This window comes from Schistosoma haematobium, chromosome 1, assembly GCF_000699445.3.
Source record: "Schistosoma haematobium chromosome 1, whole genome shotgun sequence".
In the NCBI taxonomy this organism is placed as follows: Eukaryota; Metazoa; Platyhelminthes; class Trematoda; order Strigeidida; family Schistosomatidae; genus Schistosoma; species Schistosoma haematobium.
In genome coordinates, this window is record NC_067196.1 from 45,296,448 (window position 1) to 45,434,104 (window position 137,657).

Below are 137,657 nucleotides of genomic sequence, written 5' to 3' on the forward strand. Positions count from 1 at the left end.
ATTTAGTAGTCAGGGTCGAATACCCCATTCCCGAAAATTCGTAATGTCGGTATGACTTATTTTACTATTGAGTTGCAGCATTCTACTTCCGAATAGAAAGATTTCGTCAGCTTTGAACTTAATTAGTGTTTGGTTGATCTGAATAAATTTAGTACATTTAAAATAATTTTTTCATTTGCAGTAAAATATAATTGATAGTTGGTAAAACTATTTGATGAATGCCTTTCAACAAGTTTATTGGTTCTTTAAATAAACCTTACTTCATAGTTATAATCACTTTACCTTAAGTTGTTCGAAAGCTATATTTCACTTTTGTTCACTACAGTTACTTTGAACGTATTCAACAATGTTAAACTAAATGGCGATTACACTATAACCATGTATTGTAAACATAAAACTTGATAACCTTTTTATCAATGAAAAGGAGAGTAACTTTATTCTCATTGTAGATAAAAGCCGTAGACAGGTTAACGTTACATATGTACTGCATCAAATATGTTAGAAAATGAGTGAATCTACACTTTCTGTCCAGGAATGCATATTCAAAACTTATTTTTACTTGGTTTATTTATTACAGAGAATCAAGAAAGTTTCAGAGGTGATTGAAAGACTGATTGTAGTGTTATACAAAAGCTTTCAAGGACGTATACTAAGGTTTATTGAAGCCTTGGCTACACCTACCCTGAGAATACTGATTTATTATCCAGAGTGGTAATCACTTTTGTTTTTGTGTACTTTATTATTATTTTTTCCTTTGTTATGACTTACCCTTAGCCTGTCTAGTTGACCTTTTAAGTTTCATACATAAATGTTCTTATCAGAATGTGTTTTGTGGAGATTTTTAGAAATTTTCACAGATTGAACTCATGAGTCAGTTGAAGCAGGTGATCACCTGCTCACTAGTGACTGACTTCAGGAGACACTTCTGGAGTTCTAGTGAGAAGTCGTTACCAGTGGAGTTCAACCAGGTCTGTTGTGAGATAGGAACTCACTGAAGACAATGGTGTACGGTAGCGCAACTTCGTGGATTGGTTGAAGTTAGACATTAACACCGTTGGATGCCGGCTCAGTGGTCTAATGGTTAAGTGCTCGCGCGCGAAGCCAGGAGGTCCTGGGTTCGAGCCCCGGGTGGTGCGGGGTCGTGGATGCGCACTGCTGAGGAGTCCCATACTAGGACGAAACGGCCGTCCAGTGCTTCCAGGTTTTCAATGGTGGTCTAGCTTCAACTGACTCATGAGTTCAATCTGTGATAAATGTTCTTAACAAGTATATGTGTGATCAGATTGTTCGAAATGTATTGCGCAAATATATCACTTAATTCGGTTGACATTAAGTGACCGGCCAATATTATTCACATAATTCTGATAAACGTCGTCTCATTGCATTATCGAAATTTATCAAAGGGACTAATTATTTTAAAAGACTGATTGTAGCAAGAAAATCCTGTTAACCAACAGATCTATCATAAAAGAGCCCAGTGATATTAACATAAACAGCTTTAATAATGAAATTACTTTTATATTGGATAAGTTGAATGGCCTTTGACAAAAGTAAGCAAGGGCAGAAGATAACATTCAGTAATTGTGACATAGAAATTCGGTTGAGAAATACTTAAACACGTACATGAATGGATTTCCAGCATTTTGAAGTCAAATGAATTAAGTATCAGTAATAGTGTATGAAGCCATTAAGTCTATACTGAGAAAGTGAGTACAACTGTCATTGACAAACAAAAAGATCGAAAAAACACTAGAGGAGCTTTGACAATAGATCAGTGCACAACAGAGACCACTGAGCACCTTTGATTTACATTTATCATTATTCATGGATTCAATTTTCCTGAATTTCATTACCTAACATTCATGAAGTAAGCTCAGTAACCTTTCAATTAGTACATTGTTTACTTGTTTAAGTAAATGAATATCAACGTCAATCATCACAGAAAAAATTGTACATAAACCTAGTAAGTAGATTTATATTACAACAAGAAAAACAACCGATATTTGTAGACTAAAATACTCTTATTCTTCTCGTTTGTATCAATTAACTAAGTGTAAGCTATTTCTGTTTTACAATACCTAAATTGATAGTAGATGAAAAATCACTATGATTTCTCCGTAGTTAAACATTTAATGTGAACATCATTTCGATTGTAATAATAAAATATTCATAATTCAAAGACATCACTTCAGATTAAATAAATCATAGGTGGAATATAAAGAGAAAGAACATAATATGTTTGCACTGTATTATTCCACCAGTAATGATGTTTCCCAAATAACCTTCAAACTGCTTTTCGTCAGTTTGACAATGATTGACAGTTTAACACAATAATTACGCATTCATGTTTATAAATTTATATCGTACATAATAAAATTATCATGGTTTTATAGAATTTATTCAAGTAAATCTCATTAATTGTCAGTATGGGGTTACGGAGATAGTTTAATTTCATCCAAATCATAAACCGATCTAAGTTAATCCATCAATGAAAACCTAGAAGCAATGAATGGCTGTTTTATCCTAGTATGTTGTTCCTTAGCAGTGTATATCCACGATCCTACACACAAGACGTGAACCCAGAACCCTCAGTCCCGCACCTCAAAGTTTAATCTCTAGACCAATGAGTCGGCATTTAGCAGAGTTTATGTCTAACCTCAATGAATCCGCTGCATTGCGCGATCGTCTCCCACCATCTTTGGTGATTAAATGCATTATTACATTTAATAGACATAGTGTAAAATCATCAGAAATTCTAAAATATTGGACAAAAATACCAAAGCCTTTGACAATCAATAAATCATCCAGTCTTAAAAGGATTGACGTCTATTGAATAATTTATTATGATTGAATAATATGAGGGATGTAGTTTTTAAAAATAATATAATACTATACGTTCTACAGTAGCAGTTGGTTCATTTTGTTATAGTGAAGTTTTTTATTCCAATCTGAAGGCGTCACGAATGAACAGCATATAGCGTTCATTGTATTCTGATGCATATTGTTTACTGAAAAATGTAAATAATGATGAGGCGTTACCATTTTTTACCGTAAATAATGGACTGTAGTTTATTAGAAAAATGTCAACCCACTACCCAAATAATCTGATGTCTGGCAACTTGATGCCAGCGACAAAGCAAATAATCATCAGGACTCTTGAAAGTAACGGTGTATGGCTATGTTATTCAATAAAGTAGATCAGTAATTTCTTGTCTAACTCAAAATTTTTTCAAAACATGATGACATAATACAAATGACTGGCTTTACAACAAAATATTTGTTTAGTACATTTAATGTATAATTTTCAATAATATTAAATGAAAAGTACTCGAAAAAATAGGTTATAAGCCCAAAGCTACAAAAACTCATCACAAACAAAAGAATGACGTTATACTGTCTAAAAATGAAATTTTTGACAGAATGTTCATTTTATAAAATATTCTCAATTTGACTTATTCTACAGTAATGGGATAAAATGTATAGATTACGAATATCGACAGTTGATTCCTACTCGACGAAATATATCTGTACTTTATTTTTCATATTCAACATACTTTTCATCTCCGCCTTAATAAAATGTCCTACCATTTAATGATTATTTCAAATTGCAAGGAATAAAAATTAAAATAATATCGGTAACTTATTCTTTCAACATAGTACCACTTTATTTCTATGGAGATATAGCCACGTTTCTTTTTTATTCCTATTCTAAAGCACCTGCCTGGAACTGTACTTTAAAAATTAAATTGTAATGGAAAAAACCGTTGTTTATAATGTGTATAATATCTATGGGTAATTCAAAGAATAGTTATAGGATTTCTGTGGCTAGTTAATTACTTTATGAAACCATTATATATATATATATATATATATATATACTGGTTTGATAGTGAATATAAATTTGTTACACTTCAATTCATACTTAAATATCTTTGTCAGTATAAAATTAGGTATGGTTAGATGGTACTTCTTTTTTTTTAAATAGGTTCTATTTATTATCAACCTTTACTTACGTTTTCTATTTATTTAGGTTATTGTAAAAAATTATTATTCAGTATTATAGTTGTGATTCAGTTCATATGATTAAATAATCTCAGTAAAATATATATTTTATCTACCCTGGATACAAACCACAGATAGTTCTGTGGTTTATATTGATATTTGGAAAGAAAAAACTAATAATTATACCAGGTACAATCGGACAATACACTTATTCCCCTAGTTTAAAAAAAGATTAACCCAATTATTGTTTAATCAATAAAATGTCAAATATACAACCTTAGAAAAAAATAACATCAATCCAGTGCTTCCAGGTTTTCCATGATGGTCTAACTTCAACTGACTCCTGATATCAACTATGAAACTATTCAAAAATAAATCACTCTTGTGATATTAAATATCAAAACTATTTACATAAAGTTGATTTATTCGTAAGGTTAGTAAGATTAATAATAATAATAAAAATAGTAAATATTTCCTTAAACTTTTATAGTGATTTATAATAAAGAAAATTAAGAATGACGTTGATAAATTGAACATAATATTGAATGTGAAGTGTATGTTTATTACATAAATAGTAATTATAATACATAGAAAGAAAACTTAAAATCATTACAGTATTTGAATTAATATAATTTGAAATAACTATTTCATTATATAAGTTATCTGTTATGTAATCAAAAGTTATACTACCATTTATGTTTTGTCATATTTAACAATCATTTTATACTTCATGTAAAGATATTCTAGATTAGTTGAAATCATGAGTCAATTGAAGCTAGACGATCATGGAAAAACCTGGAAGTACTGGACGGCCGTTTCGTCCTATCGTTGGACTCCTCAGCGCATCCACAATCCCGCCTCCTGCGGGATTCGAACCCAGGACCTATCAGTCTCGCACGCGAGCGCTTAGACATTAGAACACTGAGCCGGCCGGTATCAGACGGTGTTAATGTATAACTTCAAACAATTCACAAAATTGTGTCACTGTACACCATTGTCTTTAATGAGCTGATATCTCACAACAGATTCGATCATGTAACACCAAGGTTACATTTTATTCAACCTAAAAGAACTAATCTATTCAATTAGAATAATAAAATACTAACTTATTCACTCAACTTTTTCTTATGTTTTGTTTGTATATATATCCGGAAATGAAGTTTTATAATAACTAGTTATTATAAACGAAAGGCGAAATTCATGATTAAGTTATTTATTATATTGAAGAAAAGTGAATTTTTGAGTGAACAGATTTCACGTCGATGGAGTTTTAAATACTGGTAATGTTAAGAAAACGCCATACATAAAAGTTTAGGAAAAATTATATACCTTAAGGTGATAAGTTCAAATAAATGGGCTAAAATTGTATGTACAAAGATTAATGCAAAATAGGAATTGTTGTATCTTAGTTATGATGACAGCAACAATGATTATAATCATTATAGTAATGATATAAAGAATAATTATTACTTAGAATATCATGTAAAATAAGCAAGATGAACGTATAATTAGGAATACAGTAAAAAGTCTTAGATGAGAGTGTAAATCGCGATGAATGGGGAAGAGACTAACTTGGAGCTAAGAATGAAATGACCAAGGTTATCAAATTGGTTGTGTGTATCTTTATTTTATACATAGGTCAGGTTTCTTTGAATCAATTTCCATTGTTTCAGCAATCTGAAGTGGGCGCATTCCTTAGCCTTCTGATACAATACTACGAACTTGATATATACCTGAGAAGATACCTTCAATTTTAATGTTGTGTACATAAATAATTAAGCGGAAAATAATGGCGCTATAAACAGATTTTGTAATATCTTTACCAAGTATTCCTGTACACGTTCACACAGAACGAGTAATTAATGTAAAACATCGTGTTACTTAGTCCAAACAACGTAAGTATCCGTATGAAATTTACGGAAGAAGAATCTGTTGTAGCAGTGACGACAATGACAAACGTAGTACAGTAATAAATAACTGTTATTTGTAATTACTACTATTATTTAACGTTGATATTCATAGAATAACAGTCAATGAGATCGAAATAAATTAGACTGAGAAACAGTTACTTAGATGTGTGTTGTTAAGTGAAGAGTGAAAATTTAGGGAAGAAGTAGTTACAACAAGAAATATCTAATAAAAATATCGATTGGATGTAAGTTTACTTCATCGAATAAAGAAATAAAGACAGTTCACATTGATTCATACAATTTTAGTTATGGGTATTAATTATTTTAAATTGATATCTCAATGTTACATGTATTGAAGAGTTTTCTATCTACATAAAAGTCTTGCCTAATTTAAAAAAATTGTCTTCACTTTGTATCAATGCATTAATACGCAGACTATCAATGGTTTATTTGAATTAAATGACCAATTTGATCGATTTCGAGAACATAAATTGAGGTTCGATTATTTCTGTTGACGAGCAGTCATCCGGTCACACAAATCATGTAAATGCAGTTGTTCGACAAAACATTCACAGAATCCATACAACATTTTATTTGTTATCTCACATTATTATTGATTAATAGTTTGTATTTATTTTCTGGGCTGGATAATATTATTTAAACAAGTTGGTTTAGCCTATAAATGAAATGATCAGTACAAATATTGAAAAGAGCGAGCTGTACAGTAATCTTGACATCTAACATATCAATCAATCCTAATGACTGGCTAAAAATTGATGTCTTAATTGTTTTATAAATTCGTAATTGTTTTTTTTTGTTGATCACAAACACAAATAAATGCCCATAAATATATTCACTACTAGCTAATTGAATTATCGACTATCGAAATAGTACGTCAAAGTTCATTATATTTCTCGTACATAAGTTATTTTAATACTGTCTTAATAATATATTAATTCACATTAATAACAAAAACAACTTAGTGCTAATCAAAGCATTTGACTTGTTAATATGATATCAAATATTAAGAATATTATAAGTATCAGTATTGAGTTGTGAAGATTATTAAGTTTTTGGTTGAGATCATGAACTGATTGATGTTAGATCACCATCGAAAGCCTGGAAATACTGGACGGCCCTTTCGTCCTCTTGTGGGACTTCTCAGTAGTGTCCATTCACGATCCTGCCCGCAGTATTCGTAGCCGGAGCCTTCGTTCTCGCACGCGAACGCTTAGTCCCTAGGCCACTGAGCAAATCCGTGTCGAGTAAAGACCTCAATACAACGGGAGACGGGTGCGCAATTTCGTGGATTGGTTGAGGTTAGACATTAATACCTTTGGATGCCGGCTTTGTGGCCTAAAGGTTAGGTGTTCGTGCACGAGACCGGTAGGTCCTGGGTTCAAATCCTGTGAGCGGGATCGTGGATGCGCACTACTGAGGAGTTGCACAACAAGACGAACGGCCATCCTGTGCTTCCAGATTTTCAATGGCAGTCTAATATCAATCGGTTCATGATCTCAATAAAAAAAGTAGAAGTTCCCTATTCATAATATTTTCGTTCTGTTTGATAATCCTAAATTCACATACTTTAAACGCTATACTTTGCTCTTAACCTGGTCATTTTTCATATTAATAATTTGGATATTTAATTGTAGAACCTCAAGAGAATTTATCGAAAAGAATCTTTTAATATGATAGGGATCTTTAAACGAATCGCATATCAATTAGATATATATTTATTCATTTAGAAAAGCATATTCTGCATATCTATCAGAATGTTTGTTATTCCATGTCTACTTATCAAAAGAATAGCAAATAATTAATTGTGTAGATTTTAATTACATGAATATCACTTATTCCCTTTAATGATACATTAAATGAATACAACATATTATATAATAAATAATAATTTATATTCTGAAAATAATAATTACAGAATTCATGCCAGTTTACAGACATGATCAGTTTGATATAAATAGTAACATTAGATGTAGAGAACAAACATGTGATAGAAGATAGTTTTAAGTAAACCAGTTCAGTAATTGTTTAGGTAGTACATATATTACAGCGATACAATGCATCAACCGGGAACTATTATTTTTTTCTTAAATGGACAACCTGTTGATTTATGAACGGTGTAAATAAGGTCATTTCGTGTGCCAGATCGAATTAATGATAATTATCTACAACTAGAGAAATTAAAACAAAAACAGAACACGGAACAAGAAAGCAGTAATTACCAAAATATATCAATCAGGTCTACCTAAATGCGTGTGTCATGTGACACAGTGATATACTGTTTGTGTTATTCAAATTAGTTAAAGTTGCTAGGGTTGGTGTTAACATAAAGTGACAGCAGGTAGGTGGTTTTACTTAGGGAATGCATTAATAAAAATGGCTGAACATTTAAATATCCTATAATACTACTTGTGGAATGAGATACACTTACAGGTGCTAGAACATTCAATGCATTTTCAGAGGAGCAGTATGCATCGATGCAGCGAACGAATAATGGGAGTGATTTTGTCGTACGGATAAACTGTGGTAGGTTATTCCAGAGTCTAGAAAATTTACAGGTGAATTAATTCATATAAAGAGATGATTTAGAACGAGTTTGTTTCACTAGTGCCAAGGAATTACGGATGTCATAATGAGAAGTTTCTGCATATTGAATCGCGTGATTGGATGTAAACGATAGTTTATTAAGTAGTTTGAAGAAAAAGATAGGATTTAGTTTGAGTCTCCTCCTCCATAAAGGGTCTAGCCCAAGTTCATTACATCTACAATTATAAGTTAAGGTACAATCAGCCCCAAGAATACGAAGTGTAAATCGTCTCTGTACTGATTCCAGCCTTAATTTATCCTTTATGAGCGCACTGCTAAGAATAAACGTGCAATATTCTAGAAGAGGTCGAGCACAAACTTTGTACATTAGAATATGTGACTCATTGTTGTAAAGATTTCGAGTTATGTAACCTATTAGACGTTGAGACTTAGAGGTCTGTTTTAATATATGTTCTGTAAACGACAAGTCTTGGGAATATCCAAGTCCTAAGTCTACTACTGTATGTAACCTAGATAACACTTCTCCATTTATGGTGATGTCTAGGTTGAGTGATGTATCGCCGAAGCATATCTATCCACATTTAGCCGTATTAAGCTCCAGTTGCCATTTTAAGCACCACTGTGCTACCTTGTTAAGCTCCATGCTGATGCAATTTTGCATACTGTTCAGCTCATGTGGAGAAAATGAATATACTACTTTAAGATCATCTGCATATAGAAGGGGCTTATCGACACAAAAGCTTTCACAAATATCATTTATATACACTAAAAAGAGCAAAGGACCTAAGACACTACCTTGTATTACACCACTTCTAACAGGGACAGCGTTAGACAATGAAGAGTTAATTTTAAATACATTCTATAGTTACTCAATTTATTTATCAAAGAGAAATATCAGAAATATGTTTACCTTAATAAAACTTAGTATTCTAATCATCATCATAATAAACTATGAACAATTTAAACAATCAATAATATAGTTATTTGTTGTTGTAACATATTTACATGATTGTTTTCTTTACATTTACATCAATAAAGTGACTTTGTCAGTATATTACATCATTTCTTTCTCTCTTTTTTGTTGTTGTTGTTGTCTTTCTAATCGAATTACATAATACAATTTAACCATCATATCATTCAGATTTAATAATAATAAACAAATTGATAGTTCTCAATTTCATGTTAAATAATAAACCATTTATACACTTTATATTGATTTGTACATCTATTTATATAATCAATAAAGTTTTTTTTCTTTTTAAAAAAAAACACACTACGTCATTCAATCTCAATTAGAAAGTAAATATCTTGAAAGAAAAAAGAAAAGAAAGAAAAAAGGAAAAGAATAAACTAAATATACATTGACGGATAAATTTACTTACAAGAAAGATAATAAAAAGAAAAGAAAAGTATTACAGAAGCAACTAATTCATACAAAATAATAATATAATATTGAATATAATAAAAAAAGCCATATAAATTATTATAATGCAGTAACTGTTTGTTTTGTATAATCAATATTACGTGAATTTGTTTTCTTTTGTTTATTAATACGTACAAATAATGATTCATTATCACGATATGAACTATCATTATTTTCACTATTTTGTATTATTGTATCATCACAATAACTATGATTATATAAATCAGAACTTGGTACACTTAAATTAGGTGATTCAATTGAACCAAGTGATATAGTTGGTGAAAATGATGTTAGATTACGATTAGTAAATTGTGATGGAATATATTTAGATATATTATTATTATTATTTAATATTGATATTTTATTGAATTGATTATGATTATATTCATTTGATAATTGATTGAATTCTGAATTTTGACCTTGAGAATATTGTTCCGTTTTATTGATTTTCATTGCATTAGAATGAATAGTAGTAGAATTATAATGATCAGTAATAAAATTATTCATTTTTATAGTAGACATTTTATTTTTATTAGAATTAATTGTAGAAAATGATGTTTTTGCACTTATTGTATAATTATCTTCATCTTCAGTGGTCACATTATCTTCATCACAATAAACTGAATTAATAAGTGATAAACGATTTGGTATATTGTCTAATAATAATGGTGTAGGTGTAGGGAAATTATTACAAGATTTATTAGATAAATAATCATTTTGTTTTTGATTAAGATAATTGATAAATAAAGCATTAACATAAGTTGAGGATTGTTTGTCATCCGCTAATGTTATTGATGTTTTCATTATTGACGGTGTCGTTGTTGTTGTCGTCACTGAGGCAATGTAATCACTGACTATAGGATTACATATGACTTGAACTGATTGAGTAATTGATGAATTACTACGAGATGGTTCATTAAAAAATTGATTATCTATAAAACAAACGCATTAATTTTTTGAATTAATATGAAAATTATTTCAAAAGTATTAAAATAAAGGTTTTTTTTCATGCTAATAAAGTTCCTAAAAGCAGCATACTAATGGCTAATTTTGTTGATTATATAAAATCACAGCGTTATTTTGACTATCCCCACTATTTGTACACTTAAGTCTAAGTTTACTGTTATTGATCAATTTGAAAAAAATGTTGGTTTATATTTTGAGAAGACCTCTGCTATTTGTTCCCAGTCACTGGTTGATCATAATTTTAGTAACAATTTTCAGTGAATTTCAAAAATCGTTAACGGAGTGTACTTACAATGAACTATTGCTCATCTTACTTTGAAAGACAGTTTATGATACACTTTATAATTAAATATTGAAATAGTATGTATGAGTATTTTGTTAGATGTAACACTTTCCATTTTTTGGATGTTGACAGTCTATAGGAAAATAGTGAAATACAAGCTTTCGGATCTCATAATGAGATTATCATGAGATAAAATAGCTGACTACTCTGCCAGAAGGCAAATTAAAATACTACCTATTTCTCTGTTGAAAATCAAACAACTTTCATTTGTTTTTATGTTAATTATTGACAAAGTAAAGGCATCTTTGTAAAAGAAGGAAACAGTGGCATGCACTTCATTCTCATAGCATGCATATAATGATGAACTGGCGAAAGTAACTTACTATGATGTTGAACTACCAAATTCAAAATCTGTAAAGAAATTATGTATACTTAGTGAATTGACGTAAATTTTGGCTTATTTAAAGCTTAGTGATGGTACACTCATTCTGAAATGACTTTTGTACCGTATGATATATATGGTGGATAAATACTGACAGGAAAATATCCACACAATCATCTTCGTGATAAAAGTGTGGATTTTTAGTAGAGTAATGAGGCAACAAATAATAATGCTGAAGTTAAGTGTTCGTGCACGAGACTGAAGGCCCTGGGTTAGAATCCTGCGAGCGGGGTTGTGTATGCGCACTTCTGAGGAGTCCCACGACAAAACGGCCGTTCAGTGTTTTAAGGTTTTCAATCGTGGTCTAACATCAATCATTTCATGATCTCAATCAAAAACCTAATAATCTACACTGATAATAATGCTGATAATTGAATGACTTTAATAAATTCTAATTAGAGTATTACTTGTAAATATATGAATGTTCGTCTAAATTTGAATGAATAGTTTCATAGTTTATGGGTACCAAGTTGATGTAAGACATTAAGAAGCAAGAATGTATTTGTAAAATCTCAGCGAATCAATTCGATGTAAATTCAACGTTTCACTCAACAATCTGTTCCATCTTTTACAATGAAATATAATCAATTATTCAAATTATTTAATGTACATTCAACACAAATACATTCTTCTTCGTTAATTCAATACTTGTAATTCGATTAATTTCTGCTGCTGTTCCAAGTATTTTATTTTTTTAGTTTATTTTGAATGTTCGAGTAGTAAGCAGTGATAACAAATAACTGAAATATTTATCTAAAACTTTCTAATTTTCAAATACAATAGCACTAATGTTAGTGTTTCATATGAATAAATCAATTTTTCAATAATTGAGATCATGAGTAAATCGAAGCTAGACCACCATGAAAAACCTGGGAGCCATTTCATTCTATTCAGGGACCCTTCAGCAGTGCGCACCTTTTATCCGGCGAGGCGAGATTCGAACCCAGGATCTATCAGTTTCTCGCGTGAACTCTTAACCGCTAGACCACTGAACTTGCATCCAATAGTGTTAATATCTAACTTCAACTAATCCACGAAAGTGAGTAACACATCTACCATTGTCTTTAATGAGTTACTATCTCACAACAGACTCAATTAAACCCAATCAATTTTTATTTAATACAAGTGCGAAATCAACATGATAGTTACAATCAAGAAAAAAGAAAAAAAGTATACATAAAAGTCAATAATTAATGATTGAACAAACAAAAATGATAGAAAGTTGTTTTGTTTTTATTAGAAAAACAAATTCATTTAGTTCTTTTCATTTTTCGATTGACCGGTAATTCTTAGTTACTTTAACTAATTAACTGTCACCTGAATTTGTTATCATGTATTTATCAAAAAATTGAAGAAAATAAAAAGAAAGAAAAGAGAGAGACTTTCTAGTGTTTTATTTAATGTTGTTTATATTGATAAGTGATTGTGTTTTTTTTGTTGTTTTGTTTTTGATTATTTTAAAATCTTCCTTTTCGTTGGTGTTCACTTTTGGTGTCCAGAAATGAGTAAACTTGTGAAAACAAAATCTTTAAAAATTCTTTAAAATTGACTGTGAAATAATTAAAATATAAATTAGTAATTGTGTTTTGTTCAATATGGATGATAAATGTTTTTTTTTGTAATCAGACCAAGCATTGTTCGCAAGTATTTTCTTTGTTTTTTAATATGAAAATGGATAAAGGATTAATATCTTGTACTTCGATAAACTACTGATATTTAAATATTAAAGTTAAGAATATGGACACAACAATATTGTTACCATGTAACACTATAAATGTGATATAATTGTGTAAATCCACTGTCTAAGGTATTTTGATGTGTAAGATTTGGTTGAGTAGTGCTTTTTCAATGTAAGAAATAGAAGAATAACATAATATAATGTCATTTTAGATTTACTTAATATTCTACTTTATCTTCATATTCTTTATATTTAGGTATTTTGTAGTTAGTTTCTTTTATTGTTTGCCAATCCAATTTTTGTGAATGATATAACTTTCAAGCGTTTTTAATAGATTATTAATTTTATTTGAAAAAATGAAGTGATCATTAATAAATTAGTTGAAATGCTCACTGTTGTGACTCAGTATGACGTTAATGTGCCCTACTTTTATTTAACTATTAATCAAGGGAACGTATATATATATATATATATATATATATATAACCGTTGCCAGAAATTATTCATTTTCTTACACCTTACACAGCTGATTGTCTTGTGTTTTATTTTCACTTCTTTCTGAATGGAAATATTTATACTTTATTATTGTACTGAGTGTATTATTGTATATTCCAGACACAAATGAAGTAAAAATGGAATTTATTTATTTTGACCATAATTTCACTAAGACTGATTTGATAGTATAATGACACGTGTTTGAAAAGGTTACCCCAAGCAAAATAAGTCGTATACAGATCCTTTTAATTTCTTGGTTTAATTTTAAGTGTGGTATTTTGGACCGAAATATTATTGTTAAATGATTTTATTTCAAAGCAAATGACTCTTGGTAGTAATGAGTAATAAAAACTAAGGATATACTTGACTGCTACAGAACAATATTTACTTAACTGAAATATGCGTCGACGGGTAATGACAATCATTAAAATAAATTATTGGACATGAGTAATTTCAACTGTTGCAGAAATTATAAATTTTAAAGTTGAGGGGTGTAAGTCTATTTAGTGAAAACTGCAAATCACGAGTCAGTGATAACAAAATATTTTAGATAAAAATTTGAGGGTGGTAACGTTGATGAAGTACTTGTGATTGATTGAAAGGAATGAAAACCGATTGACCAAAGAGTTACAAGCTTTGGAAATTTTGAATAACCATTGGGCTGATATAAAAATCTAAAAATCTTAGTACTGAGGACTCAGATGTGTTTTTTTTTTAAAGTTAAAGCATTTTCAACGATGAAGCATTGCGATATCATTTTGTTAAATTATGAAGCCTTGCTTAGTTATTCTCTATTGTTGTAAGAAAAAAAATTATACTTCAGTATTTATTTGACAGAATATTCATTCATTTGTGGTATTCAATTAGTTTGGGAAGCTTTTCAATACTATTTTATATTATAATAAAAGTAGCTATAAATTTTACTATGCCTGTAATAAAACCAAGTCACCGAATATTACATTTGTACCTTAAATCAACATTTTACATTAAAATACATTTACTCAAGTGTAATAAGTATCGTCTTGTTTGGTCATCAATGTGGATAGACAAATTAATTACAAATTTTGCTTTATTAAGAGCCAGAAAAATAAATGAATTAGACGTTGTGCATTGAATTTTTTATGATAAAATGCTTTCTTATTAAAATGATTAGTAGGATGTATTTGTAAGGACAGACAAGACATTCAAATCAAGAACAAAACATTTGATATTCGTCACTATAGTGAACAACATGTTTGTTGAACCAGTTAAGTCAAAATTAATCTTTTACAATGTGAAGTTAAGTACACTCGATAATATAGGAACTTATTGTTGTGTGACCATTAAACACTCATTATCTCAGGCACGAAAATTAACAGACTCAAGCTGGCTCGATAGAATATTAGCTGAGGAGAAGAATTTAAATGATATTCTTATCTCTCCGCTAGGTCCTTTAATTATGTGGAGTTCACTGCCCTATTCAGAAAAACCCATTAAAATTATACTCAAAAGCATGAGGTAGTACAATTCATACATAAGCGATAAACGTTTTTCTCTTTATATAACTTTATCAGTTAATATAACAACATATTTTTTGTTCCAATCATAATTACTAAATAGCAATTTAACAATACACAAATTACGGTTATATATATACATATTGTTAAAGCAAATAATATTACAACCTTACCTAGTTTTAAACAATTGGAACTCGTCACCGTAGATTGTGTTGGATTACCTGGACTAGTTAGTATTCCTTTGTCTGAATCTGTTTGTAGACCAGTTTTTGTGCTACTACTTACAGTTAAACTTGTATTATCTGATGCATAACTTGATACACACACATTTATTGATGATTTTTCTTTGACTAAATTAGCAAATTTTTGTTTAGCTGTCATATTATTCATTGTTAAACGTCGTACATTTTTTTCTGGACGTAAGTATATAATATATAATTTAGGAAAGAATAAACAACACAGCATAACACTTGCACTCAAATTGATAGATATACATAGAGTTGCTATTTGAATCTATATTAAACAACAGGTAAAATAAGAGTAAAAGGAGCTGACAAAAATAAATTGTTATATATATCATAAACAATAAATTTTAAATGTCAACTTCTATAATGTTAGTATGCAAACTAATTTTCTGATAATTTTTATAACAAACATATCAGTAGTATGATGAAAAAGTGATAACAAAATCGTTTTGTAACGTTAGTCTTTTTTTAAAATGTTATTTATGATACTTTAATGAATTGATCTATTATCATTTATTTGTGTGTAATCAAATGAATTGCCCCCAAATGTCCTGGTACGGCCGAGAGTGAGGTGAACCCGCCCTCCTTCTCGAAATGCCCTCACACGGCTACGCGTACACAGCCTCTGCCAGGGGAGTCCTACTCACTGCCTTCTCGTGGCGGGGGTGTTGTTAACGAAATCGAGAGAACGAAGAGCGAATGTCCAGCGCTTTAACCGGATCTGAAACCAATGGTGCACATGGGCTCCAGTATCCTGCGGGAACAAGTGGCGTATGAATCAATTTCTTGGTCACCGGCTACCATGGGACTGCATCTCCTCACGATGCTCCACCGCCTTGTGGGCTAGACCTTTAGGTCCAAGGCTCAGAGTGTGGTTTCCTAAGAAGAACACCTGCTTCTGTCTGGGAACCCAGGCAGTAACCCTGCCCTCACACAAATCGAATGATTTATTTGGCGCATATGTATTTGGTGCCTCCATGTACCAATGTTTATGTGTTTAAATAAAATAAGAAGTAAATAACAATCTAATGAATTACATTGTAATGCATTTGTCATTCTCTCTGTAAAATAGTTGAAATAATTGTTTTTATGATTGTGAAATTTTCATTCAAAATTGATGTATAATTTATTAAAACCTGATTGACTTCTATAATCAATGTGTAGGTTATGATTTATTCATTATATAAGTAGTATTTTAAAATTTGATTACATATATTAGTGATAAGATAGAGACTAAATAAGTTTGATATGAATTCTCTCAATGGATGAATGATTTAACAATCTGTACAGAATGTGGAAATAGATTTCCTTTGAAAAAAAACAACGTCTACTGTAAAACAAAACAGAGTTTTAAGATTTCAAGGTTAATTTTTGATAAAACTCAGTTTGGGACAATATAGATAAATTGATTGGTATTATTTCAATGTATACTACTGTAATGTAACATTTAATAATTTGTGGTGGACAGTTAGTTTTATCTGATCATCAGTTTTATTCCCACTTAATGTTCAGATGTAGTTGACTGATTGTATTTTAAGCAAGCAGTGGACAGTTATCATAAGTTTTTATTTTGCTTCAAAATAAATGAATTTTTAATCAATTAAAACTTTAGTTCTCTTTTTCACAAAATGAATAACATAGCAGTTAGTTATCTGTTGATGAAGGAATTAACTAAATTAATCACTTTGTATTGATTACTATAGAGAGTTTGGGATGGGTAAGTTCCGCCCGATTCAGTTTTAGTTATAAAAGGAAATTGTTAAAATGAGTAACTCTAAACAACACTGTATTTAAAGAGATTACTATGGAATGGCATGGTTATAGTTGAATTTTACTTAGAGAGTATAAAAAAATAGTGTTGGTAAGTAAATGAACATCTTATTAATCGAATAAGGACAAATTTCAACATTTTTTTATTGATTATTTGATAACAGAAATACAATCAAAGACATAATATAAATTGACATAAGTTTATATGCTCTGAAATTATATAAACAGAGATGATAGGGTAACTATGGTGATAAAGGATCATCGATTCAGATCAGTTAAGCATTAAATATCAGAGTTTTAATAATCAATATATTAATTGGGTCATAAGTGTTGAAGTTTATAGTTAATTTTACTCAACTAATGAACTATTAGTGATTGAAACTAATAAAATATATATTGCTATTTCATGTCAAATGAAAAATCCCAGCATTAATATTAAACATAAGATAGTATTCACTTGGTATTGTTTGGCTTGTATCTTCCCATTGAGGTGCAAGACTGCAATCCATCAGTCTGTTATTGGCATATGTGCATACTCTGCGTATGCCTCGATATTACCTTAATTCACAAGCTTTTTGTAAGCAATGATGGATAGTAGCTAGCAATGGAATCCAGAACGCGCGTTTCGTCCTATTTGGGACTCGTCAGCTGGATGTACCTGTATCTCAGAGTTGATGTTCACTCTGGGACTCAAATCAGTTGTTGTCCCCATTATAATTATACAAGATAATGTTTCCTGAATATTTTGAATCGAATGCTAATGAACCTATGAAATGAACTGTTCAAATCCAACTGGTAATAACAATAAAAAATCAAGATGAATTGTAACTAGTTACCATAAAATTAAAGTATATATAAGTAAGAACATAGTAGATGAAACTATACCATTACATATACTCTATGGAATAATAAATTAGATGAATATAAATTTGTACAAAATAAATCATTTAAATGCTACTTGGTTAAGTGTTTTAAGAGGTTCATTACTTAAAAATTTAATAAATTAACTATTTATCATTCTTATGCAAATTTCTTTACGTTTATTAACTTGTTGCCAACAAACTTATCGTTGTGTAAAATTAATTCATTATGATTTGTACAATTTAATTGAGAACGACCAAAATAATCAAGAGGAAAATGAATAATTTCATTTTATTAGTGATTCACTAAGGAATTCCTTTCCTTTCTTTTTCAAGAAAAAAAACAAACTTTTAAAAATGATTGTATCAAATTAGAATGATAAATTTTAGCAATCTATTCATTAGAGTAAGATATATGTCATGTTAAATTACATTTTACCATCAGGAAATTATAATAACTTCCAAGTAAAGTATTGTAGAACTAACAGTTTTGTGTCTCTGGTTCATAAAATATACATATTCAGTGTAAGACATTATAGGTATTTTTTAATTTATTTAAAACCAAAGATAAGCGTTTCGATCTTTAAGAATTTCACAAAACGTTTGAGTAGTTTCTTTGACACTTTTGAATGCATTAATCTACGTTCGCTTTAGATGAATAAAAACGTTTTTTTAATCGTATATCTAAACTACTAATATAGAATTATAAACAAAGATGGATAGTGGCTAGCAGTGGAATCCAGGCCGCGCGTTTCGTCCTTTTTATGACTCGTCAGCTGGATGTACCTGCATCTCAGAGTTGATGTTCACTCTGGGACTCGAACTCAGTACCATTCGCTTCAAACGCCATCACGCTATCCACTTAACGCGCGTCCTGGGTTCCAGTGTTAGCCACTATCCATCATTGCTTAGAATGTTTGCGAATGAAGGAAATATCGAGACAATACGTACAGTATTCATATATGCCAATAAGAAACTGATAAATTGCAGTCCTAAACATCAATGGAAAGATTCAAGTAGATAATATCAAGTGAATTTAGTGATAAAGTGTCTGTAACATGGTTCTAATTATACATAAAGTCCTTCGAACAACCTATTTAGCTGTTTAATATTTTCAGCAAAATAAAAAACAACAACTTGGATTCATAACAAATTCAAGTTCAAGTCGTAGATATAATCTCATTTATTTATTCATCAGTCTAGGAATAACCATTACCAGACACAACATTATGTTCATGAAATGGCTATATATCCTGATCAATTATAATTTACAAAAATCTCTTAATGGTTTGTATGAATAGTGAAAAAGGAAAAAAAACATTTTATCGATTGAATACATTTATTATCAATTAATTATATGTAACGAGAATTCAATTGACACTTGTAATGATCATCTAGTGATAAGTTATGGTATGATTTAATATCGTCAATAATATTTTTTTGTAATTAAAAATAAATCATTTCCCAAGAAATTGGAAATATTATAACTATAGTACTAGTATTATTATCAGTAGTAGTATTTGTATCTCCATTAGTAATAGCGTTAGAATCAAATCAATTCATATTTTATATTAAAGATAAGGAAGAGTACATTAATTCATTAAAATAAATTTATCACAAATATTCGGATGTAATACTAGTAACATATTTATTATTAATGTCTATCTAATTGTAACAGTCAGATAATTGATGAGTTTTAAAATAGTAATAATCTTATCTTTTGTATTCAGTATTGATTTATGAATAAGTAATAACGATTAACAATAAACTTTAATATGGAACAGTAAATAAATATATTTGAACAGTTAGTGATTATATAACCAAGGGAACATATTCTTTTTACTATTGATTATTGAAGTTTAAAATCCTGAAGAAATCAACAATGTTTCAGTGAGTTTTTATGTAAACTTAAATTTCACAAAACATCTTTCTTGTATAGAACAACAAACAATTTTTAAAATTATTTCAATATATTATCAGACAAAAAAATGTTGATTTAAGTACAATATTGTTTAATATGTAAATTAGATTATTGACTATTAAAATGGAACAAAATACGAGATCATACCCTAATACAGTGAGATTCTTATACAGCATTACTTCTATTTTCAATTCAGTGTGAAATTTATTTCACTTTGATATATTTGATTAGAATATTCAATGAATCGATTCAGTGTGAACTTCGCCAAGTATAAAATGCAGTATGCGTTTTGTAGTTATTCTGTTATACCCATTTTTTTGTTTCCTGTATCTGGGTTATTTATGACATGCGTTAGTAAAACTGATGTTTTAACCAGTATATTTGGTTAAATGGTCGTTGTGTTATTAGTGAGGGGATAAAATCAATCATTATCACCAGAGTTTGTCTTCTTCATGTGATCACTCGAACACTGATTATTTCTCATAGAGGTTGATGATTAAAAAATATGCAAAATAATGGTCATCATCGTCGGTGGGAAATGTATTTCATTCACCCAAACCAACGTAAAACAGGAATTGCAAAATGTTTAGTGTGAAAACCTAAAATTGTTATACCTATCATGACCCCATGTTGTTGTTGGCAATATGATAGTTGTACTCCTTGTTTTGTCATATGGCTCTTGATAGTCTAGTGATTTACTATAGGAAGAATATTTCAGTAGTTGTGAACATCTGTAGCTGAGGATCTGGGTGCTCTAATAGAATTGCCATGCAAATTGTTTCAATAACATTTATCATTATTTGCATTATAACCTTTCCTGTTATCCTTGAATTCTTATACAGTATTGCTCTTGGCTCTTAGTATTTTTAACAGAAAAATTCTAGTTAAGGACAATATTTTTCCGAGCAAATATACCCTGTCAAACTCTAAAATGTAATAAATATCAATCCAACTTTGATAGCAAGAGTATCACTTCGAATTCTGCATAAACATTAGTCCTAACTGAAATCCGTTTTGGATAAAGCAAAGATGACCACATTAATATATCCTCCATGCTTGTTGCGTCAATTGTTTTACGCAAATTAAGAATACTCTTAAAACTAAATATGAATTTATGTTTATCAATGCCATGGTCGGACTTGATAGTTTTAAATAAGGCGTGCAATGGGTAGAAAGGTAATAATAAATATGAATGTTATTTGAGCAATCATATAAATTAACGGTGTTTTTTATTAAATGTTTATTGAAAGCAACTGGTCTAGTAATCAAATATTCTTGGTTAAATATTATTCATATACCAAACAAACTTCTCTTATCACCCATTTTCAAATGGCTATTGATCTGTTTAATATAAAATTATCGGTAGAAGTTAAAAAGTTTGAGTAGGCCGATAAGAAATAACAAAAATGACTAATAAAAACTGTAATTCAACTGTTCGAGATTTATTCCTTCGTTGAGATCCAACTAATAACACGAAGCCAAGTCATTTTTCATTTTTGAAAAACGGTAGACTATCATTCAGATGAACAAAATATATGCTTCATACAATTGTTTAACAGTTTCATAAATGGAAAACTTGATTATTTTCTTATGTTATAACTGCCTTATGAAAGATGATGTTATTAGTTTCCTTTGTTAATGGCCATTCTATTTATATTTCTATTTTACGATTTGACGTACTGTTTTGATATATATCAGTTAGAATAACTAATGATTTGTTCAATTTAGCCTGTCTCAGTTTATTGCAAATTATAAGAGGGATATATATATATGAACGGTCATTCGGGGCATGCCGTGCTGTTAATACCAGATTCTCGTTGAAAAAATATACTGACCCAAGTTACAGTTGTATGGTACACTCTAGTTAGTATTGTACAAATGTCCTGCTGTTGATTCAAATGTCATTTTTTATTTCATGTCAATTCATTGTGCTTTTATTTTTATGCAACTGCTCTCAAAGGTCATTTCAGCTGTTTTGGAATACGTGTACGTTATAAATGTCATAATAAGTATAATGGAATGCACAAAAACAATTTTATGCATATAGAGTAATTAGGGATATGAAATTTATAGATTGCAGTCAGAAAATCTGGCAATTATTTAGATAATATTTACAAGTGTTTTAATTACTACCAGTAGTATTGGCAGTCATAACATATTAGTTACTAACTGACCTTTATTAGTCATAGATCAACATGGGGATGGATAGAAATTAATCTCTAATATTGTTCATTTTATATTATGGCTGTTGGGTGCAGGCAACAGTTATATTGCTCAGATAGTGATTTGTTTATGCTTGGCCTATTTTCTGATAATTAGTCAACAGGGATTCGGTTGTGTAAAGGTAAATACAGTTTACTGTACTCGTTTGTTCAATTGAATTTAATGTAGCAATTTTTTTAATTAGTTAGCAAGGGCTAAGATCCAAATGTTTCAATCATTAGTCCATTACTGCATTTAAAAGTATGAATTATATCGAAGCTGCTGATTTTTTAGTGAAACGGTAATTTTATGCGTAAAGTAAAAATATTGACTGTAACCGTGACCGATCAGTATGCATAAGTGAAAGAATGCATAGTTATGCAAATCTTAGTCTTCTTTTATATAACATGTAATCAAACTCTTGAAAGACGTTAACTTTTTTGATGAAGCTCTATTCTCTGAACTGGAAGTCTTCTATCAGAAGTTTGTGCTGATGATGTCATTCAGAATAGTGATGAAAGGTCCACGACCAAACCATCCACTTCAGAGCACAAAGATCTATCAAAATCATCCACCTGTATTTTAACCATAAAGTCAACTGACTACTTTTGATACTGTTAAATATTTAGTAAACTAAGATATTTATGATTTTCCAGTACCGCATACATAATCCCGTTTATTTTTTTCTTAAGTTTATTCTGCATATGAAATTTATTGTTTTGCTGTTCAAATAGCACACTGATTCATTTTCATGTTGTGTTAGAAGGGACTGCTTTGTTTGAAGTTAACTTCATGTAAGATAAATGTTAAAATTCTGGAGATTTAATTCATTCCAGACAATATAAAAGGTGTATAAGCTACGCGAGAAATATTAGTGAGATATTTTTAGGTAGAAAAAAGTCAGCAAAGATTACTTTCAGTGGAAAAATAAAAATGAAAGAAAAATTAAGGTTTTTCCTCACATTCAAGTAAATGTGTTGGTGTATTCATGATAACAGTAATGACTATAAGAATAGTTACATGTATATGCTTGATTTATATAAACTATTTGCTAATTTTCATTGATATAAATAAGTGAAAAAACACATGTAACTATAGAGAATTGACACGGATATGATGTGACATGTTTACATGTTCAAAGTCTATCTCATTAGCGATTTACCTTCGGACAAATTGAGCAAAAGACAATATGGTTGTGTGAATCACGGCAATTAGTATGTAACTAATCATTTGGAGGATTACGCAGGTGAGAAAAATACTGCAATACAAAAATGAAGTTCTAAACCTTGTTGTTATGCTATCCCAGTGGTCGAAGCGTTCACATCATGAATCCTGATTTACCGTACGAAAATAAAGATGTTAATCAAGTTCGTCGATTATATTAATTGTGCTTTATGACTTGTTGTGACGTTTAGCATGGATGATTTATAAATTTTTTTTGGCCAGTAATACATACCATGAGCCATTTACTCTGGGAATTGTGACACTAGTAGGTCTATAACACGAAACATTATTTGTATTATAAGTCATCTCACTTTAAAAAAAGTTGTTCATCGTGCTTCGTAAACAAATTTCAGATTGTCCGATTATTTTTTCTTAGCTTTTTGTATTTCTCTTTGACTGAAAATCTATAAGTGTTTAAAAATCCTCGCCATACTAAAACAGTGATGCATGAATGAAGGATATACCAAAGTCGATCAGATTCAAAGTCCTTCAGTCGCTGGAAATAACGGCTATTCAAATTAAGAAACTGGAGTTATGTGTGCAAAAGATTTATGTGCCACCTCTTCTCCTACCTTGGCCAATCTCTGGGCCGATAAATCAAAAATAATGTTAATTACATATAAAGTGACCTAATTCGATTGATGCCCCTAAGGTTATGTATTTTTCGATGACTATAACTTGATCATATTCACATTTCTTTGTATCATTAACATGTCAATATGATAATTATTCTTTTAGGATCATTATTAATGTTTAGCATTCACCTCACTTTATTATTCCTTGCTGAATTAACATTACTGTACATCAGTTCTTCTAACAAATATTGAATCTGGTTTGCAAACACATAATTATTTGTATCAGAAGGGGTTTTTGTGGACATTATAGTAATTTCAGTAGTTGAGATCATGAGTCAATTGAAGTTAGACCACCATGGAAAACTTTATGTTGCATATATATATTCTAGTTATGAACTGCATAATTTCATTTAACTTATAAAACTTATGGTAGTTACCATTATATGTTAGCCATTCCGATATTAAAAATTTTATTCTATTTTACAAACAATTCTTCATTCACATGCCATAATTTTAAATGACGTTAACCCTGACCATTTTCGGATTATTAATTTTAATATATAAGTGTAGAAAATAAAGAGATTTCAGTGAAAAGAAGTATTCTTCATTGATGTGTCTCAGTGTTTTAAATTATTAGGTAAACATAGTTTTATCTGTATAAATGAATATGCATATTGGTTGGACAATTTAATTCACTTAATTTGTAACGATTTTTTAACTGATTGTAACCGCCGTGGAAGCTTGCAATGATTGAGGAAAACAGATTTTCAAAACTTAATATGTGATTAGGTATTGAGAGTTTTTATTTCAACACAAAAGGATATTTGAAGAAACTTACTTTTGTGACTATTTTATGAAGTGAAACACTAGACTGAGGTCATAATTTCTCCGCTAACGAATAAATCATTTTAGCGATCATCACAAGTTTTAAAAATTACGCAAGGTTTACGTTTACGTACTAAGCGTATTGTTGTTAACATTATTTTAATATACAACTTGATATTCAAACTCTTACTGATCCCTTCTGGTATATCGACTGTTAACATATGAATTGTAACGTTTATATTCAATGGAATACTTACTTGATGATTGCTAATTGTAGCGTAATACATTGGTAAAAATGCCAACCATATAATACATGTTGTATACATAGTGAAACCAATAAATTTTGATTCATTAAAATTTTCTGGAATCTGTCGTGTTTTTACAGCATATGCTGTACAAACAATAATTAAAATCATATTGTAAGCCAGGGAGATTAAAAAACTTTTATCTTTCATTGCACATCGTAAAACAAGATAACCAGGTCTAATTTCATCAATTCGTGTATCGGGCGAATCAAAGCCAAACCATATAGCTGATAGTGATAATTGTAGTGCAATTAATGATCCCGAAATAGCAAGTTGTGATCTTGGTGAAATATATACAGGACGTTTAGTAGTACGTTTTGCTGCATCAAATATTCTTGCTATACGATTGGTTTTTGTTAATAATGAAGCATACATCATTGCAAAACCAAGACCAATTAGGATTCGCTGCAGTGAACATGTGAAAACTGACGGTCTTGCAATCAGAATAAATGCACATGAATAGCAAACTAAACATCCAGCTAACTGTACATAAGCCAGTTCACGTCCTGTAGCACGAATCAAGGGTGTATCAGAGTAGAAAACCCATGTAAGTATAACTCCACCAGTAATTAGTATTCCAAGACTACTGAAAGTTATTGGGACGATCGCAAACCAAGTCGAAATATCTATGTAGTGTAACTGTATGCAAAAATAAAAATTTCTAGCTGGTTTAAACATTTAAGCACAAAATTTCGATAAATCTGTATTTTAGGAATCAAAAAGATTACTATTCAGAATTCTAATCCATATCTTAAGTTTTCGACTGAGTGTTTAGGTAAACTCTACTTTCACTTTAGACAGCATTGATGATCTTTGTTGTTCCCAAGTCACAAGCTAGAAATTGTGCTGATATAGGTGTAGTTATAAATACACCAGGTGACGTGTATCTTTCTAAAAAAATTTCATTTCACTGTAATAAGTTTACATCATAATCGCTGAAAGATTCCCATTATATGAAAACACGATTAATATAATGGGAATTTTTCAGCGACTAAAATCTTGTGGTCAACCGATTGCGTTGAAGGTACTCAATGAGTATAACGCAAAGTTCACAGAAACGAAAGTTCATATAATTGTGTTTTACATCATAGGTTCAACGTTCTCCGAGGATATTATAAAACAGATGTTTTCGACTGCGAATGTACTTCAAATCTCATCGCATAGTGAAATTCTGTTTCTTGAACCTACCATGAGATGGTGTTAGTGATAGCAACGTTTAGTAAAAAAAACATCGAGTTATGTGGTAAGCAGTTGAATAGATGGTTTCTTAACAAAGAAGATCAGTCTAAGTAAACATTTGCCTATAGTGTAGGTTAGTCGGATAGACCGAAACACTAGTTCAAGAATATTTTTTTTAAAAACGTAATTTTATAGAATTCGCTCTATTCTAATTTGCGATTAAATAAATATGTTTTGAGTAGGTAATAGTTTGACAGTTCACGAGAAAGAGTAATTAACATCCATTTTCTGTAGTAACGCTGTTTTGCAGTTATGAGAAGAAATTAATGTAAATTATATCTCAATAGAAGAAGCACGTGTAAAAAGGGACGTTGGGAATGACTAACGTAATGTCCTCCATACTTTAAAAAACTCTACATTTTCCACTGAGCTGTTATCGTTGACCTTTGTCTTCTATTATATGGATATTTATTTAGAATATCCTCCTCTTTGGTCTAGTTCCTGATCCTGTATTTGTTGAAGATTTTTCTAAGTGGTTAATAAATTGTGTTGATTTCGACGTATTCTTTAATGTAGGCAATGACAAGATGACATTAGGTAATCAAGAACAAGGTCGACATGACAAGCTGTCAGTCATATGGGGATATTTTAATCTCTCACTCCTCCTTGAAGTTCATACTAATGATTTTATTTAGAAGGACATTAGAAGCTTCAAGACTAGATCATCCTGCCCAGTGAGTGAAACCTAATCAAACTAATCAATCTAAACTATAAACCTTTTCCACTATAAAATTTATTCATTATGCTTTTTAGGATCATATAAGAGGTGTCTTTCTTTGCTTACTTGAAAATATTATCAGGGTGTTCAAAAGGTTGTCTATATGTGGATTATATTTTCAGGTTGGCGTTTTGTTTTGAACATTTTGATATGACAGTCTAATGTATAGACCGTGTCGCCGATCAACTGGATATTTCATATATTATTTGATTTATTAGATAAGATAATACACTACAGTATACATGATAGTTGCATACAATTTGCTCTCTATCTATTCTGTTCCTTAAGTAACAACTGTATATGTGTTATAATTTGGTAGCATGAGAACTTACGTTCTGTATTACTTAATAAACTATAACTTGATCACGGCAGAGATATTTCTCATCGAAAATAGCGTGGTACTTAGACTTTCAATAGTAGGAAATTATCTTCTTAAACGAAACTATGGTTAATTTTACAACGGGCTCTAATTTCTAGTCGACATATGGAACCATTTTGTTACCATTTATCTTTTCAGTTAAATATTATTTTTTCTCTATCACCATTCATGATTCCATGAACTTGTCAACTCTTCAAAATTTATTACCTCTGTTATCATAAGTTTTTTATTCGGCTACCATAAAAAACTGTTAAACGGTTACTGAAGAATCAATGTCTCACTATTATACTATTACTTAGTGGGATGTAACAATTTGAAACCCTCGCCATTTCAACTTCAAACCTTAGGACCTTTATTTTAAATGTTTTTGACTGTAATTATATTTGGATCTATCATATTTCTAACTTCTAAATGAAACTCATTTCAGTTTAACTAAATGACTCTTAACACTTCATTTGATACCAAAAAATAATTAGCATGACCGACTTCAAATAAAACCATATATTGTACATTTATTTATTGCCATTTTGAAAAGATTAACGTTTGAATGTTGGACAGAGTTATATGTAGCAAATGATAAATAATTAATTTTGCATTTACCTCTAAAAGTTCGCATGTTCTTTTATCCTTTGAAGGCCAGTGTTGAAAAGGACAAGTTTCACAGTGAGTTAAATTAACTACACGTTGGTCTACACCGCATGTTTCGCATGACCAACAACATTGTTGTTTCTTGTCTAAACGTCGAACTTCACCAAATCTACATAACATTAATTAAAAAAGAAGAATAAAAGTAACACCTTATATGCATAGTATTTTGAAGCTTTTTTATTAACAAAGAAGCAATCTTCATAGCTGATAACAGACTGGTAGTTGGGGGATTAAATCGGAAGCAGATTGTTTAATTGTTTTCGCGCATATCCGTTGTCTGACTGAGGTGTTTTCTCTGAAATACCACTGAGCATTATATAATGTCACTGAATGTCTGATCCTAAGCATTGGATAATATCGATTAAATCCAAGGTAATGATGAATGTATCTTAGCAACCATCGTCAATTGGAACGCAGCCTTTCTATTGATTGTCCCCAACTATTTAGAATATAGTAAGTGTGGTGTAGAGTAACTTTGGATAGTGGTTGGAGGTAGTCGACAGGAAACCCTGGACCCGGGTTTCGTGCTACTTGGCACTCGTCAGCAAGGTGTACCTGTAATCTTGAGGGAAATGGTGCTCCCTGGAGGATTCGATCTCGTGTCACCCAGCTTCAAAGTCAGAGACGTTGCTGCTGAGCTATCCGAGCCGCGACCGACCTCCTGTAGGACTGAGATGTAATCACAATTGATTGATCACTGGGTGGTGATCAATGTCATGCGTGTCTAGTCCTTATTGGTGTACATCGAGTGCTATCGCTCATGATGCGATGTGGCCACCAGTCTAGGTGACACCTTGCTGACGAGTGCCAAGTAGCACGAAACCCAGGTCCAGGGTTTCCTGTCGACTACCTCTAACCACCATCTAAATCTCAATATATAGTGCCCGCAGTGTCGGGTCACCTAGACTGGTGGCCACATTGCAACATGATCGATAGCATTCGATGTGCACTAATAAGGACTAGACACGCATGACATTGATCACCACCCAGTGATCAGTCAATTGTAAGAGTAACTTTGATTACTGTTTAAGCCTTGACTTGATCTAATGACCTTGATCAGTGCAGTGGAATAGAAAAGCCTGACAATGGTTACATCCCTGTGACAATTTATTTGGCACAGATAGTTCCCACATAGCTACAAAATTCAACGTTGTTGACATTTCGTTTTTACACTTTCTGTCGTTAAGTAATCAATATTCACTGATAAAATTCTTCAAAAGACTAAATGCTGAATTTTAGAAATATATAATACTACATTATGCACTTTTGATCTATTTAGATCCATAGATGCTGTGTTTCAAATTCATTGGCAAATTCATAAAGAAACCGTATTTTCAAGAACAGTTGTTACACTGAAAATACCAGTATTGACATAAATCTATTTTTTTCTAATCATACTACGCATAGTTTATTGTTCCTTATTAAAGTTACTACCACAGTAGAAGAAACTCTACAAATGAAATCAACTATACAGTATATTTTGTTTGTACAGCACTGAAATAAGAAACCAAAAATGACTTCAATGGACTTTGAAATTAGTTTTGACTTTTTTTAATGATATAGTTTGATGATTTTTCTTTGCAAAATATACAGAAATATAACACAATCGCTTTATTTATCACTGATTGTGAAAGTGATAACTATCAAAATTTTGGTCAGATGTAGGCAAAAGTGCGATATAATACTAATCACACTTTTACAGAAGCGTCCTTTAATTTTTCAAAGAAGAAATCTGATAAGATTTAATCTAGTAGAAATGCTATAACAACACCGTGAAGCTGTTTGTTTAAGTCTTTTTAAAACAAAACGTACATGTCCAAATTCATTTTCACATTCAAAATCTTTGAAGGAGTAAATGGAAATTTAGATTTCTGTTTCTCAATTCCTCACTTTATTATATCGATACAATCCACTATCTCCTTTAGCTTACCTGTGAGTAAACGATGATTTATCAAACTATAACAAACTTTCTCCAAACACTTTCAACTTTCCCAGTTTATCTATAGATTTAAAGTGTGTTTTTCGCATACCTATTTAAGAGTTCTTGACTCATTGATTTTAAAGTGTTTATGAATACATTGATAAAAGAACCAGTTTTTTAGTATTTTTGTTAGACCAACAAGCTTCAGAGTCAAAATATCAGTAAATATGATCGGTTTGTATATACTTTTAGAGATTGAATCTATTACACTCAAGTGTTCAATCAGTTACTGAATTTTTTTTTCTTTCTAGATGATTGCTGTAAGCCATTAGATTATTATAAGGTTAGCAACTGTGTATTAGATAAATCTTTAGGATTTAGCGTTTCATTACACTAGAGTGATTCATGACCTTTTGTTAGGCTTGGTGTTTATTAAGTTTTTAAGTTTATACTGTGATTCACTGTTTTTTTATCTATTCATAACGTTAAACCAAATCGAATATAACAAAACAAACACATTTTAATAGCTGTACTAAATTTATGCTTTAAAAAATGGAATAAAGCAGAGGAATTTTAGCTGGGAAACCATTGACAGAGAGTAATTTGATCTAAAGATTGACAAATGTCAAGAAAATAGCATGAATAGATTACATATGAGATTATGGAACTAAATAAAAGTTTTCTAAGGAGATATGGAATGGAGAACACTTTACACAGCGACCAGATTAAGAAGAGCGCGAGTCGTTTACATATATCTTTTGAGTATATAGTTTTAGTTAGATGTTTAGTTATATTGATGCGATAGCATATACTTATAATTAATTTAATCCTTAAAATTAGTAGTATACGGGATTTGTGGAGATTATAAGATTTTCACAGTTTAAATCATGAACGGAATTTAGCTAAGCGATCGTTGAGAATCTGGAAGCTTTCGCCAGCCGTTTCTTTCCAGTGTGGTGCTCCAATCAATGGACATCTATGACTTCGCACACCGGCGTTGGATCCGAAACTTTCGGTTATATAGGGGAACGATGAACCTCCAGACCAATGAGCCGATATCCGGCAGTGTTAATGTCTAAGTTCAACTAGTTCGTGATATTCTGCAACCCGTATCCATCAAGTACAGTAGATAAATGTCTCATACCCGACACAGGTTGAACTCCAGCAGTCATAGCTTCTCACTTCTATTGTAAAGTGCTACATCTTGAAGCTAATTACTACTAAATCTATCGAATATATTTTGTACATCGAAAGTCTTTTAGGATAAGTATGATCTACTCAAGCAAGCAATAACTTTACTTTCAATTTCAGAATTTTGTTGAAAATATGACAATCAGTTCATTCAATAAACATTAGAACAAACGAGATTAAAATGGGCTAAAGCTGACATTTCATTATAAAGTTTATATTTCTAACTTTTCTAGTTAATAATAATAAAAGAATATTTACGCGTATTGTTATATTTTGATATGCTCTTACCTTGTTATACATTATTATTCATTCAGATTTTTCTATTAAAAACTTTATTACCGGTAATATGAACAACTGAAAACAATCTTTTGTATGTTTATTTATCCCAAGATTAGTGGATGAAAATCAATCAACAAATGTAATTTAAATATATCAAACATAATATGTTTATACACTTGAGATAATATGTTTTCACATCTATATTTATATGTATTATTCAATATTGTTATTCTGTGTTGTCTGAAAATAAATAGATTACTTACCCACTGGGCAAATGATTCTTATGAAATAATATAATGTTTTTTGTTTTCATTTTTGCCGGTAAAAATCGTTATCACATCGTTAAATGTGACGTGAACAACCGATTTATCATGTGTCTTCAGTGAAACTGTTTATATGGTATCATTAAGTTAATCGATTATCATGTATATTACTGATAGCATGAAAGTAGCTTGCAAATACGTCTGAGAGTTGTCTTATTAAAGTATAGGAAATAAAAGTGACTGCATGATTAGTTAGTATACCAGTGTTCGTTTAACCGTATCATTTAAAACTTCGTCTGAATGGAAAGATGTTGTTCATAATCTATATGTATTGCATGGGTCACAGAGTCACAAGTATGATGACACATTTGATTGAAACAGCTTCATCATCGACATCTGCTGTGTCAATAATTTACTTCATAATATGTTTAGTATTTTCTTCATCATGGTGTTTATTTAAGAATACGAAGTCAATGAATTAAGCCATTTTTTCCAAAATTCAAACTATAGTCAATGGGATACAATATATAAACATCACACAGTAAATTTAATATTCGTCATCTGATTGTGAATCTGTATCGTTTCAACATTAAATACAGTGAACTTTCCTCTATATTTCAACTGCTTTATTTTGCCACTACATGTCACTATTTATTCTTAACTATAATCCAACTGTACTGTCACCAAGTAAGTGTATTTTCAATGAGCATTGAAGTTGTAGTTTACATCTAAAATCATGAAAATAAGATCATCTATGTTAAATATGTTTGGTTCCAGCTGCACCACCTTAGCCGATATTTATTAAGTGAAGAAAGGAAATAAAATGAATTGATATTTGTCTTATTTAAATTCAAGAACTTACAGGATCGCCAACCTCATTATATATTCAAAATAACGGTTCGATTAGAGAATCGTTTTAAAGATTTCATTTTATACTCAGTGGTACTGAATTACATTTCTCAGTGTAAAATATATACACAAGGTTTTAAATTTTCCAATCAGTGTTAAGAATTGTTTCTAATGGCTTAAATACTTGGATAGACTCTTACTAGTAAAGTTCAAAGATCATTTTAAAAAGGGTTGGAAAAATAAGTTTATGAATTATAATCGGTGCAGTAACATCATGTGAATATGAAAGAAAACGGAAATGTTACATCAAGGTCGGTGGGTTAATATTATTTGAAAGGCATAAATTCCTATCTGAAGTACAGCGCAAAGCAAACGTTTGTAAAACATTTATGGTGAGGGTTTCTGGCATATAATTGATGTAGTTACCTTAATGTAGACTAAAGAATCATAGAGATTCAGTACATATCTCTCTAATTTAAATTTCTTCATTTTGATCTATTTTTCCTAATCTTTTTAATAAATAAGAACTGAGTTTAACTTTACGTTTGAATGATCTCTGCAGAGTACCAGAGTCGTTATCTTAGTAATTTTTGTCATATTTACATTTCCAACAAAATACCCTAATATGAGAGTATTAAATCTGTAAAAGATCAAGGGATTAGGTTTACCCTAATAATTATTTGAACGACATTTCAAAGCTACTTAACATATACGATGGGTTTTTGTCGTAGCGTATTACAGATATATGATTATTTTTATTATTAAAAATTGACTGACGATTACGGAAAAAATACATTACGAAACAAGTGAAAGCGTAATGTGTTAAGATAATTTATTTTAGACAACTTTTTTTATTTAAACACTTATACTCTATATGTTTATCTCTCTAGTTGTATACTCAAAGAGAAACTGTTGAAATTATGTTGGTTAGGAATATGTTTACTAAATACGAAACATAAATCCTAAGTAGTGTTGAATTATTCGATACAAGAAACTTCCTTGTTGACTAGATGCCTTATCGATCCTATTTCACATATTTAAGAAGAAATCTTGATGATTTCCGGAAGGCAGAACATTTTAAGCGAATACGTTTATGCATTTGAGAGTATTTCGTATGACATTCATACTCTTCCGTATAACTAGTTGGTGAGAATGACTGTGTTCAGAAGGGATTAAATTTCATACGGTATCCAAGTAAACTAAAGTTCCTGATAAACATTGAACGCTTATTTAAACAGTAAAAAGGCTCTTTAAATGATTAACTTACTAATTGATGCATCCAAAAAATAAAATACCTTTGACTTACCCACATTCTTCTGAACATTGGCTAACTGGAAAATTTTTTGATTCCCCACCCGGCCATATAGGTCGTGCACGCATTGTAAGTTTGCCACCTTGAAAATCACCGACCAAACGATAATGATACTGACCAGTGTATGGATCGCGCGCATAATTATATATTGAATATTGTCCATAGCCATCACCGTTTTCATCGAATGCAACATAGTTGCCATAATTATCTTTAACAAAAATAAAAATGAGGTGGGAGGGTAAAGTGGATAAAAAGTCAGTGGTAAGATTAATAGCTATCGAAATAAAATATTTCGTTGAAGAACCAATTTAACGATCATGAAGACCACCTACATCTACATGAACATGGATTAGCAATAAATCAACATTACGTAATATTACTAAAACCGATACATTAAAACAATCATCGACAGGAATTTGACTAGAGAATTATTAAGGAAGATCTAAAATTTTTGCAAAGTGCTAGAAGTATGAAATTCAGATCTGATGGCAATCCGCAGATATATCGGCATGCGTTCATCCTGCTAGCACATAATCAGAGGATTAGAGGTCAACTGAAATTCATACCCAACACAAGTGCAAGAACCTATGGAGACAACCTTCACAAATAAGATCATCAGAACGATCTGATATGACAACAGCTAAATAAATGGAGCACTCCTTTCAAGATGAAGTAGTCCCTGATTACTATGACCAGTGTAACAATGAAAGTTCTGAAGTTAAACTATCTAGCGTGGGGAACTTTATAATCTACTGTACAAAGTACTCAATTGAAAAACTAGTGAGATATTTCAGATTATTTAACTGATTGATTTAGTATGACACAAATATATTGACTAAACATTCGCATCTAAATTAGTAAAGTGAAGGCATTATGTAACCTATTTTTAATATAGGTGATAATCCATCAATATTTCATCAGAACCATCAGGTTATTTTGCAGTGATTGCGGTACTTGAAGCCAGGGCCTATCAGTCTCGCGCGCAAATGCTTAACCACTAGACCACTGAGTCGGCCGGCATCTAACGGTGTTAATATCTAACTTCAACTAATCCACGAAATTGAGCGGGTTGTCAAGTACTGCATTTTTATTTTATATAAAGGCTCTTCCTCATTATTCTTAGTGTTGTAAATACTATATTTGAAGTATTCGTGTAAAATATTCATAGTGTTGTTTAACTAATTATTTTATGGGAAAATCAATAAATTTCAACTTTCTAATCTTTTGAAATTATCTTAATGGGTTTCTGGAAGTTTCGTATATTACATGTATATTTACAGCGTTTATTTTCGTTCTCTAATTTTTTATTTGAGTACTTGCTGTATCATTCTTAAGTTTTTTTTAATATCGAACTATTACAAGTTATAAACAACTGATGAAGACTTAATGAATCATGATGAAATTGTTTTTATCCAACTTTTAATTCTTATTTTTTCTGTTCAATTTAATGAAAGTGAATGATGTCATATCAATAACCAAATATTAAATGTGAATGTATGAAATGGGTGACGATTAGTTTATTTTATGCAATGACATTCCTTTTTGAATAAATTAAAAGATTATTTACACTAAATGGCATTAGATTAAAACCAGAATATACATGAAAAAACATCCATTTTAAAACATGCATTTAGGAGATATTGTAGGCGAGTTTTTTAAGAAACATCTGAATGAACCTTTATTCACTAGTTACACAAATTGACCATTCTTAAACAAACAGAATTTATAGTATGATCAAGTCGTCAGATTCTATAATTGCATTGAATCTACCAAGACATATCAATCAGTAAAACCCCCATAGGTAAAATGTAATATAATTTTTTTTAATGATGACGAAAATTTGTAATTAATATGAATTCAGTTGATTAAGTCGTGTTCTCTAAGCTCGGAGGTGTAGTTCTACGTTTTTTTCTTAGTAACAAGATAAAATGTTCACTGTTCTCAGTAGATTTTCTTCAATAGATGGCAAGTTGGTTTACAGATAAAAATTTAGAAAAAATTAAGGCTATTTACGTTTTTATCTAAAGGAAATATCTGATGTCATATATATTTGTTAGATTACCAGATATATATCACATTTTATAGCATAAAAATGTTCCACGTATAAATGTGATGTTTTTTAAGGAGATCAGATGTTATGTATATCTTACTGTCAATAAACAGGAAGTAAGTTTATCTGTGAAAGTTTAGAGTCTTACTATGTTAGTTATCTGTGACTAAAGAGTAAAATCGATAACAAAATTGTATTACTTATTATGAAATGGTCATTTTAAAGAGGGACTAATTTCCTGATGGTAAACTATCAACCAGTACACACATATTTATAGATTTCATTTTTCTAAAAAAAATATCACTCTAATCATAGAGGTCATTTTGTAGAACTTAACTAAGGATTATCTACCAATGTAAATTATTTAGTTGATATTCAGATGGATTTAGTGTAGAGGTTTTAAAAGAATTAATCAGTGCTAACAAGCGTTTTCTTATTCCTACACTCCATTTGAATGAAGTGATAGTTTGATTTTAAAAAGTAGGTCAGTGATCTCATCGGGTTGTATTCATATTTATATTTAGTATTTATAAGTTCAACATAAAATAACTATTGTATCCCTTTAAAAATCGATCTAAATTTTTATAAACTATTAAAACAATAAAAAAGAATAGAATGTACAATGAAAAACCATTCAGTTTCAAAAATATGGAGGCAAGTTTGAATTAAGAAGGACTTAAATATCCAAGAAAAAGGTCAATAGTATTAATATGTTCATTAATATTTATCATTTGAAAAACAGGAATCTTTGAAAATATCTTGATCGATTTCTTAATGGTTGAAATAAAGAAAGGTAACATTACAAACTATTTAACAATCAAAAGATAATAATAGTTTAGTTCACAAAACCTTTCGTAATGAAAACTTATATGTGATGTTCAATGAATCACTACAGAGATAATTAAATTACTAGATTTATTTGTTCTTATCAAATGGGATAAATAATATAACTGGCTATTAACAGTATTGTTATGATTATGAAAGTTAGACTTGAAACAGGAGAGTGACATTTGAACTATATGAAGGAGGAGACTGAACTAATGACAGATGAACATTTTATTCACCATTCGAAAAATACCACGACAACTTTAACCAAATACTCTGATTTATGTGTCAAGTTCACAAATAGTTTGATGATTCGGTAATGAATATCACAACCAATATAGGGTAAATATAAAAATAAATTTCATATAAAACTACTGCAAAACGCATCCTACACTAAAACATGGACCAACACCACGTTATGTTGATACGAAGTATGTTACTCAGACTATTATACTGAAATAAAGTGGATATTATACTGAACAAAATATCACACTGAAATAAAAAAGTAGTCATGTGACTTTATCTCGTTTTAATGAGTGAGAGTTTGTTGGAACTTTCGTAAGCCATTATTTAGAATAGTGTACAAATACAAACAAAATATTTACTTAATTTTTACTTATGTGGCTAATCAACTGTTTAACACTGATAACGACCTAAATAATAAACATTTTTGACGAAGTTTCTAATTCTTCTCATTTCAAGATTAACCCTTTATTGGAGATTATAGATCGCTTCGAAGCCAACATATTTTCAAAGTTAATCGGATTAATTAAATTTAAAATGTACGTGATACATGATGAACACTAACTTCTGATTTAAATCGGTCGACGGGCATTACCGTGTAATCCTATGTAATTATGTAGCTTACATTCAATATTTTTATAAATGATTTATTAATGTCAATTGGGAAGAGTTTTCCAACGAACTATTTATAGGTATCAATACGAAAATTATATTTATTAGTGAACTCTCTTGACGTTTGATAGAATCATGAGTACTAACAAGTGTTAAACGAGTGTTAAACAATTAAGTAGACATCTCTAACCTTATACACATGAAATGAATAATAAAATTTAATTCTAGATATTACGAAGGTGAAATATTCAGCCTGATCTATTCAAAAATATATAAAAATGCAATTAATGTTATAGATAACCACTCATAGTAAAGTTATGTAGTCTGAAATAATCAACTTTGATGGAGTTTTGTTCTCTGAGCTGGATGGTTTGGTCTTGCAACTTACATCGTTCTTCTGAACGACATAATCAGCTCAGAGAACAAAACTCCATCAAAATCATTCACCTGAGCTACAAACCTTCTCCACCATCTCGAAATAATAAGCGCGTTTTATCTATTGGTTTAAAGATTTCATTCTGCATGATATTGTAGTTCGATAATATTTTTTGATGATAATTTCAAATAGCAGGACTTCATGGCTCATAGTGTAGTATGAACTGCCAGATGAAGTAAGATGTAAATATGATCAGAAGAATAACCAATATAAGATTCAAATGTTGTGTGTAGCTACAAATTGTAACTGTTTTGTTCATAAGATATGACATCAGCAATTTACAAACAAATGTTTTGTTTATTCACAGTTTTGCCCCTTAAAACTATTGATATGATAATAAATCATAGACCTTTAAGCAAAATAACAATATGATTATTATATTATTATATTATTGTTTATTTCTAACTTCTAATATCATTAATATCTACGAGTGGTTGCTTATTCTGTTGATACAAGTCTCTATTCACCGATCCAATATTTTACAATCTTTTTGAAAAAATCTCTGTTTATATTAATGCTTTATTTAGCATGGGTAATACTGAAGATTTATAAGGCAAAATTATTTCGCCCTCATTTTTCTTCATCAAAATAGGTGCACTAGAATAAAAAAGAATGTTTATTTTCTATTTTACATAAATGCACAAAATGTAAGCCAGTACATGTGCACTATCGTTTGCACTTTCAATTCTAAATCAAACTATTCTTGATCACAAGTTGGGTTTTTTGATTACGTACTTTCTAAATATTTACTGTATTAAATATTGGCTACACAGTAAAATCTATTTTGCTTTCTGTTGAAACAAGGGAAATACTTGGTGATACACATGGTGAGTTGTTCTTCTTAAATAGCAAATGATGCATATAAAGATACATAAAGAAATCTAATTGTAAGCATCCTATTAATGACAATACACATACCGTGTGACTAACATAGGTTTAATTATATGCACTGAATATTTTTATTTGACATAGTGTTAATGAAGTTGTGAAATTTGTTCTATCAACAGAATGGCTCACACTAAACATATCAGTATTTCATGTTACATTGCCAGTGGTATTTGAAAGAGAACTTTTAAACTAATGTATACAGTTACTGATATTTGTTTATATGATGTCTGTAGTATCAGACCTTTACTTACATAGTTTTTTTTCTCTGTACTGAATTGTCAGAATGTAATAATAAACAGAATGAGTTTAAGTTCCCGAATACATATGTTATTTCTCTGTTACAGACTAATTTATGTCAAGTACAAGTATTTAACCTCCATTTTCGTTCGTAAAGCTAATATTCTGTCACACAGGAAAGCATAAATGGGTAAGTATCAGCCGATAAATGTGTTATCTCCCATCGGTGTTCATAAGTTTGTCATACTGACCACTGTTACAGTATATCTGCAATTACTACTTATAAGAATAACTTTTAACTAGTTCATTCATGTATACTTTATTAATCTTCCTAAAATATGCATACCTAATGTCATGCAGTTACTGTTGGTTTACTTAAATCACAATTTTCAATGGAGTGACTTAAACATCTAAATGTCATCTAATCTGATTTATAACTTTTTCTTGAGAATGTATAATTTTAATATAGATTAATAGGACGAAACATCCGTTCAATGCTTCCAAGTTTTCCATAATGGTCTAGCTTCAATTGACTCATGATCATAACTATTGAAATTAATCATTTAATCACTAAGGGAATTTTATTATCTTTATGAAACAAACTTTCATATAAAAAGAAGTAGAAAATCTAACACCATTGCAATATAAAAAAAAGATGAAGGCATATTCATAAACATGTAATTTGAGCAGATAAATGATACTTAACACATGGATTAAATAAAACATCCATTTTATATTTGACTCAATTAATTTAATTGTACTTATTTTTCTAAAATTGATTAATTCTAATTTTATATATTTGCCCATGGGAAATGTAACAATAATCTTAATTGTTTCACATATCAAAGAAGCTGAACTTTTTCTTTAATAGACTTTGATTGAATAATTAAAAAAAGAATATTTCAATTAAAACCTGATAAGCTTTTATAGATGATTTTATTGGAAGAGAACTTACTGTAGAACACTTGAAAAGTATCTTCAATATATTGATTAAAATACATATCGATTCTACCAATAATGCGTTTATATTAGCCAGTGAATGATAGAAATTTCAAATATTTAACATACAAAATGCACAAATATACGTAGATTGTGCTCTACCTGCTGTCCTACGGCTATGACTTGAAAAAATAAACTTCTTCAATTTCATCAAGTAAAGTAAGAATACAGAAAACTAAGGGGGCCGAAAATTCTGTTGACATTACGAAAACATATCGTTCAACCAAAACACAATCATTTATTTCTTAATTTATACATAATATAATATACAGTGTTACCGTATAATGAATGTAATTCATATTTGAAATGAAATGGTGGAGATTTTGTAGCTTCGCTAGATGATTTTTGATAGAGTTTTGTTTTCTGAGTTAGATGGTTAGGTCATAGAGCTTTCGTCGTTCTTCTGAACAGCATCAGTAAAACTGAAGTGTTCGAATTTCTACTCACATGGCTCACAGTTTGTCCTGTAGACCTTAATGTTGACTGGTTCTTGTTAACATTTGACTCGTCATTGTTTACTTTATTTTGGTCATATCTCCCATTGGTTTGATTTTTGGTCCTAGGATTTTCCTGATAAATTGGATAGATTTCAATATGTTTGTTCATTGCTGATTTACATGAGTGCCAAGTTCCCAAAAATTCTCTGGTGTTTTTAGAGTTGCCACAATACAAGATTCCCACATTTTTCCAATCAAATGTGTGTCCACAGTTGTCCACGTGCATTGAGAATATAAATCTCACGTGAACGAAAGTTAACACTTATTATACTGAACGAAAATTATGTAAACTAACGCATAAAATATTCACTTGAAGTAATGTAAAACCAATGATAAAGTCCAAAAGTTACCATTGTTCTAGACATTTTTATCCTTGTGTTGAATAGACTTACTGTATGGCGTGAAGTATGTTCATTTTGAAGTGATTTATTTGAATACATCAAGAACAATATTCGTAGCAGAACCAGTTCACTAACTTTAAAGATTCTCTTTTAGAATTTCAAACTGAAGTATTGTTTGCCTACTTTACAATATAGTGTTGATACTCATGAATTGTCCTAATAATATAACTTTTTAAAAAAGTTAGTTGCTAAGTATATACTTTATGCTTACAATTATCAGGTTCATTCTTTCATTCTTACTTCCTGACAAAGCTTCACTCATATCAATTTCACACTTTTAATTACCTATCTTCATAGGTTTAAAAGTTTTTTTTTAAATTTTAATATATTCACATTTACTAACATATGAATATTAAATGGTATGTACAATAATTACAATTCTTCCATTTTGAATGGTTTTTAATTAACTTTAATCAAGTACTTTCTGTTAGCATAATATAAAGTATATACACCTATTCCTGAATAATAATTATTGTTTCTAGCATGTATCTTTCGAGAATCTTCGAAATAAACTGAATCCAAATTATTTCGCTACGATTGTTGTTCATACTTTATTCAAATTTATAGTAAGAAAAGGGTTTTACGAAATGCTTCTTGCAATATACAAAACACTGACAGTTTTCCCAAGACTCCGTGCATACACTCAAAAGTCTTGAAATTTAAAGATAGATACTGAGAGATATTTGTCTCATAGTCAAACAACTTATAGATAACTTAGTTTCTATGCCTTATTGATGGCTTTACAGAGAAAATGTCATAATGTTTGATTGTAAGGTGTAAGCTTTTTTCCAATAAAGTTTTTTAGTACTTCTGAATATGAACTTCACTATTCAAATTAGCCTGAAAACACCTAATTTTTCCAGTAACAAGTGATCTGGTTATAGGTTTTGGTGCTTTTAATAATAATGAATAAATGACATATCAGTGAACGGTTTAACAATATTATTAAAAAAACTAAAAGTATTAAGTAGCACAATATTCCACTGACTAATTGAAGGCAAAGCTCTCTTACATTTTGCTCTTATTGACATTTCTAAGCATATCAGAAGGGGCGTTTTGTGGATATTATAGTAACTTTAATAGTTGAGAGTCAATTGAAGCTAGACCACCATGGAAAACCTGGGAGCACTGGACGGCCGTTTCTAAATATGTTTAAATTTTATTCTCTGTTATCAAATTAACTACAAGTATACCGAGTGCTTTATTTTATATGAAACTAATGAAACTACATACCAGGAAATTGTTTTCATGATTGAAATGACATAATCTGAAGAACCACTGAAAAACTAAAATAACAGGTGGGTTTTTAAAGTTATAGTTTATGACTCTTCAGTGTTCTACATGTTGCCATGACTTTGAAGTTACAAAACGGGTAGTATAAATTAAAACCGCTTGGTCGGAATTTTAAGGATCTACATTTTTACAATGAAGAGTTTTTGTGGTGCAGCACACTCTATGCAGTTCAATTGGTGATATATATATGACATTCAACTGGCTTGATTCCAGAGATTACCTTCAAATTTAATCAGTCACAAACAAACTCATCAGAACGAATTGGTTAACCGCTTATAGAGTAGATGGAGAACGTAATTCTAAATGATGTAGGCCATGATGATATTATTTAGAATATAATGAAAACTCCGGATTCAAAGCATAGTGCTGAAACAACACAGTGTCGTTAAAATTTATTCAATATTTTCCGATTCCACGAAGTAAAGTAAACCAACTGTCGCTTATAGACTAACTTAAATAAGTAACAAACAGTCATCATAGAAATTCCTGTAGACCTTCAAGACGCGCGACAGTTTTTTGTGAGTTTATCAGTGAGAAAAGATGACTCGAGTAATATTATTTCTTTAGGTGTAATTGATATGACGAGAAGAAAAGTCACAGCTCGATTGATTTACTCATTATGGGTTTTGTTCAACATTACTTCCGTTCTGATTCAATGTAATGATTATTCAGTGTATTATTCGGTTTTGTTTTCCTGTATGATATACGATATTTTTGTATCCAATGGACATTAAATATGCTCAGCATATGATTTGTTATAACTGTAAGTATTTTTCATACATGTGATTTCATCCTAATTATTAATCCATATGTGTAGACGAATCAATATATAAATGAGTGTACCGTCTGACTACAGTCGTCGTGTTTTGGGGGTTAATAATTCATCATTTATACCAGTCTTTGTGTTTTTACTTTCGCGTCGTGGGAATTGCAGTAGTTCTTCGTTTTACGGGTATAAGTGATGAGCGATTCCGACATAAAAATCAGCGTCGACCAGATGTAACAAGTAGCGTTCAGTCGACAAGATATATCAGTAATTTATAAAAATAAGTCATAAATTTATTTCACTTTGACATCCTGTTTAATGCTAACATGTGACCTCAAAAAATCATAATGACAGGCAGATGAACATATGGGTAAACCTAAAATCTGAATTACAGACATAACAATCTTTTTGATAAATTTATAACAGTACAGAATACTTGTAAATACAGAGGAAGCAACCAACGGAAATGCAATAAAATTGTCATTAGTGGATTTGAAAAAAGAAAACTTTTTTCCATCTGATCAGTAATGGTTGATGTTTTATTAGTAAAACAGAGTGAATAGGTTAATAAAAGTCGAATTCTATTAAACTAACCTAAAATCTATTATACATGTCCTTAGCATGTTGAAAAATACTTATTTTCAGCGTTAACCGAAAAAAAAACAGGATCTCAAATGCTACACAACCATTCTGTGCATTATAGCTGATTTTAACAGTATATCACTTTAAATTAGATCCAACTTGATTAATTAATCATATATATGGGGAAGAAAACTATTTGATAGTCGATTATTAAACTCATAAATAGTTAACTATTCTAATTATATTGTATGATCATTTGGTCATTTCACTTTGAATTTAACGTTAAACTAGTCAATAGTACTTAAACACTTTTATAAGTAGATAATGAAGATTTCAATGAACATACACATTATCATAGTATTAAATCGTAAATTGTGAATTTTCAAAGTTATATCAATACTTGTCAAAAGTTAGAAATCAATAATAGAATATTCAGATATGGATAAAATTTCTACATTAAAATTAACGTAAAATTTACAGTGCTGTGATCATAATATATTTAAGCATTGAGATTTTTAGTTCAAGTGGAGGATTATTGTTCTCTGAGTTGGATGGTTTGGTCATGGAGTTCTCATTGTTTTTTTGAACAACATCATCAGCACAAATTTCAGTTAGAAGTGAAGTATTTGAATTTCTACACATATGGCACGCAGTTTGTCTTGTTGACCTTGATGTTGATTTGTTATTGTTGACCTAAAACCTGTCATTGTTGAATCCTTTTGAAGATACAACCAAAACAAAGAACTAAACATTAATAGGTTAGAGGCCAACAATAACCAATCAACATCAAGGTCAACAGGACAAACTGCGTGCCATATGTGTAGAAAGTCGAACACTTCACTTCCAACTGAAATTTGTGCTGATGATGTTATTCAGAAGAACGATGAAAGCTCCACAACCAAACCATCCAGCTTGGAGAAAAAAACTCCATCGAAATAATTAAGTATATTTATTTGCACATTTCTGTCAATTTCAATAATTATTTCTAATGTACATGAAAGTAAAACGTTACCCATTCATTTTATCATAATAATTATCATTAGGTGTTAAGTAAATAAACCATTATTTGAAACAAAAATGAAACACAAAACATTTTTTTAATTGTTAAGTGTTTGAGTAACACATTTTTAATTATACAGTAAGATTAGTAAGTGTACATTAAATAGCTTCTCATATTAGAGGAAAACATAAAGTAATAAAAGTGCCGATATACAATAAATAATGATCATTGGAATAAATGGAGAACTCACAAAAAGAGTGAAATTTTCTTGTAAGACTATTTGTTTTTCACTTGGTATTGTTTTACTTGAATCTTCCTATTGATGTTTAGGACTCTAATTAATCAGTCTCTTATAAGCATATGTACATACTGTGCGTTTTGCTTTGATATTGCCTTAATTCACAAGTTTTTTGTAAGCAAAGATGGATAGTGGCTAGCAGTGGAATCTATGACACGTGTTTCGTCTTATTTGGGACTCGTCAGATGGATGTATCTGTGTCCCAGAGTTGATGTTCACTCCGGGACACAAATCCAGTACTGTTCGCTTCAAAAGCCATCGCGTTATCAACTTAGCTACTGAGCCTTGGTAGCCACTTGCTTGTGCATTGTGGTGAAATTTAAATTCACTTAGTATTGTGTTACTTGGATCTTCCCATTGATTTTTAGGACTACAATTGATCAGTCTCTTATGTCCTGGATTCCCCTACTAGCCACTATCCATCTTTGCTTCTAAAACTATTTGTTATGCATAAATTTGAATTTTGAATTTTCTTGTTTTTGATAATCCGGAGACTAAGTGATCAATTTATGTTGACAAATATGAATTAGAAGTGGATGCCTTAATATTACTGTAGAAGTTATTTTGTTGTTGGTATCGATATCTTTCTTAGAAATAGTACACTTAGTGCTTTTTCACAATTAATTAAAATTAAAACATGATAACAGACAAAATAAGTTAAGTTATAAAAATTAACATAATGTTTCCGTTATCTGAGTAATATATTACGGAGTTTGAACGTGACTATTTCCCGTAAATGAACCAAGAATATTTCCAAAACAAATAGTTTATTTATTTAATGAGGGACTTAAGGGTTATAAACCTACTGGAATATTCAAAGGCAATTTCTTAGCTGAACATTATTATTTGATTATCGGTTAATAGAAAATTCCAAAGTTTGAATTATTTTCATTTCATTCATTTTGGATACAGAAAGAAAAAGACAAAAAAATAAAGCAATGAATTTTAACAATCCTTTTAATTGGAAAAAATTGGCAAAGTATGCTAAAAGATGTCTTTATAACTGTGAATAATAGCTACTGATCTTTGAATGAGGTGATTTAAGGCACGGTAATTCAATAGCATATTTCAGCAGTATACTGTATACGAAGTGATTGACTGTTTCGATTGCATTTACTGTGCACAAAATCTAATTCGATTTACTATTGGTATTTCAGGATATCAAAAAAATGGACAAAAATATACTAAATACTATGCTTCCTCGATTTAACTAAAATACATGAACTGTTTACAAGTTAAATTTAATTATGATGCTATGTTTAATGGAATTCCAGCTATACGAGCTTGGTAATCCTAATCAATTGTGTCAACTTTTTGAAACTATACTTGATACCTAAAGAAATACAACAACATTTACATCCCAGTTAAATGATGTGCTATATCTGTCGATGGATATCATACGATTTTGTGCTATACTCGTCATTTCAACATTTATGTCTTTGTGATCTTGTGTTATAAATTCGCAATTTCTTAAGACTCCATCACATTATATTGTGCGAACGTTCATTTAATTATTTCTAACAGTAATTATCAACGTTATTTCAAGCATCAAAAGCTACCCCATTTAAATTATCCGCGATCCAAGGTGACTCTCAGAAAGACGTGTTTACCACTATATATCTATCACCTTTTGGTTAAAATCTTTTCAAAATAGCTAAAACATTTATTGATGAATACCAGTAGGAAATAGTTTCTGGCACAAATTGGAGTTAATCGATTTAACAAAATCAAAATTAGCCAGCCCTCGTAAAAGGTTTTACAATACCTTAGAACACTGACAATCCATGTTGAACAAATGATCTTCAGCTCTCATTTTTAATATTAAACTGTGGACTAATAATTTATTGGTTTATTACTATTTTTTAAATATCATGTCCAGATGTCCTCGAGTTCATTCGTGTATATCGTCATTAATTTACATTACTGATCAATATTAAGCTAAAGTGAATTAACTATTATTTTCTTGTTGAATTTCATCAGTTATCTTAATATCAATTCATAGTGATTATAAACTAATTGCTACAATCAAATAATAAAAAATAATAATAACTTCAAACAAACTCAGTTAATAATTCAATCATAAATAGATTGTCCAAATAATGTTTCATTTCATAATTTTTTGACATTTATTAATAATTAAAAAAATAACAGTTGTATTGTTTAAATTAATCAATTTAAAAATAAAATCCATGACCTTGAAAATAAATATAGGACAGGATTCAACTGCACGAAGAAAGACTTAACATACATGACAATGATCACTACCCAGTGATCAATCAATTCTCAATTAATTCTATTTTATAAATAACTTGATGAATGACTGAATATGCATATATTCAGTTATATATATATACTAAATGTCTATATTATATACGTTTATGCTTCTTTAAAGAATTAAATATTTTGTTTGTTATCATTTATTCTTTGTAGTCCTATGATAGTAAACATTTAAGTCTATTCTATGAAATATTATTGATTTATTGTACAAGTTCATTGTTAATATAAAGAATAACATACATCTATAATGCTTTGACACATATCACTACATATATTGTTGACAATTTTATATGTTTTATCCATATTAGAATCTCAGTTTTTCGTAGGAAATAATGATAAACATAACAATAGTTAATGTAAACGTTTTATTAGAACTATTCTATAGAGTGATTGATTGAAAGTTATTGAGAAATATGAAAATGAAAAACAAATACTAGAACCTTATAATTTTTGATATTGTATGACATTAGAAAATAAATGTGTTTGAGATATTGAGATGAAAAAGAATTCATATTCTTTGATGTCAATAAAGAATTAGTAATATAACTGAGTATAAAACACATAATGATGGTGTGAATCTTAATCAGATGATCAATGGTGTTATGCTATAATTCATATGTATAGTGTTATGCACAAAAGATTCATAAACTCATCTTGTAATGATAAAGCGTTTTGTTCTTAGAATAAACCTGCAAAATTTATAGGTTTTGGTTTTTTTAAAAAAAGTAATTTTTCAAGAAGATTTATCTTTGTTAACTAAAAGAATTAAGATAATCTTATGATAGATTTGCAAATAAAGTTGAAATATTCGCTGGTACTTACTTGAAACGAATTATTACAGAGATATTGTAATTTATACATAACAGTTAACTGATCTTATGTAATTAGTCTTATGAAACGTTAGTAAGATCTCAGTTATTTGGTTTATTGAGATACTTTTTATACTTCCAATTTTGTCGATATGACATTACAATAAGTAAAACACATCATTGAGCACTAGAAGATATTTATAAAACACTGAGAAAAAACCTGGTACTTCAATAAATGTTGACAGAATAATTTGACTTTTCAAGATTTGTTAATAACATAATGAAAAGTATTTTTAATCACAATGACTACAGATGGGAGTTAAATTCTTAAACCATGTTAAGCTTTCTTATAAATCCAAAAGAATTTTTGGGTTTTTTAAATACTTGTATTTACGGAATTACTTAAAGTACTTGTATTTTCGTCACTTTATGCCACTTTGGTAAAAAAAAAAAAACAAGTGTGGTACAATAAACCTTTTTTTGTCTTTTAGTTTTTTATATTACAAGATACCATATTGTTCGAAAATGAGTTTCAGTAGAATTCCAATAATAGTTGACAGTTTCGTTTATCAAATTATATTTTATTGTTTTGTATGTATTAATACATTGACTGTAAACAATATACTTTTCATTATAGTTAGTTTCCTTTTAACATTTTCTATCTAGATTATATACATAATCAAATTTATTCTTAATGTCATGTAACAGAAAGCTATACACGTTTTTCATTCAACTATTTTATTGAATGTCTATCACGATTACATTTCCGATAACATTTTCTGTCTCATTGGTATTATTCGGAAATGTTAGGTGGAGAAAAATACCGCTATGTATAAGTGAATTACATATATTCAATTGTAAACTGTTGTTCTTGTCTAGACAAAAATTATTCTCAAATGAATATCGATTAATCTAGACAAGATATATAGATGAATAAGAGAAATGGAAAAAAGTATAAAAAAAATTAGACATGAACTTAAACTTATCATGTTTGCTTGTTCTGCTAGTAACTATTTCATTTTATATTATCTACGTGGGCTTATTTGACTGTGGATTATGTAAACACAATCAAAAATAGAAAACCTACGAATTAAATTATTAAAAGCATTGTAACTATTTGATACTGTTGATAAAAATAACCACAAAGAGTTTCGATTTTTTTCTGGTCTTAAAAATATCATACATCCATAGTGATTTAATTAATTCAGTAGTATAGTATTTTAAAGGTAATAAAACTTGATATAACTTGAAATAACATAAATTATTTTACTAAAACTTATTGGCTAAAATTAGTTACATTTTTAGCGTACTTCTTATTCAGTAAAATATTCTTTGTATCAAATTAACGTGAACTATGTTCAGCATAACATTGAACAAATGATTTTGTTTTATAATTCTGGGCACTTTTTAAATATGTAACTTTAGTGTAATTATTAATCAAGTTGGTATACAAATCAATATATAAATGAGTCGATTGAAGCTAGACCACATTGGAAAACCTGTAATCACTGGACGGCCGTTTCGTCCTATTGTCAGACTCCTCAGTAGTGCACATCCATGATCCCGCCTTGCGTGATTCGAACCCAGGACTGATCAGTCTCGCGCGTGAGCGCTTAACCATTAGACCACTGAGCCGGCATCCAGAAATGTTAATGTTTAAATCAGTGGTCTTGAGGTTAAGTGTTCGCGCGCGAGACCGTTAGGTCCTGGGTTCGAATCTCGCGATGCAGGATCATGGATGCGCACTGCTGAGGAGTCTCATACTATGAAGAAACGGACGTCAAATGTTTTCAGGTTTTCCATGGTGATCAAGCTTCAACTGACTCATGAATACAACAATTAAATTAGTATAATATCCCCAAAACCTCTCTCTGAATATAAATGAGTGTATTTTTTGCAAGGGTCGTCATGTTTTGGAGTGGATAAATCTCGACTTGTACTAGTCTTTTGTATTCTTATTTCGCGTTGTGGATATCCTATTAGTCACATTTTTATCAAGTAAAATGAATATGGCAACGCGTATATAAATATTACTCAGATTGTGTTTATAATAAAAAAATATCTTAATTTTAATTACGAAGGGATGTTTTTGAAGAGGTAACTGAATGATATCAATAATACTTAGCTTATTACTGATAATTCAATAGTTTTGATGAATCTGATCATAAAACTGTTTACTTCCTAAAACAATAAAACTAATCTGACTGATTATTTTTATCGTTATTAATGCATAGTAGAACATGAAACATTCAACCAAGATAAGACTTTTTCGCCAAATTGAACATATTAATTTATATGGTGACTTATTGAAGAACTGGTCATTGTTAACACTAGGTAATTTAAAATTATGAACATCCATTGTCAGCTGTGAACACACTCAGGATCCAACGTCAATTTTAATTTCCAAATATTATCTGTTTAAGATCTATTTTATGGTGTAAACTATCAAGAGACTATAAACAATGAACTAATTTTAAAACTAATCGATAAAAAACATAACTATTTAGTAATTACTTCTGTCTTCAGAAACAAACAAAACATAACCAAGTATTTTCTTTTGAACATATCGAGGTAACTGTAACATTTCAATATATTCTTAATTGTTTTGTTTAATTAATTATATGTTCAGCAAGATTATTTATTCACACTTCTACTGTTTTCATAATGCAAATAAATACAAACAAATCAACGATTTTATATATCCATATAGTGTGTACTGATTTTGTAAAATGAAAGTAGAATGAATTAAAAACGTAAGTGGATTAAATTATACGTTTTTTCTATCTAGTTTAATGAAAGTACGTAGGATTTGTTCCTTTTCAAAAAACATTATCTGGTGAAACAACTGATAGAGAATTAACCCCCCCCTCTCTCTCTTTTCTGTCTTTTACATTATCACAGTTTATTTGTTTCTTCGTTTCTTTTTTACTTCTTTCATAGTTTTTAAATGTTCATTTAGAGAAAACTCATAGAAGAAATAATTTAGAGAACATAGTAAAATCAATTTAAAATACTATTAGTTATAATTTACGTTTCATTTTAATGGTAAAGATAATTGTATGAAAATTGATATGGCGTCTAAAAAAAGTATCCAATGTTCAAGGTAAACTGAACATTATCTTTTTATTTCTCGATTAATTATAACTAATAATAATAATGGTTATATGGATTGGTAAATATACTTCTGTGATGTGGGCTACTTATTTCCACTTAAGTAGTATATAACGATAACTCCGCCTGGAGTCCCTCCGTGGGCTACTGCCGATCCCAATCCCGGATAAAGGAGGAGGGTTGGGCATAGGGTTAACGACCACATCCCGTAGAAAACAGACTCGCCAAAAATATTTAACCGAAAAAAAATAATTCAAACCTTTTAAACTCTGCCCTGGAAGTCAGAAGGTCTTCATTTAGAAGAACTATGACGCCTCATGATGAAAGCCGAATTCCTTCGGAAGTTACGAGGCCGATGTCCCTTCTGAAAACCAGAGCGACCATTTATTTAGATACATGGAATGTTCGTACAATGTGGGACACCGTGAGAGCCTTCCAATTTGCTACAAAAATGAGGAGATACAACCTGGAGGTGCTTGGGATCGGTGAAACACATTGGACGCAAGTTGGACAACACCGAATAACTTCAGCAGAGCTTCTGTTATACTCCGGCCATCAAGAAGAAAATGTCCCACATACACAAGGAGTTGCATTGATGCTGTCCAAACAAGCTCAAAAGGCACTTATAGGATGGGAAGCTCATGGACCAAGGATCATCAAAGCCTCCTTCAAAACAAAGAAAGAGGGCATTTCAATGAACATCATCCAATGCTATGCGCCTACCAACGATTACAATGAAGACGCTAAAGATCAATTCTACAATAGGCTGTATTCAATCATCGAGAAGTGTCCAACAAAGGACCTGACCATTCTGATGGGAGATTTAAATGCCAAGGTTGGAACGGACAACACTGGATATGAAGACATCATGGGACGACATGGACTGAGTGAAAGGAACGAAAATGGTGAGAGATTTGCAAACCTATGTGCCTTCAATAAACTGGTCATGGGCGGCACCATATTCCCACATAAACGCATACACAAAACCAAATGGACTTCACCGGATCACACCACACAAAACCAAATCGACCATATTTGCATCAACAAAACGTTCAGGAAGACTATAGAGGACGTGAGAACCAAGAGAGGAGCTGATATAGCATCAGATCATCACTTTCTGGTCGGCAAGATGAAATTGAAACTCAAGAAACACTAGACAATGGGGCAGACAATATCACAAAAGTTCAATACGGCCTTTCTTCAGGATACTGACAAACTCAACAAATTCAAGACAGTCCTCAGCAACAAGTTTCAGGCCTTTCATGATCTACTCAATGGAGAAGGAACTACTATGGAGAGCAACTGGAAGGGGATCAAAAAGGCAATCACTTCAACATGTCATGAGGTCCTGGGTCACAAGAAGCACCATCACAAGGAATGGATCACAGTTAATACACTGGATAAGATTCTAGAAAGGAGGAATAAGAAGGCAGCGATCAATACCAGTCGAACAAGAGCAGAAAAAGCCAAGGCACAAGCTGAATACACGGAAATAAACAAACAAGTGAAGAGGAGCATCAGAACCGACAAAGGTAAATATGTGGAAGATTTATCAACGACGGCGGAAAAGGCTGCAAGCGAAGGAAACATGAGACAATTGTATGACACGACAAAGAAACTCTCTGGAAATCGCCGCAAACCAGAACGATCAGTGAAAAGCAAGGAAGGCGAGGTAATCATCAACATTGAAGAGCAACAAAACAGGTGGGTAGAACACTTCAAAGAACTGTTGAATCGACCAGCTCCACTGAACCCACCCAACATCGAAGCAGCACCCACGGACCTCCCAATCAATGTTGGCCCACCAACAATTGAAGAAATCAGCATGGCCATCAGACAAATCAAGAGTGTCAAAGCAGCAGGACCAGACAACATTCCAGCAGAGGCAGTAAAAGCAGACGTACCGGCAACTGCAAGGATACTCCACATTCTCTTCAATAAGATTTGGGATGAGGAACAAGTACCAAGAGACTGGAAAGAGGGACTCTTGATCAAAATACCGAAGAAAGGTGATCTCAACAACTGTGATAACTACAGAAGCATCACTATTCTCTCAATACCGGGAAAAGTCTTCAACAGGGTATTGTTAAACAGGATGAAGGACTGCGTAGACGTCCAACTTCGTGACCAACAGGCAGGATTCCGTAAGGATAGATCGTGTACAGACCAAATCGCAACTCTACGGATCATTGTGGAACAATCAACTGAATGGAATTCATCACTCTACATCAACTTCATTGACTACGAAAAAGCATTTGATAGCGTGGACAGGACAACACTATGGAAACTTCGACACTACGGTGTGCCCCAGAAGATAGCCAAGGTCATACGGAATTCCTATGATGGATTACACTGCAAAATCGTGCATGGAGGACAGTTGACAAAGTCGTTCGAAGTGAAGACCGGTGTTAGGCAAGGTTGCTTACTCTCACCCTTTCACTTTCTCCTGGTGATCGACTGGATCATGGAGATGTCAACATCTGAAGGGAAGCACGGGATACAGTGGACAGACAGGATACAGCTGGACGACCTAAACTTCACAGATGATCTGGCCCTTCTATCCCAAACGCAACAACAAATGCAGGAGAAGACGAACAGTGTGGCAGCAGCCTCAGCAACAGTGGGTCTCAATATACACAACAAGAAAAGCAAGATTCTCCGATACAACACAGCATGCACTAATCCAGTCACAATTGACGGAGACGATTTGGAAGATGTAAAAACTTTTACATATCTGGGCAGCATCATTGATGAACATGGTGGGTCTGATGCAGATGTGAAGGCGAGGATCGGCAAAGCAAGAGCAGTATATTTACAACTGAAGAACATCTGGAACTCAAAGTAACCGACTGCAAGCCAACACCAAGGTCAGGATTTTCAATACAAATGTCAAGACAGTTCTACTGTATGGGGCGGAAACCTGGAGAACTACGAAAGTCATCATCCAGAAAATACAAGTGTTTATTAACAGTTGTCTACGCAAAATACTTCGAATCCGTTGGCCAGACACTATCAGCAACAACCTACTGTGGGAGAGAACAAACCAGATCTCAGTGGGGGAAGAAATCAGGAAGAAGTGCTGGAAGTGGATAGGACACACATTGAGGAAGGCACCGAACTGCGTCACAAGACAAGCACTCACATAGAATCCTCAAGGCCACTGGAGGAGAGGAATACCAAAGAACACATTACGCCGGGAAATGGAGATAGACGTGACAAAAATGAACAAGAATTGGATGGAACTAGAAGAGAAGGCCCAGGACAGAGTGGTTTGGAGAATGCTGGTCGGCGGTCTATGCTCCATTGGGAGTAACAGGCGTAAGTAAGTAAGTAAGTAAGTAAGTATATAACGATAGTTAGGAATAGAATGTATTTCAGTAGGAGATTGGGAAGACAAGAACGGAAATGGAAGGCAATTAGTATGGAAATGCAGCAACAAGTGAAATGTGAGACGATTAACTGGTACTTGTAAAAGGTACAGTTAAGTTTAAGACAATTCATTGATAGTTTGCAGATTAAGTATTTATTGTATGATTATCAAATTTTGTTAACAGATTCTGTATTTGTTTTCCCAAATGTAATCAATTGTCCCCACTCATTTTCTTGTTCACTACACTCCTCGTATACAAATTATATGCATGTTTCATTCTTTTAATGACCGATTAATCAGTAATATATATATTTTTAAATAGATACATTTCTGTCTGTATTAATTTTGGATGCTAAACAACTAGGTTTCTCTATAACGTTACAATATGTCCAGTTGACCTTTTTATTTACGTATCTTAATCAGTACATATATGTTTAGATTGTCCTAAACGTGTTGAGTTAATATATCATATAATTTTGAGAATTTTCCATCCTAGAGTTGAATTAATGAGTCAGTTGAAGCTAGACCACCATGAAAAAACCTGGAGACACTGAACGACCGTTTTGTTCTAGTGTGAAACTCCTCAGCAGTACGCATCCACGGGGAGGCCAATACTAAGACGAAACGAAGGTCCAGCGCTTTTAGGTTTTCCATGAAAGTCTAGCTTCAATTGACTCATGAATTCAACTATTAAATTATTAAAATCTCCACAAAACCCCTTCTGATAATTTTCATTCTCTAATTACATTATCCAAATTATGTTCAAATTATCTCTCATTATAAATATCTATGAAAAGGTCTACAAATGAAATGATTTTTTATAACGATTAGATTTATTGACTGCTTTTCGCATGATATCTGTCAGATATTATCAAAACTGAATATTCTTTATAATACAACAACAACATATCACGCATTTAAAACTAGTAAGTCTACTGGATGATTCAGCTAGATAAAACTTATAGGCATCAAAGGTTATATAAATAAGTTTGAGTAACACCATTTGAGAATACGTTTCTCGAAATATGATATTTGTGTTATTACTTAGGTTTATTTTTAACAATTTGTGTCTTTCATGAATAAATATCTACCTATTCATTAAATTTTTTCCATAGAATAAATAATTCTAATAAATTATTTTATTGAACATAAAGTCAATCTATGACATTAATTCCTTGGCTCCTGTGGTTTCAAGACCTTATAAGTTTTTTTCAAAAATGCCATAACTTCTTATGATATTTTGATTATCATTACTAAATGATATCTTAGTTTTAGATGTTCAGTAAGCATTATTACAACATTAAATTCACAGTGGTATGTAAAACATATTACAATTCAATGTACTTAAGTTACTGCAAAGTATTTTAGATAAACAATATTAAGAATATAAACATGAATGAGAGTATTTTTGTAAGCAATGATGGGTAGCTGCTAGCAGTGGAATCCGGGATGCGCGTTTCGTTCCATTTCGGACTCGTCAGCTGGATGTACCTGCATCTCATTCGCTTCAAACGCCATTGCGTTATCCACTCAGCTACTGAGTCCTGATAGCCACTTTCTTATGCAATGGGGTAAATTTAAATTCACCTGGTATTGTTTGGTTTGTATCTTCCCATTGAGAGTAGTTCAATGAGAACTCTGTGTTATGAAGCAGAGAATGTACCATATTATCGAAATCTGATTATTGGCTAACAGTATTAATACAAAACAATGCAGCCTTATTTAAGACAAACCGAATTTTTTTAAAGCTGATTCGTATAAGTATTCAATATTGAATGAACAAAATAAAAGCTTTAATTGTTTTTGTTTTCATTAGTTGATCGATATTTGATTGTCAGTAATTTGAATATTTGTTTTATAGAACGTTCTTATAGAAGAACTTACATATCAATTATTATAACTGTCATTTTTAATCTAAATAATTAGGACATTTATCTATAATCCAATTATAAAAAAGTGATTTTTAGTTAGGTGACAGTCTGAATTAAAAAAGGACACCGTTTTTCAGATTCGTTTAAACACTACTGATTCATCTGAAGCTTATGGAATATAATACAACCATTCTATTATTTTATGTGTTAGTATTTTAAATCAGTTGACCAAAATATAGAATACAATATAATGGTTACTTCAAATCTTGTAGTAACATAAATTTTCTTTAAAATTTAGACATGGGTCATATATGTAATACAATTAACTAATATCGTTTTCATTATTGTGTGTAAATCTTACAAGGAAGTCAATGAAGTGCAAACAGCTATGAAAGTTAGATTAGAAATGTAAAAATTAATATTCAATCAGTAGCCGGTAGTTTTTTTGCAAAATAAAAACATAGTTGTTAAGATGAATCTAGAGATCATGGACCTTTCTACTCAATATCCATATCACTATCTGGCAATAAAAGAAAATAGCGAATTTTATTAACCATTTATTCAATGAGTAATGATTAGAGGAGAGCATGTAGCTAGTTTAGAAGTTGAAGTTATAAAAGACAACTTTCCAATTTTTTTTAACTTTCAATAATAAATCAATTTAATTATTTTAAGTAAAAAAAAACACAATAACTTAAGTATCTGAATTTCTGTGTAAACACACCCATTATTTTTACTTCAATGATTACTTAAAAGAAATGATTACACTTAAATATGTAAAAATAGGTAACCTTCATCGCTCATGGTTACACAACTCTTGAAAATTGAGTTGATTTTATAGAGGATTATCGGTTAAATGTACTGAAGTCATTTCAGTAGTAAATAACACTTTTAAGTAGACTAAAGTTTCTCATTTGTACATTCTTATTGAATAGTCTGTTGATTAATTTTTTTTAAGATGGATAAATCACCATCTGATCAATTTGATTTAAAGAATATATATATAAAATAGATTCATACACTTGACATTCAATCTTTATCGCCTTATTTGTATCTGTATACATGATTATTGTTTGATAGTTGCTGAGTGAATGTGTTATGTTGTTGTTTAAATGATTAATATATCTGTATCAGTAAAAATAATTAAAAATTAAAATATATTAGTTTATCTCTTACATTATTCAGTATATTTTTCAAAACAATACACAATGGAATTTAAATAATAAGCTTACAGTTATTTAAAATATGAAATAATAGAAGTTAAGTCTACCATTCATGTGGAATAATAATAATAATAATATATACAGATATTCTTATTCAATGTAACGTAAAGTTAATGACTGATTAATAGAAGTGAGGTCAAGCAAATAAAATTCTGGTGGAGTTTATGTGTCATTACAATACTCAGTACATTAATATGATGTGATTAGTTGGTTGGTTAATTCATAATTAAGTCAGTTCTTTCAAAGCTAATTATAAGATATTAAACCATAATAGTTAAATAAATTTATTTGTATTACAAAAGCAAGCACTTCATATGGAAGCAAATACATTAACTAACACGTCTGATGACGATTCATTACTTCATTAACCAAATTCTTATCTTTACTTGTTCTAACCTAAACCTAAACGCAATCAGTGGTTCACACAAATGTGAGTAGCGTTTTGTAGGGATGCGTGATCAAATACCTGTAACCTAAGAATATCCTACACTTCAAAAGCCATGTTTCATCGAAATAAAATCAAACAGAACAAACCGCTGAACATTTAACTTTTCTTTTGATTGATAGACATGAATCTTGCCTATCTTATACGTTACATGAGTTGGATAACACCAGGCTAGTTTCCTGAACCCTTAGAGTTATGTCGTCAAAGACCAACAGACTATGGCTTTCAAAATAAAAGAAGTAGTCTACAAGTAGATGCTCCATTTTTAACCGCTAGTTTATGTGTTGACGTAAACCGTTCACGAAGCATTTTTTTCCATTTAAAGGAAGAGAAATAAATTTCACACATACATACATGCTGGCTCTATTAAGTTCACCATTTTTTAAAATATGAACCTGCCAACTGTTGATGAGAATTTATTATTCATATAAAGAACGGTCGTCACCACTCAGTAAGTGTTTTGAGGGGTTAATCATAGTTTCTATTGATGTTTACCGTAGTATACAAATTGGTATAATCGCCACCTGAGAGAGTTGATGATCCAGGCTCCCTTATTAGCATTTTCTACCTCTTTCTTGCACTCATACTTTACATACACACGACTGGTACATACTTTCACTCTCATGCACTTCATAGCATACACATAAGCGTAATCACTTTTAAGAGATGAATCACAGTCTCTACTCCCTTCATTTGTATTTTTTACACTTCTTTTTCTAAAACTTTTTACACTCCCATGTTTTATGTGTTTATGATAGGCTTTTTTGATAAGGAATAGACTATCCCTTTTGGATCACTTCAGGCAAGTACATTATTTACCATACACATATATTGGCACATACAAGCTAAACAAGCTGGGACTCATGCTTACGTTACATGACAAGTATAGACAAAGGGTAGCTCCAAATGATTTTTCGGTACCTCGAAATTTGGTCTCCCAGTAATACAATTACGTCATTTGGGTGGTAGACTAGTTCAATCACAGCCAACCACCGAAGTTACTTCATGAAGTTCCCACTATGATTCCCACAGCTCCATGTGGAGGACCTAGCTTGAATTTTGCTGTTGTACCTTTTCTTTACTGATTTTAGTGAATTAATTGTTATATTTAAACATAAAAGATCGTTTTTCTCCCTAACATTCCAGTAAAATATGTATATTCTTATAGATCATGAATACACTTAACTATATGAACATCCTAGGTGTTTAACTGAGACTTATCTTCATTTTGTTAAAGTGATCAGTTATCTAAAACTTGTTTTTCCATTATTTAAATTTGACACAGTGTAAAAACATTCAAATCATCTACTAAACCATTAAAGACTTTAGAGGCACTAAATATTCTTGTTATTAACTTATATTCTGTTCCTTGGACTCATAGGCGAACTGGTTAACTATGTGTGTTTTTCAAACAAACGCTGTTAATAACCACAATTCGAACTCTTAGTATTATTGAATATAGTGGACGGAACTCGTAAACCGACGGTTGTTTGAATTCATTTAAATAAGATTTCAAACCCAAATTTTTTAATACTTTTTTTTAATTTAACCAAAACGATTATATGAAGCATGAGTATATTTTTATTTGTCTGTCTGTGATTTAACTAGGATAAAAGATAATGGTAGACATTTCTAGTTACAACTTATCTGGATTTGACAACAATTTTATTAACAAATAGCAGAGTGAAATTTACGAAGATCAAGGATCAATGAAAAATTGTTTTATTCTAGTTATGAGTTCAGTAGCGATATGCATGTTTTTCAACTTATATTTTGATATAAACGTTAAAATGTATGTATATTACATACTGATTGTTACTGATCATCACTTGTACTTATTCTTTGTCTCACGTTGTTTCAGGGATCAGTTAATCAAATATGATGAACTCATATGAACTAGTAAAGATGACGGACCGACTTAAATTTTATTTAGTTTGTTGTTTAGTTACCAGCTGGGTACACGGAATAAAGAACTCTACAAGAGAACTTGAATACGAAATTTGTTTCATCGTACATAATAGTATCAGTAGTCAATTAAATTAATGACAAAAATACTAGTTCATATCACTGAATATCAAGAATTTTATGAATATGTAACCATTAATATCGGTAACTGTATTATTAGGAAAAGTAGCAGTTTATTTGAGAGCACTCTAGTTACCTCAGTACAAGTAAACATTACTTTACCACGGAAATAGAATCTGTATGATTATTCCTAAACCGGAAAAGAAACTATGATATTCTTGTTTATGAGTAACTATACCCTACATAATGGGTATTATGAGGATAATCCATTTCTTGTTTCTCATGATGCTTAGAAATGGACACATTAAAGTTGCAGTGATAGACACATATAAAGTCATCTACTTACATAAAACGTCCTATTCACATTAAAAGTTTTTTTTGAATCTCATTTATTTAAACACATAAACATTCGTACAAGATATATGTGACGCACTACATCATTCGATATGCGAAAAGGATGAAATATTGCCCGGGTGCTCAAACTGAAGCAGATCACATAAAAAGTCTAGAGTACTGTTTTTATTTATTCATTCTCATATACTTTTATTTTCAAAAAAATGTAACGAAATCTTTTAAATTTTATATTATACATTCAAACTGTCAAAATACTTCGTAGTCATAATTCAGTTATTATACATGCAAATAACAGTTCAATGAAATATCAATAGTTATATATATCTCCACTCACAATCCTTCATATCCAATCTTATTAGAATGTTATCAGTTACAAACTAATTTTCGATGATGTTGCCTTCAGTTAGTAAATACACGTTATTACTTTAATAATAATAATAATAATGATAATAATAATAAACCATAAAAATTGGCAAATGATCATTCAATTTGGTATCAGTTTAAAAACCAAAAAAAAATTGTGCTTTTCACTTTGGCATACGATTTTTTGTTTCTGAAATGTTTAATAGTATTAACTGATTATCTAAACTGAATAAAATGGTAAAGTTGAAATTTGTACCCACCAGGTCATTGGGTCTTTAAAAAATGTCACTGAAATTTCCAATTTAAAAGTACAGTAAAAGTGATTATTTGTTTATTGAATTGTTTAACGAATTATATAAGTTCACAGATAATTTTAGCATCAATGTCTATTAATGATTATAGGTAAACATCAAAGTGTGTAAAATAATCTGTGAAAAGTAGTTTTTTTAATTTGTATTTTGGCGATTCCCTCTTTCAAATTAAATCAATTAGTTAGAGTATAATTGTGTCAAAATAAAAGTGTTTATATTCACTAGTTAAGATGCAAAAGCAAATATATATAAATCTTGCTTAGGACTAAACATACTAAAAAACAATCCATTTCCAAGTACTTATTTTTTCTTAAATAGGGAGCGTAAAGAAATGAAATTTATACATTTTGAATCCATCAAGGGTATGATCGTCGAAGTCATCGGTTTTTAAGTTACCTATGAAGATGGGGTTAGATTACTGTTATCTAAATTTTTCGTGTAAACAAATGTAAGCGTATGCTTTCTTGACATCCATTACAGAAAACTTAATATTGTGTAACAGTTGGCGATTTTACTGAAATATTTTCTGTAATTAAAAGCTTAGTTTAGCCTCATTTGTGAAAATATTGACCTGTGAACATATATAAATGTTTATCACCATTTCGCTTCAATGTATTCTCACAACGGTTCGACAGTTTTAGATTAAATGAAAAAAAAGTTGAATGAAATTGTACAAGAATGATAAAATTTAAAGTTTTCATATGCTTTAAATTAATCAAAGCATAAACACTTGTGATTTTCAACAACATTAATATATACGTTCATATTCTGTCCTATCATATATATATGCAACATATATAACATTTTGAAATATATTTCAAGTATCCCTAAAAAGCACACATTGAGAGAAACATTTCCTTCCATTTGATTTTTAGTCAAGCCTCCATACTCATATACAGACTCTTAAATAAAATATCAAATCAAAAGATCAAGCTAAATGAAGAGACCATACAGATGTTCTCTGAATGCAAAGATTAGTTTTATATGTGTGTATTCCTATAGAATCCACTATATTTAGGAAACTAATTCTGGATATATGAGACATAGAACTTTTAAATAAACATCCATTTAAAATATAAAAACAAAATGAAGTTTTGTGTTGTACAATTATATGGAATACAATTTACCAATGTCCAAGTCGATTATTTAATTTCATTACCATTTTTCCCTCTATTTAGACAATATAAAATTATCATTTGTAATTTTAAAACGTATTATGTTGAATCTTAGTTTCTAAAATCGATTTTTGGGACAAACTTTCAATTAATGAAGAATGGAATTTTATGTATGTAAAGACAGTCAAAATTAATTATTTAAGTAGACTGAATAAAAGAAGAAGGAGAAGAAGAAGAAACGCAAAACTTTGAAATGTAAACTTGTAAATTTTAAAAATGAAAACCACTTCTAATGCTTGTTTATTGTAATTAGTGTTTTTTTTTTAAAAATCACTTTTGTTTGGTCCTCTATGTTATAATAAGAGACACGAATTTTAAATGATAGTCATTAATTTCATGATCTAATACTCATTCACTTTTATGCTAAAAGTAATAGGATAGGAATAGAGGCTCACAATTATTCTATAGACCTCAATAAAAGCTTAGAAAATCAACGTAAGTGATTCTTGCTTCTTTCTATTTATGTAAGAATGAATGTACTTAAAAGTAAGACAAACAAACAAAAACATTATTGGTCAGTGAATTTAAGTTTAGTTAAAACCGTTTTATACTAGACTTTCCAGTTGAGATTAAAAATTTGAGAGCTCCATTTCATATAGATTGTTATTTATACTGTAGAATGTTTAAAATGTTCTCTTGTTTCTTCAATGAGTCTTTATTCTTATTGAGGCAATCTATTCAGTGTACTAAGCATGTAATACTAACCAACATTATTGTGGTTTATTAAAACCGTTTTTTTTTTTTACAAAATTGTTCTTCTTTAACGAACGATTGCAAAATATACTGCAAATGTTTGGACAACCTCCTGATAATTAGTCAATTCAATTTTGATAGGTATAATAAAAAACCTTCGCATAGAATCCATAACGCATTTTATAAGGAGTAACTCTTTGTTCAGATACTTAATATTAACTAATCTGTGCATAAATTGTTGAGTTAAACAGATCTTTAAGCTACAGTATGCTAGTTATTATAGGAGCATCTCAGGGGAAGCTAGAGTACGAATAACCAACATATAAAACTAATCCATGAATTAATTCTTCATTTAAATCTAAGTTATTCTTTAATTCCATACAATTTATCTTTTCACCTCAATTGTTCATTTTGAATAATAATTTTTATTACATTTAACTTCTTATTTGAGTTGATAAGTCTATAGGTATAATGCTAACAATTTTTAGCCTAGATACACTGATTAGAAATGTATTATACAGCTTTTTTTAGTTGTTCGTTTTATTACTATTGATTGAAAAATTCTTAAAACTTTGTAGAGACATAATCCATTACGTAAGACAAATAAAGATGTAGTTATCTATTCTAAAATTAGAAATTATAATCTGGCATTTTCTCATGCTTAATATATTATAATCAGTTAAAGTATAAAGCTTCATTGAAGCAATGCTTATACTTAATTTTATTATTTAATAAAAACGATGAAAACAATGAAATCTCAGAAATGAACGCAAACTACACAAATTCATTTCGTTATAAATTCAGGGAAGTAGTATAATATTCAATTTGTTATTACTTTTTTTGATTAATCATTTCCAAAACTTATACCTCTTGAACATTGAATGTCATGAGTCTAGCTGGTAATTTGAATATTGAATGAATTTAAACCAATTTCTTCAATTAAACTCTTGCTTAACTTACTAATATAAAACTAGATAAACACCATAGTTTGTAGTTACGTTAATTTAATCATGCAAAACACAAATGACAGTTTTTTGATCCATGAGAAAATAAACATTTAGATAATAAATTGTTGCCAAGATTTTCTCTTTAACCACTAATCAATAGCCTGTAAAAGTGCTTAGTGAGTTTATTGATCCGAAAATAATTACGTAACTTTATTATATAAACAAATAGTGAATAAATATTACCTGTATTATGCTTATGTTTTATAATTTTAATTATTTGTGATATCGGACAGGTTTTAGTTGACTATTACTTATCATTTTATCATAGGCAATAATAAACAGAAAATGTGAAATATTATGGAACGTACAATAACTGATTACTGATGAAGTTGATCCGAATATTTGCTCAACTTATTTTCAACATTCATATGTACATTCAACAAATTTGTACAATTTGACTTTTTAGGAAAAGATACTTATTATAGCATCAGAAAACAAAAGATTTTGTGGCGCAATTTCTTTTTTATAGGATTATTTAGAATACTGTACATGTGTATACAGATAAGGGGTGCCAGCATCTGAGTTCGAACCCAATGCACCTCGTTCCGAAAGGCAATGGATTAGTTGGTTAGTTATTGAGTCCATAAAGTTAATGGTATGTACAGAAATGATACAATTCGATTTCACTTGTAAGGATTTGAATCTTCACATTGTTAGTGTTATGCTGTAAATCTGAATAGCCTTGGTTCTATATCTTGGGTATATAATCTCGATAACGCTATTAAGGCAAAAGGGCTTTAAAGGAGATTTTTGATAACTATGCTTTGTCAAATGGTGTAAATTACAACAATGCATGATTGTTTAACGTTTTTAAAAAGCAACTAATTGAAGGATATCTGCAATATAATATGGATAGGAAAAGCGCATTTGTAAAATGTTTCTTTGTCTCAAAAATACTCGTATAAGGAGGATCAACTGAAATAGTGGCAAAAGTAATGAATACCAGAAATATTTGAAAGAGAATACAAAAACCGTTCAGAGAATGAAGTATACTTTTAAAATGGATAGAATATGACAATTATTTCTAGAACGTTTTATAGTTTATAAAGTAAAACATGCTTTCGATATTCAACATCCGATTGTTTTGGAAATAAAATAAATAAGGGGAAGATTTAAACAAATCTTATAAATCACCTTACATAGGTTGGTTGAAGGACAAACCTCAAGTAAAATATTCATGGATATAATTTCTATGCATCCCTATCTCTCAGATAATATTCAAAATTCCAAAGAAAAGAATGTTTTTTTAGATTCGATTCCTTTTTTTAAAAAATTACTTTGCGTGCATAACAGTAAAACAAAAAACGGATAATTGGCGCATAAATAATAGACTCATTAAAAAAATGGTAAAATTTGACTAATTTTACGAAAAACTAATATGGAATAAAACTATTAGTTTGAGTTAACGTACTAAAAACATGAGATGTAAACAGTGAGATTAAAACTAAGAAGATTAGGATCTAAATCTATGGTTTATAACAGAAAAGTATATTTTGTCTCTCTCAGACATAAATTACAGAAATGGAATAATAAAAATATTTTTATATAAAACAAGTCAGGCAAAATCTCGAAAGAAAGTTATATATTCACAAGACTGATTTGTAAAAAGTTAAATTAATGACATAAAAAGTTAAAGCAGGTGGTTATAAAATATTGAATATTAAAATTACCTAATTAATATCGTACTGAACAATTTTTTTACATTCCATTGAGCATAATTAAGTAAGCCTAAATGTTTACAGACCTCTTACCGTATTCGCAATATATGAGAATTAAGACTCCTAGAATTAAAACTTCAGTCAGTCAGTCAATAACAATGTAGGGCTTCGTACAGGCGCACATCAGTTCGAGTTGCCATACCATATTAGCACAGAGATACAACTGTTGACTCAAATCCCATAGTGGTAGAGGTAGTAAGAGTATGAGCAGTAATCGGAAACATTAGGGTTTGGAGATGTTACTAAAGGAGTATGATCCAGTGAAATAAATTTAGAAAGAGAAAAGAAGAGATATGAAGAATTCAGAAGATTAGAATTTGGGAGAACAGAAATAGTGGTGGCACCTGCGCCATTGCAAATGATTTTGAGCCATATCTTTCAAGGTCTCTAATCATCGGTTGCTATCATCTCGCAGATCCCAACCACGTAGTAGGTGAAGACTTACCAACATGGCTTAGTCCACTTGTCAGTGACTTCATGAATTAGTGCCATGTTTTGGTCTGGCCGCCTCAAGCTTTCTTCCAACCTACTCCTATACCATTGGACATCGCACGTTGGGGCAGTCGGTGGTTAGGCATACGTAACACGTGTCCCAGCCATCTCAACAGATGATGTTTCAATACTTCATAAACTGATTTGCCATCATTACCTATTACCCGTTTTCTTACAACTGCATTAGTTACTCGGTGGTCCCAGCATATACGAGCAATGCTTCGAAGACACCCTAGACCTAGGTTACATAATAGTCAGTTTTCGTCATCAAACGTTACCTGCAATTATGAATAAAAAGTACCATCCAGTAAGGTTCGAGTTCGTACTATCCAGTTTAACAGTAAGTTGATCAAGCTGCAACTAACTTGCTAGATCCGTACTTATACATTTATTTAGTTCACTACAATATTTAAAAGATTACACTAATTTGAACCATCGTTTATGATATCAGTCATCAGCTCATTTTGGAAAGCATTGATGTATTGGTGAAATAAAATTATATTTAAGACAACAGAATCAAACTGAAATATTGTTAAAATATTTATAATCATATTCCTATATTTCTGCGTTTAACATTATCGAATTAGGTGGTTAGCATTGTAATTATTGTCTTTGATTTTTAACAGACAACGTGCTGCTAAGTTTCTCCAGTAAGGATGTGTCTTAATGACAAGAGTAATTGGCATTTCTGGAAGCCAATATAGTATTTTGTAAACAGTTTTTTGAAAAAACATTTATTTGATGTAAATGTTTCTGGATACCTTTAAACTTTTTTACATTAAATAGTGTTGAACATCTCGTGGTATTACTGATTATTCTAAGTAAGAGCACTGTTTCTTAGCATAAGATATTGGAAACAATCCGCTTCGATAACCTGTCTTCGTTTTCTATCAGCTACATTACTAGAATAGATATGAAATGTATTCTATGGAAGTACTCTGTACAAAACATTATTTCCAATACACCAAACATATATTTCATGTGTTAAAACTTTAAAAATCATTGGATCGCTGAAGACATTGCCGTGTACAGTGTTAATAAATAGATTAAAGATCACAACAGAAGTAAGTATTCTTAACTATTTTTAATGATATATCCTATGGTTGAATAAAAAAGGAAATACCATCTGATCATCATGATGAGATTAAAATAACTAACTTTGTCGTTTGTGTATAATACAAGAATATAACAAAACTCAAACTTAAACAATATATTCAATTCTATAAATAATTTTATTGAAGAAACTAATTTAACTTGTAACTAATAGCACAATGAACAGAGTAATTAAAATGTATGTATAACAATATGTAACAAAGTTAAAAAAAGAAATCTATGCTTTCTATATACGTTTGATAAATGATATATTTTCCAGATTTTCTATAGATGTATAGCCAGATGTTCTAATGATACAGAAGTATTTTAATTAAAGTATTTTATCAATGTGGTGTATAGCAACTCACGTGTAATTGAGTTTGCTCACATTCAATTCGGTCAAGTCATTTTGTTAACTTATTAACGAACTGAGTCATCCGTACAACGACAACAACTTATCTATACCACTGTATCTTTATTATTGTTGCGAATGTGTGAACATGTATGACTGAGCATTGCTTACTGCCTACGCATTTATTCATGCTGCTAGCCTTACTACTAACCACTCAATGGATTCGATGATTCATTCATTTCACTATGTATATGTATGTCCATGTTATTCATGTTCATTGCTCTCGCTCGCTCGCTTGCTCGCTTGCCTGCTTGCCTTTCGGCACAACACTTTCATGCTTGTTTAACGCACCTGTAATTTTGGATATCCATGTGTGTATGGTCTCATAATAAACATAATCAACACTTCGTATTCGCCTTCTGATTAATATACCGTTGGGGCGTTATCTAGTGTCCGTTATCAAGACGAACTGTATACGAAGTTTAAGGATTATATGGAATACCGACCACCACAGGTGTTTAAGGAGATTCATATATTTTGGCAGTTGAATTCATGAGTCGATCTATAAAACTCGATACCTTAGTTGGCCAAATAAGTAGGTTGAGAATATTTCTGTAGGTTCCTTTATTATATTAAAGAAATTGCGATATTTCAACTTGTAGTATTAAGTCAATTATTCGAAATTATTTAATTGCTTGATTAATTTAAATGGTCAGTTGGTCTTTGTTTTGAGTGGATAATAAATATTAATAACTTAAAATATTTACATGATAAATATGTGAGTATTAGTGAGAGTATCAGCTGATGAGTCCCATTTGAATCGAAAAAGTAGTTTTGCAAATCTCCACTAGCTGCATATCAAATAAACTAAAATATAGAAGCATTTTGTATCCCAGACTAACTTCAATGAGTATAGAATTAACTTTATAAATTGTAAGGAATCATTATTTACAAAATAAGAATTTCCCTGTTCTTGCATTATAAACAGATACTAAGTTAGATACTACAACCAGGATTAGTTAATGTAATAGTCATTTCAGAGTGTATGAATCATATCTCTAGGTTTATATACAGAAAGGTGATACATTAAAAATCAATCATTCCTTCATCCATTTACCAATATCTATCATCGAACGTATAAAGGCATAACTATTTATTGCTACTTAAATATGAACTATTCTCTGGCAAAAACAATCAAAATTCACAATTATTACATATTCAATAAGTAATAATTCAAGGTAACATCTATTCTAGAATATGTTTTTGACAACAATCAACCCCTTTCTCTATTTAAACTTATAAACTAATTTGATATTTTAAATAACTTCGTATAATTCATTTCACGAGTAAAACAGAAAAATGAATAATCACAATTCATGAAATTAATCAAAAGATAAATACAGATGTATAAAGATGGTGCAGAAGATTTGTAGCTCAAGTGGATGATTTTTAATGAGTTTTGTTCTCTGAGGTGGATGATTTCGTCGTGGAGCTTTCATCGTTCATCTGAATGACAACATCAGCAAAAACTTCAAATAGAAGTGAAGCGTTCGAACCAATGAAAGATACAACCAAAACAAAGAAATAAACAATGACAAGTTTAAGGTCAACAAGAACCAATCAACATCAAGGTCTACAAAACAAGCTGTGAACAACAATGGAGAAATTTTATCTGAAGTTTGTGCTGATGATGTCGTTCAGAAGAACGATGAAAGCTCCACGACCACCAGAGAACAAAATTCCATCAAAACAGATGTATACATCCAAATGTACATGCACCAAAGATCATATCCTGAGATTTGGCACAATCCTTTCTTTACCTTCAAAAATGACTTCTTAATTGGTAGCAGTAGGTCAATTCAGTATTGTCATGTATTGATTACAAATATACAATTACTGTTTTCAAATAAACATATTTAATGCGGCTAGAATAAATTATACACAGTTAAATGCCTTTATAAACCTATATTATGTGCTTTCTCCAAATTTAATGGACAACATTAACCGATGAAGGGTTTATTACGAAATGAAAGCAAACATTTTCTTGTTTAAACTACAATTAAAAAAATTTGAAAATTATCTCTTAAGTATACGAAGACTAAATGTTATCTAAAATATTCCTTTTTTTCACCAGGACAACACTCAAACTTCATCAGGTTCTTACTTTTTTTAACTGCTAAACATAGTGATTGTTCAAACTGCCCAATGTCAGATTATTTTTGACAACCCACAATAAGTAAATAAACAAGAAACTGAGCAAACAATATAACTAACCACTGGACTTATAAAATATCTAAATCTCTTTAATAAAATAGAATGGGTTAACAAAAGATATAAAACAACTTAAAAATATGAAATGACAGTTGATATTGAAAAATCGTTGTTTTAAACTGCTAATTACTATGCTCAGTTAATTATTATGGATGTTGTTATTGTTATGTTTTGTTGATTAACTTGAAAAAAATATTGCAAATCACTATCCTCCTGTTTATAACAAGTAAATAAAATTAACTCAGTTTTATTATGGATAGATGTATCAGTAATATACCATTGGAGATGACTGAAGCATTCATTAAGTTGTTTTATTTAATGAGAACATAATAAAACTCAACTCAGATAAACCACACGCTATGTAGGAATAGGATGATGGAAAACATAATCTAATTTGTGTTTACAACTTTTCAAAATAGTCTAATTTAATATTACTCTAGTACTAAACTACTGATTAATGGACATATAATTGATAAGAAAAACTAGTTATTTTGAAGGTATATCTTTCTTGAAAACAATTGTATTAGTTGAAAAAGTAGTAAAAAGTAGGGTAAATGATAGGTTTTAGCATTCAATGATTGCTAGTTTTGAACAAATAGAATATTCATGAATACACTATTATATGGTGTATGATACTTATGTCGACTTAAATAGTGCATAACACTAATCAGAAGTGGAATGGTTTGCAGTAGAAGGTTGAGAAGATCGAATTGAAGAGGACGGGAACACAGAGTATTTTTTATGAAAATGAATGAACGATGAAGTTTGATACAGTTGATGAAGGACTCTCAAATGAAATATTGGACGTATAATTTTCACATTTGCTGAAAGAACTCTGTAATTCTTGGTTTAAAATACATTGGTTGTCTCCACATGAGTTTTCATTCATTACAAATATAGACTATCTATTTTAGAACATCTTCTACACTATTTAGTTTGATAAATTGCTACAACGTACTGACTAAATCAGAAATATTTAAAATTTAGTGTAAAATACTCAATAACTAAATAGTTCACACTTAAATCCATGCTAAATACAGTAAAATAAATTGGTCTATCGAAAAATAAAAACAACAATTTAATACTGAATGACAATTTTAGTAATAGAAGTTATATTTGGAGTTCTTCTCTATCAGATTACGCAATTTACTGATAGCCAACAGTGCAAGATGGTCCTAAATATTGTTCGAATAAAAATGTTTTAAAAGTGTTTAGGTGAATAAACCAATTTAAATGGCAGTATTGAGGTTGATGGGTAAGACTATAAAGCATGTATTACCATACCATTAATGTATTTATATGCAATTTGCCACATTTTATGATAGTTTACTTAAAGTTGTAGCTATATTTAGAATATATACAAGATTTATTATTAGACAGTGATAAAACTGTGAATTCATCTATGGATTAATTTTGTCTAAAAGTTTAGAGAATATTTATAATCGAACTTTATTCTCATTAATCAATGAATAACTGATTACCAGAGTACTATTGGATTTTGATTTCTATTTCAAAGAAAATGAATCAACACGGTATACATTAGAACTGACTTTTTCTGAAATGAAAAAAGTGATAAGTATAACTTGATTATGAACTGTTAATTCTTAAATATTGTACGTGATTTAAGGAAACATCCTTTTTATTTTTGTTAATTGAATTCATGAGTCAATCGATGCTAGACCACCACCCGAAAGCACTGGACGGCCGTTTCGTCCTAGTATAGGACTCTTCAACAGTAAGCACACACGATCACGCCCCGCGAGATTCGTTAACAATAAATTAAATTATTATACATGTGTTGTTTAAAATGAAGATCGTCTATAAAATCATAATGATTTAGTTTAAAACAACATGAGTTTAAAGATTTTTTTAGGAAGTTATGTACTTGGATGGAAACAGCAAAAAACGAAACAGTTATATTCCCTAAACAAATATACAACTCCATATTCTTCAACATCAAAGTGAAAACAGTAAGTCTGAAAAATAAACGCAACTTGACTCAAGGTACGTTTAGTACACACATTATTTTGTAACAATCCCCACAACTTATTTATTGAGACGATATAAAGTTTTCATCAACTTAGATTCGTGTTTAAGAAACAATTTGCTAAATTAACATTCAATAATAATTTTGATTTGAATTACCTTTATTCATTTTTACACTGATTTAAGATTTTATACAGAGTTGATTCATTTTTTTCTTTTTTCTCTTTCCTCTCTTCTTTCTACATTCTTCTTCTCTTTTGTGTTTATTCCGTTCAACAAGACTTTGTATTTTCCCAAATGTATTTAACTGTCATTTACTTATTTATCATTTATCTTTTTCTTCTTTCTTAAGCTTTAAATTAACTCTTTGAAATGTTTTTCTCCATTTCTTTTCTTCATAAATATATTCATACTTATCTACACACAACTACTTATTGTTGATTTATATTTGATTTGTAGTTGTTGTGATATTCCTTTGTCATATAATTCCCTTTCTTTTCAATGTGAATATAAAGAAATAAATTTTCAATATCAATAAAATTTGGTTACTATTGAAAGCTTAAACAGAACAACTAACAATTGAAATGATAAACTTCAAATTAGTTGATAAAAATAACAATAATCATGGTATTGTTGAATGGAAGAAAACAAAATATATTGAAAATGAATAGAAGTGTAATTTGGGATTTCATTGTAATGATGAGAATATTTCATATCATATTAACATAGTATCATCTATAAAAAGTTCTCTAAATGTATACTCATCTATGTGTATATTAGAAGAGTAGTTTGCAAACATTTAAATTTATTGGAGTTGTTTGCGTAGATTGATGAGTGTTTTTTTACCAAGGTTGATATCTAGTCAATCGGGTTGCTGATATCATGCCCAACCCTTCTACTGGGAGTGATAGTAACTCCAGAAGAGCTTCAGGCAGCAACCATCTATGAGAGAGAAGAAACCAGATTCCAATTGAAGCAGAAAATGGGAAAAGAAGTTGGAAGTGGATGGCACATAGATTATGAAAATAGACAAAATGCTTCACGAGGCAATTCTTAACTTAGAGGAAGATCAAGATCACATTGCATCAGAAATCGGGAGCGGACATCAAAAGAATGAATAGCAACTGGAACCAGTTGGAAAGGATTTCTCATGATAGAGTTAGATGGGAAAAGCTGATGGGTGGCCTATGCTCCTTCGCGAGGGGTAAATGCGTAAGTACGCAAGTAAGTTTTTTTAGATTAGTTAAATGAGAAAAGATCATTGTCATCATGGACTGATGTAAGCTGCTAAACCATTAATAACCAGGATACACCAAATATTTGATTGATTTAATTAAGAAGCTCTTAAGCAGTACATACTCAATACCTCGTCAGTGATCAAAAGTACGATGTTAAGTTTTCGAGATAATTACAACATATCCAGTCATTAAGTCAAAATCTAACGGTTTACATCTTTAAGTTTCCGATTTAATGCAACCGTTATCTAATGTCGAAGGTGATGAATATTTCATTAACAAAGTAGTTTAAGTTTTATATATATTAGTGGAGGAGTCTCATATGAAGACGAAGCATCTATCAAGTGCTTCTAGGTTTTAGATGGTTGTCAAACTCAACTCACACTGCTGAAGCCATATTTGGGTTGGTTCACGATCTCAGTAACATTCGACATTATCTACAACCTCTGTACTGAAAACTCACAGACCTTATATTGTATCTATTGGCCTTGTGTTTTTCTTATCTCTACAATCATCTTCCTTTGAACAGACGTAGATAAGCTATCTTTATTTTTTCGGATTTTGTAAAAATAGTAGAATAATATTATAAATTCTGATCGACATTTACTAATTCTTTAGTCAGTTCCTTGTTGATATGTATTAGACAATAACAAAACTTATATAGAAGGATAAAAATAGACAACATTTACAAAAACAAAACAATCGGAAATTATCAAGGCATTCAAATAAATGGATCTGCTTCCTGCATTTAACATGTTTTCATTCAATAAAATATTTGTAGATGAAAGTGGTTGCATATAATCGAACAGGTAAATGTATACCGTTGATAGAAACTAGTTTATACTAATGTTCGTTCAAAACACTGACTATTATGATTACTGTTCTAAATAAACGTAACAGTTTGCTTACAGGTCAATGTATGTGTATTTATTTATATCTACCTGGTTTTATTGATAGCGAATGATGAAATGTAACATGATATCAAGGATTTTCTTCATAGTCAAAACATAGTTACGCTTGATAGGAAGTGAATTAAAAAAGGTTATTGTATAGAAAAACATGTGTGATTTTGAATATTAAATATTGTGAAAAGTTTAGGCATAACATTTGAATAAATCTGGTGGTTTACCATAAACCGTATTTTAGCTGAAAAAGGTATGAATGAAGTCGTGATAGGAAAAAAAACATAGATCACTATTCATTTAGTTTTGTTTCAATATCTACAGATGGGTATGAACTTTTCAAACAATGTTCAGTGTAACCTAATAGTATAAGCCCTGGGCTCATATTACGTTCATTGATATGAACTGAAATATCTTTCTAGGGAAATTAGTTGTATTTTAAATAAGGTTTACATAGGAATCTAAGTGAATATTGAAAATAACAAAATAAGTCTATATATATGGTATTTCGTTAAGTACAAATTAAGATTTATGACGTTTCATCAAACCTTAGTAATGATACTTATAGCATGACAGCTTTTTGACTATTATGATTTGTAATAATTATCGGCATGGAAAGTATGGTTTCCTATTAACAATCGGTATAGAAGAGTATTCAACTCGTACTACAAATGGTTTTAGTAATAATGAATCAATTTACTACAGTAAATTACCACCTTGAAACAAGAGAAGGATTGAAATTAATCCTACAACAACACAGAATGAAAACATTCCACAAAACAATCAACAGACTTTAAAACGCTTAAGTTTAACTAGAAGAAAATAAATTCTATTCACATTCACATGGAATTGCGTCTACAGATTACGTTGTATTGGTTGTAATACAATTTATATTGGAGAATTTTCCACTGAAATCTTGACGGATGTTAAGGAACATCTAAGCTATACAAAACGAATTTCAGAATATACAAGTAAATTGAACAATAATAGTATATATTATTTTCAACAACCGTCAAATGAAAAAAGAAATTGCTAGTATTTCAAAAGTGTTCTCCAACTGTACAGAAAGTATAATGCCTGAAGTTTTTCAAATACTGAAAAACCGTACTGTGTTCAACATAGCAAAACATCCTTAAAATTTGAATTATCTTTTTAGACAATCATTCTTAACCCACTAAAATCTCGCACCACAAACACAAGTATTAACTAGTTTCATCTGTTAAATTATTACACCCAGTCATCTACACGTGGATAAACAATGATGATGATAATAATAATAATAATAATAACAATATCATCTTTAATCTAACATGGCATTTATATAGTAGAACCTGTTCGGTTGTGCAAATAAAAGGCTATTAATCTTCGGGAAATTGGGTTGCCCGAAATCGCTAAACGTTAAGAATTTCATTTCCTACTCGTTACTATATTAAAGGTATGAGTTTTATTATTATATGCATAAAATCAAATAATGCTATAAGGCGTACCATGTTTATCGAATAGCTCCTGATAAGATGAAGATTTTAATGTTCAATATAAAAAACAAACGTACTTCATTGAGGAGTTGTACACTAAGACGAAACAATTGTCCACTACATACTAATTTTTAATTATACTTTATCTAATTTTAATTTATAACGACTTTCATCAGAATATATATGTTACCATATATCTGCACACACACGCACATAACAACAACAGTTTATTAAATATTTTTTGGCGTGAAAATTAGTATTTTATTTAAAAATAAACTTTATTTTAATCGGTTTACAAAATTTAAACGTAAAATGACGTTAACAACTAATAATGATTGTAGTGATAAACGTTTGTTTTTGTTCCAAAAAAGAAAAAAACAAATTTCATTTACAAATATGGATTTATTGTGCGCTCACTTTATCTAAATTTTATGTAGAAAATACATAGTGATAATTTCTAAAAAAAAGGTTTATTTATTTAATAAATAAAAAAAAATAAAGATTAGATCAAATAAAAGTTAAATCAATCGAATGTATGTCTCTTTTCGTCTGTTTTTTTCTCTGTTTTAACTTAGTTTAATGTGTTTGTTATTGTTGGTGGTGGTGGTGAGGATGACGGTAGGGGTGGTGGTGTTTGTATTTAAATTTACATTTCAGTAATATTTTGATTATTAAGATATTTTTGATAATTATTATATTTGACATAGGATCAATATACTGGGGTATAGTTTTTTTCTGAATATTCGAATATACGATAATTTAATATTAATCATATACATAATGTAAGTGGTATCAGTAACGTATGTAAACATGAGAAATATGGTATTGAGGTGATGGAGAAGAATTGTAGCTCAGGCGGATGATTTTGATGGAGTTTTGTGTTCTGAGCTGGACGACCAAACAATCCAGCTCAGAGAACAAAACTCTATTAAAATATGATATACTCTGTGAAATATGATGAAAAAAGATTCTCAACTTGTTTTTTAATGTTATAGTTTATGTAAAATATCAGTTTGTGACGTTTTGGATTTTACATTTAATTTGTATATACGATGTATGTAATAGATTATCACAATAATAAATACTTATTTATGATAATACTCAAGTCATTTTAAGCAATATTATTGATGTAAAGTTCAAAAAAATATAACTCATGTTATAGAGAATAAGAATAATCAAATAAGTTGCAGAATATACATACTGTTATTGCGAAAAGTTGGATTGCATTAGGTATTACCCTAAGATTTTTATTTATTTATTTTAAAGTCATCATTATGTACACACAAATAGATGTTATAGTCTTTAATAAGTGATCGCTTATTTACGTTGGAAACTAATGGAAAACTACAAAGCTTAATTATTTTCTTGAACTATTATTCAGTAAGTTACATTTAAATTTTATAACAATTAAGGCAGTAACAGTACAGTTGTATACACTTAAAATTAAATCGATTCAAGATATTTCGGAAGTAAATCAATAAATAATAGATGGAGTATAACAAACAACGAGTGAGCAAATGATTTTACAGATAAAAACATAAATATATACATCCAGTTTTTCTTTGAGTGATAGAAATGTTGTTAGAACTACATCGTAATTATACCCTAAAGGAAATTACGATAGAACTTTTAAAGAAAATTATTGAGTTTAACAAAAAATGATGCTAACACAATATGGTAAATAACATCACAGTCATCATTTAAGCAAATGAATATCCTTATAACATAATACTTAACAATATTTAAGATTTAATCATATACATATTTCATCATATTTTGTTTACTCTTATGTTATTTTTTCTTTACTTTGCTGAACAAAAACACTTCACTATTAAGTAATTAATTTTCGCATTGAAGCGGAAAACTAAGCATATGGTTCTTTCTAAATCATATATATACATATATGACAGAAATTATGTATACTTTATTTTTATGGCTGATAAACTAGTTCTTATATAATCATATGCTTGACATGTTTAGGTGTAAGATGATCTCAACTAGTTAATAAAGATGAGCATGATGAAATATTTCAGTTACTCACTACTTCCAAACTTAAATATGTCGAAGTATTGAATGATACTATATGAGTACATTTATTGTTTAACTGAAAATATACATTTACATCATGATATTAATAAAGTGATATATTTGTAATATCCTAAATGATTAGAAAAATTAGATCTTCGGATGTTTCATGACTTAATGTAAGCCACTTCTTGTGTTGGTCGTGTGTACTATTTAAACTTGAATTAATTTTGATGTGGTTATTTATTCTCTGAGGAAGTCGCTTACACTGAGTCACAAAACATCAGAAAATTTAATTTTTCTACTCATTCGGGATACTACGAATATATTATTTTTATTTATAACAATCTACTCAGTACTCAATTTATTCGAAATTATCAAATTAAATCTTGATAATGATACTTACATTATGATATGCAATACGATTCAATGATTTTAAAACAAGAGTTTACTTACAAACTTAAATAAACAAAATTTTACATCATATTTTTCAATTCAGTTTTACTTTCATTTTCAATGAAAAGAACAAACAATCATTAAACTTGTTTGGTGTCAGTTGAATATTATTATTTATCATGAAAATTTCCTTTCTGACATTTGGTAAACGAAGAAGGACCGAATTGAGAGAAGAAATTTCTTTTCAATAAGTTTTTCATCTACTATATTCCATCAAATATACCACATGGTTTACGAGTGCGTCTATTGCACATTGCTGAAGTCATCGCAATCCATGTTCACAAATGTAACCTTTGCATTCAAAAGAAATTTGTACAACCACTTTCGCTACCTTGGTCATTGATATATAAGCGCTTTTAGTAGAGCTATTTTCGTACTTCTTCGATTTTGCTTTTGTTTTTTTTTAACTTTTTATTTTTTTTATTTTTTTCTCAACATTCATCTCTTGATTGTTGCGTAACTAATATTCTACTGACCATTCATTAAAATATTCTGATACTTCTCTTTTTCATATATTATGCAACGTAGCAATTTCTTGATATTCGAATAATTACTTTGATTATTATTATTCCTCTTTCTTCCAATTACTCAATATCAATTTATAATCGACTTGTCATCATATAATTATCACGTAACGTATCTACTGGATGAGCGTTATTTCATTATTGTAAGTCGTACATATCTATTAGTGTAGAGCCATGATTAAAAAAATTAATTGAAAAGAAATTTCTTCGCTCGATTCGATCCTTCTTTATTATTAGGCAAATGTCAAAATGGGAATTTTCACTATACTGCCAGGTTGATTCATTTTGACTTGTTTAGGCTACATATTGGATAAAAGTTGAAAATTTTACTACCTGAAGTTACATTGAGAAAATAATTAAAACAAAAAAATGTGATCAATAAACAATTTTCTTTGAAAATAATAATTCAAACAAACTTTTCAACAAAATTCCTATTTTGAAATGTGCCATTTCCAAGTTTAAGATGCTATTACATAATCAACCTATTTGTTTAACTATAGTGTCAGGGATAATTTTAACATGCAATATTTATTCAAAAGGGAATTTTTAGGAAGAATTTGCAACAGGTGAAAATTCATTAGAATTCTAGCGTCAAGAACATAAACTATTGAGTTATTGTTTATAGGTTCGATTGTATCTTACATAAATTGAAATCATAAAAGAAAATATGTTTTCAGTTGTGCAAATAAACGGATCTTGAGCAAACATCTTTAAACTTAATGAGTTTTGAAGGTATCTATTTTAAAAAGATTCTGTTATTGATCTTTTTTCACCCTGATGATATCTATTTAATATTGTTGTTTATCAGTCAATTATTAAAATAAGAAAACTACAATACACATCTTTGTAACTACTGTTTTGTTACTAAGAAAACACAAAAGAAAGAACATTTTTTTAAACCTTCTTAATCAATGTAAAACACCTTTTTTCTAAAAAAACAACCTATTTCTTTGAAGATATTCGTTTATTGACTTATCCTGTCGGTATTTTATTTATTTATATTTTAATATTGAATTATAGAATGAAGCGAATTTTCTTTTAAAATGAATTTTGGCATGTGGTTTGTTAAAATTTTAAGAACAAAATACAAAGAGAAACTATAAAGAGAATAAACAAAATTGAAAATTGAATCCGACAATAGAATTAATTTCTATTTAAACAAATAAATTTCAATTAATAATATTTTCTTACTTAAAAAAAAAATTTTTTTTCTAATCAAATATTGTTGCCATCGTTATTTTTATTCATTGTGTACATATTTATTGTTCATTTTATCACATAATACTTATGATAGATCATTTTCTGGGGAAGGATGCTTTTCACTATTTAGTATGACAGAATCAAAATAAAATTACTATTATATAAAAATAGATCTGCATATGTAAAGAAATGAATCTGAGTGAATAATTCAAAGGAAAAAAACAATCATCAGTTCAAAAGGTAATTTTCAAAGTTCAAATTATAAGCCATGAACAGTGAAGTTAATCTGTGTCGAATGTGAGACAGTTACCCACCGAAGACAATGGGAGATAGTCGCGCAATTTCGTGGATTGGTTGACGTTAGACGTTAACATTGTTAGATCTCGGGTCATTGGTATAAAGATTAAGCGTTCGCGCGCGAGACCAAATATCCTGTGTTTGAATACCGCGAGCGAGATCGTGGATGTGCAATACTGAGGAATCTCATACTAGGATGGCTTAATAGTGACTGATCAATGATCTCAATCAAAAATTCAGATCACGTTCAATTGAAATGTAATGTTTTCATCATCGGTAATCACAAATTATTCTTTATATGTTTGCAAATTCTAGTTGATACTCACCAGTTATCATTTGCAGATTTTAGAATATTTCACGAATATTATTTAATACTGTAACTAATTAGTATTGTACACTCGAATTGAAATTTTCTTTTAAGGTAAAACAATTATACGTTTTTAATAGTGTGAGTCACGAACTGATCCTAGCTAGATCATCATTGGAAACCAGGAAGCACTGAGCATATGTTTTCTCTCAGTTTTTGACTCCTTAACAGTGAATATCTACAACCTTGTACAAAGCAATCGCGCCTAAAACATTTGGGACTTAATACATGAAAGTTGTACAGCTTCCACAAATTTCAAGTACTGGTTGCAAGGAGTTTGTTGGATAGAATAGTCAATATGAAATTTTGTGATATTTATTGGGAATGTTATAAAATGTATCGAAAACTCAGAGATAATTAGGCTAATAAAATTTATGAATTAACTAGTTTATCCGAAATTTGACGCATTCAGTTGCTAGTCGTGTATGTTGTATATTTTAAGACCTTACATATAAATTGTTTAACCAGAAATCTATAATTCATTTAAAGTGTTTTTACATGGAGACCGTTTTGTAGATGCAATCGATATCAAATGTTTCCAGCCTGACCTATATATACAAAAGGAAAGTGTGATTGACCTTTCTCTCCTACGGTGACTGAATGTTTCATCAAACAAGCTTTATTAACATTTTTCAATCATCCAGTATATTTTGCCTTCTAATATCAAACTCTTATTTCTTAATATGTTTAAGGATTATATAATTATTCATTAATTTCATTATCCATACATAACCTTTTTTACCTTGATTACAATTAGTAACTATAACATATATACTACCATGTATTACTTATTTCCAACGTAAATACATATCGATCTTAGCTAGGTTTATTTATACACTTTGTGCCATATTTGCATTATTATAGTATTTTTGGTTCCGTTTAGAACAGTTATTCATACATCATAAACCGAGAGTGGTAAACATTTATTTATATTTATATTAATAATTGTAAATTCATGCTATATGAGGCTAATGAGAAGCCGTAAATGGAAAAATTTCATTTCGCTCCTCAAATCATGTTGTACCTGATCTGTTTAAAGTCATACAAATAAACAAAACAAGAAATGAAGAGACAGAACTGTTTGTTGTCAAGACATATCCGGTTGTGTTGGGATAATATAAAAAGGTGATTTCTCAACACTATTGATTTCAACTTAAGGGTAAATGACTATAGTTCTTCTTTGCTTGTTTTTCAAAAACCTTTTGGAAGTTTTTGAGTATCCAAGGAAAATGGTATTATTAATGAAATGTATCTTATAAACAGTGCACCGTCCTAGGGTTGTAAAGTTCGTATACATTTATTCGAGGCTTCACTTTAAAGAACCTCAAAAGAAGAGACTAACTAGAGTCATACCATACATATATAAGCACGTTATTGGTTCTACACACAATTTCAACACATTTATTGTTGTTTATTATTATAAACAAACTTTTAGCCACATTTCAGCAGTATCGTTTATTTGCTGTCTACCAAGATTTAACACAATAATTACAAGTGGAGAGTGTGTCTGTAAGTAAATTCTTTTTCATTGATACACTTAATACTTGCTAAATATGTACAAATCTCACTGACAGTATATACCTGGTCTAAGCTGTTGGGCACTGACCAAAAATGATTTTAACGAATGAAACATATAACTGATGTATAAACTCACCAGTAAATGATGTATTAATTATTAGTTGGTAGAAAGCAGTTCCAGGATAGCTGAGCATTTTTTCTAGACAATCTCTTTTATTCCATTTTGGATGGAGAGGATTACCAGGACATAGTTTTTTCTGAAGTATATGTAATCCAGAAGCAAATGCATAAACTGCGTCGTAGACAAATTGTATTTTTGCTTCTTGTTTGAAATCTGGTCCAAGAATGTCACGTAGTCTTAAATCTGGACTGTCACTACATGATGACGGTAATGATGATGTTTCACCTGATATTTCATGAGAATTTTCTAAATTTGTCTCATTTTTTGATAGCTTACTCATGAAATAACGCTTAGAATTAGTCGATTTTCTTTCTCGCCTCTTAGTTGAACTTTCTCTGCATTGTATTAAATCTTGCCAATACTCTCTGAACCAAGGATTCCTATGATTTTCTCTACCTAAAGAAAGGTAATAATCTGTGAATGCCTTAATCGGTTCGGCTTGAATTTCTATGGTTAACGCACCATTGGCTTCTCTTGAGTTATTTGATACAGGTACATTTTCTCTACCCCATCCGTCACTAGCTATCCAAACGAAATGATTAACTAAACCAGCTCTTCTAACTGCATCTAATAATAACTTTGTGTGATCCATGCCGGTAAATAAAACAACGACTCTAGCTTTTGCAAAGTCTTTGCTAAGCACATTAACTATATTATCTAAATCTTCAGGACCTGTATTTCCCCTAATCACTTCTCTGGCTGCTATGCATACACCAAGTTTATCAGCTTCTTTCCAAAATGCATCCATACCGGAATCACCATAATCACCTGCACTACGTACTGTAGAAACATAAGTCCAGTTATGAGCCGAGACTAATGTAGCCATTGCCTGAGCTTGCACAACATCCGAAGGTACAGTTCTTGCAAATAATGGGAATGCACGTTTATCGCTTAATACTGCAGTTGTTGATGCATAAGATATTTGTGGTAAAGAGAATAGACGAAATAAATTTGCTACAAGTATTGTTACTGAACTATATGAACTACCGACAACTCCACGTGTGTTTAAATTTTCTGATTGTTCATTCATTTTATTCAACTGACTACTACTTCCAGTACTTGCTTGTACAAATTTCAATGCTTGTTCAAGTGCATGATTTGTATCTGAACATGTGTCACGTATTGTAGTACCCAAAGTTAAACCTGGTAGTAAATTTGTATTATTATTAATTTCATCTAATGTAAATAACATTGCTTCAACTCGCTGAATTCCTCTTTCAGGATTAATTGATTCACAAGTAGTTACACCAGATGTATGTACAGGAAACAATCCACCAAGCATTATATCACCTGGTATACTTGCAACTGTATGTTTATCATATTTACGTTGAAAACAATTTATAATAGTAACCAAATGAAACCATAATACAATCATGAAAGTAATCAACATGACTTTATATTTCATGTTTATCAAAATAAAATGACAATCGTTACCATGTAAACGTCTTTATTTTCTTATAATAATACAAACAAAATGAGTACGACGTTATTTATCAGAATTCCTATGATCCATATTGTAACGAATTTTAAATAGAATCAATAAAATTGTTTATTTTATACAATCATTAAATACATAACCACTTTTAGTAATTAGTCAACATGTTTTGTATTCAAAACAAAATTTTTTTTTAGAAAAAAAAGATCCAATCAACTCTCAGCCTCATTCAGTATTAGTTAATATTTATATTTCAGTGGATATAATTGGTAATGGTAATGAACAGCTATTTTGAATTTTCGCCCTTTTTTAAATTAACCAATCAAAAACAAGTATAATTTTATTCAGATATTTCTAAGCAAATATGCTTATGTGAATTTCATTTTGAATAGTAAATAATATTGTTGATTTTATACTTATTTTTCATATATATATATATATATATATATATATATATATATATATATATATATATCTGTCATCTAACCGGTACTTATAAGGCTAACAGATAAAGAGTATTGTTTGATTTAAGAAATGTATTTATTGATTTTCCATCACCTTGGTAACGGATAAGGTTTACGGCTTTTCATAAAGATAATTCAGTATATACTCAATAATTTTCTTTATAAATATTTTTCTTCATTATTTTCAGTTAATGAAATTATTTACAGTTAAAAATGTATACACTTTGAAAAACTGTTTTTTTTAATTATAAAACAATGGCAAAGAAATTTGAAGAATAGTAAGTTTACATAATATATTAAGTGAAGATTAATAGGTTTCAGATATATAAACGAGAAGCTCAAATTTTCAACTAATCACACTTCTCTATAGCCAGATGAAACTACTGGTAATTCCCAAAAAGTTTAGATTCCTGATATAAAAACTTCCAAGCTCACATTTTTTTTGACTGTGTCAATTTCAACAAATAAAATGTTTAAAACTCTTTTATATCAGAAGGGGGTTTTGTGGATATTATAGTAATTTAATAGTTGAAGTTATGAGTCAATTGAAACTAGAACACCAAGGAAAATCTGTAAGCACTGGACGGCCACTTCGTACTATTGTGGGGCTCCTGAGCAGTACGCATCCACGATCCCTCGCCGCTGGGTTCTAACCCAAGACCTCTCATATGTCAAAAGATATGTATATTTTAAATAATATAACATGACAGCATTGTAGCTGTGAATGATAATAAGGTCTCGATGTAAGTAATAAAGTTATGTTATTTTGAGTACTGTACGAAATAAAAATAGTGTTATTATAGCGAGGTGATTGCTCAGGTTGAAATTCAAGCTTGGTTGGATCAAACATCTAATGATTATTTGTTTCCACTGTTCTCCATCTAATACTATTCCATGATGAAAAGTTTCTTTGAGTTGATCAAATCACAACAGTAGTCACATGACTATCAGCGACTTGATTTGTGATGGAACTTTCGAAATCATAGTGAAAACCATTCAATAACTGACTCAAAAATAAAAATAATAAAGTAATCAACCACTGATTTCATTGGATGGTAATTCAAATATATAATCAGATGACTGATATAGAGAATTACGGACCATTAGTTTTTCATTCAGAGGTTTAATTGTTTTAGTTTACGGAAAGACCAAGTATTTCCCGATATACTTTGTGTAATTCCTTATGTGAGCTTTACTTAAGCATTTCCAAATGAATTACAACAACTGTTCACACATTCTAGGTTTTAATCTGTTCGGACCATGACAAAAATAAGTGTAGAAAATGTTTGCATTTTTCCTATTTTGATTTAATATTAAAATACTGTTTGCTTTAATTTAAAGAATTAGACCTGATATATTGAGCTGAAAGAAGTAAATATATTTTATTATCATTAAAGAACACTTTTGCATGACTGTAGGAAACATTATTGACTTGAATTATAAATATTTACTGACTGATTTAAATACACATTTTTGATCAGAATCCTATTAACATCATCAGAGTATTTGGACTTAATGGTCTTTAAGATATTTTTAAATATCAACTTTGGGTTTTTGAGAGTAAATATTATTTTCACTGTCATTTAAACAGATCAGTGATCATAATTAGTCACTGGGATACAAAGTTTGTATTAACAATTGGGAATAAAACTATTGTTTACCAGTTCAATTGTCATGTTATTCCGACAGTATCAAAGTTTATTAATTAGTAAATGAGTAATAAGTACAAGAATTTATGAAAGAAAAACCATTGCTTATCTACTGTAACTTACAAAATAATACATTATGATGAAGCTTCAAATGTTAATATCTCTTCCAATAACATTGCATATATACATGAATCAAATACAATGTTTGTAATCACATCATAAACCAAATACAACATTTTGATCGGTTGGTATAATCAATGAAGATCACTTTTTACTTTCAAACAATTTACGTTATTAATAATAATAATAATTAATCATGAACCTAACAGTATGGCAAATAGGACTAAAACATATATGTGCCAGATTCATTTTTTGTGTTTTGATTGATTAATTGTAAATTAATTATGAACTGTTAACTTGTTTACTTACTTCTAGGATGAAACTATAAATTAAGTAAAATAAAGGAATAGTTGATCAACTACAGATTAAAATCTTAAAATCATTTATTTCTACAAATTTAGAACAAAGTTAGAACACTTATAGCCTTTTGTAATAAACAATTTAATAATGAGTTAATGAATTGCAATTTAGTAAATATAATTCTATCACATAAGGAAGTTTGTTATAATAACTATTCATCTGTAATATATAAATTACCTAATTGTTTTCATTATTATTATTGTTATTCAAACTGATTTCCTTATCGTTTGTTCATCACTTGATGTCGTTTTTTAAATGTCATAACAACTGAACATTTAAAAAATTGTTTAGATAATTTTGTTTTTGTTTAAAAACATTTTACCGTTAACTTTTTAAAAGTGAAAAGAGGAAACGGAAACAATATAAGAAGAATATTAAACAAACAAAGTTCGAGGTCATTATATTGATGAACACATGAATATATTGTAAACTAATAAAAAATAACATTTGTGAATGACATAATTTTTACCCATGTTTTATTTTAGTCGACAAACTGTTTAATATTAACAAACAAGCTCTATACTTAAACAAAGATGGATAGTGGCTAGCAGTGGAATTCAGGACGCACGTTCCGTCCTATTTGAGACTCGTCAGCTGGATATACATGCATCTCAGAGTTAATGTTCACTCAGGGACTCCAACCCAGTACCGTTCGCTTCAAATGCCATCAAGTTCTTCACTATCTATCATTACCTAAAAGCTTGTGACTTTATGATATTAAGTAAGAAAGAAAGATTAGTTCAGCGAAGAGTTCTCTTTTCGGCGAATTCATTTTCAAAGCTGTACAGTCGCAAATATATATACTTATTTTTACAGGGTGATAATAATACTGATAATAAACTTCTGTTAGACATGGTGACAGTGAGGTTAAATAAACAAAGGTATTAGAAAACAAAGTTTTTTTTATAAAACAAGGAAAGTAAATAATCGTTTGATAGCAAATGGCTTAAGTATTTATCGGGTAAGGATGGCTCAGCATGATAAAATAAAATGTTGAAACAGAGATGAAATGTAATCGGAAAGATCGTGGAAATAAAAACAAACCGGTTGGGGGTAGAAGATTTGAAGGTAAGATGGAAGGTGAAGCAGGTGGCTGTAAGGGAACAAGAGTATGAAGAAGGAGAAAAAATTTAATACATTAACACCATGGTAGAAGAAGAGGTTATACCAGTCTCTTTTGTACACATAATTCTGGTTTTTCAAAATGTATGGCTATTGCCTCGGCAATGCAAAAGAAGATGCAGTCTAATTGTCTTAGGAAGGCTTCTACCTACCTTGTACATGACTTTGAACGCAGAGTCTGTCTTGATTGAGTGACCTGTGTTTACAAGGTGCTCGATTATAGAACTTATGATATAGCGAGGTAATCTGCACAGGATGCACATATGTCAACATGAGACTGATCAATTGCAGTCCTAAGTAACAATGGGAAGATACTCATTTGAATGTAATTGTCATAATTGTTTAATAATAAACAACCAAGGAATATCCAAGTAAGAAGAGAGTTCACGAAATTCAAATAGATATCCATTAACAGTGAACGATATCTAATATAAGATATAAAACTACACTTTTTTTGCTCTATTGAGTGTGTAATGGTTAAAACTAATAAAATATTTTGAAATTCAGGAGTTCATTTACTAACAGTTCACGTTGGAAACTGATATCTATCAGATGAATATAAAAACACAAGGTTTATTTTATCCTGATTTTCTTGTGGTAAAAAAATTTCCAAGACCTTTGAATGTGTTAGTAGATGATACCGTATTAGATTCCATTGAGAATATCAGTTTCTTCGATATGGAGAAAAATGTCTGATCAGTGAGTGCTAACTTAAAATCAATCTGAACATAATGCTTCAAATAATTTATCCAAACTATTCAAAAGCAAACAAAGTTCATCATGAAGTCAAGTTAGTTAGACTAGTAGCTATAATCTAACCTCTCTAAACGAATTCGATCAGTACTAAGAACTATTGTAACTTAACTTTAGATAATACTAATCAGGCACTTAATGCCATGGAAAAATGAAAGATTACCATGTAGTTTGAATATACCTCATATAAAATTTAAGCACTTTCATCCTTCGCATTAAATATTTGATGGTTTGTATTAATAACAATATTTTAGAAGTAGAAATACATTAGTAAAATCTGAAACTAGTATTAGTATTTAAACGTATTATTCACTCCAATGGATATAAATCGAAAAGTATCATAGTATATATTATCATTATTAATTAGATTAGATTAACGCAACATTGAATAGTTCTTAAAAACTAGTAAAATAGGTGACTATTAATGTTCGACGATGTTTTATTAAACAAATAGACTGGAAAAAACAGTCATAAGTTTCAGATTTATCTACGGAATCAATATTTCATCTAATCCAAGTTATTATTTTGCAACATTAACAGAAATAACTGTGACCGGAGATATGTTTATTTCGTTTAACACTGATTTAGAGAATATACATCCAAGTATACTCCATTGAATAATCTTTTTTCCGCTTAAAAACGTCAATATTCATGGATTGTTTCAAGTGTAAATAATGTCTTTTGTGTATGTTTATGCCGGCCTATGCTCCTCTACGAGGAGTAACAGGCGTAAGTAAGTATGTTTCTAAGAGAATATCAACTAATTAACAGTTCAAAAGGTGTCTTAAAACTAATCTTTAAATTGAAAAATTTAATAACAAAACATAATTAGTAAACTTTTGTTTTATCTAAAAAAAGACACTAGATTTTACAATTGTATGATGAATATTTTTTAATAAAAATGATTGCCAAGTAGTTTCAGTGACGTTTGTTTCTATCGAATGGATTCAGTACTTTAAACTTGAATCAAAAACAAAATCTACACAATTTCATCTCATATCCACATATCAATTAACACTTTCCAGGATTATATCATGTATAAGCATCAAATTGTTTACCCCCTGTTTGCTTTAATTTTACACCAAATATTTCCTCCTCCATTTATGCAAAATTCCTTGTTAGTTTTTAATAACATTAAAAAAACCCAAAAATAATGTATTATTTCTCGAATTCACAGAGGTAAGAAGTTTAAAACACCGGATCCCAAATCCCTGTATGAATTTAACAAACTAGTCTCGTAACCTGACAGTCTCTGAGCTAGTCCGTGTATGTAGTGCTGAAAATTTCCACGTTAAGATGAAACAACTGTTTGGTTTCTTCAAAAAAAGTCTATGATGTAAATATTATTCAAATAATGGTTTGGTTAACACTTTCTAGTTTTTGTACACAATTACTGGTTATTCCACTGTTCTATGACTAGGATATTTTAATGCATCGTCAACATTCAAGTCGTCCCATCAGAGACTCATCAGTTGGATTTACCTGCATCATAATGTGAATGTTCACACCAGAACTGGAACACTTTGCCTCCTGTTTCAAACGTCTAATGCGTCATTCACTGAACAGCTCGGTCCAGAAAGCCATTATTTTGTGTGGCGGTTATGAATTTTATCTGAAATGATTGACATAATATCATTTTTGACTTAATGATTCGTCTCTTTTGAAATATGTGTTCAATAAGCGGATGGCCTTAATACTTACAAATAGCCAGACACTTTAGTAAAGCTGGACTCCGCGGTTCAGTAGGTAACGAGTTGTTTATTTGAAACAAAAGGTACAGAGTTCGACTCATTGTGTGAACATCAACAGTGGAATCTAGATGCATCTATCTGAAGAGTCGTAAATAGAACTGCTAGCCACCATTCAACTTTGCTAAACATTGTTACTATCTGTCAATATCAAGTCCATCCTCTAACGACTCACATTTTTCATTAGAAATTGATTAATTAAGGTCATTAATATCAACAACCGAAAGATACAAACACTTACCAATAGATCAACTATTTACTTTACATAAAAACAATAAATAAAATAGGTCACGTCATCAAAATCTATTAACATTAAACTCGAGCTGATAATGAAAAACCATGAAATAATTAATTTTATGAAAAGTAAAACTGTTCACGAAACAGGAAGGATTAATGACAATTATCCTTTCTCTGTTGTAAAGAATTTAATGAGTTCATTTGAAGCGAAACCCTTGTCAATAACTAATATATTAAAAAAAACTAAACAAATTAAAAATGACAGTTCTACTTTTTTCAATTTTTCCCCACCTATTTCATATTAGCTGAAATGAGATATTCTATGCTGTTCCCCATAATGAAAATAATTGAAACACGTGTTGTAACACAAAATGACAACAGTTTACTGTATTTTTCCTTTAATATATGTGACGATTACATAACTGAATGACGTTTCGAAAAAAATAGCTTATTGTAGAGATAAATTTAGTTTTTAGATTGTATTCTTTAAAAATGTATATCTTATAATTTATAACAGAAATCCAGAGTATATTAAAAGCTGATGTATTTAGAAAACTGAATAATCTGACATTAGTTGCAGGATCTTAATCTCCAAACAAACTACTGACTGGCTACTGATGAAACGTTTCATACCAGGACAAAATAGCATTCGAGTGTTTTCTCAATTCCATAGGTATCTCAACTCAGGTGAGTTCATGAAGAGTACTACCAACAAATTTCAGTGATTTATTCGATAACACTAGGCAACATCTTTAATAATATATATAAACTTTTATTTTTTTAAAACCTTTATCCCATTATAGTGTTAGTTAGTGATCGAACATCAAGCACAAAATACGTTTGTTTTTAAACGAGGAATTCCAAAAAAAATCAGTATCAATTTTATCAAGTATTTAGCCATCATTTGGGCTAAGATTTTCTTTTCAGAAAATAATTTTAATAAATTTATGATATAAATAGATAACCTTTTGATCCGTTAATTATTTTATAACTTATACTAAGCTACTTATATTATGTTGTTTAAATAACTTGTGTCACATCCATAAGAAATACATATGTTTTATCATTTGTATGTTAAAAAAGGAGCCTAATGTTTCTAGCTTACAATAAGGTCGCAACGATTTACGATAACCATTCCTAGACTAATTAATGCTATCACATAGTTTCTATCGGTATGGGAAGAAAAAACAAACAATTCATTCATCGTTTTTAAATGTTTAAAGTTTGTTTTTCAGTATGCTTACTATTGATCATTAACATAGTTGCTAATGTAATAGATAATATTCATTGTTGACTTTTACATTACTTATAAACTCATTCATTCAATTTAATTATCCCTTTTAATCTATTTCCCTTTCAAATAGACTGAGCATTATTTATTGAATTCATTTGTGTAAAATTATACAATTTTTTAAAATTATATTCACAAAAATGAAGCATTTCTGAAATAATATGGTTTATGAAACATAAACTTTTCTCATTAACCTATGAACTGATAGTTGCAAAAGTCCCAAACGTCTTTAGATATTCATTTATGTTGTTGTAGATTCTCAGGGTTTGTCAGGTCATAACGATTACATTACTCGTGGACTGTGGATTTTAATTTCGTATATTATATTTGGAATAATCCTAATATCGAATAGTTTAATATGCATTTGTGTTTAGAAGATAATATTATGAGAATACGTACCAGTGGGCAAACCAGACCATAACAAATATAGGTGATATGGATATCAGTCTAAGCTTAATCAGAGAATGAGTCATGAAACAAAGCTTGTACTTGATTCCAACTGACCATGAATAAAACAAGTGATAAATAGCCATATACATGGACAAACCGTAGATTTAAAAACGGATATAGATAAATCGTAATAATCTATGAGAATAAGTATATAATTAGTTACAGATTTTTTTGATTGAGATCATGAACCGATTGATGGTGGACCACCATTGAAAACCTGGAAGCACTGAACGGTCGTTTCGCCCTATTGGCGAACTCTCACGCGTTCGCGCGTGAGATTGAAGACCCAGGGTTCGAACCTCGCTGAGGAGTCCCATGAACGGACGAAATGGCTTCCCACTGCTTCCAGGTTTTCAATGGTAGTCTAACATCAATCCTTTCATCATCTCAACCAAAAACTTAATAATCTCCACAACCCTATACTAATAGTCATATACTGATATTTTGTTCCAACAAGAATAAATTTACGTATGTATATAAGGGTCTACTAAGTTCTCACAATAAATGAAGTAGAATAATGAACATTTGGTCACTAACCTAGTAGGTTCGAGTACGCCTCCACCATTTTTAGATTTGTATCAGCTAATAACAGACAGTATCCACTCACACGTGATTGAACCGAAAACCTCGAAGTTTTATCATGAGTGCAATATCACTCAGTCTCAAACCTGTAATTTACATTTCAAACTTCAACTAGTACGTGTTACAGTGTATCCTTTTGATGTCATTGATGACGACCACACTATGGTTTATCTCCACTAGAATCAAACTGTTAACAGTACTTCAGGAATCCTCTTTGAAACTAGTTTTTAATGAATTCATATTTCATATTTTAACTTTGTTGAATGTCATCCCACTGGTCAATTCATGCACAGTCTACAGATTATTTATGCTAATAATAATTGTATAACAGTAAATTAGCTGTATTTCTTGGTTGTATCAGTTTATTTCTATGATATTATCAATTGTATCCGTACACTAAGTTGAAGATCAATAAGTACTAAGTACTGATCAGTTCAATTTCTTTAAGACATGTTTACTAGTCAATGTAAATTAGATCATAAGAATCAGTGTATTAGGATACGGTTGTTAATTTATTAATATCAAAAGGGTTTTTATGGATATTATAGTAATTTCAATGGTTGAGAACATGAGTCGATTGAAGCTAGACGACCACCGAAAACTTGGAAGCACTGAACAACCATTTCGTCCTATTGTGGGACTTATCAGCAGTGCGTATTCACAATCCCGCCCCGTGAGATTTGAATCCAAAACCTATCAGTCCTGTATAATAAATTGCCAATCATCAGTTTTTTAGGGGTTGTGGAGATTGTTAAGATTTTGATTGAAATGATTAGTCAATTGAAGCCAGACCACCATGGAAAACCTGGAAGCACTGGACGGCCGTTTCGTCCTAGTGTGGTTGAGGTTAGACATCAACATTATTGGATGCCGGCTCAGTGGTCTAGTTGGTTAAGCGCCTGACGCGAGACTGACAGGGCCTGGGTCCGAATCTCGAGGGGTGCGCACTGCTGAGGAGTTCCGTACTAGGATGAAACGGCCATCCAGTGCTTCCTTGTTTTCCATGGTAGTCTAGCCTCAGTTGACTCATCAGTTCAATCAAATTCTCAATCGTCATTTCCATCTTCATTATTTGAGTCTAGATATAACTGATTTTTGTTCCGCTATAAAATTATCAACCAAATTTTAAATCGATACTACAAAGTTGTTACATAAAAGTTATATTGTGTACTTTCAATGAACCACAAATGATTAAAGTTAGTTATTCAATGTTAAATATACAAATCAAAATAAATAAATATAAACTAATCTCTGGGAAAAAAATTTTTTAAATTAAATTAGCTGAAAATCAATCAAACAATGATTTATAACAAGAATGTTCCTTATCTCAACAATGATATCTATGTGTGTGTATATAATTGTGAATTAATCATTTATAATTTTTTTTATAATTTATAAATTTTTGTTACTAACTGACATGAAATTTCAAATGAAAATAAACAAATAAAAATAGAAAATTTTCTATTTATCATTGAATATTATGTTTGTTTGTTTTTTCAAAATAAAATGAAATCACACGATGTGAATTATTTGAATATAAATAAATAAAACAATATAGTTCAAGTGTTCAAGTGTTTGAAATTAATCACGTTTGTTTTACTAATTAGTTATTTCTAAGCTACTTGTTTTTTCTTTTTAAATTTGATTCAATGAATGAGTGATGAATATAATTTATGTTGTAAAAGAGAAAATCTGTCTACATTTATCTACAGTCTTTCTATTTCAGAGTTGATACAAGTTTATGTAAACTAATAGGAGAGTAATATATAAAGGTGGATAGTGGCTAGCAGTGGAATTTTAGGACACGCGTTTCGTTCTATTTGAGACTCATCAGCTGGATGTACTTACACCTCAGAGCTGATATTCAATCTGAGACTCGAACTCAGTACATATATAATGCATATAACGTTTGTGAATTAAGGCTATATCGAGGCAATACACACAGTATGAACATATGCTAATAAGAGACTGATCAATTGCAGTCCTTAACATCAATGGGAAGATTCAAACAAACAGTACTAAGTGAATTTAAAAGGAAAATATATCATTATTAGTAAACTTTGGATAATATCGTTGTTGTTATTTGGAACTGGATTTTGATCAGTCTTTGTTGGTATGCGTGTATTATGTGAGGATTATCCTGATATAGCCATTCTGTGATAAGTTCATAGAAAAGAAGGATAGTGATTAGTAATAGAATCCAAGATACGATTATTGTCCCATCTAGGATTCATCAGTTGTTCTGAATCCATCTATTCTATAAAACAAGAATAGTATAAATAAATTGATACATTCTTATGGAATCTATAGGTTTAGTATAATTAAGGGAGAATTAAGTTTGTGAGTCAGGTAATAATTTCATTAACTAATGAGCAATTAACAAATCTTGTATCCTAAAGTAGCTAGCACTTTAAATACGTTTTATTCATGTCCATTTTCTGTGATTTAGTTCACTAGAATTTTTAATAGGATATTTCTCTCTTGGCTAGTTGTTTTTTTTATTTTTTCATATTTTATTCTTTGAAAATTCATTAAATTCTCTGTTAATGATTACAAATATCAGTTTATTTAACAGGCCAAATATGCATACGGAAGCTTTGCTATAAAATCAATGTATGATTAGCACAGTTTCAATTAGGATAATAGTATTGTAATAGTTCACTGCTAGTTATTTAGCTTCATAAATAGAAAAAGTGGAAATTCAACTAAACAATGAGGGTATATGATAGAATGGCTTGTTGATTAATTTTATCACAACAGGGATTCTCGAATAGTACGCAGTGTTTTATATAAGATACAAGAAACTTATATTAATGCATTAGAATTTTGAATAACTTTAAATTTGGAAAATACGTACTAGTAAATTTTTTTATACTTTAAGGAAATATAACTCCGCCTGTAGCTCTTCTAGAGTTACTGCCGGTCCCAAGCCCGGGTAAAGGAGGAGGGTTGGGCATGGGGTTAGCGTCCCCATCCCGTAGAAAACTAACTCGCTAAAAAAACGCTTACCAGAAAAAATAATTCAAACCATTTTAACTCTGCCCTGAGAGTTAGGTCTTCATTTAGAAGAACTATGACGCTTCATGGTGAAAGCCGAATTCCATCGGAAGCCACGAGGCCGATGCCCCTTCTAACAACCAGAGCAAAAATTTTTATAGGTACATGGAACGTTAGAACAATGTGGGAAACCGGGAAGACCAGCCAAATAGCAACGGAAATGAGGAGATACAACTTAGCAGTACTAGGAATCAGCGAAACCCATTGGACTCGAGCTGGACAGAAAAGGCTAGATACGGGAGAGATGCTGCTATACTTCGGTCACGAAGAGGACAATGCTCCACACACACAGGGAGTTGCTCTAATGCTGTCCAAAGTAGCACGAAATGCACTTGTAGGATGGGAATCCCACGGATCCACAATCATCAAAGCATCATTCAAAACAAAGAAGGAGGGGATCTTAATGAATATTATCCAATGTTATGCACCCACCAATGATAGCAACGACGACATTAAAGATCAGTTCTACGAGCGGCTGCAGTCAATCATAGAGAAATGCTCAAGAAAGGACCTCACCATTCTGATGGGAGATCTAAATGCCAAAGTCGGAATAGACAACACTGGATATGAAGATATTATGGGACGACATGGACTGGGAGAGAGGAACGAAAATGGAGAAAGATTTGCAAATTTGTGTGCATTCAACAAATTAGTCATAGGAGGCACAATATTTCCACACAAACGTATACACAAGGCTACATGGATCTCACCGGACCACACTACAGAGAACCAGATAGACCATATTTGCATCAAAAAAATTCCGAAGGACAATGGAAGATGTGAGAACCAGGAGAGGAGCTGACGTAGCTTCAGATCACCAACTAGTTGTAGCCAATTTAAAACTGAAGCTAAAAAAGAACTGGACAAGTGGACAAACAGCACTACAAAGGTTCAATACAGCCTTCCTTCGAGATACTGACAAACTCAATGAATTCAAGATAGCTCTCAACAACAGATTCCAAGCCTTTCAAGATCTACTGAAAGAAGAAGAAACTACCATGGAGGACAACTGGAAAGGCATCAAAGAAACATTGACTTCAACGTGTCAAGAGGTTCTGGGCCTAAAGAAACACCATCATAAGGAATGGATCTCTATAGAAACACTGGACAAGATCAAAGAAAGGAAGAACAAGAAGACAGCAATTAACAACAGCCGAACACGAGCAGAGAAAGTCCAAGCACAAGCTGAATACATAGAAGCAAACAAGCAAGTGAAGAGGAGCATTAGAGCCGACAGGAAGAAATACGTGGAAGAATTAGCAACGACGGCAGAAAAAGCTGCTAGAGAAGGAAATATGAAACAGCTCTACGATACAACGAAGAAACTATCAGGGAAATACAGTAAACCAGAGAGGCCGGTCAAAGACAAAGAAGGCAAGCCAATCACTGAAATTCAACAACAGCGAAACAGATGGGTAGAATACTTCGAGGAACTCCTGAATAGGCTGGCTCCAATGAATCCACCGAACATCGAAGCAGCACACACAGATCTTCCTATAGATGTCAATCCACCAACTACGGAAGAAATTAGAATGGCCGTCAGACAAATCAAGAACGGGAAAGCAGCAGGACCCAACAACATACCAGCTGAAGCACTGAAATCAGACGTCGAAGTAACCACAAGCATGCTTTACCCTCTATTCAAAAAGATTTGGGAGGAGGAACAAGTGCCAATGGACTGGAAAGAAGGACACCTCGTCAAGATTCCAAAGAAAGGAGATCTGAGCAAATGTGAAAACTACAGAGGCATTACACTACTGTCAATACCAGGGAAAGTCTTCAACAGGGTGTTGCTGAACCGGATGAAGGATGCAGTAGATGCCCAACTTCGAGATCAACAAGCTGGATTCCGAAAGGATCGGTCGTGCACAGACCAAATTGCAACACTACGGATCATCGTCGAACAATCAGTTGAGTGGAACTCGTCACTATACATCAACTTCATTGATTATGAAAAGGCATTCGACAGTGTAGTTAGGAAGACATTATGGAAACTTCTTCGACACTACGGAGTTCCTGAGAAGATTGTCAATATTATCCGGAACTCATACGACGGACTACAGTGCAAAGTAGTGCATGGAGGACAGCTGACAGATGCATTCCAAGTAAGGACCGGAGTCAGACAAGGCTGTTTACTCTCTCCCTTCCTCTTTCTTCTGGTGGTCGACTGGATTATGAAGACCTCGACATCTGAAGGAAAACACGGAATACAATGGACAGCTCAGAACCAATTAGACGATCTGGACTTCGCAGATGACCTAGCCCTCCTATCACGTACACGTGAACAGATTCAGATAAAGACAGCCAATGTAGCAGCAGTCTCTGCATCAGTAGGCCTCAGCATACACAAAGGGAAAACTAAGGTCCTCAAATTCAAAGCGGAGAACAGCAATCCAATTACCCTTGATGGCGAAACTCTGGAAGATGTAGAATCCTTCACATATCTGGGAAGCATCGTCGATAGACATGGAGGTTCAGATGCAGACGTAAAGGCGAGGATTGGCAAAGCAAGGGCCTCATTCCTACAATTGAAGAACATATGGAACTCAAAACTACTTTCAACCAATATCAAAGTGAGAATCTTCAATACGAACGTCAAGGCAATTCTACTGTATGGAGCTGAAACTTGGAGAACTACAACAACCACAATCAAGAAAGTACAAGTATTTATAAATAGCTGTCTACGCAAGATACTCAACATCCATTGGCCGGATACCATCAGCAATAGCCTTCTGTGGGAGAGAACAAACCAACTTCCAGCTGAAGAGGAAATTAGGAAAAGACGATGGAAATGGATAGGACATACATTACGCAAATCGTCAAACTGCATCACGAGGCAAGCTCTAACTTGGAATCCTGAAGGGAAGCGGAAAAGAGGAAGGCCAAAGAACACATTACGTCGGATAATAGAAGCAGATATGAAAAGGATGAATTACAACTGGAAGGAGCTGGAAAGGATTGCCCAGGACAGGGTTGGATGGAGAATGCTGGTGAGCGGCCTATGCTCCTTCACGAGGAGTAACAGGTGTAAGTAAGTAAGTAAGTAAGTAAGTAAGTAAGTAAGTAAGTAAGTAAGTAAGTAAGTAAGTAAGTAAGTAAGTAAGTAAGTAAGTAAGTAAGTAAGTAAGTAAGTAAGTAAGTAAGGAAATATGCTTCTGATCAATCTTGATAACTTCATACAACGTTATGATAATTGAACATCTGTTAAACTGGCCAAAATATCGATGTTGGTATGACTGTTATTACATTCACATTTGCAAGTGATAACTGGAGACAAATATCAGTGTTCTTACTGTATATCGTCATTGCGTTAAAGAAGTGGGATCAGGGATCAGTTGATCTGTTTCAAAGTACTGTATAATGTCGAGTAATTTGTTGGTACATAGATAAATTGACATAGAACCAAATATTTGGCAAACAGTTTGTATTATTTTATAGCCAACTACGTAAGATACTGACTGAACAACTACTCCGTACTCTGATCATGAACTGAAATCTGAGAATTTATTCATTAACCAACTATTTTTTTCTACATGAGAAACTGTGTACACTTACATTGATCTACGGTTGTACAGTGTTCTTTGATTCAATATCCTTACTGTTTAGGTAAAACTCAGCTTTGATAATTCATGATTTAGATTTGTTTCGTTCCTTTTTGTCCACCTGTTCTATGATAGCCAAATAACTTAATTTAATGAGGCATTTAGTGAAACAGATGTGAAATACAACTTTCACAGTATTTTACACTACATAGTAGTTGAGACATAGTAGAATTGTTCGTTTGCAAAAACGTAAGATCAAATAACATACATGTTGATTATAGTATGGTGGTACATTGATAAATTTATTGTATGTTTTCAAAAAGCCCCATTTTTGTGACATCTTTAAACTTAAGTAAAATGTTTTTGCATCACGTGGCAAGCGCTTGCTTGGAATCCTGAAGGGAAACGGAAAAGAGAAAGGCCAAAGAAAACACTCCGTCGGAAATTTAAAAAAGGATCAATAACAACCCGAAAGAATTGGCCAGGACAGACTTCGGTGGAAAATGCTGGTGGGTGGCCTATGCTTCACCGCGAAGGATAACAAGCGTTAGTAAGTAGGTAAAATGTTTTACAGGCCACTTCTCATTAACAAATGTCGTTTAAGTAAAAATATTATATGAGCAAAGGGGTATCACTGTGATAGCATAGTTTAAAAATACTGTGACGTTATAACAGTTCTGTCTGTTATGTTATCTTTTATCTACTTAAAAAGAAACACAAACTAGTAATAATGCTAGTGATTCAACCTAAAAACTACATCGTAATTTATAGCCTATATGAAAGCAAAATGGGTAGACAAGTAAAGCAACATCTGGTAGTTTAATTTCGCACATTATTTGGCTTTACTGTAAACAAACTAATTATTTACAACTTATACCAAATATCCTTATGTATATTTGGACTACTGGCCAGTAAATGCCTGAGAGACACAACGGAGATTTTTTTGTTTATAAACTCATAAAATAATTACTTTCCTATGTAGTCGGAAGCAATCAGAGTTATTTAGGCTTTATTTAGCTCAATTTGCCATTTGCAAGTAGATATATTAGGACTCATGAGAAAACTGATTACTGTATGATTCGATATCAAATCAGTTAGTGTCATGGTAAACGATTTTATCAATGAAAAGCTATTTGATCTATGGATAAAATCGTGTAGTGTTATGGTTCCTACTCTATTTTATTATTAAGCTCCAACCAGTATCATTTTTTATTTACTCTTTAGTGGTCCTCGTGTTTGTGAACTAAGTATTGATTTAAGTTAATTACTATTCTTTTGTGTGATTATACCTACTCAGAAAAAACTAAATAGAAACGTATCATCATTGTTAAAGAAAACTTCGCCTTTAAAATATTGTTTATGTATGTGTCATTTCCATTAGACACCTCTTCAATATCACCAGAATAAATTAGATTTCTCACTGCATAGATTTATCTTCAAATAACAAATTTAATTCAGTTTTTTTTTAGATTTATATTGATTAATGCTACCATAACTTGTATAATGCCAATACTTTGGTAGCTGACAGCTACTTTCACTGTCAACACTGGTATTCTTATCATGCAAACATATTACTCTTTAATCATGTTCTTTTTGTCCAACAAACATTTTTGAAGCTGTAGTCTCTAATTCTGCATAATGATTATTATGATATACACAAATAGAACCAAACAATGCACTAATGATTACGTCGCATCCCATTGTATTCACCAATTTACATGTTTGTGTGGACACACATACATAGGGAGGAGTAATCGAACAATGCAATCAAGGGTCAGTGAACATGTGCTTCAAAATCAATGTGTGTCAAATGATCCGATCAATGTGGGAGGTAGAAAACCAGGTTCATCGATAGCGAAATATATAGTTGAAACGAGGCACAAAATTGACATTAATACAGCTTTTAGAACGTTGTGTAGAAATTGTCAAGGACGAATTCTTAAGCTTATTAAAGCCTTGACTATTAGTAATTTAAACCCCCCTTTTGTGTACAATTCAAAATAAGAATTTATCATCAGTTTAAAAAAGACTTCAACAGCCTACTTTAAACCTCTAATTTATAGTTTTGCTTTTAGTATAAAACTTGGTGTTTACACTTATTCAACGGTTCAAAATGAAACGGTCAAATCTAACCAAATAAATTCAACTATTTATCTGTTTCATACGATTCATATTATTTACTTAACTCAAAGGTCATTTGATTTTCATTTATCTTTTTTAATTAAATTTATATGTATATTTTATTCAATTGAAATGGGAATTTTATTTATGTGCCAACCACTTAAACAAGATTAGAACAATCAACCTAAAAAAAACTCCAAATAGAAACAAGAATGTAATCCCTTTTATTAAAAAGTTCCTAAGAAGCTCATTATGAAAGGTATAATCAATCAAAACATGATAACAAGATTTTTTATTTATGATTTTTTTCCTTCAAAACATTTTTTCTAGTTTTTTTTTCCATTTTAAATTGTTGGGACGTTGAGTTTAGCCACCATTCTTAATTACCACTATTCAATACACATGTTCTTTAATAGAAAATAGCTTTAGGGATTTAGTTACTGGTGTTTACGCTTTTGTGATAAACATTACTGGGATCATTTCTAATTAAGTTATATTGTGAGAATTTTATCAACGCGAATTTTCTCATCGAACATTTGCAATTAATCATTAATGAAATCAATCTAGAAACAATAATTTTTCTTATTGTTATCCAAGTTATTAATTTTTCTCACCTACTTTCATCATGACTCTAAATACTGGTTGGATTTGTTGTGCTTTTTTCTATTAAGTAACTCCTTTCCCACCATATATGTTTCTTAGTATCGATCTTAGAAAGATCCATTCTGCATTTTATTGTCAGTAAAAGGTTGTGGAAATTGTTAAGCTTAGATTGAGATCATGAGTCAGTCAATGTTAAACCAGCATTGAAAACCTGGAAGCACCGGACGGCTGTTTTGTCCTAGCATAGGGCTCCTGAGCAATGTGCATCCGCGATCCCTCACGCTACATTTGAACCCATGACCTTCAGTCTCGCGCGCGAACTTTTAGCTTCTCAACTAATGAGCCGGGATCGAACGATGCTAGTGTCTAACTTCAACATTTTATTATTATTGGTGAATCATAGAGTACAATAGGGATCTATTTTTCTATAAACACATGCCATGCATAAGTTTTAAATTAATGCATTAAACAAAAATGCAACCAATTAATTAAAATTCAATGTTTCATACTATTGTATATAATACGAAAGGGATTTAGTTCTAAAATATCGCAATGTCTTTTAGTTAAATTGAATTAATTTAGTAGTCGAAAATATAATGAAATTTCATTAATTTATCACAGTGATTGCATTCTATATGCATTCCAGTTTCTTTGCATCACCCTACAGACTATGACATAAACGTCTGGTATCCTATGAAATAATTATACACTTAGTTCTTAAACATTTTTTCTTATTGACTTAATTTTAGTCTTGAAATTAATTACCATTAGTATGTAGTGATCTAAATCACTGTTGTACAAATTTAGTAAATTTGAATGTCAATTAAGTGACTTTATCAGATGAATTGATTTTGATCTTAATGTTTTTACTCACGTTTTTGTACATTAGGAAACTAAAAAATGGTGTTTAGGAACTTGAGTCATGATTATTAAGTGGGTAGCTAATTACTAAGTATTACAAAATTAAAATTACGTTTAAATTAAGACAGGAAGTGGGTACAGAACCAGTGACAAATTAAGCGATTTCACTTAATAATTCAAAACAAAATAAAGCGTCGTTTTGAGAATTTATTGTCGGAATATACTTGTTTACAGATCCTTAGGATAGACATTACGTCTGTACTGATTAACAATTACTGGAAATTACTCAGATTACTGAAAGATAGTGATGACTAAGTAACTATTTGTCTAATTAAAAAGACTGATCCATAGTTTCTTAAAAATAACCCCGGTACGTCAGAAAAAAAGGTGTGACAGAAAAAACCTGGTATAAAATTAGTTTCAATGAAATCCATGACAAATTGTCATGGAAAATCTTCAATTACTTATGATGAAATACAACTTATAAGAAGTATAATAATAAACAGTCATCCAAAAGTTTATTTACCTAAAAGTACCGTCGTTTCCTAACTTCGATTATACTTACATGTATATTATTTTCAGATTCTTACACAACACTTATAGTCTTCATTTTCTATAACAGGTAGTTCACTTCTTCATTTTTAACATAGCGTACTAGGATTTTATGGATTTCATTCAATGTGAGGAAAAATACTCATTGGCTTCACCCACGTACTTTCAAGCACCATAATAGAATTTCAATAAAATAAACAGTTGAAACGTTATCAATATAACTTATTCGAATAATACCCTTACCGTAAGAAACTAGACAAGTGGTTTAACGGTTTTCATGAATTTCTGTCATTATTAATGGGAGATTGTGAGGCACAGACTATTGCAGTTATTTTAAAATTAAATATTCCAATGAGAAGATCAAGATTATCACTATTATGTTATACATACTCAATACATTTCGAACAATCACATATCCAAAATAGAGGTCAATTCGACAAACTGCAAGATAAGAAATATAAAGTTAATGGAAAAAACAATATAGATTATACCAGTCTGAATATATTAATAATAACAGGATTCGATCGGATTTTTCAAAGTGTATTGAGATAGTACATATCAGATAGCTTTGATAGATTTTGCCGTCGTATTACATTATCTAAATTTATCAGAGACGAACTGTTTTATAAATTTTAAATGATAATTAATCAGCTTTCTTCATAACATTACTTACTTACTTACGACTGTTACCCCTTGTGGAGGAGCATGGACCTCCAACCATTCTTCATAATATAGTTGTTATTAATTCAAGTTAGTGCAAACATTCTTCATAAGTCAGTGTGATAAAATTAAAATTAACTAAACGAAGTTGATAGAACATTATTATCCATTCGCATAGTCTATAACTACTAATAATATACAAATTTAGATCTGTTATTTTCAGCTATTTTATTAGAATCAATCTATTATTTATCACAAAAGTGGTATATTTAAAAACATATTTAGAGGTTGTTTTTCTTTTGAGACATACTGATTTTCTTTTAAACGGAAAGTTAGTGACCTTGTAACCTTAAACATTCTAAATGACTGTTGTTTTTCATTTTTAACTTATAACAAGTAAACCAAATTTTGCTCTCTTATGTTTATAATTGTTTTAAGTATATAAGTAATATGAAGGATTACACTTTAAAAAAAAGATAATCAGTTTTAAATTTATCCTTAACTTAAATAATAACGAACATTTATAAGGAAAACAAAATACATTAACTTGATCATTTTAATAAAATAATATCAATTCATTTTCCCTTAAATCACTCAAGATCTAGTTGTTATATTCTATCAAAGACAATTCATTTAAACTTTAAAATGAATTAGGATGATGTTAAACAATTCCTTTTTAAAAAAAGGGTAATATAATTTATAAATTAAAATAAACATAATCAATAAAGGTAATTCTACAAAATTGGTAACATTGATCAAATGAAACAACGCATTATTGATTACTGAACAGTGAATTCGTTATTTCATAAACAAAATATATTCAATAGTTGAAATCATAAGCCAATTGAAGCTAGATCACCATGGAAAACCTGAAAGCACCGGACGACCGTTTCGTTCTATCGTCGGACTCTTCAGCAGTGCGCAACTATGACCCCACTCGTGGGATTCGAACCCAGGACCTGATGACAACGGTGGATGTGTCACTCGATTTCGTAGATTAGTTAAAGCTAAACATTAACACGGATGGATGCCGGCTCAGTGGTCTAGTGCTTAAGCGCTTGCGTGGGAGACTGATAGGTTCTGGGTTCGAAACCCACGAGTGGGGTCATGGTTGCGCACTGTTGAAGAGTTCCACAATTGGACGAAGTGGCCGTCCAGTGCTTCCAGGCTTTTCATGGTGGTTTAGCTTCAGTTGACTCATCGTCTCAGCTATTGAAATTACTACAATCTCCACAAAACCCCTTCTGATACTAACAAAATACTAATTGAACTGTAAAGAAGAAATATATGCTCAAACTCTACATATTACAACACCTTTTATTCTTATGGAAATACTGAAAATGAAAAGAAAAATTATTCATCTGATTCTTGCTAAAGTTGTATCAACATGATATTTTCTAGTTATGTTCGTCAATGTAGCAATAACCCATGTAATATATATTTGACTGTTTAATACTAATAACAGTAAAAATAAAATATAATCTGATAAATGAAAGTACAATAATATGTTCTTTAAAATGTAATTTGAAACTTAAATAATCATGCAAACGATTCTAAAATTTATTTATTCTTATAAAGGAAATAGAATACGAATAGTCGGTGAGACTATAATTTATGGACGACATTTGAGTGACGACAAACTGACATTGAGAGTGTCCACCTAATAAACAGGACAAAATGAAGATTTTAAACCTGTGTGCGGAATTAGAATTATGATTTACAGTTGATGATTAAGGTTAGGAATTAGATTTAGGGTTTTCATCACGAACTGACATCAACTATATTGCCTAAACTCTATTTATCCAAATGGATGAATGAATTTCGCGCCGAAATCTGAGATCTGTTACTATATACGTGATTGGTTCGTCTATAAATTATGGTCTCGCAAAATAGTTCAATAAATGCCCAAGTTGAGCCACTAAATCTTTAGTGAAACTGAGAAAAAAAGCGCTAGAAATTTATAAAAGATTAAGGGCATTTATTAAGACATCCCATTTAAAAAGCAGCTCTATTATAACAGTTTAAGGGTTTTACTGAAGGTTATGAACACTGATATTATGACGTACGACCAGTACATCATTAGCCTTCTATACTGAAAAACAAATTGATATTGTGCTGTCTCGCTTTCTTATTCACTACTCAGATAGTTGTATTTCATTCAAGTCTGCAAAAAACATGATACAATGATGTAGGCGAAAACTATTATGAGTTCACTGAATATTTTGAATAATGGAAACAGCGATAACATACGCTTATGATTGCAGACTGGAGGTATTTCGAAGGGTTTGTTATACCATGAGTACTGGGAAATAGGATGTTAGATATCATCTGGTGCATATATTCTGCAGTGCTGCATTTAGCACGTTGTTATTGCGGTAGACGAGACAACTATTATGAACAAACAACATACAGGGTATTTTTAAACATTTTGAGAAAATACTTAAGTTTATCTCACAATATACGCAAACAAGCCTTTTATTACTGTTTAAGTGAAAGTTTTCAAAAATTATTCCAAATTGTTGTTGAAGACTTTATACTGCATGAAATATTATACATTTAGAAACCACTGAAAACTAGAAAGTACTAAATGGTGGCTTTTTTCTAGTTTATAGTCACTCATTTGACTCATGTCTACGATTTGGACTACAGTCAGACCCAAGATGTAAGGGACTTGCAATGAGAGCGTCACGATATAATCACTGAGCTGGAATTCAGTGATCATATTTTAAAACTTTAATCGATCCACAATTTGATGTTTGTTCTTATGAGAAGACTAATTTGCAAAACTACTTTTTCATACTATGTAAAAAATGATCAATCGAAAGTTAGTGATACCATTCCATAAGTTTTGTTAACCAAATTTAAATGACACTATAATTGTACAATATGATTTAATCATCTGTAAACAAAATTCAATTTGAGAACTCCAAGTGTGTAGGGTCATTTGGGAATCCTTAAAAAAATTAGCATGAAACAGGTTGTAGTAAATAGTATAAATTATTAACAAACCAACGATCTTGTTAACTACAAGTTATTATTAATTGGATTTTGACTCAGTAATTTATATGTATTGCATCCATTGAAACATCTAAAGACCATTGGCTTTATCTTATGTGAAAGTATCCAGTAAGCAATGCTGCGAGGCTACAAACAAAAGCAAAATAATGTTCTAATGTTTCATTGTTTTGCAACTGATTTCAATGCATGATAAAAACTACTTAGAGAGAACTATCGTACCGAATTTTCAAATTATTTAAATATGATTTCATTTAAATACTTATAACACTGTTGAACTGCTTAACAACCCTTCAACTGTGAAAACTAGACTTGTTTAAAGTTTAAATATTGTGTACATCATTTCTACTTTTCACTGTATTATTATTTTGAAACTTGAAGCAATAGAACATTTCCGTTAGTTAAAGAGTTAGCTTACCAAATAGCTTGTTACTCTACACTAATACAATATTAACAAAAATAATAGCTCAGGGGTAACATCTTTGACTATGAAGTTAAGTGGCATGGAATCGAATTTGTCAGGGAGCATCAGTTCCCTCAAGATTACAGGTACACCCTACTGACGGGTGTCAAGTAACACAAAACCTAGGTCTATAGTTTTTTGTTGACTACCTCTAATCACCATCTTATGATCCACCAATAAATATAGACGTATTTTGAAATTACTAGAAATTTAAATCATAAGATCAAATTATAATTATTATCTTGTGGTGGTCGGTATTCAATATAATCCTTAAACTTCGTATACAGTTCGTCTTGATTACCGTCACTTAGATAACGCCCCAACGGTATATTAATCAGAAGGCGAATACGAAGTGTTGATTACGTTTATTATGAGACCATACACACATGGATATCCAAAATTACAGGTGCGTTAAAAACAAGCATGAAAGTGTTGTGCCGAAAGGCAAGCAGGCAAGCGAGCAAGCGAGCGAGCGAGAGCAATGAACATGAATAACATGGACATATATATATACATAGTGAAATGAATGAATCATCGAATCCATTGAGCGGTTAGTAGTAAGGCTAGCAGCATGAATAAATGCGTAGGCAGTAAGCAATGCTCAGTCATACATGTTCACACATTCGCAACAATAATAAAGATACAGTGGTATAGATAAGTTGTTGTCGTTGTACGGATGACTCAGTTCGTTAATAAGTTAACAAAATGATTTAACCGAATTAAATGTGAACAAACTCAATTACACGTGAGTTACTATAATCTTATAGATCAAATATTCATTGTATTACTACATTTGCAAAGTTTGAAAACTTTTTTAAAATTTACTTGAAGTAATTCTAACAAATAAAAACTGCAAATTAATCTTTCAATTCAATATTGGGATCATAAATTAAATTGTCCATTTAAATTTTTAATAAAATAATTTTTACATTCAAAAATGAATCTATTTAATAACAAGATTATGTTTATATGAATAAATCATCATTTCAATTTTCAATTGTTTATAAATATCAGTTTTGTTTTAATCCATATTGAGAAATTTATTGTATTTAAATAATAGACTATACTTTCTTTACATCTTATTAATGAATAATAATACGTAATAAATAAGCCTAACAGTAATATGAAAATAAAAAAGAAACTAAAAGTATACTAGTTTCAATAAGTGGTGTTAAATTAGTTTTTTTTTATCTCGATAATTTGTTACAATGTAGATCTAGATGACATTCTGAATTTATGTGTAATGGAGGGGGGTGAGGATGAGTACATTTGCAAGGATACTGTAAACTATTTTATTATGTAGGCTGGTCCTAACTTCTTTTCATTTTTTTTTCGAATTCATTTTTTGGCGAGACTAGAATTTATAGACGAACCAATCACGTATATAGTAACAGATCTCAGATTTCGGCGCGAAATTCATTCATCCATTTGGATGAATAGAGTTTTAGCAATATAGTTGATGTCAGTTCGTGATGAAAACCCTAAATCTAATTCCTAACCTTAATCATCAACTGTAAATCATAATTCTAATTCCTCACTTGGTTCTGGTTATAAGGTGGACACTCTCAATGTCAGTTTGTCGTCACTCAAATGTCGTCCATAAATTATAGTCTCACCTATTTTTAAAAAATATTTAAAACAAGATATTTATAACAATAAACATTTCAAATAATTTACACTGAAAATTAAGATATTTATATTTCGATTAAAATATAGAGTAAACTGTTCACTTTATTAATAAATAATATATTTGTAATATCCCAATGAGTATAAAAATTAGATTTTCTGACGTTTCGTGACTTAGTGTAAGCCAATTCTTCAGAGAATAAATAATCAAATTAAAATAATCCAAGTTTAAATAGTACAACGGAACAACACGAATATTATGTGATCAATCAAAGAACAAGCCTGAATAAATCAATGTCATGTCATCTCGGTCAAGGTGATTCATAGGCCACATGTATGTTAATTTGTGTTTATGTAAGTGTGCACTGTTAAAGATGAAAAATGTATGACCTTTATGATGATAAAGAAAAGAGTTTAATTTGTAAGATAATAATGTGAATTGTGAAGAATATCAGACCAGTTGGCTAGGATAGATAGTCCAAGCAGGATGTATGGTAAGGCCTTCGTTTCTATTGAAAACAGTATGATTAGGCATTATATGGAACGCTTCAGATACTCTTTTTTCTTTGTAATTGGAAAAAGCTTTTTGTAATATTTTGATATTTTTGGAAATCGATTTGGTGGTCGTTGAAAATAGCATGAACTGCTATTGCCGATTTAATTTGAAGTCTATCCAGTTCTACGGGATTATTAGGAGGTTTCTTTGTGTACCCAATATGTTCTTTGGCTCTAGTCAAGATTTCTCGAGATGACTCTTTAATATAGAAAGCATCACAATCAGTACAACCTAATTTGTAGACTCAGTTCTGTGTAGGCATGATAGGGATTTTTTCTTTTAAGCGAACTAAAGTATTTTGAAGTGCGTTTGTTGTTTTGTAATATACTTTAATTCTGTGTTGTTTTAAGATTCTTTGGAGCTCTTCCGTTGTGCCATGACGATATGGTAAAACTTCAGTACCAATTCATGGTATTTCATTCGAATTATTATTATTGCGCAATGAAACGTCTTGTTTTAATATACTTCTAATGATCTTTATAAGAAAATTATTAATTTGTAAGATGCTAATGACATTTCTTTGTTCTTTCTTTTATCCTCCTTTGATATGATAATCCTGTCAATTCTTATAAAAAGATTTAGGGCTAGTGAGATCTTAGCACTGAAAGGATGTGCTGAATTGAAGTCATTATAATGATTAGAGTGTGTAGGCTTTCGGTAGATGGATAGATTTAGAATTCCATTGAGATTTCTTTTCACTAAGCAATCTAAAAATGGTAGCTCACCATATTTATTTTCATTCTCGTTCGTAAATTTGATATGCGATGAAAATGTATTGATCCGTCTCGATAAAGATCCTAAATGACTCTTTTTTTATTACAACAAATGTATCATCTACATATCTAAGCCAAATTCGTGGTTTAACGTCGTTGGCGAAAATATTTTATTCTATGTGTGCCATAAACAGGTTGGCTACAATCGGAGACACGGGTGATCCCATTGCTACACCGTTAGTTTGTTTGTATAACGTCCCATTGTTAGTCAGTAGAGTCGAATTTAATCAGAGTTTTAACGATTTCATGATTAAACTGGTGCTTGAAGGACATCTGTCAGAAAGAGTATTGTCGTTCTCTAGTAAACCACTAGTGAATTCTAACCATTTATCAATAGGTATACTAGTGTATAAAGAAACAACATAATAGCTTACCATGACTTCGTTCTTCTCGATAATTAATTCCCATAATTTTGATATTAAATATCAATTAGTAAATTATAATTTCAAATATTTTGTGTTCGTTTATAGAAAATTAAGTTATTTTGTTTATTTTCTTTATTTTGGTTTGTTTGAGAAAACATTTTTAACAAATACAGGGTTGATTTGTAGGAAAACGTTTTAAAAATCCATTTGAATTCTTAACGATAATCAGTGATTGATGAAAACTACCTGGATTACTTTCTAGTCATGAAGTATCTATAATGGTTGTTAAGTGAATGTTTCAAATTCTAATTACTTCAAATAAGTTGCCTGACATGTCAGATTAAGTCTTCAAACATGGAATGGTACAATTATATTTTTAAGTGAGTTAATCAAGAGCAAACTAGTAAAGAACCAAAGTGGTTAGTTTAACATTACATACTTACATTTGGAAAGTATGCATTACGTTATTTAGTGGATGAAATCTTAATTTGGGACTCCTCTACTTATCTATTGGGTTCGAAAAATCGTTACTACCGATATTACACGTATGAAGGCGTCATGCGTTTAAAGCGTTTGAGATAGAGTTTTTATGGTTATTCTTTTATACTTTGAGACTCCTTAACAGTGTACAACTACAACCACATAAATCAATCACTTCACTAACCCCTTAAATCATTTCTAACCAACTTCGTCACAGTCTGCAATCATGACTTGAAACTCACTTATGTAATAATCATTTAGAAAAAGAAATTATCTGTATCTCAATTATTACGTCTATATCTGCTTTAGATATCTAGTCCCAATAATTCCTTTTCCTATTTATCTAAGCTCTAGATTATGAGTTGTGGAAATGGACCAAAATCTTAATCTTTAAAGATTTTACAACTCCCAAACTTATCATACCAGTTTTCAACAAATGGCTTCTCACAAGCTCTAATTACGTCGTGACAAACAAGATTATTTCATGTTACTGTATATCTCTGTGTTGTTCCGTGTTTTTTATGGTTTTTTTACTTTTTATCACCTTAATTATAGTTGCCGCTGGTGATTTATTCCTTTCCGATATTGTTATTCCACTTTATATGAAAATCACTTGGGGTTGCCTATCGTACTGACTTTCTATTTTATCTTGAAAAATTCATTATTAATTCAATAATTACTGTTCATATATAGACACAGTCATACAAATGATATTTCAGTAATATGATATAAACCATAGACAAACCTCAAATCAACAACCTATGTGATTATATGAATACATATGTATAACTTATTTAGTTTCAATTCTCAGTTTCATTATACTGTTTCACTTTCTTTTTTCCACTATTCACTGGTTTCGATAAATCAACTTATTTTTAAAAGCCTTAGTTAAATAATCGGGAGGTTATGAGTACCTGTGAAGTAATAATTGCTTATCTCTTTGGGGTTTTAAGCTAAAACAAAATAACTCTCTAGTGCCTCCTGGTTCTCAATTGTTTTGTTATTGATGTAATTTCGTGATGAAAATTACCTTCAAAAGCAAAGCATTGAAAAGTGATAATTACTTATGCAAGAATTAAGATTCAACTTAAGTTTAAATCTCATTAGTGTGTAAATAACCTGTGAAGTCAATATCCTCCAAAAGCTTATGTTTCATTTGATATCTGATCCCATGTATTTTACTGTTCGTTTTTTTATGTATAATTATGCAAGTTTATCAAAAATGACTCTATCCTGCTAGGCAGTTCTGTTATTTTCTTACAACGATTTACACTGTAAAACCTTATTTGAACCGTAAAAATATGACAGTATTTATTACTAATTAGGTATTAGTTGAATACATATGTACATCGCATTCAACTTAAAGCTAGTCACTACGTAAAATTTAGATGCACCAGTTTTACTAAAAACTAGTAAATTGTTTATCTCAAAGTTTGGAATAAACAGACAGATTACTTCCGATGATTACTTAAAAGGACGTATGTATTTCGGAAATTATCTCCTAACGCGCTTTACAAAGAACAGAATTTACCGTCATCACTAAATACTACTGATATTTTTAAGGTGTTAATCACAAAACACTCCTATGAGCGGCCCCGATGTAAATCTATATGAGAGGAAAAAATCGGTTAAAATTTTATTCTATTTCAACTTATGAGAAACTCTTGCATTCTCATGGATTATTTCAAAAAGAAGTGAACTGTAGTCCAAACACAACTATAGCAGTATCTTTTATGCTTATTCCAATCAGTCAAGAATAGTAAGCATCTTTAATATCATAGCTATATCTTGTGAACAATTGTAAGTAAACTTGGACTGAGCACTAAATATGAACCAGAGTATACTACAACGCTGTATGAACCACACTGGCAAGCAAATTGCATTTTATAAAGGATTGAACTTTGTCAGAACTTACGATTTTAGTGCTGTACACTGTAGACTGCATTAGGTAGTTCCTCTAATCCTGAGTACGCATGATTAAAAAAAGTGAAGAGTTAATAATGGATAAGATTTTTAAGTGTCTTTTCGAATCCCTTCAGTTTCTTATCTTACTTTCCAAGGTCATGTTTGATATACACAGTTCTGTTATCCTTCTCATTATCTAAGCAATTTGTTTTCCAAGACCATAAGTTTTCCTATGCAATTGCATGTTGAAAAAAGGATTCCATTATATTCTATTACTAATTTTTAAATTCTTTCTTGTCTAATCACTACTTTATATTATTAATTTAACTTCGAGAACTGTTCGTGAAATCTACTAGACTAAATGAGTTTCTGTGAGCTTTCTTTTTAACCAATACGACTGACTGATTTATTCCAATCCCATCACACTTTTAGATCTGTTTAATAGAAATAACCAAACAAATTTTCAGGATATGTGGAATCCCTAAGGAATCCCATGAAGCTTAAATTAAATAAAATGTATATAACTTTAAAATCACAGTATCAGAATTCTATGATTACTACAACCTAATTAAGACTAAATTGTATATACTGTTTCTGAAAACTTACTAAGTAGAATATTGATTTGTAACAATTACATATATATGCATATATATTCTCTATAATTGTTGTAGATTAACTTTACTCCAATGTTTCCGGTCTACTCAAATACTTTAAATGCCAACCAAAACAATAATGAAATTGTTACTTTTTAATCTTGCTGAAAGTATTATGTCATATAGGCAGAAATTGGTCTGTTTGTGTATACACACAGAAATTCTATCATATTTATGTATACATAAAGTAACATTTCAGAGAGGATTTCCTGTCTTGTTCAGATTTTATTTGAAAGTTGATCATGTGAATGTTATGAAAGTCAGTTGGTTATTTAACCATAATGTAATATTAAATAAATTTCCTTTTTAATACAAAATATTCTCAAGCAAAAACTAATTGGATAGTGTATATTTACGTAGCATAGAGTTAATTTACATAAACTGAATTGCTAACTGAAGTATGAAGAAGTTTAGCTTCATTCTTTTTTATTGCATACGAAACAGTTCAACAATCTGTTGAAATTGCATTTGTCTGTACTGGACAGTTTTATACAACAAATCATCGTTGTCTGAACATTGACGTTGTACTGATTATATCCTGAATTATAATCCACTAGTAGAGATATAGAACCTAAGTAAAAGATGATCAAAATAACTAGACCTCATTCATGGTAATACAAGAAGTTGACTGTAAACGAAATATTAACAATCTATAATATTATGGACTAAATGTAGTACTTATTACACAATTTTGCATTCAATTAAAGGGATAATAAATTTTGTTAGAAATGATGAAAAACAATCTAATCAATGCATAAATTAAAATACTATCACAATAATATTGATTGAAATAGTTCAGAAAATAAATAGTCTAATTCATGAGCATTTTAATATTCAAGAAAAACAAATTGAAATCGTTCAGTTGTTCAAACAATAACAAAGACAAACTAATTTACTCTGATCAAATATACTTTTTCAAAATTTTCTCATTTTGTTTTAATCATTTAATCAAAACCATTTACAGAATAAAACAAAAATATATGGTATTCAATTATTTGTATCAACTTTTGCTTTAACTACAATAGAATCCATTTTATCAACCTATAGATTAGAACATTATTCATACTAACAGAAACTTAGTTTAACACAAAAAAAAATCAAGAAAACAGAAGAAAACTGAACTAATCTGAAATATTTTAACTGAAAAAAATAAATGATCAGAGTAGTTGATTTGAACGCTAAGAAACCTTATCATAATTAATTAATAATATAATGTACTGGACGGCCGTTTCGTCCTATTGTTGGACTCCTCAGCAGTGCGCATCCACGACCCGCCTCGCGGGATTCGAACGCAGGACCTACCAGTTTCGCTCCAGGCGCTTAACCAATTAGACCACTGAGCCGGTATCCGACAGTGTTAATGTCTAACTTCGACTAATCGACGAACTTGAGCGACACATCCACCATAGTTGGTTAGGCGCCTGGCGCGAAACTGATAGGTCCTGGGTTCGAATCCCACGAGGTGGAGTCGTGGATGAGCACTGCTGAGGAGTCCCACAATAGGACGAAACGGCCGTCCAGTGCTTCCAGTTTTTCCATGGTGGTGTAGCTTCAATTGACTCATGATCTCAACTGTTGAAATTACTACAATCTCCACCAAAACCCCTTCTGATACTAATATAATGTACGTTATGCAATTTTTTGTATTTCATAAAGTAAGTACGTCAGTATGTAATGGATGATCAGTTTTATTGATTTACATTATCAATAATTCATTTCATTCTGTAGACTGTTAATGCAATTTGATAATAGGTACATGAGATATTAAATTTTTCATTTCATTATAATGGAAGAACTATAGAACCCTAGATTCCACATTTTATAAATATTAAAGAAATTTTAGAAACTTTGACAATCAGACAAGATGTTAATCAGCTATACTGCATAATTGAAATGAATGATAGAGAATAATGCTTTTAAGCTATTCTTAAATCAAATTAGTAGTAAATTTTAACTCTGTATTTCATTACTACTTAATTAGCCACAATCAAGCAATTTGGATCATATTATAAACGAAATTATTACGCACGGAAAAGCTGTATTTACCAATGATAATTTGTTGATGCAATCGTATTCATTGTTGGCTTATACAACAGTTTGATTATTTCTACAAGAGAAACGTCTCAAGAACAAGGATCAACTAGAAAAGCAAAGACTTTTGAAATTATGATTATTCTCTTTCCCTTAAGAACTAACTTAAAATGTCTTGAAAAATAGTGGTTCATCGGAAAAGCAGATCAAGAGTATCATAACTAAGAAGAGGTTGTATTGTTCAATTTGTTCTGAATGGTATTTGAATTCCAAACGAACTTATGCATAACAATTCTGCATCTTACATTCACTACTTGCACTTACTTACATTCACTAACGTTACCACTTCTTATTTTTATTTCATTACCACTTGAAAATGTTAGTGAATGATGTGACATACTGACTATCAGACAGCGATGCTTAGCCTTTTTCCACGAAGCTGTTTTAAATTCTTTACCTCAATCTAATTACTACAATATTGGTTTCTGGTTGTAAAACATTTTCCCTTTTGATACATCGCAAGTAAATTCAGAAATCATTTTCTGAAGAAAATGAAACCTAAATAATAACATATATCTTGAATTTATTCTAATTTTGTTGAATTCGCTTGTACCTAATTTTCTAGCTTTTTGTCAGATTAACTCATATATCAAGCAGTTCTTGAATAATCAACACTGGCTACTGCTGCCCTCACTATAAAATATTTTGCGTCTATAATAAGATAACCTTTTTTTAAAGTAAAACCTCCTTTCTAATTAAACACTTACTCCTTGCAATAAGGATGCTAGGTGTTTTAAACAATTTTTGTTAAATTGTATCCTAATTTCAAGTCATGGGAATAAGTTCCTGGGGCGGATGACAAATTTTAAACCAAAGCAATTTGATATGAAGAGCAACATTTTTATTATTCATGTGATTATATACTAAATGATAACTATAAATATCGATGCCAACCATTAAGCGATAAAATTAACAGTGATCTTTTCATCGATCTATCACTGTATTTTTTTACTTTCTGTGAATTACTTAAGGAAATTTTCTGCTGTATAATTATGAGATAGATAAGACTGTGTATACAAAGAAAACTATAATAATATATTACCCTTTAACTGTTTAGTAGATTTATGACTGTGTCAATTATTAGTAAGCAGTTTTGAATAATTATCATTTTATTCCAACTTGAAAGATATATGGATAATTTGCTTGTAAATAATACATTCAGTTTAATTTCGTTTTATCTCATTGAAAGTTTAGAACAAATACCTGGTAAAATATGGCGAAACTAAGATAATTTAATGTTTGATGAAAACAATTGGATAATTTATTATCTACATACAAATATATATATATATATATATATATATATATATATATATATATCCCTATATCTCATATATTTTTGTGAAGCTGTTTTGAAATTTTCTTAACTTTATTCAAGTGAGAACCATCACTAACTGTAGTGTGTAAAGCCATAACCCATGGATCCAACAAGATTTATATTGAGATAGTAACTAACCAATGAATGTGCATGAAAACTTGACCATACTACAAGGAGACATATGCTAGAAATCTGTCAGTCTCCTAAAAATATTGTGCTCACTATTAGAACCGTAGATCATAAAAGCACACTACTTATCAATCTTGAAGTGGAAAAAGAGTTGTTCCATACCTTTGTTTTTAATTTTGAATAACGATTGTATACCAGATGCATTTAAAGAATCCATGACAGTTTACGGGCATGATCAAGTTGATACTGAAAATAGTAAAGGTAAAGGATACAGATATAAAGTTAGACTGTGGTAAATGATGTGGTCCACAAGTTGTTGTGGGAAGGAACATGTGTTGATTGCCTGTCAAACTTTCAATAATTTGAGACAATTTATAGAAAGTAATGAAGTAACTCAACTTTTTTGGTACATCTTTAGATAAAAATAAGGAAAAAATGGGACAAATATGATAAGTATTTAAAATTAGCGAAATATTATGATAACAACTATGTAAATACAGAATTAATGATTTTTGAGTAGCCAGAACCTATAAAACACTCGATAATAAAAACTGTTCGGTATATTGGAGCAATCTGCTTGAAATGCAGCGTCTAATGATTTACTCAACTTTCTTCATGTTTTAAATTATTATTATTACTAGCCTGAAAGATTTTAATGTGCATCATTATCCACGTACTTTATGGATAAAAATAAATCACGTTGAATTTACAAGTGAAAGGGTTATGTAAAATTCCTCATTCTTATCAAAATTTACTTTCTTACGTGTGTTGCGCTTTAATAAGATTTGTGACGAAATATGGGACCTGATCCGCGTAGTGGGCAAATAACAATTCTATATTTTAACTACTAACAATTTAATAAGTAGCATAACTAAATATAGCAAATTACAAGTGTCAAGAGACTCTAATGGATAATTTACAGATATATTATTAAGTTTACTACAACCATATGCTTGTTTAAATACCAAGAATAAATGATGAGTGTAATGGATTGGATGTGATACAGGCGATTAATAGGGAATCAATCTGTCCGTTAATCAACAAACTCAATCTCGTAGGAGTTGGAAAATTCAGTCCAGAACAAGATTTTAATTTTTCTATGTAGGTAGAAGACACCACACTAAAATTAGAGGTGATAATCATATCTAAGAGAGTGAGTTACATCACATATCAGAATTATTCAATTTTCAGGCAAATCTTAATTAATTAAAAACCTTCCTTGACATAGTTTGTGTAGCGTCTTCAAATCAGATGTCAGTACCAAAGTCATTTAATCTTTATCTTACTCTTCTTACACAATATGACATGTTGCCTTTGCTGTTGAAAAATTCATCAGTTTTTAAACTCCAACACTATGGTTCTAAATTGACTTACTCATTCATATGAAACAATTGAATCAAATGTTAAAATGAAAATTATTGATTGTTATTTGGGTAATAAACCCAACTCACAAAAGTAAAGATAAACCATGTAACAACAAAATGTGGGATAACAAATCAGACACATCAGGAACACAAATGATTCTGAAAACGAACGTGTACTATTATCACTACTCACGATCTAGTGGGGATCATTTAATTCAATAAGACAACACTGTTTTCTACTTTCTAAAAATTCAGTCTAAATTTCTTACAGTTTAACCTGAGATTATATTAAGATACACTTTCCCGTGAGAGATTTTGTTTAATATTACCAACTATGTGTTAAGCATTAGTCAAAACTTATTTATTCACTTAACATTTTCATTACACCAGAGCAAAAATTTTTATAGGTACATGGAACGTTAGAACAATGTGGGAAACCGGGAAGACCAGCCAAATAGCAACGGAAATGAGGAGATACAACTTAGCAGTACTAGGAATCAGCGAAACCCATTGGACTCGAGCTGGACAGAAAAGGCTAGATACGGGAGAGATGCTGCTATACTTCGGTCACGAAGAGGACAATGCTCCACACACACAGGGAGTTGCTCTAATGCTGTCCAAAGTAGCACGAAATGCACTTGTAGGATGGGAATCCCACGGATCCACAATCATCAAAGCATCATTCAAAACAAAGAAGGAGGGGATCTTAATGAATATTATCCAATGTTATGCACCCACCAATGATAGCAACGACGACATTAAAGATCAGTTCTACGAGCGGCTGCAGTCAATCATAGAGAAATGCTCAAGAAAGGACCTCACCATTCTGATGGGAGATCTAAATGCCAAAGTCGGAATAGACAACACTGGATATGAAGATATTATGGGACGACATGGACTGGGAGAGAGGAACGAAAATGGAGAAAGATTTGCAAATTTGTGTGCATTCAACAAATTAGTCATAGGAGGCACAATATTTCCACACAAACGTATACACAAGGCTACATGGATCTCACCGGACCACACTACAGAGAACCAGATAGACCATATTTGCATCAAAAAAATTCCGAAGGACAATGGAAGATGTGAGAACCAGGAGAGGAGCTGACGTAGCTTCAGATCACCAACTAGTTGTAGCCAATTTAAAACTGAAGCTAAAAAAGAACTGGACAAGTGGACAAACAGCACTACAAAGGTTCAATACAGCCTTCCTTCGAGATACTGACAAACTCAATGAATTCAAGATAGCTCTCAACAACAGATTCCAAGCCTTTCAAGATCTACTGAAAGAAGAAGAAACTACCATGGAGGACAACTGGAAAGGCATCAAAGAAACATTGACTTCAACGTGTCAAGAGGTTCTGGGCCTAAAGAAACACCATCATAAGGAATGGATCTCTATAGAAACACTGGACAAGATCAAAGAAAGGAAGAACAAGAAGACAGCAATTAACAACAGCCGAACACGAGCAGAGAAAGTCCAAGCACAAGCTGAATACATAGAAGCAAACAAGCAAGTGAAGAGGAGCATTAGAGCCGACAGGAAGAAATACGTGGAAGAATTAGCAACGACGGCAGAAAAAGCTGCTAGAGAAGGAAATATGAAACAGCTCTACGATACAACGAAGAAACTATCAGGGAAATACAGTAAACCAGAGAGGCCGGTCAAAGACAAAGAAGGCAAGCCAATCACTGAAATTCAACAACAGCGAAACAGATGGGTAGAATACTTCGAAGAACTCCTGAATAGGCTGGCTCCAATGAATCCACCGAACATCGAAGCAGCACACACAGATCTTCCTATAGATGTCAACCCACCAACGACGGAAGAAATTAGAATGGCCGTCAGACAAATCAAGAACGGGAAAGCAGCAGGACCCAACAACATACCAGCTGAAGCACTGAAATCAGACGTCGAAGTAACCACAAGCATGCTTTACCCTCTATTCAAAAAGATTTGGGAGGAGGAACAAGTGCCAATGGACTGGAAAGAAGGACACCTCGTCAAGATTCCAAAGAAAGGAGATCTGAGCAAATGTGAAAACTACAGAGGCATTACACTACTGTCAATACCAGGGAAAGTCTTCAACAGATTGTTGCTGAACCGGATGAAGGATGCAGTAGACGCCCAACTTCGAGATCAACAAGCTGGATTCCGAAAGGATCGGTCGTGCACAGACCAAATTGCAACACTACGGATCATCGTCGAACAATCAGTTGAGTGGAACTCGTCACTATACATCAACTTCATTGATTATGAAAAGGCATTCGACAGTGTAGATAGGAGGACATTATGGAAACTTCTTCGACACTACGGAGTTCCTGAGAAGATTGTCAATATTATCCGGAACTCATACGACGGACTACAGTGCAAAGTAGTGCATGGAGGACAGCTGACAGATGCATTCCAAGTAAGGACCGGAGTCAGACAAGGCTGTTTACTCTCTCCCTTCCTCTTTCTTCTGGTGGTCGACTGGATTATGAAGACCTCGACATCTGAAGGAAAACACGGAATACAATGGACAGCTCAGAATCAATTAGACGATCTGGACTTCGCAGATGACCTAGCCCTCCTATCACGTACAAACGAACAGATGCAGATGAAGACAGCCAGTGTAGCAGCAGTCTCTGCATCAGTAGGCCTCAGCATACACAAAGGGAAAACTAAGGTCCTCAAATTCAAAGCGGAGAACAGCAATCCAATTACCCTTGATGGCGAAACTCTGGAAGATGTAGAATCCTTCACATACCTGGGAAGCATCATTGATGAACAAGGAGGATCCGATGCAGACGTAAAGGCGAGGATTGGCAAAGCAAGGGCCGCATTCCTACAATTGAAGAACATATGGAACTCAAAACTACTTTCAACCAATATCAAAGTGAGAATCTTCAATACGAACGTCAAGGCAATTCTACTGTATGGAGCTGAAACTTGGAGAACTACAACAACCCCAATCAAGAAAGTACAAGTATTTATAAATAACTGTCTACGCAAGATACTCAACATCCATTGGCCGGATACCATCAGCAATAGCCTTCTGTGGGAGAGAACAAACCAACTTCCAGCTGAAGAGGAAATTAGGAAAAGACGATGGAAATGGATAGGACATACATTACGCAAATCGTCAAACTGCATCACGAGGCAAGCTCTAACTTGGAATCCTGAAGGGAAGCGGAAAAGAGGAAGGCCAAAGAACACATTACGTCGGATAATAGAAGCAGATATGAAAAGGATGAATTACAACTGGAAGGAGCTGGAAAGGATTGCCCAGGACAGGGTTGGATGGAGAATGCTGGTGAGCGGCCTATGCTCCTTCACGAGGAGTAACAGGCGTAAGTAAGTAAGTAAGTAAAAGGTTAAAATACAAGTCATGATATAGACAATATTTGAATTATGTGCTCTTTTTTTTCAAAAAAAAGCATGTTTGGGAATTTAGTTTTACATATATTTTATGTAAGGTAGCTGTGTTAGATCAGTTTTTGATTTCTCCGCCCAGTCTTTTCTGTACCACTCTATACTACTCACTGACATTCAGTAGTTTGGTTTATGCTCAAACAATTTCAGACTCATTTAAAGTAACATGCTCAATGACAGAATAGGTATGGCATGAGGTTGGCCAACAGGAGTAAAATATGCAGCGTTTCCGAGAATTTTTCGTTCATTTGTGGATTTGATTTCAATCATCCAAATATACCTACATGTCTTCTGTATATCCTATGGATACTCTGTTGTAGCACATCTTATTCTGCCTGCCGAAAAAGTAGTAAAATAGAAACTAAAAGCTAGCTAGCGTATTGTCTGGAGTTTTACTATTCGTAATTGAAATAGAATCATTGAGAATATTTAATGAAAGTAGGAATAATTTCTGTTCTTACTACTTCTGTTATGGACAATCGTAATTGACAATATTGTTAATCAACTTTCGTTGTGGCAGCTATTGTATTTACTGAGTAAACCACTTCCAGTTTGTTCTGGTTCGGAAGTTAGAAATATTTAATTGTACTGTATTTCTTTGCCAATGTCAGCATAGGCACTAAATTCATGACAGAGCACGACATGGAATCCTTACTTAGAATTACTCTCTGTCATACTGCACTAACCCACCAAATGAATGGGAAAATGCCCGGAAATGTTAAAAGTTGCACACATATTGAACACTGGAAACAAGGGGAGGATATACATTGTAATGTATTTTTAAATATGCATATTGACGAAGATGGGTGAATTTAATATAATTGAATAATAAAATTCTTCTGTTTCATCAGCAGTAGCCGTTATCATTTTAGAATAAGATCTATCTCTCTACCCAACTTTATTTTTTAAAAATCCAATTGAAAAGTTGTAGTAAGCTTGTCTTAACCATTAACAACTCGGCTCGGAAGTCAGCCGATTTACAATCACTTGACACATATAATTCAGAGTTCTTTGCTCTGAAATATACAAAGCGAGAAATTAACTAGGTTAGAAGTCCACAAGTAATATGACTTATGATCACCTGAAACTCTGGTTGTCACTATACAGTTTAGCTGACGGTAATTAAATTAGGCTTACAGCTATGCATCAAGTCGAATTGAATAAAGCTTTTAAGGTTATCTACAATATCCCATCAAATTTTCCACGTGGTTTACGAGTGTGCCTCTTGCACATTGCGGAAGCCATCGCAATCCATGTTCACAAACCTGACCTTTGCATTCAAAATAGATTCGTACAACCACTTTCTCTGCCCTGGCCATCAGTTTAAGATTTCCTTCAAAAGAACTATTTTCCATACTTCTACCACTTGTTTTTTTTTAACTTTTGTAGTTTTGTTTCTGTTGCTTTTGAACTTAATAACTTCTCAACATTCATCTCTTGATTCTTACGTAACTACCATCCTATTGACCATCCGTTAAAATTCTGTTCCTTCTTTTTTTTGATCTGAAAAATGTGATGTATTTGCGCTATACATTTCGAACAATCTGGTCACACATATACTTGTCAAGGCATTTTTATTAATTGACCTTTATTAATGTTCCTTCTTTGTTTCTTACATTACGCAACGTAGCAACTTCTTGATCACTTTGAATATTAATAATCCTCTTTCTTCCAATTAATCAATGTTAATTTAAATGTCATTATGTAATTATTACGTAACGTATCCACTCTATGAGTATTATATTATTATTGTAAAACGTATATATATTAGTGTAGAGCCATGATGAAAAACTAATTGAAAAGAAATTTCTTCGCTCAATTCGTTCCTTCTTTATTTACCAAATGGCAAAATGGGAATTTTCAAAATCAATCGTATTGGTCAAGGAGCTCTACAGGTCACGAAATTTGATTTGCACATACAGTATAATAATACAATGAATGTTGGTTCTTAAAAGGCTAACTGACAACATTGGTAGCTCTGAAGAACTGAGACGAATACAAGCAAAAGTGGTGAGCGAACGAAGTGGGAAAATATACCAACTTGCAGCACTAAGGTTTAATGCTAACACTGGCGACAGCTGGAGCAGTAATTTAATGTAGCATCATAAAAAACTAGTATATAATTTACGAAACGATAATATCAAGGACATGAAAATCTACCACGTAGTCGATTCACTAATTACTCCTCTATAATGGTGAACCAAGGGGAGTTCGACTCACCTTACATGAGATAACATTAGTAATGCAAATGGAATAGAAAGGAAATTTAAATAAATTCAAAGAACACCAACTGAAACTAAGCTATGAACTGAAAAAATGAAAAGGAAAAACAGCATCCATAGTAGCCTCTGTGATGGCGAAAATGACAAACGTTTCCCCGTTAACAAAAATAAGTTCTTTCTGATAACCAGATTAGGCTGTAGTTAAGGTACTATATCACACTTTTAATTCGAAATATCTCTGCCAATATGAACTTTACTTGTCATGCATTTTAAGACGCGATAAGAAATTTCTTGTAGTCCCTTTGAAAAAGATGAATCTGTTTAAAGTGGTTTTATGTAAGCCTGATCAATGATTTTCCACATTAGTTGGTGTTTCAATGACTACTGTACGTTTGTCTCTATTAAAACAGCACAAACAACCTTCTCACTCTAACCATAGGATATTCTGAAATAAAAGGTTAGGTACTGATCTACAGTAAATCTTATTCAGGCTATAGTTTATACTGTATTGATGTCAAACTCTATATTGGTAAATAGTTATGATCATTAGCTTGTGGGTAGCGGAAGTATTGCCGGAATAAATACTAGGTCACCGCTTGTGGCAAACACTAGCGCATATCAAAGCCCAATCACATAATGCCCAGATTCTCTAAAAGCTTGCCCGAGACTACCTGTGAGTTTTAGAGCGGCAACCGACTAACTTTCTTGCTTGATCAGTGTAGAAGTCGTCTAACTTTCAAGGACAAAACAGTTGATGAATAATTCACTTACGCGAATCAAGAATTCTGCCGCACATCAATATGCTGCAACTCATAGTAATCAACAATTACTATGTTACTTGTTCTTAGATCTGACATCGCGCACATCACCCAATGGTTTCACCATCCAGTGAAAAGTGATAGCGTGAAAAGTGATCGGTAGCTTACATTATGTGAAAACCAATCTCTTTCTGGTCTCCAGGTGTGACTGACGGGGCACCCGGTTGATCACTTAGTTCACGCTACTGGTGCGTTGATCGAAATGTTTATTATCTGAGAAGCAAATGAGTCTTTATAATTCATTACCGAGTGACGATTAAAACCTCGCGTATACTTAATGGATTTTAGTGAATTTGGCTTCTTAACGAGATGCAATTAAGTATGTAAGTCACATGTGATGATATGTCATGAGCGTGAATAACGACCTCCATGTGTACGTTAGCAACACCAGTCCAAAATACCATTTCATCTTGCATCCTCTTTTGAATAATAGTTTCCTTTTCAGAATCAACATTCAACGTAGTCCACGTCTTATACCTTTGTCGGGAAGTAATGGAAAAAATGTTGGGTCTTCGAAATATGTAAAAGGCTGATGAGAAAATGCATAATGATATAGATGAGTATTACCATATTCCCTCTGGAATTTATTTGAACACAAATATTGGCACAAGGGGTCACCAGATATATATGCGCCACACAATAATAATGAGAATGGGAAGAGAAAAAGAATGTAAGACGTGTATAAGAAGGAAAAAGAACAATAACGACCACAAATCAGTGTATGGTAGTGAAATAATAATAATAATAATAATAATAATAATAATAATAATGGGGGTAGCGGAAAGGTACGAGCAGAAACAATTCTTTCAGTTAAGGGAGTTACAACCACTTTTTATGAAAAAAGTAAAAACACGTCACAGAAGGGTCGCCACTGGCTTCTATTCTGAGCCATATCTGATAACGTCTCTAGCCACTGTGTTGTACCATCTCTCGTACCCCAGCCAGGGAGTCGTGAAGGACCAACAGAAGCCAGCCCTTCGCAGCTTCCTTTCATACCACGACACTATGTCATACACTGACCACCTCTCCGCCTTTTCCGACCAGTCCCAGCATCGACAAATAATACACAACATGGAATTCTCTGGAACGACATTCGTAGAACATGTCCAAGCCACCGAAGTCGGTGTTTCAAGATGGTGGCACCAATTGGATTATCGTCTCTGTGCCCGAACACACGGTGCCGAACCTCTGCATTACTGACATGGTGTTGCCACTGAATGTCAGCAATCCTTCGGAGACAGCGATGATCGAACACAGAGAGTCGTCTAACGTCCTCAACTCGGAGAGGCCAGGTTTCACAAGTATGGAGTAAAACTGTTCTCACCAACGCGTTGTAGATCACACCTTTTACAGTCAGACTAACATCACGAAAACGCCAAAGATGACCCAGATTGGCATAAGCCACTCTGGCTTTCACTATACGTGCATTGATCTCATCACTCACACCCCCACCGGAATTTATTCAGCTACCTAGATACACGAAATTCTCGACTACTCCTATCTGCTCACCACCCACGGTGAGTACAGGATCAGGGTCCTGCCAGTCTTGTAGAAGTACTTTGCACTTTGAAGGTGCAAAGCACATACCGTACCTACGGACATTGGTTGCCAACTAATTAAGTATGGGTTGTATGGTTTGGGCACTATCGCACAGTAAGACAATATCATCCGTATACTCAGGATCGAGAAGTCTTTCTCCAGGCAACAGATCTACACTGCCATTACTTACGTCCACCAGAGCTGTTTCCATATGACTGGTCTCAATCACTGATTGTGCCAGTCTATAAGAAAGGACAAAAGTCCTCTTGTGACAATCATAGAGGAATCAGCTTGACTAATATAGTGTTTAAAATATTAGCTTTAATAATACTTCGACGCCTAACCAAAGCTCGTGAAGAACGGACTAGAGAAAATCAGGCTGGTTTTCGACCTGGACGTGGTTGTATAGACCAGATATTCACACTAATTCAGGTCCTAGAACACAGACACACATTCAGACGCCCCACAATCGTAGTATTTCTAGACCTTAAAGCAGCATTCGACTCTGCTGATCATGAGGTTCTATGGCAGTGTTTGTCATTGAAAGGAGTATCAAAGAAGTACATTAACCTTATACAGACTCTCTACCCGAACACAATTGGACGAGTGAGAGTGTAGTGGCATTGGACCATAACCATACAATCTTCAAAGCTGAACACAAGACTATTGAGAAAATAGATATTCAATATTTAACACGGAGAAATACCTAAGAATGGAGAAGGCGCGAACAATGAATTGAATAGACTGAGTTGATCGGATGGCATGGCTCGACCATGCAGGCGTGGTCCATCTGAATGTTACCTTATATCTTCTATTCATATTAAATATATTGTTCTTTCTCTAGCCTAACCTTGTTCTACATCATGTATTGGTAATTGATGCGATACAGTGAGTTGGTGTAGTCGGTGGTGTGACTTCCACGTAAGATCTTATAGATTAGGCAGTTATATCATGACAAATCTACAATTTTGGGATTAGGTCTATTATTAGAGCAGTACTAATATAATAGTAGACCATAATTCTACATTAGTGAGCTCAACTAAAGAAACGCAACCCATTACTGTTAATCCTTATTTCCACCTTAACCTTCTCAATCGGTTTTTATTTTTGTAAACCCAGTATTCGTATAGTCCTTTGATTAGTGGTCACATATATTATCGTAATGTTATATCTATTAGTTCACATAACTTACTAGCTCAATCGATAATAAAAGTTGATCATCTATATCAACTAATTAGCTTTGATGGTTCGTTAACAAGCTTTAATAGCATTTACATGCTTCAGCGACGTAGACTTGTTTAAACATCAAGCTCTAGCAAATATGACCTGTAAATAGAGTAAATATACATTGACTAACAATGCAATCAAGGACTAAATAGTTATCTGGATCTAATTCTCAGTGTTCCTTCACTTAACACCTCATCCTGTTTTAAACTACGCACTATCCTGTAATATCTTTTCTTCCGACCACTACCTGCCTAATTTCATATTCTCGAGTTCCATTGCCAGACAACAAGGATGACACTACTAAAACATACGGTGAGTTTCAGCTTCAAGTTTCCTGCAATCATAAGGTCATTTTAGATGGCTCATTCAATGGCAACCACACAATTATCTGGATTCATTCAGTTGTTCTGATCAGAGCGAGTCCCAAAAACCTCAACAGCATCAAGCACCCTGGAAGTGATTGCCATACTGCATGTATTATTCTGGATGCTTTTGAATCATTACTACTCACGAATGGCGTTATATATGTCGTCCACTGAATAATCTAATTTTCAAAAATAATCAAGGCGAGTTCAACTATTTTACTGGATGATTTTTTTTGTACTTAAGATGTATATGTTTTTCAGTTGCTTTTGCCATATATTTGTAAGTGTCACTAAGCTAAATGCAGTAACTTCTTATGGAAGGTTTATAACGCATCATATTCCTGCCTGAAGTTTCACAAGCAGTCTTAGCTTTGAATTTATTTATCTGGTCATGTTCATTATTTTTAAATTGTCATATACGTCAACAACCTGCTTGCTAACCTGGCCCGCACACACGTTACACTATATCTCCATGTCTTCTAAATTTAGAAATCATCTGGATCGCCTTTAACATTTATCAATAAACCCATCATAGTCGTTGTTGCTAATCGTATTTGGGTTTATGGATTGGTTTATCATATTAGCAGCCTAAAATGCGAACATAGTTTAGATAATAAGATTAAAAATTTAGGTACTATCAACTGCACTAGTAAAATAACTAAATCCCTAGGTAGCTGTTAGCTAAACAAACGTTTAAAATCAAAACTCCGTAGCCTACTAGAATTAACACTAAACGAATATTTCTGAATTAAAATTTATAATTAAATTAGGCGTCTCGGATTCTTTAACGTTATAAATTTCTGATAATTTCGAATCACCTAAAGCAACAATACCTATTTTTCTACTGACTAATCCTCAATCAACACTATAACTAGTTAAACGTAATAGTTTCAGGATGTCATAAAGTATTGTCATGACTTGACAATCACGTAATATGATTGATAAAATTAATGAAACTATTAACAAAATCAGTCAGCAAATTTACTTATAATTATCACTAGTGTTATTTTTCTTTTATATTCATTTACTACAGATGATTACAGTATGTTTCTCTATCAGTTGCTCATTCAGTAAATATCTCAAAACCTTGTCAGTCTTATTGATGGTTTAGCGACACAATCATGCATGCAAATAATCAGTATAAGCAGTCGAGCAAATCTCCTGCAAACTGAAAACAACAATGTCGAATTTACCCCAACACTGACTAAGGTTCAAGCCATTATCATAGACATGAGTTGGGAGTGTACTCCCCTTGGTTACCACTTATGTACTCCCTGATAATCACATGAGCGTCACTCACTATTAATCATCTTGTAAAAACTCATTTAGCTAAATACATCTTGCAGCACCACATCACTTAGTAATATGACACATAGGCTTAACTGATTTCAATAACTTATAACCACTATATCTCAATTAAATCGTATTCCGCCTTATGATAAACTGCATACTTGCAACTAACTTGTATGCCCAATCAGCCGGCAAGTATAAATATAAATAAATAGTCTGCCGCAGATCAGAACATTGAGTCTAGAGCATGTCTCTTACGAATACACTCATGTTTAACGATTTGTTTCTAGCTATCTGTCTAAAACTCATATAATTATCACTCACGTATTTAAATTTTGTCTTGATAACCATTCATGAGTATTAGTAGTATTACTAAATTCTATCACGGTCAAGTAAACACGGGGTTGGGAAAATCTCCCCGTAACTAAATAAACCGTATCAAACTAACTGGAACACTAGTTGGAATTCTTCTCCACGGTAATACTTTTGTTCCTTCAGTTAGCCTACTAATACATATGCAATTGGAATTCAACTCATATGGACAACTTACCGGCATAATCGTTATTTGATTTCATAATTTAAACCAAAACTACCAATATTAACATTTCTACAATATTCATTACTTTAATATTTCTAAACACAAAATACTTACTACCTATACGTTAAGTTATTAACCAACATCTATTAACACGCATCGATTTGTTATTATTATTATTATTATTGTAATCCCATTTTTTATAGCTCAAATAATCACCCAAATTTTCATTTCAAGCATGTTAAGCATGAAGGCAGATATTTTAAAATTATTACATGTATTTCCCGACCAGATGCTGCCGCCTTCTTTTTGATTTATCTTTCAGCTTACCAATACCCGGAGGATTCCTATTATCCTTGGTAACCTCCGGCGCGCGACGATCCCATCCAATTTGGTATCGAACCAACATCACGTTGATTCGTGTGGGAGAGTAGTGTAGTGGCATTGGACCATAACCATACAATCTTCAAAGCTGAACACAAGACTATTGAGAAAATAGATATTCAATATTTAACACGGAGAAATACCTAAGAATGGAGAAGGCGCGAACAATGAATTGAATAGACTGAGTTGATCGGATGGCATGGCTCGACCATGCAGGCGTGGTCCATCTGAATGTTACCTTATATCTTCTATTCATATTAAATATATTGTTCTTTCTCTAGCCTAACCTTGTTCTACATCATGTATTGGTAATTGATGCGATACAGTGAGTTGGTGTAGTCGGTGGTGTGACTTCCACGTAAGATCTTATAGATTAGGCAGTTATATCATGACAAATCTACAATTTTGGGATTAGGTCTATTATTAGAGCAGTACTAATATAATAGTAGAGCATAATTCTACAAGAGCTTATGCCGAACTGTCATCAGAATTGATTACCTCGAGTGGTGTTCGTCAGGGTTGTCTACTCTCTCCATTCTTGTTTAACTTTATCGTAGACATGCTTTTAGAGATAACACTCCTCATCTAAATTTCTGACCACCATAAGCAACAATGCAAGCATGTTCGAGATGCGATTATCCCCCTCGAAATGCAAAATGTTGCTTCAGGATTGGGTTGCATTGACACCTGAACTAATGATAGGGAGCGAAGTAGTTGAGCATGTTGATCGCTTCATTTATCTTGGAAGTCTTATCAGCCCTTGTGGTCTAGTGTGTGACGAAGTCTCAGCACGGGTACAGAGGGCTCGACTGGCTTTTACCAATTTGCGTCATTTATGGCGAAGGCGAGATATCCCTCTATTAACCAAAGGACGTGTTTACTGCGCAGCAGTTCGTTCCGTCCTACTTTATGGCAATGATACATGGCCAGTAAGAGTAGAGGATACTCGTAGGTTACTAGTATTTGATCATAGGTGTCTTCGAAACATTGGTCGTATATCGTGAAACCACCGAGTAACTAATGCAGTTGTTAGGAAGCGGGTACTAGGTAAGGATGGCAAATCAATTGATGAAGTAGTGAAACTTCATCGGTTGAGATGGCTGGGACACGTGTTACGTATGCCCAACCACCGACTGCCCCAACGTGCGATGTTTTGTTGTATAGGAGTAGGTTGGAAGAAATCTAGGGGCGGCCAGACCAAAACATGGCACAAGTCCATGAAGTCACTGACAAGTGGACTGAGCCGTGTTGGTAGGTGTAGACTACCTGGTTGGGGACCGCGAGATGATAGCAATCGATGGTTATAGACCCTGAATGACATGGCCCAAAATCGTTTGCAATGGCGCAGGTGCATACACTCTTTGTGTCCTCCCAAATTCTAATCTTCTGAATTCTTCATGTCCCTTTCTTTTTTCTCTTTCCAAATTTATTTCACTGGATTATACTCCTTTAGCAACATCTTCAAACCCTAATCTTCCCGGTTACTGCTTATACTCTTACTACCTCTACCACTACGGGATTTGAATCAACAATTGTATCTCTCTGTGCTAATGTTGTGTGGCAACTCGAACTGATGTACGCACGTACGAAGTTCTACGTTGTTACTGACTGACTGACTGACTGAACATTTGGCGGAGGGTGAAGATATGATCAATACATCCTCGACCGGAACAAAAACCAGCCTGCTCCTCGCGAGCCAGTCTTTCTCTGGTTTTGAAAAACCTACGAATTATGACGGAAACCAACAGTCTAGATGCAATCGGAAGTAGACTTATCCCCCGATAGTTGCTACAGAAACAACGTAAACCCTTTTTAAAGATAGGGACATCTAACAACTCGTTCCATGATGTTGGAACACTATCCAGCTTCCAGAACTTCGTAAACAACGTAGTCAGTTCTTTAACCCGAAAGTTACTACAGTCTTTAAAAAGAGCCGGAGGTAGGTAATCAGAACCCGGTGATTTTTTAACACTCCTCCGTTCTCGAACCTCGGTGATTATCTTGCCTTCTTTGTTCTTGACCGATCTCCCTGGTTTACCGTATTTTCCTGTTAGTTTCTTCGTTTTATCATATGTCTGTCTTATATTTCTTCCTCTTAAAGCTTTTAATATTAATAATAATAATTTGTTCTCAAATAACAGTTTGTTATATGAGGCATGGCAGTTCACAGTTGAGATCAAACTGTTACAAAAGATACGATTTTCACTGTAGGAAATTACTCAGCTGGGTTGATATTTTATAAGATATGAACGTAGATGGTTTTAGTAAGAATCGTTTTGTCAGAATCACAGTTGGCACACTTTATGGAGGTTGTGTTACAACGTGCGACTGATGGTCGAGAATAGATCTATGTGAAGTTAGGGGCTTCTAGAAACCGCAACCTTACATCCCCTGGAATACCTGAGGTTTCGATGACGGTGCAGGATGAAGTCACTCGTTCCATATCTGTTTTCGGTAGTATATCTCAAGGGGGATGAAAAAGGGTGCGAGAAAGAGAAAGGATGAGAAGTAGAGCAGACAGTTTTTATGAAGGAATGGGTAAAGTATGACTGCTCAATCTAATTCTCTTTCATAAAGGTACTTAATAAGCAAGAGCATTCTGCTATGTTAAAGAAAATAAGTGTAAACAAGGTATGAGTGGATGGACAAGTGAAAAATGAAGGTGGTTCAGAAAGAAGCTGAAAGTATGGGATTGTGTGTAGTCATAAAATATTGTGCTGAAAATAGTATTCTGATACACAAATGGCTGTCTCCCTTTTTTGTCGAAGCTATTTGAGCCCTTTTTGTAGATTTTATAGGGTCTTGAGCGGGCATCATTTTTAGCGAATTGTCTAGTTTGCTTGTAATAGGATTACTCGGTAGGAAGTGAAACCAATTAGGCGTTCTTAACATGATTTAAAGAAGTATTTTGCACAATAAATCAGCATCAATACCATTGGTTTGTGACATTGCAACAGACTATAAGAAGCCGTAATTAAACAAAATGTTCTTCCCTACAGAATAATTTTATCTGGTTAGCGTTATTTTCAATACGAATGGCAAGACAGTTTTACTGTATGGGACGGAAACTTGGAGAACTATCAAAGCCATCATCCAGAATATACAATTGTTTATTAACAGCTCTCTATGCAAAATACCTACTGTTGGAGAGAACAAGCCAAATTTCAGCGGTGGAAGAAATCAGAAGAAGCGCTGGAAGTGGATAGGACACACCTTGAGGAAATCACAAGGCAAGCCCCCACATGGAATCCTCAAGGCCAAAGGAAAAGAGGATGACTAGAGAACACAATACGCCGAGAAATGGAGACAGCCGTCGGAAAAACGAACAAAAATTGGACTGAACTGGAAAGGAATGACCAGGACAGAGTGGGTTGGAGAATGCTGGTCGGCCGCCTATGCTTCTTTGAGAGTAACCGGCGTAAGTAAGTAAGTAAATATGTCCTACAGACGTGAGTGGCTTGACTTTAACTCCCCACCATCATGTTTGCTGGTCAGTAATACCACCCTCCCTCCTCTTATGATGTTAGGCTCTCTTACGTTTGTGATAAGTATGAATATTGCTTAGATTAAAGCCCATATTTGGAACACACTGTCTCTACTAGTTCCATGTTACAAGCAAATCAGATGGTTAAAGCATTTGCATTATGGATTAGACATTCATTTAGTATATCACACTGCCAAGAAGATAACTAATGGTAGAAGTTAAAAAAAAACAGGTTACATTATATGTGGTTTAGAGATGGTAAGGACCAATAGCAAATCAAAGGATATGAAAGAATACAAGATTGTTAAATTTTCAGGGTAATGAAACTAAAACATTGAGCAACCCACAAGAATTTAAGACATTTTGAGCTTCTTATGATCGGCCTTAGCTGATCATCATTTATAAGATTAATGAGTTAGCTGTCTACTTTCATTAAATAAAAAGGACATGGCACTTACGAAGAATAATGTACCTTTAACCATTAGAGAGATTTGGAAACTGAAAGAAAGGGTTAGTAGCATTAGGCTGTGATTTATAATCAATGAATAATGGGAGAGGATAAACCATGTGTTCTGTAATTCAGTTATATTCATATTAATAACAATGGGGTTCGTTATATTCTTGTTCCTTCTAGATATTAGACGGTTCATAATAAAGTGCCTCATTGGTGGGCAGGAGTTCAAGGAATAGTTGTATCTATTTAGAGCCTAGTAACAGGGTTATTAGCACTTTGAATGTGGCTAAAGTGTCACAGTTACGGATAGGTATTGGCGACCTGTTCCACAATAAACTATACCGTACTGTAAAAACTTACAACGGATTTTTTTGATGTATATGCATTGTTTCTTAGTCTACAGGCTGGGTCATGGATCACAGTTGTGCAGGAGGTTGGAAATGAGATTTCAAATATTGCTTTGTAGAGAAATATTAAACTGTTCCTTAGCCCACGGTCCCATAAAGCTTCTAAAGAGGGGCGCTTACATCTACCTGTGTAATTGAGAGTGGAGTCACTTCCTAGCAGTTGGTGTGTGAAGCGTCTTTGAAAATCTTCCACTCCTGTCTGTGGTATTCAAATTAGAGAAGATAAAAGAGAAGTATTCAGGAGAAGCTCGTACACATATTTTGTAAACGGCAAGCTTAGCCTCTGCTGTGAAGAAATTCTTCGTTATGAAAACAATTAGCCGTCTACATTTAGAAATAATAGAGGAGGCATGTTCTTCAAAGTTTAGGCTTCCTGAGTAATTAATTCTCAGATCGTGTACTGATTCCAGTGTCTAGGCTCCACTTTAATTGAAGTAAAGTTGCAGTTTATTGGGATGCTTTCGAAATTGCATGATTCCTCACTTGTTGAGGTTAAATGCTAATTGCCATTTTCCGCTCCGAATAGTTAGGTTATTGAGGTCATTTTGAATCAGGGATACACTTTCACTTAGAGCTCCAGGCTTATAGCTGTATACTATTTTGAGACCATCAGCATATAAGTATGGTGTCCCAAATTTTACGATGCTACATAAATCGTTTATATACATAAGGAACAAGAGTGGACCTAATACACTCCCCTGGATGACTCCATTGGTGATTGGTCTAGGGGACGAGAGACATTCATTCTACTTTACCATCTGTTTACGTTCTGTTAAGAACGAAGCAAATCATGAGTACAGTGGGTTGTGTATTCCGAAGGACTTTAGTTTGACGAGTAGTCTTTTGTGTAAGACCTTATCAAATGCTTTCTTAATGTCTAGGAATAGGACTGATACAAGGAGTCCCCTGTCTCGTTTCAGAGTTATATCATTCAGGCAGTCTACTAGGCATGTATCGCATGATCTGGACCTAAGAAATCCATGCTGGGGCGTCGAGGTGAGGTTATTAGTAAGTAGATGTTGAACTACAGCCGCCTTATCTACTTTTTCCATCACTCTAGATACCACTGAATTTATGTTTATGGGCCGGTAATTTTCAACATTTGCTTCAGGTCCTGTTTTAATTTTGGGAATGATATGTATAGTTTTCCAGGCAGTAGGATAACATGCTGTAGAGAGTGATATCGCGAATAGTTTGAGAAGCAAAACACACATCACCACCTCCACGTTCTAGCATGCTAGATGGAATACCATCTGGTCCATCAGTGTAGGAGTGTTTCAATGTACTAATTGCCTTGGAGATAATTTGTACATTGAAGTCTACATTAGTAATTTCACAGGGAGGTACTGCGATTGGTTCTGAATCATTAAGTTGTTTTTCGTTAGTCAGAAACAGAAATGCTCATTTAATAGTTCCGTAACAAGTTTAGAATCTTCGTATACTTGTTTGTCTTGAATAAGTATGTTCCCTCACGATTTAGAACGTTTAAGTTTATTTTGAAAGGGTATGGTGAGTGCAGAGGGGTTATTATTAAGTTTGACAGCACGTTTTTCCAAATATACACAGTGTTAGAGGTGAGGCCACTGTTAAAGGTTAAGCCCAAGATATTTTAATGTTTGGTAGGGCTACTGACATACTGAATCCACTGTCCAAGCTCTGGACACACAGCAAATGGTTCACAACGTTTCGGCGCTTTGAATGGAGAGGGAGAAATTTCGGGGATGTTGAAGTCACCACAAGTAAGCTTGCCTGTGAATGAGAGGGATGATGCTAGTGTGAATACCTCCGATAATACTGCTATTTCATCTATTGATGCATTAGGTTGACGATAAAAACAGCCAAGCAGTAAGGCAACGGAATTCGACGGCTTCAATACAATCCACACCGAATCCTTCAGTTTGTTTAGTTCAGGCATATCACATAGCAGTGAGTTTAGGCTAGAGTGAGCGTAAATAAGGCATCCTCCGCCTCGTCCATTCAATCTATCGCTTCTATATAGAAAATAGTTATCAAGAGATATACTTAGGTCGGAAATATTACTGTTAGTCCATGCTTCAGATATCATTATAAGTGATAATTGATATATGGATACAAACAGAGCTAAATCCGTCTTTTTATTGCATATCGACCTAGCGTTGATAAGGTATATATTAAACAAATGGCCTACTAAGTTAAAATGGACGAGAGTATCTCGAATGAAGTTGTCCTGATCCTCGAGGGTGTGAAATGGGTTTAATGTGAGGGATTGAATGTTCTTCGATAGATTGGTATTTTGATAGCTAGCACTGGTGGGAGATGTATCAAATGAGCTAGTGAAGTTGATTGGGGAGTTAACCCAGGAGGCAGGGGTGCGAGTACTCTCTGATGGAAACTGTACGGAGGAGGCATGTTTATGTTCGGCATGCTTGCTTGAAACAACTTGGGCTATATGCTTCAACAGAGGTGTCATTAGGGGTCGTATTTCAAAACATTCTGGTACAGGCCGGCTGTGAAGTGTACTATTATTTGCAAAATAGTCTTGATTGCTAAGCTTGTAGTCTCTGTTAAAGCTGTTTACGTTAGTGTGAGCGTGAGGATGGTCTGCTGCACGTATCTGGAAGGAGTTGCGACTGTTATACATGGGAGCCGTTTTTATGTGATGGGTTGGTACTAAAGGGTGTGAAAAAGTTTTCTTTCTGGGAATAATTACACTTGTGATCCTGGGGAATGTAGATAGGGTGTGGAGTGAGAAACCTATTATTACCATTCTTATTAATGGTTTTAGGCTCCAGGAGGTGATTGGAGTGGCCAGTACTCTGGTAGTTTTCGTTAGTCTGCGTGTAAAAAGGCTTGTTACGCTGGAGTCCACCGCCCGCTTTGCAGCTTAGTGGTGTTGATGGCAAGTTATATGGTAGCAGCGGGGAGGACCTGTTCACTGTTGTCGGGATACCTATA

General features: G+C 31.6%; 1 protein-coding gene across 3 annotated transcripts; it reads right to left on the reverse strand.

Moving 5' to 3' along the window:
* Positions 1-7,876: 7,876 nt before the first annotated feature.
* On the reverse strand, positions 7,877-84,022 carry GRM3 (Metabotropic glutamate receptor 3; the record flags this gene model as incomplete). 3 transcript variants are annotated; one of them, XM_051208806.1, is made up of 8 exons in its annotated part: positions 82,194-84,022; positions 33,981-34,194; positions 28,124-28,280; positions 25,140-25,826; positions 15,434-15,773; positions 11,533-11,560; positions 9,388-10,832; positions 7,877-8,101 (listed from the first exon to the last, which is right to left on the reverse strand). In XM_051208806.1, coding segments are annotated over exons 1-7 (2,877 nt in total). In that variant the 5' UTR covers positions 83,644-84,022. The 3 variants fall into 3 exon arrangements, with proteins under 3 accessions (XP_051074209.1, XP_051074208.1, XP_012796460.2); XM_051208805.1 differs by lacking the exon at positions 11,533-11,560 and having other exon boundaries at positions 7,877-10,832; XM_012941006.2 differs by lacking the exons at positions 7,877-8,101; positions 9,388-10,832; positions 11,533-11,560; ... (2 more) ...; positions 28,124-28,280; positions 33,981-34,194 and having other exon boundaries at positions 82,126-84,022.
* Positions 84,023-137,657: the final 53,635 nt, after the last annotated feature.